At 51.8% G+C, this 128,226-nt stretch overlaps 4 protein-coding genes across 4 annotated transcripts; 1 reads left to right on the top strand and 3 right to left on the bottom strand.

The window, feature by feature from the left end:
• Positions 1 to 9,056: 9,056 nt before the first annotated feature.
• On the top strand, positions 9,057 to 37,535 carry acvr1ba (activin A receptor type 1Ba). The gene is made up of 9 exons (XM_088919442.1): positions 9,057 to 9,199; positions 25,083 to 25,322; positions 26,880 to 27,131; positions 27,231 to 27,461; positions 27,900 to 28,067; positions 28,914 to 29,070; positions 29,558 to 29,682; positions 29,791 to 29,921; positions 30,949 to 37,535. The coding sequence occupies exons 1-9, from the start codon at positions 9,109 to 9,111 to the stop codon at positions 31,072 to 31,074; spliced, it is 1,521 nt and encodes a 506-aa protein (XP_088775568.1). The 5' UTR covers positions 9,057 to 9,108; the 3' UTR covers positions 31,075 to 37,535.
• Positions 37,536 to 39,267: 1,732 nt separating this feature from the next.
• prkag1 (protein kinase, AMP-activated, gamma 1 non-catalytic subunit) lies at positions 39,268 to 49,599 on the bottom strand. The gene is made up of 13 exons (XM_088922553.1): positions 49,433 to 49,599; positions 48,598 to 48,649; positions 47,795 to 47,895; positions 46,559 to 46,640; positions 46,370 to 46,428; positions 45,495 to 45,540; positions 44,256 to 44,310; positions 43,684 to 43,810; positions 43,398 to 43,563; positions 43,167 to 43,204; positions 42,140 to 42,286; positions 41,005 to 41,098; positions 39,268 to 40,883 (listed from the first exon to the last, which is right to left on the bottom strand). The coding sequence occupies exons 1-13, from the start codon at positions 49,439 to 49,441 to the stop codon at positions 40,867 to 40,869; spliced, it is 993 nt and encodes a 330-aa protein (XP_088778679.1). The 5' UTR covers positions 49,442 to 49,599; the 3' UTR covers positions 39,268 to 40,866.
• Positions 49,600 to 52,263: 2,664 nt separating this feature from the next.
• Positions 52,264 to 114,033, bottom strand: kmt2d (lysine (K)-specific methyltransferase 2D). Its single transcript, XM_088912417.1, has 54 exons — positions 113,164 to 114,033; positions 105,505 to 105,589; positions 103,592 to 103,700; positions 102,881 to 103,107; positions 101,761 to 101,923; positions 101,128 to 101,299; positions 100,432 to 100,546; positions 99,131 to 99,306; positions 98,913 to 99,031; positions 97,692 to 97,811; positions 96,428 to 97,245; positions 95,763 to 95,873; positions 95,063 to 95,176; positions 94,358 to 94,462; positions 94,085 to 94,266; positions 93,402 to 93,566; positions 93,090 to 93,199; positions 92,702 to 92,749; positions 91,938 to 92,126; positions 90,041 to 90,229; positions 89,768 to 89,890; positions 89,319 to 89,449; positions 88,788 to 88,986; positions 87,950 to 88,036; positions 86,019 to 86,123; positions 85,685 to 85,864; positions 85,062 to 85,146; positions 84,105 to 84,337; positions 81,502 to 81,575; positions 81,253 to 81,303; positions 78,649 to 80,343; positions 78,370 to 78,540; positions 78,029 to 78,162; positions 75,843 to 77,893; positions 75,478 to 75,601; positions 74,348 to 74,435; positions 73,276 to 73,342; positions 72,464 to 72,696; positions 68,233 to 71,727; positions 66,809 to 66,955; positions 65,467 to 65,631; positions 64,843 to 64,999; positions 64,157 to 64,238; positions 63,716 to 63,891; positions 63,162 to 63,286; positions 62,506 to 62,644; positions 61,739 to 61,878; positions 60,057 to 61,296; positions 59,481 to 59,617; positions 59,263 to 59,393; positions 58,860 to 59,166; positions 58,297 to 58,370; positions 57,871 to 57,979; positions 52,264 to 55,977 (listed from the first exon to the last, which is right to left on the bottom strand). Exons 2-54 carry the CDS (start codon positions 105,520 to 105,522, stop codon positions 55,885 to 55,887), a joined length of 15,798 nt encoding a protein of 5,265 aa, XP_088768543.1. The 5' UTR covers positions 105,523 to 105,589; positions 113,164 to 114,033; the 3' UTR covers positions 52,264 to 55,884.
• Positions 114,034 to 116,221: 2,188 nt separating this feature from the next.
• On the bottom strand, positions 116,222 to 125,265 carry rhebl1 (Ras homolog, mTORC1 binding like 1). Its single transcript, XM_088912416.1, has 8 exons — positions 124,804 to 125,265; positions 123,733 to 123,804; positions 123,404 to 123,471; positions 121,718 to 121,800; positions 120,945 to 121,001; positions 120,815 to 120,862; positions 120,477 to 120,558; positions 116,222 to 120,232 (listed from the first exon to the last, which is right to left on the bottom strand). Exons 1-8 carry the CDS (start codon positions 124,853 to 124,855, stop codon positions 120,140 to 120,142), a joined length of 555 nt encoding a protein of 184 aa, XP_088768542.1. The 5' UTR covers positions 124,856 to 125,265; the 3' UTR covers positions 116,222 to 120,139.
• Between the last annotated feature and the right edge of the window lie 2,961 nt (positions 125,266 to 128,226).

Below are 128,226 nucleotides of genomic sequence, written 5' to 3'. Positions count from 1 at the left end.
GGAAAGACACTTGCACGTGTGCCACTCGTCAGCTCCATGAGGGCTTGGCTGAGGCCATTGAGGAGCAGGACTGAGGGGCCATCACAGGGCCCCGCCAGTGTGAGGTGACTGAGGGGCCATCACAGGGCCCCGCCAGTGTGAGGTGACTGAGGGGCCATCACAGAGCCCCGCCAGCGTGAGGGGACCGAGGGGCCATCACAGGGCCCCGCCAGTGTGAGGTGACTGAGGGGCCATCACAGGGCCCCGCCAGTGTGAGGTGACTGAGGGGCCATCACAGAGCCCCGCCAGCGTGAGGGGACCGAGGGGCCATCACAGGGCCCCGCCAGTGTGAGGTGACTGAGGGGCCATCACAGGGCCCCGCCAGTGTGAGGTGACTGAGGGGCCATCACAGGGCCCCGCCAGTGTGAGGGGACTGAGGGGCCATCACAGAGCCCCTCCAGTGTGAGGGGACCGAGGGGCCATCACAGAGCCCCTCCAGGGTGAGGGGACTGAGGGGCCATCACAGGGCCCCGCCAGTCTGAGGGGACTGAGGGGCCATCACAGAGCCCTGCCAGCGTGAGGGGACTGAGGGGCCATCACAGGGCCCCGCCAGTCTGAGGGGACCGAGGGGCCATCACAGAGCCCCGCCAGCGTGAGGGGACCGAGGGGCCATCACAGAGCCCCTCCAGCGTGAGGGGACCGAGGGGCCATCACAGAGCCCCGCCAGCGTGAGGGGACCGAGGGGCCATCACAGGGCCCCGCCAGTGTGAGGTGACCGAGGGGCCATCACAGAGCCCCGCCAGCGTGAGGTGACCGAGGGGCCATCACAGGGCCCCGCCAGTGTGAGGTGACCGAGGGGCCATCACAGAGCCCCGCCAGCGTGAGGGGACCGAGGGGCCATCACAGAGCCCCTCCAGTGTGAGGGGACCGAGGGGCCATCACAGGGCCCCGCCAGTGTGAGGTGACTGAGGGGCCATCACAGAGCCCCGCCAGTGTGAGGGGACCGAGGGGCCATCACAGAGCCCCGCCAGTGTGAGGGGACCGAGGGGCCATCACAGAGCCCCTCCAGGGTGAGGGGACTGAGGGGCCATCACAGGGCCCCGCCAGTGTGAGGGGACCGAGGGGCCATCACAGGGCCCCGCCAGTGTGAGGTGACTGAGGGGCCATCACAGAGCCCCGCCAGTGTGAGGTGACTGAGGGGCCATCACAGAGCCCCTCCAGGGTGAGGGGACCGAGGGGCCATCACAGAGCTCCTCCAGCGTGAGGGGACTGAGGCAGCCGGCAGGGCCCAGCAAGCAGACCCTGCAGAAATCACCCAGCCTCCAGTTTCTACACTTCATCCAGGACAGAGCTGTGGGGCAGACAGAGCACATGACTTCCAAACTGGCAGCAGGCCGGACCTGTCTCTTCACACAGCCACTCACAGGGATGCCAGAGGTGTACAGTCGTTCCTGCCTGCCTGGGTCTTCTGCAGTCAATGCGTTTTCAATGCAAAACACTTCATTCCTCCCCCAGGGGGCAATTGCAGCTCTTTCTGATGGCTGATGGTTTTCGATAGCCTGCTGTCTGGATCCTGGTGACCCCTGGTGTGGCCGTTTCTCATCCTGCCTGATCATTCACAGGAGCCATTAAGCACAGGATGGCCTATTGTCTCTCAGCCTTTTGTGCAGGACTTACAGTTCTTTTCTCTTCCACAGTGAAGAATCCGTCCACCCGTTTTCTAACAGCTTCTTTTAATAGGCAAACACACACACCCTGGACAGGACAGCAGTCCATCACAGGACACACACACACCCTGGACAGGACAGCAGTCCATCTCAGGACACGCACACACACCCTGCACAGGACAGCAGCCCATCTCAGGACACACACAGACACACACACACCCTGGACAGGACAGCAGTCCATCACAGGACACACACAGACACAAACACACCCTGGACAGGACAGCAGCCCATCTCAGGAAACACACAGACACACACACACCCTGGACAGGACAGCAGCCTGTCTCAGGACACACACAGACACACATACACCCTGGACAGGACAGCAGTCCATCTCAGGACACACACAGACACACACACACCCTGGACAGGACAGCAGTCCATCTCAGGACACACACAGTCCCCACTCCATGATATTTAGGACAGGGAATTCTTGTCGTTCCACAGTCCCTGTTCGGTCACGGACACCAGCTGCCGAAGCAGATACAGTGTCCTTTTGTCAGAGTCACCACACGGCCATGCTCTGGTAGGGTGGCACAGTGCTCAGCCCCAGAAGCCCAGTCTCCCCCACACTGGGCTCTCCCTGAAAGCACGCCCCTGTGTCTCCTGAGCAGAGCGGCTTTCTGGGTGACGAGTGCCAGTAGAGGCTGCATTCAGCCCATTTAGCTCATAATCTGAGGGATCAACCAGGGTATCAGCTTCGACCACATGGCTGGGCTGCCTGTTCCACCACCCTTTGTGTAAAGAGTGCTCCCCCCATCATTCATAGCAACTTCGTTCTTACAACCACCTAAATTAGACTGGTTCTCGCCGTAAAATATTCGGATGTTTCCGAGTGAAATGGAGGCCCTGCCCTCTGATAGGGATTTACACTTGCGAGGCTGAATGAGAAGCGCCCTCAGGCGACCGTGTGCAAGCGGCTCCGTGGAGCGCAGTTCTCGGGCACGTCACGGTCAGGAGAGTCCGGACTGGTGCACTTTCCTTCGCTGGTGGGGGCGCGCTCACCCCCCTGAAGACCCCCACCCTCACGGTGCCGGTGACGAAGGCGTCAGCTCGTCCCTGGCCGGGAGCGGAGCCGATCGGCGCGGCTCCTGCTGCTGGTTCTCAGACGCCGCCGTCTGCGGTAGGAAGTCCGCGGTGACTGGCCGGAATCGGGGCTCTTCGGGGGGCAGGTGCGGCAGCCGGCTGGGGGGCGCTTGGGATTCAGGAGAGGAGGGGCTGGGTCTCCTTCAAAGCTGCTGTCTGGCGTCTGAGCCGAGGACGGCGCGTTATTTTTAAAAGGGGCGAGAGGCGGGGAGGGGGCGAGGGACACAGCCCCGCTGCGCCCGCCGGCGATGCGCTTTGAAGGCGTCGGCGAGTCTGCCTGAGGGCTGACGTCACGCCTCGGCCCCTTTGTGCGTGTCCTCGCGCGCTCTCCCTCTCCGGCGGGGTCGCTATAAATACTAATAATATTCACACCAATGGTATTTTCCCACTCGTGGGTGAAGAAATAAACAACGTTATTCTCAAACGCCCTGCGAGGACTCTCCCCCCCACCTAGAGTGGCTGTGCCTGCTGATTGGAGAACTGCGGTTTCTGAAGAAAGCGGGACAGAACTGAACCAGAACTCTACAGTCCCCTCAGTCCCACTGCTGAAGTGAAGGAAAGGGTTGTTCAAGCTGGACTTGGACATTAAAAAGCAGGGTTATTTTAAGGAACAGCTGCCACAGATTTGCAACAGTATTTTTCAAACATGGTGGAATTCTTCGAAACAAACACCAAGGACAGCTCACATCACATCACTTTCAAGAACCGCTGGTCCAATTCAGGGTCACAGTGGCCTGGGGTCTAGCCGGGGAAACAAAACACATCCGGGACAGGACGACACACTCACACCCGGGCCAGTTTTCCCAGCAACCAATTAACTTATATATAGCATCAGTTATATAGCCCCTACCCAGCAGCCATGTCACCCTGCAACTCCCAGCTGGCAGCCCACTGAAGCTCAGCAGGTGTGAGCCTGGCCAGTACCTGGATGGGAGACTCCTGGGAAAGCTAAGGTTTCTGCTGGAAGAGGTGTTAGTGGGGCCAGCAGGGGGCGCTCACCCTGCCGTCTGTGTGAGTCCTAATGCACCAGTATAGTGACGGGGACACCATACTGTAAAAAGGTGCCAAGGTCCTGACTCTCTGTGGTCATTAAAAATACCAGGGTATTTCTTGAAAAGAGTAGGGGTGTCACCCTGGTGTCCCGGCCAGAGTTCCCTCTGGCCTTTACCAGTCAGGGCTTCATTAGTCTGCTCTCCTACCCACTGACAGCTGACTGGCGCATCATTCAGGCGGGGTACCACACCGTGGTGGTGGAGGGGATCCCCGTGAAAGTCAGTGGGGGCCAGTGTGAGGACTGTTATTAACGCAGCAGCATGTCTTGGGCTTGTGGGAGGAAACCCACACGAGCACAGGGAGGACGTACTGCACAGGCTCCCTCCCGGCCCACAGGCTCTGCCGTGCTGTGAGCTCTGAAGAGGCTCGGGGGAGGGGATCAAACACAGCTTTCATATTCAGTGGGAAAGAGATTAAGATCAGAAACTGGTGAGGTTCCGCCGTCTGGGACTGGCATCAACATCCTGTGTGTCTGGATCTGCCAGGTCGCCCCGAGAATCTGGCGCCGTCCTGCACGTTAACGGGTGCCTGGGGTTCGGCCACCTGGGGTTCCCTGCTTCTCCTGGGGTACCCCTCCAGGGACAGGACCAGCCCCCCAGCTGAGCAGGAGTGGGGATCTCTGGTCTGCGTACTCTCCCTGTCTCCTCAGTGCCAGATTCCAGTTTCAAATACCAAGAGCTTTCCTGCTTTGACTCATTAAAATCAAAGAAACAACACACCTTTAACAGACATTTAAAACCTATTATTGGACAGTTACATATAACACATAACCCTTTATTGAGAGACAGGCTCACTCTGGTCCTCAGGCTGTGTGTGGCAGGAGATCTCATACTGGGCTGCAGCTCTGTTGACTGGGAGTTCTGATTCTGTCAGATGTGGGCATTCTGGGATTAGATTTGTTATTTTAGAGAAGAATGTTTCTCTAATCCCTGAGTATTTGTCACAGTGCAGCAGAAAGTGCACCTCTGTCTCTGCTTCTCCCTGCTGGCAGTGGGAGCACAGCCTGTCCTCTCTGGACAGCCAGGTCTGTCTGTGGTCACTGAGCCTGTCCTCTCTGGGCAGCCAGGTCTGTCTGTGTCCAGTTTCTATGTCCAGGCTGTGGGCACTTAACCTGTGATTCAATAGGGTCTGTTTCTCTTTGCTGTTTCTTAACTCCTGGTCAGATACTCAGCTAGAGTGTGTTATCTGTTTAGTGTCCTGTAGCATTCCAGTTTGTGTTGTGCTTGTGTGTGGGTGAGGTAGTGTTATTAGATCTGTGCTGTGATGTGGTTGACTCTGATTCGTGTTGTTTTAGCTGTGCTGTCCTGAGGCTGGCTGGTTTCAGTGATCCTCAGGACCAGCTGGCCCAGGGGCTCTTCTCTGGGTTCAGAGCTCTTGGCTCAGCAGGGGTGTTACAATTTTCTTTGTTTTGTCTTCTGTATGTTGATTAGCAATGGATATTGGCCTAATTCATCCTTGCATACATTGTTTGGTGTTTTTCTGTGCGCATGGTGGAGTTCTGTAAAAACATGTATGGTGTATTTGTCCCATCTAGTGTAATCCAGGTCTGTGAGTGGATCCAGCTATATTACAGGGCAGTGGGTTGGATTAAACTTTCAAATATTCACAGGCAGATATTTATGAGAGGGCTGATATTGTAAAGCCTCATTCTAGAAAACCTTCTCTCTCTCCCCACTAATCTCTCCCTCCTGCAATCTGTCTATCCCTCTGTGTCTCTCTCTCTCAGTGTCTCTATCTCTCAGATTTGAATTCTAAGTCAAATTCAAACTCAAAGTGCTTTATTGGCAAGACAGATAAATTATACTGTTGCCAAAGCACAAACACCTCATTTACAGACATTCATGGTAAAAACATATTATTGAACATGTGCAAAAAACAAATAATGCATTCCCCAGGCTTGCTCTTTCTCCCTCAATGTCTCTGCCTCTATCTCTGTCTCAAATTCAGATTCAAAGAGTTTTATTGGCATGACTATTGAATTACACTGTTGCCAGAGTCTCTCCCTGTGTTGGCCTCAGGCTGCAGCCCTGTCTCCAGTTTCTCCAGGATTACCCTACCAGGGATCAGCACTGCTGCTCCTTGTGCTGTGAATGTAACAATTCCTGGTCCTGGGTTCAACTCCTGTCCTGCCCGTGGCATCTATTTCGGAGGAGTCTGCATGTTCTTGCTGTGTCCTGATGGAATTTCTCCAGGTGATCCAGGTTCCTCACTCTTCCTGCTCACCTGCATGGCATTGGGAGATACAACAGATGCCCATCTGTTGTGGCCTGGCTGGGTCAAGTCTCTGGGAGCCAGCGGTGATGCTGTGTGCTGTCAGGGTGTCTCTGTTTCTTGTTTCTGCATCCATTTCTCACTGCTCAGGAGTGCCACCCTCTTGTTTTGACAGGCCAGCTAACTTGGTATGCACCCTGTACTGGGGCCAGACCATGACTGGAAATTTGTGACTAGGGTTAGGGTTAGGCCAGGGCTGAGGTCAGTATTAAGTATAGGGTTCACTCAAAAGGTTGAGATTAGAGTTAATGCTGTGGTTAGGGTTGAGGTTAGGATGGGAGTGCAGAGGAGAGGGGCTGAGTTACTGCGGAGGATGAGGGGCTAGGGTTAGGACAGGGTTGAGGCTAGGCTTTGGGTTGTATCCTGCAACCACAGGCTCTTCTGAACTTCCGGAAATCTCTGTGCATTTCATTAGCTTCCTTCATCTATTTTCTAACCTCTTCCTCCAATTCGGGGTCACGGGGCACCCAGATCCTGTCCCAGCATGCAACAGACGCAAGGCAGGGTACACCCTGGGCAGGACACACCAGGGCCGATCTTCCCTGAAGCCATTTAACCTCCCAGTCTGTCTTGGGGCAGTGGGAGGAAACCAGAGCACCTGGAGAAAACTCATATGATCATGGGGAGAACATACAGACTCCACACAGACAGCACCCCAGGAACTGAACCCGGACACTGCTGAGCTCTGAGAGGCTGCAATGCTAACCATTGCACCACTGTGCCTCCCAGCTTGTTTCATTCTGTACATATTTCACTGTCTAGAACAGAATCAGACACAGAGAACGAACATGTGTGTGGTGGTTAATAAGCTGGGAAAATTGCTCATCGCTGGATGAAGCAAGACGTGTTCCCAGCGCTCTCACAGGCATGACTAATCTACACACGCAACATGAGCGGACAGGCGCGCCCAACGATCCGGCCCCCGCCCACACGTCTGCTCAGTCTGGCTGAGGTGGAGCAGGAACCGGGCCTCCAGCCAGGCCCCCTGCAGCAGGCAGAGTGTGGGACGGCTGCCCGTGGGGTCCTGTCAGGCCAGAGCGAGGGCCAGAGGTACCCTGTGACTGCTGGGGGCTTGGGTGACCACTCCATGGGTTCATGCACTGTTTACACAGGCACACGCTGCTCAGGAGAGCACACTGTGCTGGGGGTGCACTCTCTGTGTTTGGGGGAGCGCGCTGTGTTGGGGTACACACTCTTGTGTTTGGGGGAGCGCGCTGTGTTGGGGTACACACTCGTGTTTGGGGGAGCGCGCTGTGTTGAGGTGCACACTGTGTTTCAGGGAATGCGCTGTGGTGGGGTGCACACTCTGTGTTTGGGGGAGCATGCTGTGGTGGGGTGCACACTCTGTGTTTGGGGGAGTGCGCTGTGGAGGGGTGCAAACTCTTTGGGAGAGCACACTGTGTTGGGGGTGTACACTGTGTTTGGAGGAGTGCGCTGTTTTGAGGTGCACACTGTTTCGGGGAGCACGCTGTGTTGGGGTGCACACTCTGTGTGTGGGGGAGCGCGCGCTGTATTGGGGTGCACACTCTGTGTGTAGGGGGGCGCGCTGTGATGGGGTGCACACTCTCTGCTGGGGTCGGATCACAATGTCCCTGTGTAAGCTGGTTTCGACCGAGGAAAGCGGGCGGCGCACTGGGTCGTGCGTGACCTGTGATCACGCTCTGCCCCTCCGTCAGACGGAGGAAACTGTCCGCTGCAGCGATGCAGCAGCCCTGCAGTCGCGCTCAATTCAGCAGAAAACGCGATTGATCTCTGACTGTGCTTAAAATCCGATTAAACACGCGTGTGCGAACGTTTGGAAATGCTGCGCGAGGAGAGCTGGCGGAAGACAATGCCGTTCATTCTTCTCCACTGTAATTTCCTAAATGCACGTCACACAGCAGCCCCTTTTCCTCTGTGAAACCGATGTCGCAGCGCGTTCTCATTCCTCATTCTGCCGCCGAACAGGGAACAACGTTTGAGCGCAGGACGCTGCGCGTCTGCCCGTTCAGACAAGCGCGCAGGGGAAACGTTAATGTTGTGGGAGGCTTGCGGCGAGACCTGTTCTGGGGAAGGCTGCGCCGGCCTTGGGAACCGGACGCTTTTGTTTTCACGCACGGCACAACCGCAGGCGCGTGCCGGGCGCTCGCGGCGATAAAGCACGACTACACGCGGCAGCGGGGCCGCCGACCTCGCGCGAGCCGCGAGTGGGGACCCCCCCCCCCTTCCCCAGGCCCAGAGATCTCCCGGCGCCTGACGGGAGCGCCCGGGTCCGGTCCCAGGCCGAGCAGCTGGTGTCTGTGGTCAGGCAGTGTCCTGAGCTGGAGCGCGGCTGAGGCGAGAGGCGGCCCACAAGGCTAAGGCATCACTATACCCCCACACTTACCGCGCCCAGCCTGTAATAAAGACTGCGACCCGGCTGCTTGTGAAGCACCTCCGGCCGGGCCCTGGATAAATTATTTACCAGCGGTAACCGCGGTCTAAGCAACTGCGGGCAGCGAAATTATACAGTGTAAACTGTGCGTATACTGCGCTGCTGAATATATGTTCTTGTGGCTTCACGTGAAGTGCCCGGGACTTGTTTGATGAAAAAGAAGCTTTTTATTATTCCAGTCCAACCCCATATTCCTATTGAAATCACTCTCATTTAACTAAAGTCGAGACCTCATTCTTCTAAACATGCAGACGCACAGCGAGGCGAGCTTGTCTGTTCATTTGGAGCACATCTAGATGGTTACCTGATCCTTAATTAATAACCTCGGCTTTGGAAATACCCCGTCACGTCGTAACATTCCCTAAAACCTACCTATCCACACACCAACCCCCACAGCTTTTCCTTTTATGTCGCCTAAAAAGTAACCATCGTCTTTCCAAAACAAAAGGACTGAGTGCGGCTCCTCCCCTTTAAGGCGCACCGCCCTTTAACCGTGCGGCTGGCTGGCGGTGTGTGCGAGCGCCGTGCTTGTTGTGTTTGAGGTCTGGCTACATTGTCAATATCACACGTTTTTGTGTATCGATGCGAAGCGATGGGAATACTGTAAATATGGCGAAGAAGCGGACTGCCCTGGCTCTGTTGTCTGTGGCTGGGTTACTGGCGACCTGCGACGGTAAGATGTCGGTTTGCGGTGTGTGTGTGGGGGGGAGTTGTGTGTCTTCATATGTCCAGGCTTATTTATTCCCTCGAACCTGGCTGGGGCTCGGATTTTAAATTGCATTTCCTAGCACAGCTCAATATGGCGCAGGGACTGGGTAGCCGAGCAGACGGCGGCGTCGCGCCTGTTCAGAGTCAGTGGATGTTTCTGAGATCCACACGCGTTTAATGGCAAGCGAGCCGTGAACTCGTCCTGGGGATAATTTAATATTTTTTACCCGTCAGTCCATTTATTTTTTGGTGGTCGGTGGGCATTAAACCGAAGCCCAACGCCAGAGCTCCGAAATCGGGGTTCGGTGTGTTGGGATGGCGGTGGACCCGTATGTACCTTGCCGACCCCAAATGGCGTTTAATTTTCGTGTGGAAATTGAATTTCCCGAAGCGGGTTTATGCTCGGAGGTGGTGTGTGTGTGTGTGTGTGGGGTGGGGGGGGTGCGTCCATATTAACAATGACGTGTAGTATTTTAAATGTCCCGGCGACGTTAGCGGGGCATCGAAACCAGGGGAGCTCTGTCCCCCAGACCCTGGGAGTGGTTTGAATTTAAACACCGGTGAAGAGTTGACCCCCCTCCCGTCCCCGGTATGGCTGTTAAATCTGTGAAAAGGTGTATGTAGTGTTCAAAAACAGCCCAGGTTCTTCTGCGTGCCCGTGCCTGAGGTGTATCAGCTCGACTGAGGCGGCTGGTGTGTGCCCCTGTTGCGGTCACGGCTGATCAAGTCTGTATTCGGGCCGGGTGTGTTGCTCCACAACAGCGGCGGGTCTGATTCTGTCCGCTTCTCGGGTCAAGGCCGAACCCGGCAGGCGGAGCGCAAAGCCTTGTGGTTCACTGCCCCCCCCCCTTTCTTCCCAGTCTCCAGGGTCGCGCACCTCACCTGCTCTCCTCAGCCTCGCGCGGCTCGGAGCTCAATCCGGGACACGCTACGTGCTGCGGCGGCGCGCTCGCCCTGCTCCGAGCCCGGCTGCTGTTGAACAGCGGAAATGTCCAACCAGCTCGTCCTGAACCACGGTTTCCCCGAGTCTCCCAACACTCTGGTTATGGCTACGAAGTCGGGAGGGATGTGGGGGCCGGGCGGGCTACTGTTGCTGTCGTGATACTTTGTTTTGATGTCTGGAAGAGTCACAGTAATAGGACCCGTTCATAAAATCGCGTGTGCAGGTACACACGGGTGTCTTTCCGTACCCTAGTCTCACCGTTGTCAGTCACTTGTCGTGGTTAAGTCAGTGCTAGCAGGCGGTGTGTAATGCCGAGACTGGATCGTGTGAGTGCGTCCACACATCTGAACGTGTTCGGTACGTGTCGTGTTCTGTCGTCCGTCTTCGTAAAATAGCAGCCGGGGACCGAGAGAGCAGAGTCTCTGTGCTCCTGCTTCCCAGAAGAATGCTGTCTGGCCGCTCGGGAGAGCGGGGGCGGCTGGCTGCGTTGCGGGATCCGGTGTCGCGGCGCAACTGAGAAGGGGGGTCAGGGTTCATGAAAGGACTAGCAATGAGGGGGCTCCCTTTATCCACCCTCCAGACAGATCTCCCTTTGTCCTGCGCGTGGCGTTCCCAGGTTTCCACAGGCATGAGGACCAGCATCTTTAGCAGGAACAGGAGCGGAACAGCCAGCAGGCAGGGAAAACAGCAGGAAGCTCAGCATTGCAAGGGTAACGCAGAAGGCCTGGCTGTAGCTGGCAGTGTGATCTGAATTGATCCATTTCAGAACCCCCCTGTGTCCGCGGTCGAGACCGTGGGACCTGCAAGAAAGTGTCCGAGGTCGGGGGGCTGTGGGACCTGCAGGAAAGTGTCCGCGGTCGAGACTGTGGGACCTGCAGGAAAGTGTCCGCGGTCGGGGGGCTGTAAGACCTGCAGGAAAGTGTCCGCGGTCGAGACTGTGGGACCTGCAAGAAAGTGTCGGCGGTCGGGGGGCTGTGGGACCTGCAGGAAAGTGTCCGCGGTCGAGACTGTGGGACCTGCAGGAAAGTGTCCGCGGTCGAGACTGTGGGACCTGCAGGAAAGTGTCTGCGGTCAGGGGGCTGTGGGACCTGCAGGAAAGTGTCCGCGGTCGAGACTGTGGGACCTGCAAGAAAGTGTCGGCGGTCGGGGGGCTGTGGGACCTGCAGGAAAGTGTCCGCGGTCGAGACTGTGGGACCTGCAAGAAAGTGTCGGCGGTCGGGGGGCTGTGGGACCTGCAGGAAAGTGTCCGCGGTCGGGGGGCTGTAAGACCTGCAGGAAAGTGTCCGCGGTCGAGACTGTGGGACCTGCAGGAAAGTGTCCGCGGTCGGGGGGCTGTGGGACCTGCAGGAAAGTGTCCGCGGTCGAGACTGTGGGACCTGCAAGAAAGTGTCGGCGGTCGGGGGGCTGTGGGACCTGCAGGAAAGTGTCCGCGGTTGAGACTGTGGGACCTGCAGGAAAGTGTCTGCGGTCAGGGGGCTGTGGGACCTGCAGGAAAGTGTCCGCGGTCGAGACTGTGGGACCTACAGGAAAGTGTCCGCGGTCGGGGGGCTGTGGGACCTGCAGGAAAGTGTCCGCGGTCGAGACTGTGGGACCTGCAGGAAAGTGTCCGCGGTCGGGGGGCTGTAAGACCTGCAGGAAAGTGTCGGCGGTCGAGACTGTGGGACCTGCAAGAAAGTGTCGGCGGTCGGGGGGCTGTGGGACCTGCAGGAAAGTGTCCGCGGTCGAGACTGTGGGACCTGCAGGAAAGTGTCCGCGGTCGAGACTGTGGGACCTGCAGGAAAGTGTCCGCGGTCGGGGGGCTGTGGGACCTGCAGGAAAGTGTCCGCGGTCGAGACTGTGGGACCTGCAAGAAAGTGTCGGCGGTCGGGGGGCTGTGGGACCTGCAGGAAAGTGTCCGCGGTCGAGACTGTGGGACCTGCAGGAAAGTGTCCGCGGTCGAGACTGTGGGACCTGCAGGAAAGTGTCGGCGGTCGGGGGGCTGTGGGACCTGCAGGAAAGTGTCTGCGGTCAGGGGGCCGTGGGACCTGCAGGAAAGTGTCTGCGGTCAGGGGGCTGTGGGACCTGCAGGAAAGTGTCCGTGGTCAGGGGGCTGTGGGACCTGCAGGAAAGTGTCCGCGGTCGGGGGGCTGTGGGACCTGCAGGAAAGTGTCCGCGGTCGAGACTGTGGGACCTGCAGGAAAGTGTCCGTGGTCGAGGGGCTGTGGGACCTGCAGGAAAGTGTCCGCGGTCGAGGGGCTGTGGGACCTGCAGGAAAGTGTCTGCGGTCGGGGGGCTTTGGGACCTGCAGGAAAGTGTCCGCGGTCGGGGGGCTGTGGGACCTGCAGGAAAGTGTCCGTGGTCGAGACTGTGGGACCTGCAGGAAAGTGTCCGCGGTCGGGGGACTGTGGGACCTGCAGGAAAGTGTCCGCGGTCGGGGGGCCGTGGTGGTGAAGATGTCACGGTTCTGAAGGTTGTTCAAGACTAAATTATACAAAGAAAACGCATACTCTGTGAGGGCGGGGGATATTTTAAATGTTTTTAACTTTGGCATAAGTGACTCATTAACCACATAGTAGCAGCTTCTTAGTTACCAAGGATTGCCACTGGATTATCAACGTTTAAAAAAACGGTAGGAAATGACATTTCTGCCTCAAAACGTCAGCTGATTTTTATCTCGGAATTGGTGAGCAGAGACCTTCTCATCAAGACAGTGGAAAGGTGAGATAGTCAGTAAGGCCTCTGGAATATCTCTGAGCAGAGATCAGTCATAGGGGATTATAACGATTGCACAACACATTCCCCTCCACTCCTGCCAAAAAAGGAATTATGCAGCTGTCGTCCCCATATCATTTGTGCTCCTATATTGTGGTGTTGGTGTCAGTCTCCTGCATCTGTGTCAGGCCCTGCACTAGGCAGAAAAACTAACCAGACAAGATGGAGGTGCTTCTGTGTTTGGGCATGCTCTGTTTTAGGCCTGGAGTTGTAGTTGTCACACAGAGCAACAGTTCTTTTCCTTGCAGGTGCTGTTGTGAGTGTGACTTCCCCGATGATTGAAACGCCCCTCAGGCCTGCTGGGGGTTGGGGGGGGGGGGGGGGTCGCTGTCCATTAGGGGTTTGCAGTGTGCAGCCGTCTGGTCTGGAGGCGAGAGCCATTCGCTCTTGGTTAGATACAGGATGGGGTTGGGGTTAGTGTGGCTGCTGGACAGTCGAGAGGAGGAGACGCGGGGGCTCACTCGCTGATCGTCTCCAGCAGGTTTTGCAATGTGGTGCACTGGTGCTGGGCTGAGAGGAGCTTGTGACTCCTCCGTTTCACAAGCTGGGTGTTGTCACTGGTGTTTCATCAAGACAGCCAGCGTTGATGTACAGGGAAAGGGGCCCACGCTCCCATTGCACAGCAGTGCAGTCCACCACAGTCTGACCAGTGGCCGCAGGCCGCAGCAGGACTGGATCCACTGCTCCACACTTGTTACCTGGTGCTGAATGGCTGCCGAATTCCGCTGTGGGGAGTTGAAGGGAGGGTGATCGGTAATCTCCGTCTGGCCCCGCTCGGTTGGGCTGCAGAGCGATGATGTGGTGCTGTGGGGAAGGGGCAGGCACAAGCAGGTTGGAGCAGGGATCAGCAGGAGGTCAAACAGAGGTCAAAGTTCAGGGTGGCTCATTTGTTGGGATTTGATGCGAAGGAAGGTTGTCCTAGCCTGAGTCTCGAAGCCTTTTCCTTTCTGTTTGGCAGAACTCCAAGGTCATTGGGAATTGTGCTCCACTCTGTTTTGCAGACTGTTCGACTGTAACCCTTAACAGAAGTGCTGTGCCTGAGGTCTTAATTGTCTAATTGCGTTAGTGGCTTAACGGGTCCGAAACACAACTGTTTCAAAGCCTTAAGTCATTGGGGAGCTTGAAGAAAAGGAAGTGAGTCCTTTTGTACAGTGCCTTTAAAAGAGGTTGCAAATAAAGCTTTATTGTTATGCATTATATCATAATATGCATTATTATAAATAATACTATGTGTCCATCCATTTTCTACCTGCTCCATCCAATTCAGGATTGCAGGGAAGCTTGAGCCCGTCCCAGAAATAAGGCAGGGTACACCCTGGACAGGACTCCTGTCCACTGCAGGACCGATGTGCAGACACACTCACACCAGGGTCACTTTTCCCAGAAGCCATTTAACCTTGTAGCATGTCTTTGGGCTGTGGGAGGAAACCGGAGCCCCAGAAATTGATCGCAGGGCCCCCCAGCACTGCGAGGCAGCAGTGCTAACCTCTGTGCCACCATGCTGCCCGTTATTAATATTCTTATGGCAAAGACAAGCCCTTCAGCCCATCTGTGCTAGATGTTTTTTCTAAAGGGACTGTACAGGAAACTCTGCAGGGCTGTGCGGGTGCATTCTAGGATCGCTCGGCCCCTCATTCCCACTGCTGATCCCACGTGCCCCAGTGATGCACACCCCCCCCCCCCCACCCGCCCCCAAATCGGCCTCTTCCAGATTTTAATCCGCTTCTGATCTTGGATGCTAACCCTCTGGTTCCAAAGCTGTCCTCAGGTCCTGGGAAGCCGTGGGGGTCAGGGTGCGGAGCTCTCTCTCCTCGACTGCTCCTTCGGCTCGGAGGGGGGGGCCGCGGGCTCCGTGGTGTCCCTCTCTCCCAGATTTCTGTTCTTCTGTGCACAGCGGCCTCCTCACCTCCCCTCCTCCGACTCGCGGCTGCGGCTCTTCCCACGAGAGACAGATAAGAAACCCCAGATTGTAGGAACGCTCCGTCTGCGTCCTCCCGGCTCGGGAAAATCCCGCTTTCCCACTGCTGGGAGTGCAATCCGCTTACAGCCCAGACCGGCGCGGCGCGATCGTTCCGGTCTGCCAGAACAAAGTCCTTTCCCTCGCCTTCTGAAAAGCAATTCTGAGGAGGATTAATGAGGCTCACTCTGAGTTGTTATTGCTGAACTTTGGCTCTTATTTTCCTTTAATCGGTTTGTAGTAAAGCGTTGGTGGCTCACAGCGCTGGGGCCCTGGTTTCAAGTCCAGAGCTGGGGTGCTGTCTGTGTGGAGTCTGCATGCTCTTCCTGGGTTAGGATGGGTTTCCTCCCACAGTCCAAAACATGCTGGTAAGTCAATTGGCTTCTGTGAAAATCGGCCCTGGTGTGAGTGTGTCGTTGTGTCTGTGTGTGCCCTGTGATGGACTGGCGTCCCCTCCATTGCTTGCTGGGGTAAGCTCTGGTTCCCCTGCAGCCCTGTATTCGAAGTGGTTAGAAAGTGAATGGACAGTTTATAGTGTAAAGGATGCAAGAGAAGTCTGTTGGCATGCTCCCTCTCCCCACCCCCCTCCTCAAGATAAGGTGGTGCTGACCTGGGCATACCTTGGGCCAGACACAGAAGGACAGTTCCATTCTGTTGTGGAATGGGGGGGGACACTGTGCGAAAACTCTGCTACTGCACCAACATTGAAGGTTAATTTTAAGGTTTTCATAACGGAGTTATCCCTTCTCTTGCTTAATCAGTCTCTGGACCTTTTTTTTCAGCCTCCTGTTCGGAGCACATTGGAAGTTTGTGTAGTAACCCACCCTCCTTTTCTAAGATTAAATGGTGTTAAACAGGGCAAGCTGAGGACAGGTTTAAGAGCACAAGGACCGTTCCACACCACCTCGGGGAGTGGTGGGCTTTGTTTCTGGAGAGGAGTTGTGTGAAGATCCTAGGGCCCCAGTAATGTAGAAGGGTAATCACAGGTTTTCCTGACAAGTGACAGGCATGTTTAAACATGGATGCACTGTTATTCTCCCTGCTGAGGCATTCAAATCTGTCATAAAAGTGTTGTGTAGCAGGGAGCTTTTGTGTCTGTTCTCATGGATGGGAAACAGGAATCTAGGCAGCACTGGGGTTTTTGGTATTTTCTCCTCAATGTCTGTTCTGTAGCAGGGACAGCTCTGCTAGAGCTTGGAGCTGGTGGGGCTGCGGGTTCAGATCCCAGGCTGTGTGGCACAGCTGTCGTGGCCTTGAGCAGAGTTCTTCACTCAGGCTGTTCCAGGGAATGGTCTGCTGTAGAAATGGCCCCTCCAGCTGAAGAGAGCACCCTGCAGGAAGGAAAGAGACCAGTCTGAGATCTCTGTCCCTTATTTTAACCTGCTCTTGTAGCTCTTGCCTTGGATGCTGATGTCTTTTGCCACGCCTGCAGCGGTGCTGTGACATCGCTTCAGGGTGTCTTCCCCTCAGGTGTTTCTGGGCTTTCAGGCTGTTGATCAGAGCTGCTGATGTGAACAGGGCTCTTGATAATTCACAACAGAGGGATCAGGTTCGTCTGTTCTCCTGAGAGCCTCGGCCAGTAGGACTCACAGAGGATGAGCTCTGTGATCACGGGTTCAGCCCTAGGTTACATCACTCTTGGCGACTGGGCCCATCGTCCATGAGGTGGCACCCCAGGGCCAGGGATGAGACTAGTCAGCCAGGACTGTTTTGACTCTTGGAGACAGAGTATCCTCTGCTCCTGGACGCTGGCAGACATGCAGTATTCTTGTTGAGGGGTGTGCCTCTCCTCCAATCAGCACGCTGATCCTCCAGTAGGGGGCGGTGCTGCTTGTGCCATGTGACTCAGAGGTGGGCGGGGCAGAGGGGTCTGTCTGCACTTCCTCATCATGCCCATGTGAGATCACAGGGGCCTTAACTGAGATGTTACATGTGAAAACATGCAGTTCCAGCACGGATGGGTATAGATAATTGTTGGCAGTTGTAAACTTGAAAAAACAAGCTTATTCTTGAGGTTCGCCACCCCCGTACTGTTCTGTGATCCAGAACACCCAGCACCTCTCTGGGAGTGCGACACGCTACAGGCTTTGACACCCCAAGACCTGCAGCCACACAGCTACACAGGGGCCTCCCAGGCTGCAACAGCAATTAAAGACAAAGCCCTTTCCACTCTGAAGTGGTTTAAGACAGGGTGCATTCCAGGCCCGAGTCTTCTCGATTTCCTTTCTAATTTGAAAGGTATTTTCCCTGCCATGGCACGCTGCAGGCGCTGTGCTGTGTGGAAAAATGTAACCCTCTCCTTTCTCAGATCTGGATTTGTCAGATGGTTGAGGATTCTGGGGGGAGCAGAAACGTGAGGTCTCCCATTGCAGAGCAGTCTGGTCTGCTCCAGGTGTTCCAGGAGTCCCGTCTGGGTGGTCGGATGCCGTGAAGTGAAGAGGGCGCTGGCCTGGGCGCAGGCGTGTGCTGGGAGCCTCTCCCTCCTCCCCTGGCCCTGTACAGACCTGTCTCTCCTGCGCAGAACAATGGCCCCACTGTGCTTTCTCTGGCTCTGAGTGTTAATGCACTGTCTTCTCTCTCTCCCTCTCTCTCCATTCTTCCTCTGCTCGGGGTAATTACACGCATTAATAGCAGACATTATGAAAGCAGGAAAGCTCCGCCGCTTGGCTCTCGTTCCAGCCCGGAGCCTGTTAGTGCTGCTTCAGTCCCTCCAGACCTGGCTGGTGTGGAAGTCTGCTCTGTCTGCTCTGTCTGTGCAGTGGTGCTGGGTGCCGAGCCTGGGCCGTAGGGGGAGGGGGAGCTGCACCCCAGGGGTGGCCCAAGCCTGTCGTCTCTGTCGCTTTCAGTCTTTGTGCCAGTAGGCACACGCTGGCCTGCGCTCAGGAGCATTTCCTACTTCTGTGTTTGCTCTGCTCCTTTGTTTTTCCTGGGATCGACAGTTTCCAGTCCCCTTGCTGTGTCGAAAGCGAATCCTTCTTCCTCCCCTGGGCCTTGCTAAGGTTGGCATGGCAGGAGATCTGCCTTAGATTGGGCTACCCAGTGCAGCTCCTCAATCCTTCAGCTCGTCGGAGGAGACCAGAGTGTTCAAAGGAAGCCCAGGTGAATGCAGACTCGGCACAGAAGGTTTTCAAGTGCGTGAGCACATTTAGCACCCAAGAATTTCAAGGCAACAGCTCCGACTGCCATAACCCCCCCCGGTTCCTCTGCTGTGCTTCTGAACAGTCTTGATGTGTTTCTTTGCTCTTTTTCTGTGTATGATGGACAAAACCCTAAAGCTGTAGAAGACTACAGCAGACAGGATCGAGCTGTTGCAGAGCTGACCCAGGCGCTTTATGAAGCAGAATGGGCTCTGTTCCGGATTCTCCAGTGGCGTAGGATTGCTGTTCCCGACTTGCTTTAGGCTTGCCAGTGCAACCCCATAATAATGGGGTTCACTGTAGCAGGCTAGTCGTCCAGTTGCACCCCCAGACTGTGGGAGAAAACCAGGGCACCTGGAGGAAGCCCACGTGAACGCAGGGAGAACATGCAAACTCCACACAGATCCCACTGCTGTCTAGATTCCTAGGAATCGAACCCAGGGCCGCAGCGCTGCGAGGCAGCAATGCTGACCACTGTGCTGTCCTGTTCCGAGACTAGAAGAGGGTTATCCTGGGTTCGGTCTTGAGGGCTTGTGTGCATTATCACAGCAGGCCTGTGCAAGGGCTGCGTTCCAGCATGTCTCCGGATATGAGTCACGTGGGAGAGTGTGGGAAGGCAGGAATAAACGGGTAATAAAAAAAGATAATTGGCGGCTAATTGATCCGGGCAGTTCCAGGAATGCCCGGGGGTTTAGGAAAGGCCCGTGTTTTAACAGGCAGCCTTCAAGACGGGATCGGAGTGTTCACAGAACAGAGCTCGACTGTGAGGCTCAGACAGTGGTGTCTTTAACAGTCTCGGACAGCTCTCTCCTCCGGGCCAGGCGCGCTTTGCTTGGCCTAGGCACCCTGCGTCTTCCTGCGGGGATCACTTGAGCTGCTGTCAGGTGGTTCCGCCCCCAATGTGCGCAATTACATCGCTTGACTGGCTGAGCTCCACTGTGGGGATCAAGTCTGGATCTAGGATCACACAGCACTGGAACAGTGTGCCGCAGTCCTTTGCCTCCTAGCCAGTAGCCAATCACAACTCACTTCCAGCTCTGTTCTGCCTCTGTCTGCCCTTCAGCCGCTCAAAGCGCTCTTCACAGCCACTAGCCAATCGCAATTTACTTAAAGCTAGCCAATCACAGTGCACTGCTCGGCCACTAGCCAATCACAGCTCATTTCCAGCTCTGCACGGCTGTCTCCTAGCTACTATCCAATTATAGTGCACGGCTCAGCTGTTCGCCAATCACAGTGCACAGCTTGACCACTATCCCACCACAGCGCACCGCTCAACTGCTATCCAATCGCAGATCGCCTTCATGTTGCCTTCATGTAGACCGCTTTATTCCTGTTTTATTCCATATTGGTATATTTGTTGTTTCTGGAATCCTGGATTTGGATGTTAAAGGAAATTGGAAAAAACTACAAAACATGCACAGGCGTAGCCGCCTTCTGGCACTTTAAGTGATGATTACGGTGATCTTATCACATCAATAGAGCATTCGTGTTCACCAGCCTCGTGTTCACCATTTCAGAAGTGACTCTGAATCACCAGGAGCTGTAGCAGGAGCAGGAACTTTTTGGTCGAATGATTTGCAATTACAAATTGGGAAGGTTTGGAAAAATAAAATGGGTGACTCCGTGTCGTTGAGGGCCTTCCGGTCAGTTCAGACTGGTTCAGAATGTCAGCAGGAGGCTCTGTAGATCAGAGGCTCTCGTGTAAAGGAGGAGTAGATCTGGTTTATGTATTTCAGTGTAGTGGAGTAGCCGTGTCTGGCGTTTGTGCTCGAGATGGAAAGCTGTTCACAGGGAGCCCTCCTGTGTGGCGGGAGATCAGTGTCTCTGGGCTGACGGACACAAACACTGAAACTGAGAGCAGCTGAGCAAGAACCGAGTGTTTCACTGTCATCAGCTCCTGGACTGCGCGCTTGCAGGCCGACTCGGATGAGAGAGTGGAGTAGGTCTGGTGTGTAATGGTGTAAGAATGTGAGCAGGCCAGTGACGTGTGTGCGTGTGTGGGAGGAGGGGTGGAGTGACGCAGGATGGTCTTGTTTATGGGAGTGTGCCTGTTAATTGTAAAAGCTGAGAAACACTGGCCTAGTCTAGACTCCCTCCAGAGCCTTAATGAAGGGAAGGGTGCTGTGTCCCCTTCACCCATGTGTGCATACACCTCTACTCCTGGGCGATAACCTAATGACAGTGGAAGAAGCCCTTGTGATCTGATCTCTAGATCCTCTCGTACCTCCCTCCTGGGATTCTTTGTCTCTGTATGCCGGAGGGCCCCAGGGGCCCCGGAGCTCCCTCTGTATGCCAGAGGGCCCCAGGGGCCCCGGAGCTCCTTCTGTATGCTGATTGCCATTGATCGATATTGAAAGATCGCTCCACACATGGAGGAATTCAGTGAGATGTAAAGTGCGATTGATGTAGACTGGATGCGCAGAGGTTGTGTTGGAGAGTTTACCAAATAAACTGATTAACACCGAGACTGGTAGAAATCAATAGACAGTCAGACCCTACAGCTGGTGATAGTAGGCAGACAGAACTCCCAGTCCCTGTGCTGCAGCTGCTTGGTGTGCTAGGCACCACAGTGGCACCCCAGTCACCCCAGGATCCACAGCACTGTCTCCGGGTCCCCACCTGGCGCCGGTCCGCAAAGCGGTTTGCAGATGATTAGGGTGTAGGTCAAGAACCCTCCCACGTGTCCGCTCCAGCCCGCCCCTGTGCTGGATTAGCACACCCCACTGCTCCGGTCTGGCCGGCGTGCGTCCGTGTCCGGATGGGGAGGGGGCGCGGCGGGCTGGGTGAGGCGCTGGCGTAATCCATGCTCCTAATCCCTAGAGGCAGACAGGCTCCACAGGGGAAGGGAAACGGGGGATGATAGGGCTGCACACGACTTGAGAGCGCAGGTTTTTCTTGGTGGTGGTGGGGGGGCGTCAGACGTACTCACATATTTGGGAATAAGGGTCCTAGTTTTCCTGGAATTGGAGGGGCTCCAACAAAGCTCCAGAGCCTGGTGTTTTTTCTTTCTCCTCCCCTGTGCTCACTCCAGGAAGTCTTTCAAGCCTCCCTGTCTCACACACACACACACACACACACACACACACACGTCCTTCCAGCAGCCTTGGTGAGGGAGAGCGACGGAGGTCACGGACAGCTGTTCTCTCCCTGCGGATCCTTGATGGAGGAGGAATTCAGCCTCCGCAAAAAACAGTCCTGCCAGGCGAGCGTGAGCCTGCTGGGTTGGATAAAGACGAGAAAAGCAACCCTGGGCTGCAGACGAGATTCCCCGACAGTCTGACAGACACAGGGAAGCAATAAAACTGGCCAGCAGAGTGTTAGGATATAGAGCTATAGGTGTAGAATTTAAACCAGTGGATGTTGCTAAAGCCGTATGACACGCTAGTACGGCCTGATTTAGAAAAAATAAATATACGTAAATATGTAAAAACATATTAACTACTCGGGAATCAAGCCAGAAAACAGCAAATACATTATTGAATGTCTTGCTCGTCCAGGATCTTCAAGGCTAAAAACTGAACTCTGTAGTCTTGTACAGAGAAGACTGATCCAAGCATCCAAGAACCCTCAAAATCACTGACGGAGTCAATCCAGCGGACTTCTTCCATTCCGAATCGGCCGAGGACACAAGTGAGACCTCTGGGGAAAATGCGCTTAAGATGTAGAACAGGAGATGCTTCTTTACACAAAGGGAGGTGGGGGTCGGGAACAAGCTGCCCAGCCCTGTTGTTGAAGCCAATACCATTTCTGGAAGGAAACCCGGGGGGTTGGATGAGATCCTCAGATCAATTGGCTCCTAGAAGTGTGAGCTGGGAATGATTCCAGTTTTGTGCCCCTTCTCGTGTCCTGGTGTGCCTGTCTGTCAGGGGCGTTTTAACAGGGCTTTTAAAGCGAGGGGCTCTGTCAGGGTGGTTGACGTCCTTCAGGCTGTCAGGCTCAGTGACATGACAGAGATGGCCGCGTCCTGGGTCATCACCGGGGCTCCTGTTCCGCTAGGGGTGCAAAAGAGATGAAGGGAATGGGGGTGTGCGTCATAAACGCAGCATCAGAATCCGTCCCCAAGCTGGGGTGCCCCCGAATCTGGGTTCTCAGGGTGGCGACACGGGAGCTCCCTCCCAGCCGGCTGACCCAGGACTTGAGTGCCTGTCCCCTCGACTCGCGATGGGCATGGCGTGTGTGTCCTCCACTCGTGAGGTGGGGCTCCAGGAGGGATTCTGCGTTCAGAGGCTGCTCCACTAATCCTCGCTAAGTGCTTCTGCGTGGGGCTGCCAGGGCAGACGGCAAGCAGCGCAGACTCCTGGGAGAATTAGAATCCAAGCTAATGGCCCGATTACGCCGGCGGCGCTATAAATACCCCCGGGCCTCGGCGTGCGGCAGGAGACGGCCAGCAAATCCCACCCCCTTCTTCTCAGGGTGTCTGGGGTTCACAGTGTCCTCTCCACGGTGCCCGCAGAGCGCTGCTGTTGTATTGTCATCTGCGAAGAGCAGTGTGTGGCGATCGGGCGCAAAGGGCACTATGGCAACTGATCGGTAAAGAACCCGTAGAGGTTTATTCCAGGCTGAGAAGAGAAGAAAGGAAACGCAACGTTTCGGCTGTGGAGCCTTCTTCGGGTGTGGGAAAGACAGGGAAGTCGGCAGAGATTATATAGCGTAGGAGAACGAAAGCCAGGAGAGAGGAGGAGGCGGGAGCAGGGGGGAGGCAGAGTGGACCCTCGGGTGGTGTGAAGTCGAAACCTGCGGACAGCCGAAGAAGGCTCCACAGCCGAAACATTGTTTCCTTTCTTCTCTTTTCAGCCTGGAATAAACCTATCGCTTCTTCCTTTGCAGCCTGCGCCTGCTGACGCAGCTCCCTGCTTGAACTACCGATCGGTCGATGGATATTTGTACCAAGATGAGCGCGTTGTGGGGTTGAACGGTGCACCCCAGCCCTCGTTCGGCCGGGGTGAGGTCCTGCTCTTCCGGCACCGAGAGTGTGCTCGTTAGACTGGGGTTCCTCGTAATCCCACCGGTGTGCGTAGATCATGTGCAGCCGATGCTGAGGTGCGGAGGTGTTGTGGCTCTGTCTTCCCGGGGCCCTTTGAGAGGACTTTAAGGTCTCCCTTAACTGGAGCTCTTTTTAAAATAAGCTGTTCAAGTTTGGGAAACTGAGAAATGTTTCTGACGGGTGAAGAAATACACGTACATGAGAGTGTGTTGGATTGGAAAGGCTCACTTGGGTTTTTGCTACTGTTTTGCATTAATACTATAATACAGTGATCTACTGACTTTGTTTAATTTAGTGTAAAATATAAAGAGCGAATTCACTTTAAAGAGATCTGTATGGCAGGGCTGCTCGGTGAACTGGGACCCTTAATGCCCAAGTAATCAGAACCTCAGGTTAACATCTCAGCCGAAGGACGGCGCCTCCTACGGCGCAGTGTCCCCTCGTGCTGTTCTGGGGCCACGGTTCTAATCTTCTGGCCCAAGAGCACCACTGGCAGCAGTTATCTGGTTTTCCTCAGAGGTCTCCCATCCCGGTAGTGCCCGTCTGAGATCTGAACGGACTGAGCTGTGGGCGGGAAACTCCTCTCTTTCCATAAGGCCGAATGTCCACTCAGGACCATTCTTGATCTGGTCAGTGATCTCCGGGTGCCCTGTGTATTGGCACTGCTGAGCTGCTCACTCCCCCTTCTTATCTGCTGATTGTGTGAAAGGTGCACAGTCCGTGCAGGGTAGGCATGTGGTTCACAAGGGAGATGCAGGAACAAGCGTTACTGTCTGGCTGAAGGTGGTCACTATTGTCACTGTGGTGTCTACTGTGTCACTGTGTCATCTGTTGTGTCTGTGTAGTGTTTATTCTGTCGCCGTAGTTCCTGATGCGTCACTCCAGTGTATATCGTGTTCCTGTAGTGACTGTTGTGTCAGTGTAACATTTATTGAGTTTTTCCCCACTGTGGGAGTGACGTGTACAACCCTCCAGCAGCAGACCTGAACCCCCAGGCTGGTGGCAGCTGTCTGGGATGAGGCAGTCAGGCAGGTTCTACAGCCTGTCCTGTCAGGGAGCGATTATTGTGTGAGAAGTGCTGATGGGGTTGGAATACATGTTGTGCAGCACTGCTCCGTTGAACTCGAGTGGCCCTTGGTCTCCCTCTCTGCTTGCCAGGCTGTACTGCAGCTGATCAGCTGCTCAATTCAAGTGTGAGAGCGCCCTCTGCTGTTGTCTGGGGAGAACAGCAGTAGTCTGACGTTTACATGTGGCTTGTGTCTTTGGTCACGGACCTATAAGAAGAATTGCTTGCATTTTTACAGGTTTTTCATCACAGAGAATCGTAAAGGGCTTCACATATAGACTGGGACCCAGCAGCATCTCAAGCAAGGGCGGGAGAGAGTCACTGCTGCTCCAGGCGGTGAAGGGGGAGCTGTAGGGGGTACAGCCTGTACAGGAGCAGAGTGGGACACCCCTACTCTAACGGACAGTGCTCTTTAAAGATCGAACAGCTGGTACCACAGTCTCATGGGGTGGACATGACCTCCGCACCTACTGGTCTGCAGTCCTATGTATCGGAGAGGTGGGGCTCCCAGGGTGTTTGGGTAGGTGGCACAGGACTGAGTGTCTAGGGGTGTCCCGGTCCAGATTGACGGTGAGTTTAGGAAAGGCCCTCAAGAATAGGAAAACTGTTGCACTACTTTGCATGTCTGTATTAAGCTAATACATTCATCGGCCAACTTCTTGGAAACCTCTGCCAGGTCCCACAGGGATCTGAAGTTTTCACAGCCCAGTCCCATCCCATTCCTGCAGCAGGACAGCCTTCAGATCAGGGTGTGAGGAGGGTGATGGTGTGTGGAGACTGATCTGGACAGGTCTGCTGGTTCCAGTGGTTTCCAGCAGGAGTGAGATCAGGGGTTGAAAGTCTGTCTCCTGCTCCTCCATCCGAACCCCACACACACACTGCTCCCTACTGAGCAGGGCTGTTCTATAAAACGCAGGAGGTCCTAATATTTTGGCCAGTGGGCATTCAAGATCTCTGTGAACTGCGTGCAGGTTGGTGCTCATCTCCTGTTCCCTCCTTCCTCCTCCCAGGGTTGAAGTGCAACTGTACGGAGTGCGAGAAGACCGATTTCCAGTGCGAGACAGATGGCGCCTGTATCGCCTCCATCTCCAACATCAAAGGGCAGGAGCACCTCGTCCGCACCTGCATCCGCGCGGAAAAGCTGGTGCCGGCGGGACAGCCCTTCTACTGCCTGAGCGCCGAGGGGCTCCTCAACACGCACTGCTGCTACACCGACTTCTGCAACAGCGTCAACCTGCCGGTGCCCACCGGTGAGTCCCGGCTGTGTCCTGTAAGGCTGCAGGGAAACGGGAGAGCGTTCACAGCCTCTCCCAGCCAGAGGGTTGACCTCCTTCACTCAGGCCTTTCCCTGTCGCTGAGCCGTTCAAACGCCATAGATAACAAAGCCTCGGGAGTTTTGTTCCAACTCCTTTTCCATATTTAAGGTTTTAGCCAGTTATCAATTGGCGATTTGTTTTGATAAGTGAATTTTAAGGTTGCTGGTTGTTTTTTAAAAAAAGCCTTTAATTTCCAATGTCTTCTTTACCAGCTACACCTTCTACACTGGTTTTTAAGATGATCAGGCAGTCGCTGGCCTTGTCTGAGGTTTCAAAGGAACAAGTAAAGGTTTATTCCAGGCTGAAAAGAGAAGAAAAGAAACAACGTTTCGGCTGTGGATGTCTTACTGCTTTTGGTTTCAGTTGTCTACAATGTGAACGTAGGACACAGACCCAGCCAGCCATTTGCTAGCACGCATGAGGTGCTGGAAGAGCCAGAGACGGGCAGTGTCGTCCTGGTGCATGACTGCTCAGCGCGGAGTGTCATCTAGAACGCCCCCTTGGGCTGCCTGAGGCTGTTGAACTGAGAACAGCGCCGTCCCAAGGAAAGAAGTGGTGCATGTTCTCGAGGCGCGTCAAGCCTGAAACAAGCGAACCAGCACCGAGCAGTGCCTGCGCAGTACAGCCCTGGGAGCGCTGGCATGTGAGCGGGAGTCTGTGGCACATCGCACCTGTCTGTCCGCGCCTCTAGTTAGGTTTGTCAGAGAACACGAGAGCAGGTGTAAATGAGAGGCGGGCTTTTGACCCTTCTAGCTTGCTTTGGCGATTTGGAGTCGGTTGATCCCAGGATCTCATCCAGGCATTTCCTGAAAGACACCAGGGTATTTGCTTCAACAACATGCTTGGGTGGCTTGTTCCACACTCCTGCCGCCCTTTGTGTAAAGAAGTGCCTCCCATGTTCTCAGGTTGCCCAGATCTCTCTAAAGCAGCGTTACCTGAAGAAAACCTATGCAATTAAGACAGTGAGCTGATTAAAGTCGTTAAGAGTGGAGCTGGCATGAAACTGGCCCTTTGAGGTCCAGGATGGGAACAGATTAAAGTAAGATTAAATGAGTGTTGGAATGCAAACCAGGAATCGGAGTTTGAGAGGGGAGCACCACAGAGCCAGCTCCCTTCACCCTCCAGACAGAATCTCAGCGACGGGTTCGCCTCTTACACCAGCAGCTTCCAGAATTCAAAAGCAGACGCAGCTGCTCATGTACACTTTTTTGTGACTCAAACTATTTGGTTCGCAAGAGGTTATTCATTCCAGCATCATATCTCAGGAACCCAGTCGTGTGTCTATCCTGTTCCCTGCCTGGCTGTTTATCACGAGCTCATGGCTGTGGGTGTGCTGAGCTCCTGTGAGTTCAAGGTGAGGTGTTCTCTTTCAGAAAGCATCTACATGCCCACGTTAGTTCTGAATGAGAGTCGGGAGTATATGTCTGAAAGTGCCGCCAGAGGATGACACCCCTCTCCCTCTCCCTCTCTCCCCCCCCTTCCCTCCCGCAGGTCAGGAGAGCCCGGGCTTCTCGGGGGCAGGCTGGGGCCCGGTGGAGCTGGCCGCGGTGATCGCCGGCCCGGTGTTTCTGCTGTGCCTGGTCCTGATCGTGGGGGTCTTCCTGTTCCAGCACCACCAGCGCGTCTACAGCCACCGGCAGCGGCTGGACGTGGAGGACCCCTCCTGCGACCACCTCTACCTGGCCAAGGACAAGACCCTGCAGGACCTGATCTTCGACCTCTCCACCTCGGGCTCCGGCTCCGGTAGGCAGGCGTCCGGACGCTCGCAGGCGCGGAGGCCGATCAGGAGTGACTCCGCTCCGCCTCTGACCCTGACACCCCCTCCTCTCGCCTGTCCCCCAGGGCTGCCCCTCTTCGTGCAGCGCACGGTGGCGCGCACGATCGTGCTGCAGGAGATCATCGGGAAGGGCCGTTTCGGCGAGGTGTGGCGCGGGAAGTGGCGCGGCGGGGACGTGGCGGTGAAGATCTTCTCATCCCGCGAGGAGCGCTCCTGGTTCCGCGAGGCCGAGATCTACCAGACCATCATGCTGCGGCACGAGAATATCCTGGGCTTCATCGCCGCCGACAACAAGGGTACGACCGCTGCCGCAGCAGCAGTGTATGAGTAGGGTACTGGAGTAGTTACTTGAGTAATTCAGCATCGATTGGATCAAAGACGGCACGGTTGTGCAGTGGTTAGTATTGCCGCCTCGCAGCACTGGAGCCTGAGGTGCTGTCTGTGTGGAGTTTGCGTGTTATCCTCATGTTTGCGTTTCCTCCCACAGTCCAAAGACATGCTGGCAGGTTAACTGGCTTCTGAGAAAACTAGCCCTGGTGTGAGTGTGTGTATCTGTGTCTGTGTGTGTCCAGTGATGGACTGATGTCCTGTCCAGGGTGTATCCCAGGACCCTAAATTGAGGACAAACTGGTTACAAAATAAATGGGTGAAACTTTTTTTTGAGGTACTGCATGACTTTACACAGTACCTATACGCACTACATAGATCACTCTCTCCGTCTCTGTGCATCGCAGACAATGGCACCTGGACTCAGCTCTGGCTGGTGTCGGATTACCACGAGCACGGCTCCCTCTTCGACTACCTGAACCGCTACTCTGTCACCATCGAGGGCATGATCAAGCTGGCGCTGTCCGCCGCCAGCGGCCTGGCGCACCTGCACATGGAGATCCTGGGAACGCAGGGTGAGTCGGCGACCTGCCCCGGCACCCCAGGGGGAACACAGATTCGTGCGCGTGAATGTGAGCAGAAACGCGCGTGTGAGCGATTACACGAGAGCACACTTTTCCACCTGTTAGTCACAAACCCAGAGTCGCTTACGGGTCTCTTCCAGTACCGGACTGTATAAGGGCTATGTCTACACTGCCCTGCTACAGACTCGGGGGCACCCCTCACAGGCGGCCAGTCCACCTCCAGCAGGGAGCACAGTAGCAGAAGCGCAGTGGGGCTCTAGACTGCTGCATTCAGCTGTGTCCTCCTGCAGGCACGCCTGCCAAGAGATATTCGAAGACACATCCTGCGTGTTTGTTTTCAACAGCCGTGCCTCTTGTGAGGTCACCAACACCAGCCTTCAGTGCCCTGGAACAGCACACTTAGGGTCAAGGCCTGGTGTGCTACTACCTATTCCCACCTCCTCCTCGGTAATCTGCTCCCGGGCATCAGCAGTGCCGCTGAGGATGGGTCACTCCCGCCCCTCAGCGTGCCCTGGACTCTGGCGCTGCTCTTGTCCTGCCTGTCTGGCGCGGTGCTGGAGCTGGTCTGCTCGCTGGCCTTGCAGTCATGGCATGAGTGTGGACGTCCATGATCATGACTCACGCGTTGTTCTTAATGTAGCCGGAGCTCTCCTGAGTGTTAGAATCCACACCAGCCATGACGATGGCTATATGCATTGTTCGCTGCCCTTGATTAGCGGCGAAGGACTAATGTTTAGTACTACAGACTGTATGTGGGGAAGGTGTGTCCGAGAGCTTGTTTCTGGGGTAGCAGGGGGCTGTACCACACTGCTACAACACTGTGCCCACCTCCCGCAGGCAAGCCTGGCATCGCCCACCGCGACCTCAAGTCCAAGAACATCCTGGTGAAGAAGAACGGCACCTGCGCCATCGCCGACCTGGGGCTGGCCGTGCGGCACGAGTCTGTCACCGACACCATCGACATCGCGCCCAACCAGCGCGTGGGCACCAAGCGGTAAGAGACAGTCCCACTCTGCTTCAGACTGTGTGCCTTTCAAACAAGCCCAGGTTCTGCAGTGCGGCTGTGGTTAAAAAAGGAAAGCAAAAGTCAAAGGGTGACATGTTTTCTGTTTTCTGAAATGAGCTGAAGTCTGGCTTGCAGACCAGTGCTGAAACAAGAATAATGACGGGTATAGTGAACCTGTTGCCATTGACTACAGTGGCTGAGTCTGTTGCCATTGACTACAGTGGCTGAGTCTGTTGCTCTTGACAACGGTGGCAGAGGCTGTTGCCATTGACAACAGTAGTGGATACAGTTACCTGTTAAAAACCAGGACTGGACCTTCTCTTACCGAGAGGGACGTCCTCAGAATGGGCCTCTTCCACACTAGAGATGAAATAGTCTCTCTGTGCCAGGTGACGGGAATTCTGTTAGCTCTGGCACGGCGCTCTTTGGCCATGCTCCGCTTGATGTCCCGTGCCACCCTGCTTGTCTTCCACAGGTACATGGCCCCCGAGGTCCTGGACGAGACCATCAACATGAAGCACTTCGACTCCTTCAAGTGCGCGGACATCTACGCCCTGGGGCTGGTGTACTGGGAGATCGCACGCCGCTGCAATGCTGGCGGTAAGCGATGGGGCTGGAGCTTGCTGGGATAGGGTGTCGCTGTGGCCAGGGCGCCCAGCTGCCGTCTGCCAACTGACCCCTGACCTGCGATGTCACTGCTCTTCCCAGGCATCCATGAGGAGTACCAGCTGCCCTACTATGACCTGGTGCCCTCTGACCCCTCCATCGAGGAGATGCGGAAGGTGGTCTGTGACCAGAAGCTGAGGCCCAATGTGCCCAACTGGTGGCAGAGCTACGAGGTACGAGTGCCGAGTTTACACACTCTCACGCCTCACTGCGTTTTTACCTCTTCCTGGAACACAGCTGTTCCCCGATCTCTCTGGTTTCTGCCTCTCTCCTCTCTCTGTATCTCCCCTGTCTCTGCCTCATTCTCTCTCCTCTGTCTCTCCTCTCTCTGTCTCTCCTGTCTGTGTGCCTCTCTCCCCTCACGCTCTCCTCTCAATTCAATTCCGGGTGCTTTATTGGCATGACCGATGAGTACAATCAGTGTTGCCAAAGCCAAACAAATACAATTAGCATAGAACATCTACAGACATTTACAATAAAGACATATCATAAAATATTTACATATAGACATATGGAGTATTATTGAGAGACAGACTCACTGTTCCTCAGGCTGTGACAGGAGATCACTTACTGGGCTGCCAGTTCAACTGAGTTCCCTCCTCCATCTCCCAGTAGGATTGGGACCTGTTGTGATTCTGGCAGGTGTGGGAATTCTGGGTTTAGCTGTGTAAATTTGGGGAAGAATGTGCAGTGCAGTAGGAAGTGCACCTCTGTCTCTATTTCTCCCCGCTGGCAGTGGGAGCACAGCCTGTCCTCTCTGGGCAGCCAGGTCTGCCTGAGTCGCCCAGTTTCTATGGCCAGGCTATGGGCACTGAGCCTGTACTTCGTCAGGGTCTGTTTCTGTTTGCTGTTTTTTATCTTGGTTAAATGTTAGGCTAGTGTGTGTTGTCTATTTAGGATTCTGTAGTGTTCCAGTTTTTTTATGCTGTGTTTGCATGTGTGTGTCCCAGTGTGTGAGATATTGCTGTTTGATCTGTGCTGTGATGTGGTTGAGTCTGAGTTGTGGTGCTCTAGCAGTGCTGTCCTGAGGCTGGCTGGCCGGTGTCAGTGTGCCTCTCCTCCCTCTCTGTCTCTCCCGCCTGTGTGCCTCTCCTCCCTCTCTGTCTCTCCCGCCTGTGTGCCTCTCTTCCGTCTCTGCTGCTCGGTGTGGGCAGTTTCAGGTTTCCCCCTCTGATGCCCTGCCCCTGTGTGTGTCTGCAGGCCCTGCGGGTGATGGGCAGGATCATGAGGGAGTGCTGGTACGCCAATGGGGCCGCCAGGCTGACGGCGCTGCGCATCAAGAAGACTCTGTCGCAGCTCAGCGTGCAGGAGGACATCAAGATCTGAGCCGGTGAGCGAGGGAGGGGCACCGCGCCACGAACGCCAATCCTGCCACTTCGAAACCACAGACTGGAGTCGTCAAGGCCTACCTCACCCTTTCAGCCAAAACTACTGAGCGAGCCGACCGCCCTCCCTGTCCCACGGTCCTCTGCACTGCCCCCTTCTCCCGTCGATTGGGCAGGGACGTTGTACAGCTCTCTTCTTCAAAATTTTCTTGATTTCCGCCTGGTCCCTCCGAGTCGCCTGGTCCCTCCTGGGCTCCGGGTGAGCTGGGAGAAGGACGGAGCCAGAACCGATCTGCTGTCAAGCAAGGCGGGAGAGCACTCAGAAGATGTGAATTTATATTAATTTATTTTTAATGATTTGTTTTGTTTTTGACTGATTTCTTTGTTTAGGAATTATTTTTGTATTTTGTTTTTCTGGGTCCTGCGAGGCTGCGCAGTACTGCCAAGCCCCTCTCGACACACACACCGTAGAAATGTGGCCATCTGGCTGCAAGAAAATTGTCTGATGGTTCTGTTCGGTCGGTTGTGAGCAGGCGGCACAGGGGAGACTCACCCTCTCGGTATGACAGTGAAACGAGAGTGGTGATGCACGCGAGACAGTGCCAAGCACAAAATACACAAATTCCCCGCTACCGCCTGGTAAAGTCCTGGGCCTTGGCGCATTATGCAGGGCCTGACACAGATGCTCATGCAGAAGGCCGGCATGTACACTACAGGTAGTGAATGGGCACGTTGGGTATTATAACGGCACGCAGTTTGTGCAGAGATGTAGCTAAGGCTTGTGTAGCATTGGGGGGGGGGGGGGGGTCTCTGGTGTGCGCCCCTGACTGGGAGGTGTTCTGGGGGGTTCACAGCCCCTGCTGCCACCCCTGGCCCATACCTCTGACGTGCAGTCCCTCTAGCCTCAACCTTGAAAAACCTGACACAACTCGACAGGGCATTGTGTAGCTCCTAAGTCTCGAGCCCTCATCACACTACCATACAGATAATGAAGTTGTGTCCTGGGTTTTGTCCGACTTTAAATCATGAGTGTTAAGGTGCATCTTCAACAAGTGTTTGGTTTCTCTTGGGTGGTGGGGTGATCGCTGGGCACCCACACCCACCTGATCACTTGAGCCAAACCACAGAGTGGCGCCCCCCAGAGGCCAGACCTGAGAGATGCACCAAAATGTGCAGCATCCCTAAAGTAAAGGGCCAGAAGTGCTGCGGATTTGTGCGTCAGTGCCGGAGGTTAATCCCCACGGAGCCTGCAGATTGCTGCTGCAGTGTAGCAGTGTTGCCGTCTTGGGAACACGGTGGTCAAGACGAGAGGTTTGCATGTTGACGAGCTGTTTGAACTGAGGCTCCAGGAGGGCTCTGAAACAGTGGGGGATCCCGGACAAGCATGATCATTACATTGTTTAGATCTTGTTTCTAGGGGGCAGTAAGACCTTTAAAGTTCGTGAGTCTACGCGGGTCAACTTCAACAGTCAGATTTCCTGGGCTTGTTCCTTTCGGATTGAGCAGGACCTGTATGATCCGTATTCTTCGTGTTCTGGGCCTCCGGTTATATTTCTGCAGCTTGATTGTAGACCTGTCTGCCACTATGAATCGGAGACTGATGGTTGATGAATCTGATTGTCAGGAGCCAGATTGTTTCGGCCAACTGAATGGTACGGGACCTTTTAAGGCTGGCCTTTAGTTTTGGGGTTTTTCTTTTCAAACTTTCAAAAATGTGAAATTAAATAAACACCCACTGCTATTGAGAAGGAAAAGAGACACTTTAGTTGGAACTCGTGTAGAGGGGCGAAAATCACCCTGAGTTTAAGCGCGTCATTTCTCCAGCTTTTGTATCCCTCAGTGAGGAACTGATCTGTGCAGTTTTGACAGACACTTTGGTTTTCAGTTGGTGTTCCTAGGGAACTCCATGCTTCTGCTGGATTTTGTACCAGCTGACCTGCTAATTACTTAATTGACACTTAATTTAACTTTATTCACTTTTCTCTCAAGTCGCACATTGAACTGGAAGTTGGCAATTTCTTTGACACTGAGAAAGGTCATTAAACTGGTGATCCAGCAGACTGTCGACATGGATACAGGCTGAAAGACTAACTCTTATGGGGAAGCTTGGTTTTCAGTTCTCAACAAGAAGGAACACTTTTATGCTGCAAAGCTGCATATGTTCCGCTTCAGGCTGTTTGCCTCCCAATGTTGAGCTCGAACTGGATGCTGAGGGGTCAGGAGAATTGCAGTTGGGTTGTGTTCTGAGAACTGTGTCATCTGATGATCTCCCTCGTAAGTCTCTGACAGCACTCCTACAGCCCACCTGTCCCTGACCCGCCCACCTCGCTGTGATATGTTAATACACTACTGACACGCCCACCCAGTTATTGCAAACCCCACCCACTTGCCTTTAGCTGCCCAGTTATCTGACTCCGCCCACTTTTCCCTGACTGCCCTGCGGTGTGAGTGACATACTTCTGGTCACCATCTCTATACCTCCTCTATATGCAAACTGTACATAAGTTGTAAAATATTATGTCTTTTTGGGGGAAGGAGGTTGATGTGGATAATTCTTATGATGATGATGTGATTGTTTTGTTTTTAATTTTATTTTTTGAAACACTAGTTTTTCTTTTTAGAAAAACAAAGCAAATCTGCTGTAATTTTTGTACATTTTATTTTTTTTAATGATTTTATGGGGTAAACTTGAAGGTACTGTTAATCTCAGAAATTTAAAATGTCTCTCTGATTTGTAATTTTTTTTCCTTCTTTGTAAGATTTAATACCTGTTGTTGTTTTTTGTAACTAGACACCATACAGCTCCAGGTAGTAAAGTGAAAGGGGCCTTGTATATATCCATTTTAATCACAGCCACTGTAGCAGGCCTATCATTCCCGAAAGATAAAAATGTTCCTTTCTCGGATCTCCAGAAAGCTTCCCAGCTCAAGTCCTAGGGCTCAGGCAGCGGTCTGGGATTTTGATCTTACTACTACTTAAGAATGGAAACATCTTCCACACATTGAAGTTCTGTGTGTTTGGAAGCAAATGACCTCCAGCACAACCTTTGCTTCACTGGGATCCTTCAAGACACATTCAGAATTCAGTTGTAAAGGAACAGAAATAGGAACTAGAACTGTAGATGCTGCTGGTTTGCAGAGGGCTGTAGAGATGCAAGGAGAGGAGCTGTCAGCACTGGCACCTGCATTTCATCAGCCTTTGCCAAGTCCTCAATTTGAGCCAGTGGTACACATAATGGGTATTGAACCTGCAACCTCCTAGTGCTGTGCCCCAAGTTGCTGGCCCAGCAGAAGGAGCCAGGTTAGCCCCAGCCTCTTTGTGATCCGTTCCCTGCCAGGCTCTTAAATCTGCAGCACTCCCGGCCGCACCCAGAGCAGCTTTCATCTCGAGAGGAAGACGAAGGAGGCCTCTTCCCAGTGCACATTTTAGTTTCAGGGGTTAAGTGCTGGTGGGGCTCCATCCAAACCCCAGGCCTGCTCAGTTTCTCTCCGGGACTGGAGCTGGGAAATAGGTTCCGATCCTTGGAATTCCGGTGCTGTCACACGCTTTGGTGTTGGATGGCTTTATGGATAGACTTGGCCCTCTCTCGGCTTGCAGGGAGTGGTGCAGTGCTGTAGGAACTGAAAAGGCTGTAGCAGTTCCGGTCTTTACCCAGGGTTTCTGTACTCGACGCCACAGCAGAGTGCGGGATGTAGAAATGCATTGAACTGAACATGTATTTATATATCTGTGTGTGAATACTTTGTTTTTTTTAAAGAAAACGAATCGGTCAAACCACTGCAGAAGCTTGATCGGAGCTGCATTGATATTTATTACTGTTTGTTCATCTCGGAATCTGTCCCTGTGGGCACGCAGGCCACGGGAAGTGGTTGGAGATCTTTTCAGGTTTTCATCTGAGCTTGGCTCTTAACCTAAGTTGGCTCATTTCTGGCTGAACTGACCTGTTGAGTTTCTCCCAGCTCTTCAGGTAAAGTGATCTCAATGCCCTTCAGCCACACTGATGCCCCAGGACCGGGACTGGACACCCCACACGCTAACCCCCCCTCAGGACCGGGACTGGACACCCCACAGACACACTGACCCCCCAGGACCGGGCCTGGACACCCTGCAGACACACTGACCCCCCCAGGACCGGGACTGGACACCCTGCAGACACACTGACGCCCCCAGGACCGGGACTGGACAGCGGGCAGACACACTGACCCCCCCAGGACCGGGACTGGACACCCTGCAGACACACTGACCCCCCCAGGACTGGGACTGGACACCCTGCAGACACACTGACCCCCCCAGGACCGGGACTGGACAGCGGGCAGACACACTGACCCCCCCCCTCCCCAAGACCAGGACTGGACACTCTGCAGACACACTGACGCCCCCAGGACCGGGACTGGACAGCGGGCAGACACACTGACCCCCCCCCTCCCCAAGACCAGGACTGGACACTCTGCAGACACACTGACGCCCCCAGGACCGGGACTGGACAGCGGGCAGACACACTGACCCCCCCCCTCCCCAAGACCAGGACTGGACACTCTGCAGACACACTGACGCCCCCAGGACCGGGACTGGACAGCGGGCAGACACACTGACCCCCCCCCCCCCCCCCCCCCTCCCCAGGACCAGGACTGGACACCCTGCAGACACACTGACCCCCCAGGATCAGGACTGGACACCCTGCAGACACACTGACCCCCCCAGGACTAGAAGTGAAAATGCTTCTAGTTTGTCACCTTCCACTTATGAACATGGTCTTACTTTCAGTGAAAACGTAGCTCTGTATGAACTAAAATCCAGTGTCCCTGCTGTGTTCTAATGTTCAAAGCCACATAAAGGCTGAGCACAGCTGTTTGAGGTTGTTCTGTAGATTTTATGGGGGTCATTTGCTTAGCTTAGGTTTAAGCTTGAAAGAGTAGTAGGGGAACCCCACATTTGCCCACTCCCCACACTATATGTGGAGTTTAAGCAGTGCAATCTGGGATGGCAATATCCTCAACCGTCCTGTGCAAAACAATTCTGAGCAAGCTCCTTGGGAGGTGCCAAGCAGTTGCAGATGTTGTTTGAAACGCACTGGGTGTTACTACAAGCGACTACTAAATCTGCTGGCAATTGTTCAGGAGAAACGGGAGTTGAAACATCTCCTGATTTTTCTCTAAGGCTCTGTTTCCTTATGATTATTCAGATCTTGGATTGTGTCAGTTTGTTCTGTTCCTCAGCGGTGGTGAGGACAGCATGTTGGTCGATTTGTTCACATACCTGAAGTCGTGCTGCTGGTGTGGGTGTGGTTCTCTATTGGACTGCATGGGGGAAGCCAGTGGCTGGACACTGGTTTTGGTCTTTCAAGGCTTTATAGTTATAGGAATCATCATCGTGATGCTTCTGAAGACCTAGGGCTCTGCTGCCTTCTTAACTATGTAACTCCACTCTAAATCCAGATTAAATTGGATATGTGTGGGGATTACAGATGATCATAAAACTGTTTCAATTCCCAGCCTAGTTTAGGATCTAAAGTAGTAGTTCCCAGTCCTTGTCATGGTAACCCACACACCTGTTGGCTTTTACTCAACTGCATCTTACTTTCACAATTGAAGCCTTAATTCATCTAAGAAGTTGCTTCATTGGAATATTTCCATTTTATTTCACTTGCAAAATACAACAGTTAGAGACACATCCTGTTTAACAGCTGGGAACTAACTGTTTACATTACTCTCGGTATTAAATCCAAGGAAGGTTTTGAGGCAGAAACAAAAACCACCAAGAACGTGTGGGGCAGCAGGGCCAGGCTTGTGCGCCACTGCTCTAGCGCACGACTCTGTCAGGGACGTGCTCAAGGAAGCAGCCGAGCTGGTGATGTGGGTCTCCATCAACGATTACATCGCCAAGAGCTCTAGAAGGAGGTTAAGCAATTCCAGTTAATGTTTAATTGAATTCAGCTTCAGCACAGCAGTGGAGGTGCTGTGGTGTTAATGGGCAGCACTTGCAGAGATGGGAGAAGCTGTTCAACTACTCCAGTTCAGCCGGTAATGAGGAGATTCAGGTTGTTAAAAGCCTAACAGGACAAAAATCCTGTAGAATCCATACTTGGGGCCCCCCAGAATCAGGGACTCCTGTTTTATGGAGGCCGACAGGCTGCTGGACTGTTTTCTGGAAACCAGTTTAAGAGGTCTGATCCGAACCAGAATGAAATATTGGTTCTGGAGGTGTAGCGGCAGACTGCTCTGTTGGAGGGAGCAGTTAGCATGTGTGATTCCTGGTTCCGCTGCTGGTTCTGGTTCCAGGCCTCCAGCAGACCCCAGAATCAGACACTATGCATGATCCCCACCCCCCCACCTGCAGACTGGCCCCCTGGACAAGAAAGTGCCACCCCCACACTTTACAACTGGGTTGGGAAAAGTCTTTCAGGAATAGTTTGCAAACTTGTATATAGATAATACACAGTAATAAAGACTGTTTTTTTTCTAATCCTGTTGCTGGTTGCTTTATTTTTCTCCAGAGTGGGTGGGTGGGCTTGAAACAAGGGTAATGAGGGGGGCAGGTCCCCTAAGCCAGTGGTGGAGCAACCCAGCAGCCTTCTTCAGATTTAATGGCAAATTGGAACCCCATAGAAGTGCTTTTACATCTGAGGACTGGAGCCAGTTCTTTACACAAAGAGTGGTGGGAGTCTGGAACAAGCTGATCAGCTACATTATTGAAGCCAACACCCTGGATGCTTTCAGGAAACAACTCAAGACAGGAGGCACCACTTTACACAAAGGGTGATGGGTGTGTGCAACATGATGCCCACACATATGGATAAATCTGGATGAGATTCTTAGATCAATTATCTATTAAGAAATGAGCAATGAGATGTATGGGTTGAGTTGTGTCCTGTAGTTTAATGTTTCTTATATACTACACTCTGGTGATGGCTGACCCACATTCCACACAATGTAGCCGAGTCAGCGTATCATCTTAAATATATTGTAAATGAAAAAGCGGCTCATCCAGCCTGCTAGATGCACTGATGGGTCCCCTTTCCGAGAAGCCTGCACTATCCACTGATCAGATGCTCTGGAGTAAAACAGTCGCACATTCATTTATTCTAGAATGTCATTCACATAGGCACACAATCAATGGTGCCAGACGTATCCAATTTTCATTCCAGTAGCTCTCTTTAAACACCTGCATTCACACCACCATGTGAACCTACTTGGCTTTGTTAAAAAAAAAGGAGCAGCACCAAACCTGTTTAATTAAAAAACTCATGACCATCACAGGTGGGCAATACTTGGCGAAGGCGATTAGAAGCCATAGGACTTGCATGCGAAGCTGTGGCCATTGCCGTCATATCGGTCTTGAGCTATGACCTCTGACCCCAGGCTGTGATGAGGACAGGGTGCAGAATTCTGGACAGTGTAATGCACACAACTAAACAGTCTCTAGAGGGCTTGACTGTTGAATCCAGCATTACTGTCAGAGATCTGCCAGCTGCTGGTCCTGGTAATTGCTGCTAATAGGTGTTTTAGTGCACAATTAAGTGCTCAGCTCTAGAGGATGAATAATTACTTCGAATTTCCAAATCACATTGTCCACACAGGGTAAATGCTTTAGAACTCAAACTATACCAGTTGAATTAATTAAAAGGCCTAGGCTTATGAAAGCAAATTAACTTATTGACCAGCTCTTAATTTCTTCTAATTGACAAATGCTGTCAGTGCTTCTTTTTCACTACGCCCTTCGGGGAAAAATGACTAATCTTTTAAAAAGCATTTTGACGTCGGTATTAGAAGGAATACCGATTAACTTCAATTCCAGTCAACCAAACACTTCAGTACTGACATTGCAGGGACTGACAACGTGGCTGTCTGGGAACAGTGTGGTCTGACTCGACGTGCAGAGGACAAGTGTCTCTAAACGCAGCAGACACACTGACCCCCCCCAACAGGTTCGGGACTGGACACCCCGCAGACACACTGACCCCCCCCAGGGACCAGGACTGGACACCCCGCAGACACACTGACCCGCCAGGACCAGGACTGGACACCCTGCAGACACACTGACCCCCCCAGGACCAGGACTGGACACCCCACAGACACACTGACCCCCCCCAGGACCAGGACTGGACACCCCGCACCCAACCTGCTGCAGACAGGACAAGGGAGTAAGGAGAAGGAGCTGGGGATCGCACAGCTCTGTCCAGAGATGTGCAGCGACATTGTCAGATGCCCCTTTATTACAATAGCAGAGACGCAATCTGAGCACAGCAGCTGGGCAAGGCTGTCAGCCAAAAGACAACAGCCCAGCAACAAGATCATTTGATATGAAGGGTAAAACATACACACATAAACATTCCAATACAAGACACAAGAAATAACAGACAAAAAAAACAACACAGAAACAGTACAAATTACTGCTTGTGCTTTAAAATAAAAAATACATAGCATGAACAGAAAAGATCAATTATATATATACCAGTATACATAATTCAAATCATTCCTAATTAAAATTATCAGCATACATAATTGATAAATGAATGATCAATGAAATAACACAAACTGCCAAGATTCAGCACAATTGCCCTGCACTTTCTCTGATGGCGATAAGGCTCTCCACACCTCATCTTGCCAGAAGTAGTCTTGTTGGATCAGTAGGGGGCGCTCCTCCAAACCATTCCCCAGTGTGATGACACTGCCACAGGGGATTCTGACCAACGAATGTAACTTTAAACTAAGGACACCTTCAAGATCCCAGGGAGCTCTTCATAAAGGAATATTAAACCTGACTGAATTTCGCTCTGGTTTTACACAATCTGACCGCCTAAGGTTCCTCCTTAATCCACCTGGTGCAGCCTCTCTCTCAAAATTAAAGTTAGGGAAAAAACAACACTTTCCTGGGGAGTAATTAATACAGAAAATGGCCTAATTACTTGAAAGGAAATTACACTGGTCTCCATAACCAGGACTGCTTTTCTACACCCTTGGTTAATGTCTTGGCACACGCCCACCCGTCTTGGAATCGCCAATCCTGTCTTGGTACACGCGCACCCGTCTTGGAATAGCCAGATGGAGGAACACCTATGCTGTCGGCACCAGTTTTTAGACAATAGAGGTGCTGCTGCATCAGAAGCAGACAAGACTGAGTAAACCCTATCTGTCCCAGTGCTGCTCGTCAATTACGTGCCATTGCTAAGGGGAATCTTGATTATTGCTGGCCAGTGGCACAACCCTGATTTGAACTAGCAACATCAGGACCACAGAGTTCAACCTGCCATCCACAAGGCTCCTCCATTGGGTGAACCACTCACCTCTGTTTTAGAACAACTGATTGAGCTAAAAGCCTAAGCATCAGTGGCCCTGGGGTGACCAGGGCTCTGCTGTGAGAGGTCCTGGCTATGGAGAACAGATTGCAGGTTCCGTGCAAGAACGGTGACCTGAGCTCAGACGGTGCTGTGGACAGAAAAGGATGGGCCAGAATGGTCAGATTTCTCAGGCTTCGCCCAGTCCTGTACCCCTCCAAAACCTAAAATTACAATGAGGAATGAGGTCTGCTCCGGTGCAGGCTGGTGAATGGTTCTGGTCCAGAGTGAAGGATTTGCACTGCAGATTTCACTGTGACAAAACAAATCCAATGTTGGATACCGAGTCAATTGATCTCAGTATTATGGAGCATCAGAGACAGAGACAGCTTCTGGGGTGCAGGAGGTTGAGCAGTAAAGGGGAAACCTTCCAGGCACCACAAAACCCCCACCATTTTCAGACCTTGTCCGCAAAAGCCTCTTCTATCATCCCTCCATCTCTCCTCGCATCAACAGTCATCAGTCACTCTTCTCTCCTGAAAAGAAGGGATCATCAAGACGCTTCGTTAGGGCTAACTGAGACGCGCCTCGTACCCGCCGCAGCGGGTCGGCCCTATCTGTGCAGACATGACAAGACACAGATGGAGCGAACCTGACCTCCGGCCGTCAGCACCAGCGCCTGCAGGATGTCGGACAGAGAGACGATGCCCTTCACCACCTCGCTGGCGTCCACCACCACCAGCCTGTGGACCTGCGAGGCACAGAGACAGGAGTCACTGGGGGGGCACGGCTGGGAGAACTGGACCAGCCTCTGCCTGAGGGGAATGGTCTCTGCTGGATCATCCCAGCAAAAGGATGAGTTCAGATAACAGGCTTGGGTTGGTTTTAAAGAGGGGTCAAAACAGAAGAAATGAGTAGTGAAATACATCTCATGTAAAATATTGTTAAAGTGCATATAAAGAACAGTGACTGCATCATGTTTGAATAAAAGTGTGCGTAACGAGTACTTTATGCATTTACTAAAAAACAACTACAACACAATGATGTACATTAAATTAAGACATGTAAGAACCAGCAACATGCAAAAATAATAAATACATAAATTACTTTTTTGTACAGCATACCTGTAAATCAGTCTAAAAGGCATGAATATCAGTCCTACAGGGGTGGGTGGGTGAATTATTTACAATGGGTCTAGTCTGTTGTGTGTGCTTTAGTGAGTTTTCTAAACTATATTTCGACACATGAAATAAAGAAATTTATATTAACGAGTGCTGACTGCAGCAACTGCAGTGTTGACTGCAACTGTTAAAAATAAGTCAAAAGATCCCATAAGCATATATATGTAATACATTCAGGAGGTCTTTAATCAACTGTCTCTTGCCCTGAATTGAAAACCTGTATGTCTCAGCTCCTGCGAGTCTTTTTCTCAGGAATGCTGGAAAGGTAAGGCCCTTAGAAACACTTTTTGTTGGGATTCTGACAAACTAGGACATTATAACATGGGTCAATCTCGTCGCCCCCAGTGATGGCCCATCCCTGCTGGAGTCTCGGACTACAGCTCCAAAAGGGAGACACGTCTGGAGGTCAATCAGAAGCCCCTGACAGGGCTGGGACAGTCAGCCAATCAGGAACCTGCTGGCCGGGGAAAACGCTACATCTGATGATATCACGACCAATCAGGTGCTGGGATTTCTGGACTTCCAAATGTGGGAACTTGCGACTCTTGGCAAGCTAGCTAGCTAGCTACCCACGTGACCCATCAGCCAGCAGCTCAAGCAGTCCTGCGCACCTCGGCCTCCACCAGCCTGTTGATGATGGCCTCCAGCGTCTCGTGGCAGTAGCACTTGAGCACGCCCTCGAAGTACTGCGAGCGGTGCTGCAGGGCCTTGGTCACGGTGATGTCCAGGTTATTGTAGGTCTTCTCCGCTGCCAGGTTCTGCAGAACAACACAGCGAGACTCTGAGGGCCGCAGACGGAAACGCCACGCCAGTCACGGGGCACAGACTTCCTGCTAACGGCCCGCCCTCCACAACCCACAGGCTGCCTCGACCACCAGATTGTCAGCCTCGCGAGCAATCGCAAGTTCTGAGCCATTCAGCAAATCGTTTGTTAAGGAAACATGCTTCTTGGGGAACTACAAAATATTCGGATTTCAAGATCCAAGAGAAGTGAATAAAAATGATCGAATTCCAACACATCGCCTCATCACTGCCCTTTCCTCCAAGCGGCTCTTTTTAGCCGCAAGCAGAGAGTAAGAAACAGGACCGATCGGTAGTTATTGGCTAATAGATCTGAAGATCCCGACTAGTTGTTTCTAAAAGGAAACCAGGGTATCGGCTTCAACAACATGGCTGGCAACTTTGTGTCAAGAAGTGCCTCTTGTTTTGATTTTGGGAACCCCTGGGATTTTTGAGAACAAAATGTAGAAACTGATGATCTAACGGTGACCTATTGAACCTGCCGTGCAGGAGGCGGCACCTCTGTCCAAGACTGACCGGGCACTACAGTGTCAGAGGGCACAGCTTGTCACTAAATTGGCACCCAGCAGCCGTTTATGTCTGCTCTCTCTACATTTGGCTCAGCGGGTCCTGCGAGCGCTTTACCCCAGAGACCACACTCTGTACAGCTCCACGCAGAGACTCCCTCTGCACTGCAGGCTGATCCACTCCAGGTCTTCACAAGGCGCTGGAGAGCTCAACCGCATTACCTCGGGCGAGTCGGCACTGCACACTCCCCACCCTGCCCAGGACACACAGCCACGTGGAAACTGCACCCCCCCCCCCCCGACAGACAGAGCAACAGAGGGGCACACTTACGATAACATCGAACTTGGAGTAGATGTCCACCACTCGGCCTGGGAGAGGGAGAGACAGAGGGGGACAGAGAGGGGAGGAGGGAGGAGGTTAGAAAGGAAGAGCAAGAGGAAAAGGTCATTTTATTATTCAGAGGTGGCTGCACGTTCTGCACGCCTTCGACGTTGGCTTTGCGTCTGCACATGCATTTCTCCACCTGGCTGTGTGCTGACCTCTGACCCCCCCCATCCTCACCGGAGTCGTCCACCACAGGCAGGGCAGAGACACGCTGCTCCACGAAGATGCCCAGCGCGGTGTAGAGGGGCGTGTGCGTTCTCACCATGGCGATGTTCTTGAACGTCCCGATGCCCAGCTGCTCCAGAGTCTGCCTCATGAAGGCTGGCTTTGGCATCTCCGAGATCTTTCCCCCCGGACAGGGATGGGGCGAGAGAGAGAGGGAGAGGAAGAGATGCCACATGAGCAGGTAAGTTACTGCCAGGGGTCAAGGGGCAGGGGTCAGAGGGCGAGAGACAATACTCACAAACAGCTTGAGGAATTTGAGGATCCTCTTGTGCGTGAGGATGTACAGGGTGTTCCCTGTCAGGGGATCGATCACAGGAAGCCTGTGGATCTTGTGCTCCACCAGTGACGACACTGCGTCATACAGACTGAGAGAAAGAGACTGGATTAAAGCTACAGAAAGAGGCAGAGGCTTGGACACACTGGGGAGATCATCTTTCTGAGAGACGTACTAGGATAAAAAGAGTGGAAAAGTACAGGGAGAGAGATAAGAGAGACAGAGAAGGGCAGACCCAGAGAGACAGAGACACAAGAGAAGAATAGACCAATACAGAGGTTCAGAGAGAGACACAGGGTCAGAGAGATCATCAGGGGGACAGATAAATACAGATCCAGAGACAGCAGGACAGAGAGAGAGAGAGAGAGGAGGGCAGGTAAAGAGGGAGAGAGAAATACAGATACAGTGGGACAGAGACAGGAGGGCAGGCAAAGAGGGAGAGATAAGTAGAGATCCAGACCGGGACAGGGGGAGAGAAAGAGACAGAGCTATCCAGAGAGGCACAGGGTGTGGACACCAGATGAGAGAGTGCTGACCTGGCGTTGGGCGAGATGCTGACCAGAGGTTTGAACGAGTCCTGCAGATACACCTCTGAGAGAGACAGAAAGCCATTATGACATTGACTCGCATTTAATAAAGACTTTATTTAATACAGCACCTTTCATGACCATGACTCAAGGCACTGCACAGAACAAGAACAGCAAAAACATTAGAACATGAAAAGAACAGCCAGAACACAAATTCAACCATTCCATGTTCAGGCACCTTTGAGTTATGGTGGGATGGGAGTTTATTGATATGAAATTCCAAGTGCAAGATAAAGACCCCCCCCACAACTAAGGAAAGATAAAACAGACCATCACAAGTGTTCAAGGTCCAAACATAGGGGGTCCCCCGTTACTATGGTAACAATTCGCTTCAGAAGCGGCTGAAATTTGCTACATAAACTGGAAGTTTTGTACCTATATTCCGAACAATACTTTGGTCTTATTGTTCCTTGCATGCAACAAACTCAGTTACTAAAACTTCATCTCGGGTTCTAGAACTTATTTGTCTGTTACTACAAATGTAGAGGTAAAGACACCTTCACAAGACTGAGAACGTGAGCTGCGAATGCAAGGCTCTGGTCAAAACTGACTACAGGATTCCTGACCTGAATACCAGGACATCAACACTCAAGCTGAGGCTGACATTTGCACAGCTGACAAGGACAGCCAATCAGCTTTACCTTGGCCTTTTCAGAGTTCATTTGAGCAGCATGACAAGGTCAGCGCTAACTGATCCAACATTTGGATTTTTTGGGGGTCATCAGCATTGAAATGAAAGCAGATGGCATATCGACAAAGAATCTGACACAATGGTAACATTCATCTTCTAGCCCTTTCACACAATTCAGGGTCACAGGGGAGCCAGAGCCTATCCCAGCAAGCAACAGGCACAAGGCAGGGTACACCTTGGATGAGACACCAGTCCATCTCAGGGCACATACAGACAACACACACACCAGGGGCTACCAGCATGTCTTTGGACTGTGGGAGGATACTGGAGCACCTGGAGGAAACCCATGTGAAGATGGGAAGAACATACAAACTCCACACAGATGGTACCTCAGGCCCGGAATTGAACCCAGGACCCTAGCGCTGCTGACCACTGCGCCACTGTTCTGCACCGCAGTGGTTACAGACACACAGACAATAAAAAGAGCAGATTCAAGAATGGAGCCCTGTGGGACACCAAACGTGACTAATGTTGGTAAGAAGAAAAGAGACACTTACCTCTCCACGTCTCTATTTTGTGCTCCTCCAGCTCATATATCTGCACCTGAAACAGCACAGCACAGCCCTGTCAGACAGAGGGAGGTAGGGAGACAGGCAGCACAGCCCTGTCAGAGGGAGGGGCAGGGAGACAGGCAGCACAGCCCTGTCAGAGGGAGGGGCAGGGAGACAGGCAGCACAGCCCTGTCAGAGGGAGGGGCAGGGAGACAGGCAGCACAGCCCTGTCAGAGGGAGGGGCAGGGAGACAGGCAGCACAGCCCTGTCAGAGGGAGGGGCAGGGAGACAGGCAGCACAGCCCTGTCAGAGGGAGGGAGGCAGGGAGACAGGCAGCACAGCCCTGTCAGAGGGAGAGAGGGAGGGAGGCAGGGAGACAGGCAGCACAGCCCTGTCAGAGGGAGGGAGGCAGGGAGACAGGCAGCACAGCCCTGTCAGAGGGAGGGAGGCAGGGAGACAGGCAGCACAGCCCCGTCAGAGGGAGGGAGGCAGGGAGACAGGCAGCACAGCCCCGTCAGAGGGAGGGAGGCGGGGAGACGGGCAGCACAGCCCCGTCAGAGGGAGGGAGGGAGGCGGGGAGACGGGCAGCACAGCCCTGTCAGACAGAGGGAGGCGGGGAGACGGGCAGCACAGCCCTGTCAGACAGAGGGAGGCGGGGAGACGGGCAGCACAGCCCTGTCAGACAGAGGGAGGCAGGGAGACGGGCAGCACAGCCCTGTCAGACAGAGGGAGGTAGGGAGACGGGCAGCACAGCCCTGTCAGACAGAGGGAGGTAGGGAGACGGGCAGCACAGCCCTGTCAGACAGAGGGAGGTAGGGAGACAGGCAGCACAGCCCTGTCAGACAGAGGAGTCGAAGCGAGAGGGACAGAAAGTGCCCTACCAGAGGAGACTTGTAGTAGCGGTGGAGGATATTGATGAAGTCTGTGATAGTCAGCATGCCTGCAAGAGAGAGAGAGGGTGCTGTTAAACTAGTGCTGAGAGTCTCTCCAGTGTTCTTTACTGTCGAGGGTCTCTCAGTTTACAGCTGCACAGCACTCAGCGGTGTCGAGGCACAATGCCTGCTTCTTACCCACAAAGCACTGCTTCTTGCTGTCCCAGAGTGGGGCGGCTCGAACGCCATTGGACACCAGAGCAAAGAATGCCTTCTTCACCTGGACAGAGAGGAAAGGGGAGACAGAAGGAAGACAGCAGCAGGGAGGGGGAAAGGGCCACAGGCAGGAAGGAGAGTTGAGGGGAGAGAGATGAGGAAGGCACAACGATGAGGATGGCCCCTGTCCTACACCACCTCTCTTCGCCTCCTGCCCTGCGGTCCACCCATTTCTACAAGACCCCCAACATCCATAATGCCCGGCTTTCTCAGGAAAAATATTCCAGGCATATGGGCATCACCTGGAAAAGACACAAACAGACTCACTGCCCAAGATCAAGGCTCAGAAGAGACACCAGTCCATGTCAGGACAACTGGAACTCCATCACATCCCAGCAGCAGTGCCTCATCAACAGCACGGTCTTAAAACGACAGTGTCAGCAGTTGATTGCACGGCTCTGAGGTCTACCGAGACACACGAGCGTGTGTGTCGAGGGATTCTCCTGACTGGGAATGGCTGCTGTTCGGAACAGCAGTCCACAAGCCTCTTGGCACTGTTGCTGTATTTCACAGGAGCACCAGCACCAAATCTGAAGTGTAGCTATCCTGCCACAGACGCCAACATCTCCCCCCCCAGGAATTAGATCTCATCCAGCTGTTTCTTGAAAGAAGCCAGGGTATCGGCTTCAACCACATGGCTGGGCAACTTGTTCCACACCCCCACCACCCTTATTGTTTTAAATACACTGCTGTGAAGCTTCCTCCTGGAAGATCCCAGGATGTCTTCAGAAAGAAAAGCAATCACACAGAGATTAGTTAGCAGAGGGGATTAACAGACCCATCTGAAATGGAGATACACACACATACACAGAGGTCCTCTGGGACTGTGATGGAGAAGTACTACCCTAAACCAAACTCAACCCCATACCCTCTCTCTGCACAAGCTTAGCACTTTCTCAGACATGCCGACTTGCGGACATTAACAAAACAGAAGCAGACACTCGGCCCATCGTGTCTGCTGGGCTGGTAACTAAACACAGGATCTCCTTGTGGAGACCAAGCCACTTCTTCAAGGATCCCAGCAGATTCCGTTTCAGCAACATGGCTGGGCAGCTTGTCACCCCCTCCCGCAACTCTTCGTGTAAAGAGGTGCCAACTGCTTCTTTACACAAGGAGGAAGGAGCAGAGGCATCTGGGCACCCGGCGTGGCCCCCGTACCTGCAGCGAGGTGTCGAAGACGACCAGTTTGGAGCTGGTGGGCACCAGGTCGTAGCAGCGGTGCGACTTCATGAACCGCGTGTAAACATCGCGATCCGGGTCTGCGGGAGAGAGAGACAGGGGGCGTCATGTTCAGGTCCCTGTTCCTCCAACGGGGCAGGAGGCACGGGGCCGTCTGTCCTCTGAGAGCTGGGAGAACTGAGCTGTTTCAAACTGTTACATGTGACCATACCGCCCCCTGCTGGAGCTGACTGACCTACAGGCTGTTCCTGGGTACACGTGTAGCCTGGCAGGTGGGCATGTTAGGTACAGTATTTGGTTTCGGCTCACCCGAAGAAGGCTCCACAGCCGAAACATTGTGTTTCCTTTCTTCTTTTTACACCATGGAATCAACCTTTACTTGTTCCTTTGCAGCCTACTCATGCTGAGGCAGCTCCCTGTTTGAACTACTACAGTATCTGGTGCCCGTTTCAGTGTCGGGCGCCCCGCAGTGGGGCGTTAAGGCTGTGATGGGGGCGTATCTCCGTGACACAGCCTTCCTCAGACCTCCTCCACTCTCGGCTGCTCTTCTTGGTGATTCAGCTGAGCACAGCCTGGCGGGGGTCACAGCAGGGTCCTGGTCCCAGATCAGCTCTGACCGATGTCATGTCCCGGACCGCACACAGTGGAACTGGGTCGGCTCTTTTCATATAGGGCACCTGTGATTCCTGCAGGATAGGGCCGGTCCAGGACCAGGGCTGGAGGTCTCTGGGCTACAGCTGCCCCTGCGGCACACCGGGACACTGGGACACTGTCCTACCCACCTGCTGTAAGGGGACGCTTTTTGCCCTCTGGGTCTTCGAGGCCGGCTGCGATCTGCAAACACAAAGCATCCGCCATGAATTGTGGCCGCAAGTTTATTGTGTATAACAAGTCAAGCGCTAAAAGCGGGCGGCTCTGCTGATGCCGTTTTTACTGTAACGTCAGCACCCGCGCCCCTATGGACAGGCGAGTTTTCGGGAAAAATGTTGGAATTTATTTGGGAGCTGGGAGCAGGAAAAATCACCGGGAGCAAAAACCCGACAACTCATTAAAAAAAAAGTCTGAGATCCTGTCACTGCAAGCGATCGTGCAGGACACGGGTGTTTCTGAACCTAGCCTCACGGAGACCCTGGCTGTGATCCTGCCTGTGATCCAGCGACCCAAGACTCCTCTCCGAACAGATCCCGGGAGGACAGACCGGGGGGCTCGGCGCTCCGAACCGAACCGGAGCAGGCGGAAGTTTGTTTCGGACACAGCGGCATATCCGGGTTTCAGAGTTTGTAATAAAACTCCAAGTTACAGCCCTGGCCGTCCACACCGGACAGGGAGAGGGAGAGATGAGGACGGGACGAGGCAGGATTGCAGTGTTGAAAATCAACTGCCAGTAACGTAACCGATCTGCCCGAATTAAAGCAACTCGCTCCTCTCTCATGTCATGCAGGACACGAATGCTCCCCAGGTGTCTGAAAGACGCGAGCACCGGGCTCTGAACACGGAGTATAGCTCCTTCCCAGTAAATACATTATTTAGTGGAAACGCCGGCAAACACAAGATGCGTGTCGGCTCGATGAAAATAAAAACGGTAACGCGGATATATAAATATTTTCTCCAGCTCACAATCTCCATGCCATCCGCTATCTCGCACGACCGACGGGGCTCTATTCCGGATATCTACTGCCGTCGGAAGAGGTTGGCTTGCTTGCTCATTCACTTATTCTCGCTTTAATCCCCGTTTCTGGGAAAGATTTCGGTCCCCGACGCAGCCCCTCCTCATTTCGACTTCCGGTGGGACCATCGATGCAGCAGGACCAGGGTCTAGAGCGACACCACGCCCCTCTGAGGGGGGCGTCCGGTTAGGGTTTCGTGCTGGCAAATAGCGCCTCCTGCTGTTCAGGTACAAGAACGTCTCCGAGAATTCACGTAGTTTTCTGTCCTGTGCACCAGTTCGACACCTTCTAACCTCGTAGAATCCAGGGTATCGTCTTCAACACTGTGGTGGGGTAGAGTCCTACACACTCCCACAAGGAGATGCTCCTGTTTACAATTCTAAATGCACTTTTACTTAATGTAAAAACTGAAAACAGGAGGCATTTGAAAAAGCTATACCTTAGCTTAGCTGTATTGGTCTAAACAATTTCCGAAAATGGACAGATATCTGAAACGCATTTTCCAGATGTTTCCATCTAACCATCCTTTTTTTGGCTGTTTTATCCATTTCAGGGTTGTGTGAGAGCTAGAGCCCCAGCAAGCAACGAGCACAAGGCAAGATACACTCTGGATAGGACGCCAGTCCATCAAGCCAGTTAAGCCACCAGCATGTCTTTGGACTGTGGGAGAAACCCACGTGAACACAGGGAGAACATGCAAACTCCACACAATTACAATATCTATAAAGTACCTTGTGATAGACAAAAATACAAGTAAAAAAAGAAAACAAACAAGAACCTACAGTTTAATACAGAGAGAATGTCAATCAGATATAGACCTAGTGAAGAGATGGGTTTTGAGTTCAGATTTGAAGAGAGTGAAAGAACTTGTCTCACAAACTCTGAGGCAGGGGGTTCCATAACAAATAAGCAGTGACAGAAAAAAGCACGCTCTCTGAAAGTCCAAGATTGAGTCCTGGGCACAGTGAGGAAAGGACCAGCCTCAACAGAGCCTACGGCAGGGAGTGAAAACAAGGAGAATGATGGAGTTAGATTTTTTAAAGGCCTCAAGAGTCAATAACAAGACCTTGTATTGAATGTGACTTAATAAACACTCAATGTAGAGGATTAAGTGTGGAAGTGACGTGGTGCCAACACCTGGAGTGAGTTAGAAGTCTAGTTGCAGGGTTTTGGACATATTGCAATTTAATTGAGATGAGTGTTCGGGAGCCCACAGAGTAAAGAGCTGCAGAAATCAGGCCTTGGTATTATAAATGCATGAATCAGGCACTCAGTGTCAGACAGTGAGAGAAATTGCCCAATGCAGGAAATTAAGACGTTTTTATTTAAATCTTCACGTGTGGCTCCCAGACTCCTCAGGACGATCCCAGCTGCCTTCAGGGATAGTTCCACACAGTCCAGACCATAGATTTGCCATAGACTGCTCCAACATGAAAGCGATAGGCTACAGGAAAAAAAATATTGTTTAGGTTAAGATGCAGCAAAAGCAGTTTTACACTTTTGACAACAAAAGCGAATCACACCAGCACATCCTTGTACAGGCGGCAGCACTGGGGCCCCGAGTTCAATTCCTCTGGTGCTGTCTGTGTGGAGGTTACATGTCCTCCCCCATTCACAAGTTTCCTCCCACAGTCCAACCCACAGCTGGGTTAACTGGCTTCTGGGAAAATTGGCCCTTGTGTGCCTGTGTGCCCTGCAATGGACTGGCGTCCCGTCCGGGGTGTACCCGGCCTTGTGCCTGTTGCTTGCTGAGACAGGCTCCAGCTCCCCTGAAACCCTGAATTGGAAGAAGTGTAAGATGGATGGTCATCCCTGTGCATTGGAGAGAAAAAAAAGCTTGGAGAGGAACTTGACGTGCACTTACTCTGTTCGTACCCATTGGCCAGTATTGCACCATTTCCCTTGAGGAGCACAAAGGGGCGAGAAACTTCTCACCTTAAGATCATGCTGCTCTCCCACAGGTTGGATGTGCCATGTGCATGTGGTTTTAGAAATGTTGGATCACATGGAACAGCCAAACCACCCATCTGAGGAAAAGGATTCCCTGAAAGGATCACACTTCCACAGTGGGGAAAAACATGACTCCCCCTTTACAGTAATGGAGCAGGTTGGAAGAGCCGCAGGCTGAGTTGTCCTATTATGCATGATGTGTACAAGCTCTGGTCAAAACATTAGAACCCCAGCCCCACCCCCCTGTGATGATCAGACTCCCCCGTCTGTAGTGTGTTTGGTTGGGATGTAGGAGCAGGAGACAGACTTCCGTCACTTTTCCTGGACAGAACAATCCCCAGACCTCATTTCTACTGGAAACCAGTGGAACCAGTGGACCTATCCAGATCAGTCCCCACACACAACACCACCCTCCTCACAACCCCAGCTGAAGGCCGTCCTGCTGCAGGAATGGGATGGGATTGGGCTGTGAATACCTCAGATCCCGGAGGGATTCCCTCAGGCCACCTGTCCCAGCTGTTCCTGCTGTGTGCAGAGGCTCAGCATGTTCCTCGTTGGGGGCTCCTAATGGTGAGTAGTCAGAGTAGTCTAGCTCTGGTCACTGGAGCCATTCAGCCTATCCAGCCCAAATGGTAGCTAGCAATTACATGACCTGAAGATCTCGTTCAGATGTTTTTTGGGAGAAACCGGGGTAAAGACTTCAACAACATGGCTGGGTAGTTTGTTCCACACTCCCACCACTCTCGTGGACATGCAGTGAACACCCCCTACAGCACTGAGGTCGGGAGTCTTCTAAACACTCGTACAAGACAACAGACCCAAGTAACATGCTTTATATTTAAAATGCATTTTTATTTTCATCTTTACAAGAAAAACAAAGCTGAGACAGAGGGACAGAGGGAGAGAGTAAAAGCAGAAGGAAGGTATTGAGAGATTAGATAATAGCCTCTGGCGTCCTCCAAAACATAAATTATATACAATTCAAAATTATATCCATACAAAACATGCCACAGACAATAAAAACAACCATTTATTCTTCTTCCCTAAAAGTAGGTCTGCTGTACAGATTTCAACACGACACCTTTAAAAAAAAAGTAAATGTAATGCTTAAAAAAAGACATCCTCAGCTTTTAGTTATGCTTTTCTTAAATTAAAAAGCTGTGCAGAGAACTTAAATAAGGATATTCCAAACAAATACAACTAAAAAAAATGGGCTTCATTCAGTATGGTTCAGGCAAGAGAGCAAAAATTATCCAGTGACAACATGATCTTGAAAATGGAAAAAAAAAGTAACCAAAAGAAAAACTAAATCAACCACAACTTAATGTTTGTAAAAACTTAAAACATCTACCCTACCCCACCATCAGAGTCACGCCACAAACACGGTTTAACGATCCCATGAACAGGGGTCCTCAAGGATGGTCTGGGGGCGATCAGGGATGGAAAATCACAACAAACCCAGTAGGAAAACTAGTCATATCACACATGAGCTACTCCGATATATAGATTTCATTTACTATGTAAAAAAAGAAAGTGTTGGGCTGCACAGAGCGATTGGGGTTTCCTTTCGGGACTGGTTTGGGTTCAGTTCTCCCTTGAAAAAACAAAAAATCGAAAGAAACGGAGGAAATGATTTTATACCAAGACAGCCTGGCCTGTGTTTTTCAACTCCTGGCCTTCGCAATCGCATCATGATTTTAAATGAAAGGTTTAAAAAAAAAAGAAAAGCAGAAGACTCTGTGGCTTAAAAACATCTCAGACGACTTCTTAACTCTGTGTCTGGCCCGAGCCGTCAGCTAACAAATAAAGTCTCGTCAAGCAGAAATGTACAGGCGTGTTTTACAGGCTGCTAATAAATCAAAGCTAATAGAAAATACAATTAAATGCAAAAAACCCAGTTCATATAGACATTATTAAGATTTATTTAGTTTGCAGTTTATTTTTTAAAAGTTTTTTAATATATTTTCTAATAAAATGATATCCAGTGGTTGTTTTTAACTCTTTATCTCACCTTCTTGATTAAAAAGGAGCCTCGGACAGGAGAGCACTCAGCCCCTGGTTGTATATCTATATACAGTTTGTACACTTTGCAGCTTTTTTAAACTGGTGTGAGAGGAAGAGAGGGAGGGCTGGACAACATCACTCCCTCCAAATCTTTGTTTTTTTCATTTTTGTACTGTCATTAATTTAAATTTAATTTAAAAAAATCATCAAATGCCCTTTTACACCTTTCACTGCTGAAGCCGCAGGCCACCAACAGGGGAATCTGCTCTCCCCAGCACCCCGAAAATGCAGCACACACCCCCACCCCTGTCACTGTACAGTGGCAGAATGAGGGGTGAGAGTGAGGGGGGTTCGAGGCAGGGGGGACCCCCCCCAGTGGAGTCTGGGCTGGCAGTTTAAGAGAGACTACAGTAAATATACATCTGACTCCGCCGAAAGGAGAGTCATTCTTCTCAGACTGCGAGAGTCTTCATTTTCGGGGGGGTCACTGTTCCTCTCTGGATGAGAGGGGAGCAGTCGTGACCCCCCATCCCCCAGCCCACCCAGTTCGCATGAAGAGGAACGCGCGCCGCGCCGCGCTGCCCGACTGGAGCCCCTCGCTGCCACACAGGACGGGCAAGGTCGGGGTCCACGCGCAAGCATCCGGCTCTCCGATCCACTCGCCAATCCGACTCGCCGGGGCAGGAGCACGGAAGTTCTCCGTGTCCGGCTGCCGCACTCTGGGAAAGGGGACATGCCCCCGAAGGACTCGGGGCCTCTGAAGTCGCTAATCACCCCTCTTAGCCATGATGGTAGCGGGGGACGCGGCTGGCCTCCTTGATCCAGCCTCTAAGATTAAAGGGGGGGGGAAAGACTAAAGGGATTCAGATTTTCTAGACGACGTTGGGTACAGGACAGGGCAAGAGATCCTATTCTCAGTTGCTGTACCTGCCGACAGCTGGGAGACAGCTGCCGTGATGGCCTTGTTCAAATCGTTGCTTTATTTTACATTTTTAAAAAGCAGGCTAATAACTTTACAGAGGACGTCCCATTCTCCTGAAATTCCGGAGAGATCCCCTGCCCTGCCCACCCACCCCCCAGAACAGAAAGAAGAACGACTACCCCCTCCGGACGAGCACCAGCGTTGTGCGTACAAGTGGAGGATATTCACTTGTCAATTTCTATGTACAGAGAGAGATCCCGCTTTGAAAAATAAACCCCCCAAAAAAGAAAGCTACAAAAAGCCAGGACCGTCTAGCTCATTCTTAACCGGAAGATGCCAGCTTGGTTAATGCGCGAGTCTGAGATTAAAACCTTAAAAATTAACCGATTTCTTTTTAAACAGTAATTATACGTCTATATACAATATATAATATGGGCAGCAATAATTAGTCAATCACCAAAGGTAATCCAAGAGCAAGCCTGCTGCTTACACCCCACATCTCCGAAACAGCTATTGCCACAGAAACTTACCCCCCCCCCCCACTACCCAAAACCCACCCATCCACCCTAATTTGACCCCGCATGTACCCCCTCCCCTCCCAGCAGCAGCCCTGTAGTTTTTCCGAAGCGAATAGATTCCACAGACTCTATGAGGTAGGCTGGGTCCTGTAACCCATCTTCAGCATCTACATACAATAAAACACCTGTCTCTCAGCAGGCTCCCGCCATCGCTGCTCCTCTCCAACAGGCTTCCTGTGTCGCAACGTCTCCTCCGGTGGGATCTCTCCACGCTCTGCCCGGGGTTCGGAGAGCGTCCGGAGCCGTTCTGGGATTGTCTCGCGGATATATGCAGGTTCTCTCTCAAAGAAACGGGCTCGCTGGGACCACCCCCCGCAGACGGGACCGGAGAGAGGAGAACGAGAACAAGAGGAAAACTCGCAAAAGGGAAAAGTCTGAATGGATTTGAAACCAAACCGAAACCGCTGCGTCCGTTCTTCATCGAAATCTCTTTGTAGGAGTTCAAATCTACCAAGAGCCAGTTTAGCTCTGGCAGGGTGAAGGAGACAGCCATTCCTTCCAGAGGAGGAGCTGGAGTGCTCCCGGCGCGATCCTCGCTGGAAGATCTGCGGGAAGGGCGGAGCAGAGGGGGGAGGGCAGGGAGGTCTCGGCTCGTTTCGTACGTCTGGATTCAGGTGCGCCCCCGGCCATCCCAGGATTGTCCCATCTGTCCTCTTCCTCCTCCACAGAGAAAGCGTCCCAACAACAGCAGCAGCACCTGGAAAGTGGTTCCTTTATTTCAAGTAGAGTTTTTTTTGCATCTTAAAAATCTGGGGCTCCTGGAGTTGTTCACCCATAAAAAAGGCGCTGTAACGCATCCACCTTTACGGTGGAGGTCAGGGGTTGTCTCCCAGCTCCTCCTCTTGGAAACAGTTCGCGACTGGGTGCGGTATCTTGACTTGGCGACTCGGGCGTGGCCGTGTGGGGGGCCTCCCTCCTCTTCCACCAGGGCAGGACCCCCCCGCGGCCTCAGTTCATCCACTTGCGGCAGTTCCAGGCCCCGCAGTGACACGGGATCTTGTGCTGGTCATCCTCAAAGTCGAACTGGTAGTCGTAGGTCAGCTGGAGAAAGAGAGAGGGAGACATGGAGAAGGTCTGTCATTAACCATGAACTCCCTTCCTTTCCACAGCCCCCCCCGATACTGTCCTATAAATGAGGGCTGTGTTGTTTGGGGACGGGCGCAGCTCTGCCCCTCGCGGGCTTGGAGCCACACAGCACCGTTAGACTGGGTCTCCCGCCACAGGGCAAGTCGGGAGAATCGGTGCCACTGAACCCCGCCTGTCACACTTGCACCCACTGGAGGACTGGAGAACGTGCTAGAAACCACAACGGCTACCGGCAGAGACTCGACTAGACCGGTCAACCAGCTGGTTCTCTCATCAGCTGGGAGAGGAACATTCACCTGACTGCAGACGTGTACATAAACATGAAGAAACTGACTATGACATCTTACACCATCTGCAAAGCCAGACAGAGATAACACCTTCAGGGCAGCTGCTGAAAACTGAGTACTTTAACCTGGATCAATGAAAACTTCACTTAATCAGCTGAGATTTCTCAAGGCAATCAGCATCCTTGACCCAAAACACCGTGCAGTTTGGAAGAGGATACTCTCCCTTCAGATTATTCCAGGTTTTGGCGTGGAATGCAAATCTGAAAGTACAAATACAAACACAAGGCACAAGAAAATGCAGTAGGTGACAAACTTGTAAGTTTTTTAGCTTCAGTCCAGAAACGTATGATTTAGCCTTTTGTGCTTTTTATTTGTTGCTTCACACAGCAGTATCGCCCCAGGAAAGGAGTGACAGGGAGTAAAATTTAAATGAAGATATTAACACTGGACATTTCCACTGAACGCTAGGTGACCTTTACCTGCTCCTTGTGAGCCTTTTCTTAATTTGCTTATATGTTCTTACATATTTTTATGTACAGGCTTCTGCATGTTCGTATTTTCAAAGCAAAACTCTGTGCATGTTCTTGAGGAACTGTATGATTTATTCCCGCACTGTCTGTGATACCACTGTTAATGAATAGAACAATTGTGTTAAGAACTGTCAATATCCATAAGGTAATTAACTCATTGAGATGGTATATGGGATTCAAACAGGGAATATCTCCCCCTTGTGGCTGGAGGACTCTCTGACATTCAAGTGTGATTTAAAGATCTCTTTTTCGCCTTTGGATTTTTTCGGACGACACGCTGGGTTTCCCAAAGCAAGCCAGTCTTTTTTTCTCAGCTTCTGCTATGTACATTACGTGCGTGCTACTTTGGAGTTTCCTGAAATAGTGCTGAAGCACCCATGAATCGGAATTCAGGAGTTACTACTGGTATGCAGTCAGTGTTGACATTTTTTATAAAAGGGATTTAAATGTACACTTTAAAACGTGTCTTAAATGGATAAAAATGTTTTTTTTTTTAATATTCCGCTTCTGACATGGTCAGAACACAACACAGAGGGACAGGCACCAAGCTGCAATTGTATTTGAGGGACAGGCACCACAGGTTTCACTGATCGATCACCATAGGACCTTGCTTCTCTCTCACAGATGAGCCAAACTCTACTCTTGAAGGCTGAGGACGACCGTGAGGGAGCAGCTTGCTCTCTGTAGTAACACTGCACTAGCAGAGAGCCACTCCACTCTTAAGCTGCTCTCCACTTTCTCCAAAAGTGCAGAGCAAGACGGGACTCTGCATGGGCTTTGGAAACCTGAATCCAGACGCAGGGGCTTGAGCCCTAGAAATGCTGATTAAGAGTAATTAAGCCATCAGCAGCAACGGTGGCTCTCCAGCAGCTGGACTGAGACTGACCATGATGGAGCAGCAACACACTGCACTAACAGAACAAATGGTACAGAACCCCAGAAGGTCCCTGGTTCTGGCTGCTCAAGTGGTTGCTACCATCTGACCGAGCTGAGCCGGGCCTGTCACGCCACGTCTCACTGCGAGCCCTTACCTCCTCTCCCTTGGGGATGCGCCGGCTGGAGATGATGATGATCTTGTCCTCCTTGTCGAAGGTCACGACCTCTGCCACGCAGTTCGGGGCACAGGAGTGGTTGACGTAACTGCCGAGGAAAGATGCACGGGAAGAGAAAACGTAAGGAAGGATCCCCAACAGGAGAAGGCCATTCGGCCTGCTTGCCGGGAGTTCACGTATCCAAGGATCTTGGACAGCTATTGTTTGAAAAGATCCCCGAGATCGCCAAGGCTGGGCAGTTTGTTATAGATCCCCATTCCCAAATGCAACCCCCCCCGGTTTCCAAAACTGGTCAGGAGTTGCAGAAACAACAACCATATGCAGATAGACAGGAAGGACAAGAGAGAAGAACTTCACCAGGACAGGCCCGTCACTCCCCCCACAGAACAAAGATCAGGAACTCACCGGGCCGGGCCTCCGGTCAGAGTAGCATCGATCACGTGTTCGTTGTTGATCCGGAACATGTAAATCCCTCGATTCTGTAATCACAGGAGAATTAAGGAAAAACTTGTAACTCTGAGCCACAAGTGCGCTGCAGAAAGGAATAATTACACACAACCTCTAGGCAGACAGGTGAAAATACCCACCCTGAATCTAATTGATAAAACACTTCACAATCCTCCTCCTCTGACTTTACCACACCCAATCAACCCAGCCAAAGGAATGTGTTGTTTATAAAAAATGAGGTACGTGTGAAGATGAAAGCTTCATTATGTTAAATGTTAGGAAAGGTCCAAACGCAAACATTTGTGCTAACTTGAGTACAAAGAAGAGGATTTTCCTTAAATGGAGTCTAAGGGTGTCACCCAAAGATGTCCAAAAGTCAAAACACTTAATTAAACACTTAGAGATTGATGTCCATCTGTCCCATTGCGGCCCGTACGCTGACAAAGCCTCACCCCGCAATAGGGATCTATTAGTTGGGAGGTTCAAGTGAAGTGACGGCCCTGATCAAGGCCACTGCTGACCTGCTCCTCGTAGATCTTCTCCCGGCGGTTGGCGACCTCGTTGCGGATGATGGTGCCGATGTACTCGATGACCATGGTGTGCTTCTCCAGGTCCTTGGCCGCGTACAGGCCCAGGCCCTGAATGCGCGAGCGCGCCAGGTACACGTTGTTCTTCCACTCCGTCTTCAGCCGCCGGTACTGGGAGGACTTGGAGTGGACGAACTGCTTGCTGTAGGGCGTGTTGATCTCTCCTGTGAACGTGCTCTGGTACGCCTTTGACATGCTGGTGCTGTTCAGGGTGTGGGGCCTGCAGAAGGAGGAAGCAATCCTGAAATGGGGGAACAAGCGTGTTGACTGATGCGAGCAGGCGCACAGGAGCCAACTAGGAGGCCCCGCGGAATGTTAAAGGGGGCCAGGCTCTCACCTCTTGAAGTGGGTGAGGATCTTTGGCTCGGAACGGGCACAGCCAGTAGGGTTGATCATCAGGGGCAGCTCCATCAGGGGGTGGCGGCCGTAGCGGAACACGTAGTTCTGGCAGTTCTCCACACCGGGCAGCTGGGACAGAGACAGAGCAGTTAAAACACAGATCACGGCCTCGCCTTAGAGGGCCGCCGGGCTGCAGCGGAGGAGAGTGGCCCTTACCGACTCAGTGATGCGCAGCACGGCGTGCACGGTCAGCCCGTACATCTCCTCCCCCTTCACATGGTCCGTGAACAGCTTCAGCATCTCCGCCTCCTGCCGCAGCCGGGCCACCTGCTCCACCACGCGGTCCCACAGCGCTGCGCACAGGAACAGAGCGGGAAGACCGTGAGACCAACTTCCTGCCGCGCTGCACTAAATATCTCCTTATGCCCCGAATTCCCAAAAGTGCCAGACGCTCAGAAACTATCTCGCTGGGGAAAGACAGGTGAACAACTGGACTAGACACAAAATCGCGTAGCAACCTGCCACAGCCTTGGGTTTTCAGAGCGCAGGGCACAGAGAGGGACACAGGGTGGAAACATCATTCATGGAGAGCGAGGGGAAGTGAGCGAGAGGGCACTTCCGAAACCTAGTACACCCTGCATGACTGTCACCAACTGGCCTAACTGTTCAGATCATACACCTGGGGATAACTGTGTGGCAAGTCACAACAACACAAGAGGGATGTGATGCCCAAACGCGGCTTGCAGTGAGATGCCAGGCTGGATCTTTAATGGGGGGGGGGGGCGGCCTTACCCTGTGGCGAGGATTCGCGCAGCAGTAGGTCCTCGTGCCCCTGCTCCAGCACGCGCACCTCGAAGAGCGGCCGCCCGTCCTCCTCGCTGATGCGGCAGCGGTAGCAGCAGCGGCGGTTGGGGAGGCGCGTGCTCCAGTAGATGCGTGTGGCCTCGTAGCCCACGGGGAAGATAGCGGAGGAAGAGTGGAAGGCAGCCATCTGGGAGGGCAGCAGCTGGCCCACGGCGTGGAAGATGAGCCCACCGACCCGGAACATGTGGATCCGGTCGCCCCGCTGCAGGATGCTGGCGATCTGCTTCACCTCGTCGCGCTCGATGTAGACGCGGCGGAAGACGGCAAAGGAGCTCAGCTCCTCCTCGCTGGGGCCCTTCAGCTTGTGCTGGGTGCAGAGCATGGTCTTGTCCTTGAAGAACATGCAGCGCGCCCGGATGGCACAGGCAAAGTGGTACACGTTGGGGCAGCGCAGGCGGTTGCAGCTGTTGGTGGCGCCCGTCTTTTGGCAGTAGGCGCAGCGTGTGCGCAGCCCCCGCCGCAGGGCCACCTCCACGTTGATGAGCGCCCCGCCCTGCGTCTCGTACACCTCCGTGGACCACAGCGCGCAGTTCAGGTGCACCCACAGGTCCAGGTCGATGTTGAGCAGGCGGGCCGGCCCGTCCGTGGCGCCGTCGCCCTCCTCGTGGCAGAAGCAGCACTTGCGCAGGTCGCGGGGCAGCACGTCGGGCCGCAGCGTGATGCGCAGGCGCTCCATCAGCTCTGAGATCTCGCGCGCGCTCTCGCGCCGGGACCCCGCCTTGCGGATGGTGATCAGCAGCTGCAGACGTTTCCAGCGCAGGCCCTTCCACTTCTTCACCTTGGGCCGCACCTCCTCGTCCTCCGACGCTGGCCGCCCGCGCTGCTTGACCAGTTTCGGGGCCTCCAGAGCTGGGATGAGGGCAGGGGTGTTGGCGGGGAGGGCAGGGCTGGGGGCGGCTGGGACAGAAGCTAGAGGAGGGGGAGGTGGAGCCAGGATGGGCTCCGGCTCTGGTTCGGGCTTGACTGCATCAGCCAGGCTTGCGGGAGAGGGCGAGGTGGGCTGGACATCAGGCGGAACTGCAGGAACAGGAGGAGGAGGAGGGGGGGGTGAAGGGGACTGAGGTGGCGAGGCCTCCACAGGGATGATGGGAAGGTGCCGCACATCCAGGTTGGAGACGTTGGCGGTGTAGCAGTGTTGGACGGGCTTCTGCTCCGGTTCGGGACACTCCTGAGAAAGGGGGAGATTGGAAGCATACCTATTACACACTTGTCAACTTCCTTCCCCCTTCCTTAGTCATCAGCCTGGGCAGCTGGTCAGTACTGATCAGCTGCAAAACAACTAACGATCTGAATCGCTTCACTTCGACAGATTCCTTTGATATTGAAAGAAAGATCTGTAATCTTTATAATATTGGACATACGAGAAGTACAGAAGAGCCAGGAAGACAGAGTGGACAGTCTTTCACACATCCAGAGGCACACAAGAAACCAGTCATGTAAACCATGCAAACAAGACTGTACGAAATTACACTGCATGTAACAATTTACTTTGTAAATAATTTAATAGATTGTATAAAATTCATTTTTCCCCCAAAAAAATCTCATCTTTAAAGTGGATGAGAGCCTCTTCCTCGAATGTCCCAGGCACGTCCTCCAGCAGAGGGACTGACCTGTTTAATAAGAGACAGGATGTCCACCTGCTTTTTCAGGGTGCAGCCGGGTAGGGACACATCAAACTGCTTCAGCCAGTCGGCCTTCTCCTGCGGGGGGCGCTCTTCCTCTGAGGGGCTGGGCTTTGGACACAGGGCTCCTGGGACGGAGATCAGGACTAGTTACAGCATCGGCTTTACTCAACTCTTGAACACGCAGATGAGGGAAAGGAAAGCACCACGAGCCAGCCTGCACCTGTCTGCCAACTGGGTGACTGCAAAGCAGACTCTTCACGTGGGTAAGCTAGTACACTGCCCGCACAAACAGAAGACACAGACTACGACCTGCCCTGTTGCAGACACTGGAAGGAAAATAAGCAACGAGAGGAGCCCAATTGACCTGTTTAGTTCATCCTATTGTTAGATCGGAGGATTTTGTACTGCCCTTTCTGGAATTCCTGGAAGACCTGTCTTTTGTGGGCTCATCTGCAGAATGAAGGTGCATTATGGAGGAAAACTGCGGATGCAGTTGAGGCCGATGGCTGTGTCTGCTACCTCCTGTGAGAGGTACCCGAGTTACCAGACTCTGCAGATTCAGAGTGTCCAATCTACATAATACAAGGATGAACGGAGTAACGCCAATGTGAATACAATTTCACTCAGGAAGCAGACAATTTGTTTCTGGAAAACAATGCTAACACAAGCCATAGCCCCACCTGCGGGCATAGCTCAAGGAGCTTGTGTACTATTGGGGTTCTGTCCATTGCGTGCCCAACTGGCACAGTTACCTGGTGCGGAGGAGTCCGGAGCTGGCTTGCCCGGCTCGGCAGCCCCCCTGCCTGGGCTCTGAGGGAACGCCACCTCATAGGACACGGGCATGCGCATGTGTAGGAGCTGGGCCACCGCCACCATCACGGTGTTAAGGTTCTGGAGGGGGGGAGAGCAAGAGAAGACAGCCGGGGTCAGCCAGCAGCTACAAGTGTGAAGTACAAGGAACAGAGCCCCGGATCAGTTTCACAATTTCTTCTCATGACAGCTCTTTCACAGTCGACCTGGCGTACCAAAACAGAAGGAAGGCCACTCGGCCCATCCAGCTCAATCGCTTGCATAGTAGCAAACTTGATCTGATGATTTACAAGGGTATCGGCTTCAACAACATGGCCCATCAACCTTTGTGGTAAAACGTACCACCCAGCCTCAGTTTCAAAAGCATTTCCCTCCAAGTTTTGACCTGTGATCTCAACCTATTTCACTGTTGAACTTGGTTCCTAAGCATCTACATCAGGCCCTGCAAAGGGTAAATGAACCAAGCAACCAAACCACATTGTGCCTGTTTTTCTCTGAAGCTGTGCCTTTGGGTTGATGATTCCCTCTAGCCTTTTCATTTTCACACGAGAGGGACAAGAAGCAGGGAGCAGGAATGCAGCTCAGCATTGGCTCGTACCTTGGCAGCGGCAGCGGAGAGGGTAAAGGTCACCGACACTTCGCTGCCCTTTGCTTTGTCCCAGAGACTTGACCTGGGCGCCACCTTCCCTTGCTCTGGAAACTCAAACGGCTTATCTGGAAACACTATGGAATAGGAAGCACAAAAAAATGCATCAAGCTCTAATCCTGCATGCTTCACATGTAAATCAAAACCCCAAAGACTACATAAACCCGTACAATTTAATTCAAGCAGGTCAGTCAGTAAATTTAATGACAAAGAGCTCTTGAAATAGTGGTGTCCAACTCCAGTTCTGGAGTGCGGCAGAGTTTGTTTTCTTTTTTTCTCTTCTCTTCACAACCTCACTGAGGTCATCATTAGGTTCATCAGACCCGTTTCACTTTTCAAAAGCTCTTCAGCTTCTAGTGACTTGGAGACCTAGAACACCTGCTGGACTCCGGCCCTCCAGGACTGCCCCTGTGCCCTTGACAGATCAAGCCCAGCGACCGAGCCCGACTGTCTGTCACGGGGCAAAGCAAAGCTGTCCTCCCGGCCCCAGGCTGTCACCGACGTACCGGGAATGGAGGCGCGGGGGATGATGGGAATGACGGGGGAGAAGGCCCTCTCGCTCTCCTCTAGCCTGGCATCTCCGAGGAGGGGGAAGCGTGGAGCCTCGTCACCCAGGACGCTCTCGGGTGAAGACGCTGGGACAATGCTGTCAGGAGCATCGCTGTCCTCGTCACTCTCCATCCTGCAAGGTACACACACAGGGGACACATCAGAGAGACTGATATTGCGCTTTTGTAGTGAAATCCAAAGGGCACGACTGAAAGCAGCTGACCAGAACACACGGCCCTTCCAGCACAGTCAGATGGAATACTTCCATACAGCAGTGCTTTACTTGCGAGGACAATATCAGCCTTCGTCCAACTGAACACCAAGTCAGTGGAGTGGTGAGAAATTGTGGTTTGCACTGCCCTGGCTGCAGAGGAGGGGGCTCGGCTCAGGCGGCCTACCTGATGTCCTCGTTCTGGTTGTGGGGGGGTGTGGGCAGGGCAGCCAGTAGGTCCACACTCTTCACCTCCTCGGCAGCAGAGTCTGGAGCCACACAGGAGCATGTTAATCCAGTGACCAAACAACCATATCTGATTGGAAATGCACATTCGCACACGGGAGTAGGCTTGTGCCCTTTTTAGATTGGTACTTTTTTAGCACAGACCTCTGTTATAAAACACTACGTCATTCAATCTCGAAGGGTTGCGTCACCTGCTTATTTTAACCTGCTGGACTATTCCTCAGAACACGCAGATGCTTTAAGAGGTGGCCATGATGCAAAAATGAACCCACCCTGATTCTTCCCTGAGGCTAATAGTCATGCCCCTCTGCACTGTGACTAAATTGAGTGTTTGAAGGTGGTTTTAATTTTAGGATTAAATCCAAAATAGTCAAATAGAAGATACAATCATCAGCTTTCATGCGAAATGGAGGAGCTCCCCCACCATGTGGGCAGACCTCGAACCTACTTAAGTGTCAAAGTCAACTTCAGACTACTGTAAAAGGCCAGAGTTTTACTATGGGAATTTAAAGGGCAAAAAATGCAGGTTGAACAAGAGCAGGTCAAGTTCTTAACTTCAGAAACACACAAGCAGCCAAAGCACACGTCCACACATTCCTATGAAGGACTACCCCATCTGCATCTCACCCTTGGGCTCCTCGGCCTCCGAGGGGGCGTCCGGCTCCTTCTGCCCCTCGGTCAGCTCCTCCACAGCTGTCACTCCGTTCAGCAGCTTGTGCTGCACTGAGGGGGGCGGTGTGGGGGGCAGCGAGGAGGGGGGCGTGGGCGGGTTGCTCAGGTTATTCTGCGGAGAGAGCACACACTTGAATCACCTTCTGCCAGACAGGAAGTGACCTCATAGCACGACACCTGCTTTCAGAGCTGTGGACAACAACCCCACACACACACCTAATCAGTGAGACTGAGAGATTATTAACATTCTGCAGTAAATTCTTAAAATTCATTGTAAAAAGTAATAATTGTTGCACAAGGTAAGAGTCATGGATTACTTTTGAATCCCCCCCCCAAACACCTGTTTAAGAGAAGCTGTACTTCGAATGACGCAAAAGTTTGCGTAATCAGTTGTACAAGACATTTTAAAAAAAACTTTGCGGAATTAAGAAATTCTTTGCAGTGGAAGTCCAGAAGACTGTTCTCCAATGATTGGGTTGGAGAGCCCTGCTTTAGATAAGTTGAAAAGAACCTCTTGACATTTTAAACGTTCGACCCAAAGCCTGGATTTCCAGTGCCAGGGAGCGGGGGTGGCCATACCTTGGTGAGCAGCTGGGAGTAGTAGTCAGGAATGTTGTCCAGGACCGCGTTCCCGAACGAGCCCTTCAGCTGGGCTTTGCCGTTGGCAGGGCTGCTGCCGAAGGGGGAGAACAGGTCCAGGTTGGCTGCGATGGAGGGCTCCATCAGAGGCAGCAGAGACAGCTCCTGGAGTCGGGAACAGAGAGGCAGCGGCTTATACCAGGCTCCTGGGGTGAGGGCAAACCACTTACTCCCTGCCTCTGGCCACGTGCAACTCCTTTCCCATTAGACAAGGAGAGCTCTGCCATCTAATCCCAAGAATTCAGAGCCACTCCAGGACTTCAGGGTCCTCAGTTCATCATTCCACCCGAGATGCTGCCTAACCGAATGAATTGAATAGAAGTCGAAACACCTGCCTATTAGGTCTTGATTAGTTGCTCACTGAACAGCATCTGTGGGCTTCAGCCCACATAAACCTTATCCCCTAACTTTCCAACTAGTAGTTAAGCTAAATTAGTTGTCTTTATTGGACTAATTAAAGTTTCGCCCATCTCTTCAGCTTCTGTGGCTTTCAAGAGACCTAGAAAACCTGCAGAGATGTCACCTCTCCAGGAATGCCAGTTTAAGCTGAAAAGATACAAGACAGAGGGCCGCAACAGAAGAGAGCAGAGCAGAACAGCAAGAGCTGTGCCCTTGCTTGGCCAAATCGGACATCACCTCCAGAGAAGAGCAACCAGGTGCCTTCGGGGATTTCAGGGAATGTCCTATACTGACAGGCTGAATCTCTGTCTTGAACATAGACAGCTGAGAGAGGACCAGATCTGACTACCTGAAACCAACAGTGACGAGTCTACCCTTCAGACCCTTCTTCAGTGTCAAGTAAAACAAGTGAGGAGAAAACTGGACACTTTGTGCAACAGCTTTTGAAATTGAAAACCGGAGGCGTATCTTCATCGAAAGGATAAAAGTCTGGAACAAGCCATCCAGTCATGTTGCTGAAACCTATATCTTGGTTTCTATTAAAAACAGGCTGAAGGAGATCCTCAGATCAAGAACCCAATGAATGGCCTCCTGTTCTTACTCATGGCCGGTGATGGCTGATCTGTACCTGCTATGGTCTCAGTCTGACCCAAGATGTTTTTAAAAGACCAAAGGGCCTGCAGGTGCAGGGATTACTGAAAACGGGGTACCTCCACTCACCCCCTCCTGCCTGACATGCCCTAAAGACTGAAAGCAGGTGGTCTTGTGGCCACCAGGAGAAAGTGTGGCCCCACTGACTTTATTATTATTAAGAACTCCTCCTCGACAGAGTAACGGAGAGAGGACAGTAGGGAGCACGGGCAGTCTCCACTCTCCAGCTCACCTGTTTCAGGTGTTTCATCAGGGCCTCGGTGCTCTTCCCCATCTCCTCCTTCTTCGTCTTCTTCCGAGAGTTGGCCACCCTGTCTCCCGACTTGGGCGTGCGCTTGGGCTTTGCCCCAGCGGGCTTTTTAGTGATGGACTGCAGGTCCTGTGTGTGATGGGGGGGATTGGGGGTGGTGGACAGGCGGAGAAGGAGAACCTGGTTATCAAGGGGAGCAGGAGGCCAGACAGCAGCCACAGTAGGCACCTGCAGTGCCTGAGCACCACTCGCTTCAGAGAAAACAGGTGCAAACAGGTTAGAGGACTTCTGTCACAGAACAGAGGTCAGCACTGGGGAAAAAACATCCCTGCAATTTAAGTCCTTTACATGTGAACCCTTTATGGCCTGTGCAGAACAAAGGTATACTGGCCAGAGCTGGTCTCCCTAAGGTGCCAGTCGCTGCCTACCGCAATATGAGCACTTTTTCTACACAAAAACAAAAACGCAGACCACAAACAGCTGAAACTTAACATGCAAAAACCACAGGGCAAAAGGTGAAAACACTGTAACTGAATGAATTTAAACTGCTCTGAATGTTATGGTTCTTTCAAAAATCTTTAAATAAGATAAATAATAAGTCATTTTCTACAGCTGAGAGATCAGAGTTTCACAGCCTTGTACAAAAAGTCTTGGCATGCCACTCCTCCTTGCACTGAAGCCCAAATGCAGCTTGTTGTGCTGAAGCTGCCTCCGTTTTCTGTCTAAACTAAACTTGCGCAACACTTTCTACCTCCAAAGGGATTTTTGTCTTCCACAAGAGAGAAAACTGTCCGTTGCTTACCAGATAAAATGTTTTGCTCAAAACTCTGCTCAGTCAAAGCTAATTCAGCCACATCTGCAGGGTCTTGATCACAAACTCGCGACCTAACTTGAACTTTGCTGTTCCACTTCCTCGCCCTGCCGGGCAGGTCCACCGCTATACTTTTGGAACTGGGTGAGACACGGTTTTCCTGGCAACAATGGCATCTCGGTGGGGGAGAGTTTACTTTGCTACAGTTAACAGCTCCTAAATGCACATGTGTAAAAGCATCATGTATGGAGAGAGAGCACATATGACGGAGACACAGAACAGAGATATGATGCTAAAAAGACAACGCACACTTGCTGTGTATTTAAGCATGCTAATAGTTAGCATAGAGAAACAGACCCTTACAAATACAGGCTCATTGTACAGTGACCACAGCCTGGACACAGGAACAGTGTTTTATGGCTTGTATGTGAATGTCCAATACTGCGTATGAATTGTAAATGTGTTAACTGTATATGCTTGGGCAACACTGTAACACATCGGTCACGCCAATGAAGCTCGCTGAACTGACTGAACCGAGTGGAGAGAGTGTGGGGGAGGAAGTGGGAGTGAATACGAGGGATGAGGTTGACCTCACCTCCATGTTGCGTGGCGTGGCTTGCAGCTTCTGCTCCAGTAGTGCCAGCTTGCTGTTGATGTGCCCATTGATCTCGCTGTGGATGCCGTCAGAGGGCCGCTGCGCGGCGAGCTGCAGGTTCTTGGTGCGTAGGAGCTTCTGGAGGAGCTGCTGTCCCGTCTCCGACCTGGGGCCAGCGGAGCCCGGAGGGCCAGGCGGGGCCGCAGGATTGTCTGGGCTGGAAGGGATGACGGTGCTGCCGGACCCGGCAGCGGTGGTGGGGTGAAGCCCCACTGGCTCGCCATTGGACTCCCTCTTGATGGCGCCGGTCCGGCCCTCTGCACCGGGCCCTACCCCGTCGCACTGCACCTCCCCAGGCTCCTGCTTGATATTCTGAAGGGTGATGCTGTAGAGCGAGTCAGAGCTGCCAGAGCCCGTCGGGGCCTGGGGCGCTTGGCTCTCGGCACCCTGTCCTGCTGGCTGCTGAAGCTCCTCCTTCTGAGGCGACGGTCCGTTAGGCTGTCGCTCCTTTGCGTCAGCATCCTCCCCGACAGCACTTCCCGCAGGCTGACATTCGGATTTAAGACCCGGTTGGTCCACAGGTCTGTTGGCATCAGCTGTTTGAGCCGGCTTGGTCCCAGATGCCTGGCTGAAGATGTCGCTTTGCCCGAGGTTTCGCTCCGTTTCAGCGCTGGCACTGCCGGGATTAGAAGGCGTGGGAGTGCCGGGCTCCCGCTTGGTGACCCTTGCTGGACTGGAGATGGCCTCCTGTTGTTGAACAGAGGTGGAGATGGGTGCTGTATCTGAGGGTGCAGGGCACACTGCTCTGGCTGGAGAGCCCCCAGGTATTTGAGGGGCCTGGAAAGGGCTGGAGGCAGCTGTGTGGGGTGGCTGCTGCTGCTGTTTCTGTATCAGCTGCTGGTAGTGCAGGGCCTGTGTGGGTGAGGCTTGGTGCAGCCCTGTAGGCTGGGAGGCCATGGCTTGGGCCATAACATGCCTCTGCTGCTGGACACAGAGGGGATCCCCAGGGGAGCTGTGACCTAAAGCCTGGCGAGGAGACATCGGCCTGATTAGACAGCCCTGAGAGGGCACATTTACCTGTCCCATCATTCCTTGCTGCACAGGAGTCTGACTTCTAGCTGCTTTCTGCTGAAGCTGCTGCTGGAGCTGTTGTTGAGTCATCATGGTGTGCTGCATAGCTTGCTGTTGTTGAGACTGCGGTGTCATTTGCTGTGGCACTGGAGACTGTCCCATGATTCCTGGCTGCTGCTGCTGCTGCTGCTGGGGAGATCCGATAACCCCTTGCTGTTGAGGAGAACCTGAAGTCCCTTGCTGCACCAGTGCTCCCTGGTGGAACTGCTGCTGCTGTGACATGAGTCCCTGCATTCGTTGGTCATTAGAGGGCACCTGCTGTCCCTGCCCCTGCTGCCCTTGCAATTGAACCTGTCCCTGGTTTGCTGCCTGCCTCAGCATCTGCCCTTGCTGGAGCTGGCGCTGGGCAAGGATGGCTTGGATCTGCTGCTGGGGGGGAAGGTGGCGCAGCTGGGGGTTCTGAGCAATGTAGTTCTGGAGGCTCAAGGAAGCTTGGACCTGCCCCATAGTTGCCACACCGCCCCCTGTTCTTTGGCCCATCATCCCTTGCTGACCCCTCACCACCTGCTGCCCCATGGCCATCTGCCCCATCATGGCTTGCTTCTGCTGGACCAAGAGGGCTTGTTGCTGCTGCTGCTGCTGCTGTTGCGTGGGGTGGGCCATCATACCAGGCTGAGGCTGGCTGGAGTTATTCTGCCCTAGGACTGCCTGCTGTTGCCCCAGCATTCCTTGCTGCTGACCCATAACGCCCATGTTCTGCTGTCCCACCATGCCTTGTGGTTGCAGTCCAGCCTTCTGACCCAAAATGGTTCCCTGCTGCTGCTGTGCCATGTAACACATTTGTTGGCCTTCCTGCTTGATAGTGATGAGGCCAGGCTTCTCCCCTCCCAGGGAATTCTGCCTCTGTAGAGCCAGTTGTTGCTGTTGCTGTGCTTGGGAGAGCATCCCTGTCTGCTGTCCACCCAGGTAGCTGTGCTGTTGCTGAGGTGCTGGAGTGGTAGAGGGATTTGGGGGCTGCTGTAGTGACTGTTGCTGACCCATGTAGATGTGGGTTTGCTGTTGCAGTACTGCCCCATGATGGTCACCAGCAGAGCCAGGCTGCTGTATGTGAACTGGAGTTGAGGGTCCTTGCTGCTGCGGCCTGGGACTAAGCAGCCCAACCTCCTTGGGGCTGGAGTTCTGGCCCTGAGTCTCCAGTGGAAGGCTCTGCCCGCCTGGCTGCAGACCATCAGGGGCCCCTTGTGGTTGTAGCCCCTCATGGGAGGCCCCGGCTGGAGGTGAGGGGCCTAGGAGGCCCTGGGGCTCAGCTGACCCTGGTTGAGAAGGAGTGGGCTGGAGCTGTCCTCCAGAGTCTTGCTGCTGGCTGCTTTGGTTCAAGAAGCTTTGCTGTTGCTGTTGTAAATGCTGCTGCTGCTGTAGCTGATGCATTTGCTGCTGTTGCTGTAAATGGGCCAGATTCTTGGCAGCGTTGTGTTGTTGCTGTGAAAGCAGCATGCGCTGGGCGAGGACATTCTGTTGTTGTGGGGTGAGCTGGCTTAGTCCTTGTGGCCCCCTGAGGGCCTGCTGCTGGGGCCCCACTGGCCTCTGAAGGCCCTGCTGTGCCATCAAGCCCTGGGCTCTCTGCTGCTGCAGTAAAACTTGTTGACTTCCCATCATTCCCTGCTGGTTTCCCATTATTCCTGGGGTCTGACCAATCTGTTGCCCAGCCATTATACTCTGTTGTGCCTGGGCCAGTGGCTGGTTACCAATCATGCCCTGCGGTGCCTGGACCTGACCTTGCTGGCTCTGCAGCGGCATCTGCTGAGTTCCCATCATACCCTGTTGGTTTGAGACGAGCTGTTGGGGTCCCATCATGCCTTGCTGCTGAGATGGCTGCTGCTGGGCCATCATGGGGTTTCCCATTATACCCTGCTGTGGCTGTCCAACTACCCCACCTGGCTGCTGCCCCAGAATGCCTGGCTGCTGTGCTTGCTGTGGCATGGGTGGCTGTCCCATCATGCCTTGCTGCTGTTGCTGCTGCATCTTCTGGACCAGCTGCATCCTGTGCTGAAGCTGCATCTGTCTTTCCTGCAGGAGCCGTGCATCAGGACCAGGGGCTCCAGCCCCTTGGGGGAAATAACCCCCCGAGGGCACAGGGGTTGCAGCACCCAGGGCTCCAGGGTGTGGTGTCTGAGCTCCTCCAGGGAAAGGCTGCCCTTGTTGACCAGCTACGTTCATCCCCAGAGGGGGCATACGCACAGGCTGCTGCCCCAACAGGGGCGCCCCCTGCTGACCTGCCATAAGCTGACCAGGGAGCTTCGCGACCAACCGGGGCCCCTGTGTGGACGGACCAGGCGCCAGGATCCCAGAGCCCTGCTGGTGCTGCTGCTGTTTGTTGCGGTATTCTGTCATCAGGTTGGTGTGCTCCTTCTGCTGCTTCCGCACCTGAAACACAACAGCACAGTCAAGAGCCACCGGGTAAACAGCAAAGCACAAGGCTAACTGGAAAGCTCTCAGGTTGCTCTTGAGCCACACAGAATTGTGTGTGTGCACAGATAATGCAGCCCTTGACGAAAAAGCAGAGCGGATGGCCACAACACATACAAAGCAAATGACAGTGTTCAATTAAAGCACTTTATTTCTGCCAAAGGTGATTCCAATGCTTGTATATTGTATCTTGTTTGGGCTATCAGATGTGTAATGAACACTCAGTTATGGTAAAAACAGCCTGCTGGTTTACGGTCTCAGTCAACTGCCATGGCTACTATTCCAAACTGCACTGGATTTGCTTTGCACAGATCTGTGCTGAAACAGGTTGGACTGCAGACCTCAAAGCATGTGTAGCTTCAGGATTGTGGACTGCACACATCGAAGCATGTGCAGAGCTACAGGAATGTAAGAGTGTAACCAAGAATTTACAACCATCTGTAGCAGGGATGTCCAATCCAGGCCCTGGAACACCAGTATCTACAGGTCTGCTTTCTAGCACGGCGCTTCACAACTGAAACCAGCTGGTTTTTGGCTTATTTTAGTTATTTGGAATAACTAAATCCCTTCTCCTAGCTCTTCAGGTGCTGGTGCTTTAATTCCAGAATGCCCGCAGATGCACCGTGCCCTCCGGGACTGGGACTGGACAGCCCTCAATGACGGCCTGGAAGCAGGACCAGAAAAAGGGTCTAACCTGGTCCAGCTGTTTCTGGATCTTGCTCTGCTGCTCAGTGACCAGCTTGAGCTTCTCAGCGTCAGCCTCGGGGAACTCCCGGCCAGCCTTCTTGGCAGTGCGCTGCTTGGCGCATAGGGCTTTACGAGACTTCCTGTGCACGCCGATCTGCTCCTCCAGGAACTTAAGCTGCATCTGCAGGAGCTGCTGGGTGTGGAGAAGCCACTCTTCGTACTGGTGCTGCTCCGCGTCGTCTGAGAGAGGGAGAGAGAGCACCAGAGTTACTTACTCTGGTCCTGGAGAGCTAAGAGTCTTCCAGCTTCAACTCAAACAACCCGAGTTACTGAAGAGAACAGCTGTTTCAATTAACTCGACCACAGTCTCTGTGTCTAAGTTCTCTGTGACCAAGCATAACGGATAGAGTGCCGAGAAACACAACTACTTGCTCCAACAATGAAACACATGGTTTTGGATGCAACATTAAAAAATACAAGAAATGAGAATTGTGCTCAATAGAATTTGTTGTACTTTGAATGCCTTAGTTTATAAATGCTCATTTTAGCCTGTGAAGAATTGAATAGCATTGATCAGTGGTTAGGATGCTCACTACAACCACTCTTATCCCAACCCCAACCGAAAGGATTGAGCCTTGGAACACATTACCGTCTTTTTAAACACTTACATTATTCAGGGGAGGAGGGGAGGGTGGATTCTAAAATTCTGACCATTGAACATACTTCAGCTGGGATTCCCACAAATACTATATAGGAACACACTGAAACAAACTCCCGCAACACACTGACACTTTACTGAACAGCAGACTGAAGACTTACTGATGATTCCCTGCACAAACTGGGGAGGGTTGGGTCTGGCCTGGGTGGGGTCACTGCCTTCCCCCTCCTGTGGAAGAGAAAGGTTGTGATTACACTGGGTCTCCTGTCCTTGACGCTCCTCATCTATGGAAACTGGCATAAATCAGTGCAACAAACCACACTTCTGAAACAGTCATCACAGGATTGTTTCAAAACTACCCTTTTCATCAATGGGATGACTGAGCAGGCAATGTGCTTAAATGTGATGCAACTCTATCTATCTCATCTTCTACCAGTCAGACAGGATCATTGACATGCGAGAGAGTAAAGAAGAGTTTCAGTAAAGGCTTTTTTCTTGCCACTCTCCCACACAGGCTGTCTTGGAGTAGGTGCTCAGTTTAGAAGGGCAGCGCAGGCTGGAGAGTGAGTGGCACTTCTTAGCTTCGCTGAACCTAAAGAGAATAGTAACCTCTTCCCGGCCAGCATCTCTCTTCACCCACCTCAGTGGTTTCACAAGCTCCTCGGTCTTCCTGGCTGGGCTGTTGTATCGCTAAGTGAGTTGTCTTGAAATCCAGGATCAAACAGAGGGAACTCACATACCAATGCATTTATATTAAAGTTAAAATCACTGCTGCCCTTTCAAACCAATCTTTTGCCCCTAGGGGGGGGGTGAGTACTTTGGCATTGCAACACCCACCTCGGTGTTTAAATCCCTGCACTGTCTACCTGTTGAGTTTTGTATAGACTAAGATAGTTCCTGACATCTGAAGCGATGGGATACTCTCCCACTTATTTCTGACATTCCAACAAATGACACCCGTCACACGCCGAGCACACTGACAGAGTACAGGTGACGGAGCCTCCTACAGCTACCGAGGCTGTAGAATACCCCTCCTGGCATGCTGCTCGTGGTCGCACTGTCAGATCCTGGCCCAGGTCCAGACTGTCCCGTAATCCGACAGCCTCCCACCTCATCAAGAATATGGCCTGTGCTTGGGCACCAGGCTCTGGTTTGGTGCTTGTGGGCTGACAGGTGGGAGCCTGGGACCTAGAGAATGCACGGATACAGAACAGCAACGGATCAAACGCTCACCTTCACAGGCCCTGCGGGGAGCCGGTTCTGCAGATCGCTGGCCCCCGGGGCCCCAGCCAGTCTCTGAGCCAGGAGAGACACCTGCTGCCTGGAGGAAGAGACAGAAACACATTAGCCAAGGGGCTCGACCCACCGCACCGCTGGCCCTGAAAACCTAGCGTGCACTTCTCCCAGCACAGACTCTTGAAGGGAAGTGTTTCAGGACAGATCAGATGTCTGCTGCCTGCGCTCCTGGTCTGACAAAGAGGGGGCAAAGGTGCTTCCATCTCTTGATCATTACTGTGTGAATGATCACTATTTTTAATCAGGGGGGAACAGATCTTTTTTCTTTCTGAGAGTATGACGGGAGTCCTAAAACACGTTTAATGAAAAACAGTTTCTGACATGACCATAATTAAATCACCAAAAGGGACGCATGACCATATTACACATGCATCACACAGAGACAACCAACACTTTAACAGTGGATTTATTTTTTCTCCCACTCTGCTTCCCATCACAAAGACTGAGGTGAGACAAAAGGATTCCACGATGGATTTTACTAGTATTGCCAAATCAAGACTCAAGAAGGCTCAAGATCCAATTGCCTGGTATAATTCAGCCGTTAAGTGGCTCACATTAAGAAGGACAAAGCCTCAGTATCTTTTAGTTCTCTGGCCAGGCTGGAGATCCTGGGATTCGATACTTTTGAACAAATGGCAGAGAGAATCATTCTATAACACAACATGCATAGGTAGAAACAAGACGAGACCATCCTGCCCATTATACTAGCTCATTTAGCAATACGTGATCCAAAGATCTCATCCAGCTGGGCTGTGAAAGACATTGATACCGATGTCAGCATGGCTGGGTAACTTATTCCTAAGAACCCTAAATGCTCCACCCTTAGTTTCGACTTGTGTGCACTGGGCTGGCCTTCTCAGTGTCTTCAGTCATTATGAAGGCTTGAATTGGGCCCCTTCACTCCTGGTTTTCGTCCAAGATGAAAATGATTTTTGTGTTCATGAGAGACACACCCTTAAGGCCAGGAATTAACCTTGTTGCCCTCCCAGCACAGGGGACAAGTTAAGCAAAAGTGATGTTTCTCAGTGAGAAAGGTGAGACAGAAGGCAGGGAAAGCAGTAACCTACCTGTTGATGCCCGGCGCCATGGCAATGTTGCCTTGTGCCATAACCCTCTTGATGCCCTTCAGAGCCACCATCTTTGCCTTGGCGATGGGGTCCATGATGTCATCTGCAGCAAACTTGTCCAGATCTGCAGAGGTGTTCAACACCACCAGTGACTCATTGGCTGGGCAAAGTCAGACAACACATTATCCCAGGAGCAAAAGACCCCCCTTGGAATGCAACAGCATTTCTGTTGCCAGAGACACAGACACTGCAGCTCTCCTACTCAACCCGTGCCTCAAAAAGTGTAACTTCACTTCAGAGAGCATGAAGACGCATGCAATTAAGTCAAGAATTAACATGGAAACAAACAGAAGATCCCCCTCTACCTGTGTCTGGGAAGAAGCTGTTGGCCAGCTGTGGCTGCTTGACCATCTGCGGTTGCTGCTGCTGCTGCTGCGGATTGCCTGCATGGGGGTGCCCTCCTGGTTGGCCGGCTCCCATCATGCCTTGTGACTGAGCCATGGCGACATGTGATGGAGGGGGCATGGCAGCTCCCAGGAGCCTTTGCTGTTGCTGCTGCTGCTGTTGGGGAGACATGATGTGTGGCGGCCTGGGCATCATGCCCGGCTGAAACTGCTGCCCCATCAGACCATGCGGGGGAGTGCGGTGGTGCTGTGACTGGAGTAGGACCTGTGGCTGGGCCTGGGGGGGCTGTGGCTGCTGCTGCTGCTGTGGTATGCTGTGCATGTGTGTGTTCATGGCCCCTTGGTGGAGGGAGTTGAGCTGCTGCTGTTGCTGTTGCTGTTTCTGCAGCTCTTTCTTCTCGTGCTCCAGCAGGTCCTGTATCAGCAGGGGCAGCTCACTGGCCTCCAGAGAGCTTTCAACTTTGTCCAGATCCACTGCAGGCGAGTGCTGCCCCCCACCGTCCGGCAAGCCCAGGGGGTCCTCATCCAGGTCGGCATGAGGCAAGGGGGTTGCTGAGGTGAAGGAGAGTGGGTCAACCTGCCCAGGGAGAGTGTAAGACACCCCTCCTAACCGAACAGAGCTGAGAGAAGCAGCCGTAGCCACTGTATGCGGAGAAATGCCGTTTGAGGGCTTGGCTGCTGGAGCGCCGCCTCCAAGAAGCCTGGACACCGCCTCTCCTACTTCATCTTTCACTACAGGGGGTACTGCAGGTTGTTGCTGCTGCTGGGGCTTCCCCTCGTAGCTGCAGGTGGGTGTCTGGGAGCCAGAATTGGACCCCAGCCCAGCCGGCAGCCCCCCGTCCTCCAGCTTGAGTACAGGCAGCTGGGGCTGGTCTGAGGGATTGCTTTCCTGTAACGAAGCAGACGGGTCCAGCGACGCAGAGGGTAGAGGGGCTGCAGAGGGGGTGGGCAGCGAGGGAGCCGAGGCAGAGGATCCCATTAGAGGATCCTGACCCGGTAATACCGGACCTGGTTTTGGCTCCACCTTGACATCTGGGGTAGTGGCTGACAAGGAAGGGCCCGGCACCTCACTCTCGGCCTCCACCAGGCGCAGCTGGTCTGAAAAGGCATCCTTGGGGTCACCCTGGTCCAGCTCAGGGTCCGTGTAGGCCAGTAGGTCAAACTCATCACACTTCAGCAGATCATCAAGGTGCGGATCGGTGGTCTCCAGGCTGTCCAGGTTCCCCAGGTCGTCGTCACCCTTGTCAGGGTCCAGGTCCAAGGTGGCCAGATCATCCACATCATCCTCAGCCCCTTCTCCTCCCGTGCCCCCCAGCCCTTTGGAGACAAAGGCATCGTCCAAGTCGGGCTCCGGGAGGTCCAGGCGGCAGGGCCTGGGCACAGCTGGGTTGGAGGGGGTCACTTGAGGGACCCCCCCTGCCTCTGTTGGTGGGAGCTCAGGCTGAGTGTGGGCGTGCGGGTGGGGGCTGGGGCCGCCAGGCTGGTTAGGGACTTGAGCTTGCTGCTGGGGCTGGGGTGAAGGCACGGTGCTCTGCTGGGGCAGCATTAGGGAGAGGGCCCCAGGCTGCAGGCCCAGCCTGGACTCCCTGACTCCCTCTGCTGGTGTGACTAGAGAAGGAGGCGGGGGAGGGGGCAAAGTGGGCTGGGCGAAAGGGGCGCCCAGCTCCTGTGGTGGTCCGTAGAGGCGCGGCCGAGGTTGGGGTGGGGTACCCCGTGGCACAAACTGGGTCCCCAGGGGCAGTCTCTGGGCATTGTGTCGCAGCTCTATGAACTGCTGGGCCACGGGAATGTGGGATCCCTGCATGGGCTCCCCGCCTGGGCCTGGCGCCAGCGCCCGCGGGTTGGGCAGGCCCTGGATGCTGCTCACGGGGATGTTGACGGGGTGTCTCGGGGCCCCCGTTTCCAAGCTGGATGGCTGGGGGAAGCGCCTGAGCCCCCCGGCCTGGCCTTGCCACTGAGCCGGGAAGGGGCTTCGAGGGTAGAAGCCCTGGGAGGTGCTGGGCACCGGTTGCCTGTGAAAGATCAAGAGAAATAAAAATGAATGACTGCTCCCTGCGGGGGAGCCGGCGACCAGGCTGTGGTCCGGTTTTTAAAACGCCCTACAGTCACCGGTTCTGTGGAAAGCAAAAGTGTTAACTAACACGCACCTGAGGGTGCTGGGGTCCAGCATGGCGGGGGTCCCGGGAGGTGGGGGCCGGCTCATCTTGTCATCCAGCGACCCCAGGGGGGGTGCAAGCTTCCCCATCATGGGCGATGCTCCACCGGTCACCGCGGTTCTCTCCTTGAAGGGAGTCAGAGACAAACTGAGAACTGCTGCGAACACGCAGGTTGTGTTCATACCCGAAGGCTTTATAGCATCACCCAATGTGTCAGCAAAGAGAATACTGCCGAGATCACATTCAGCTTCTGAAAGCAGCACTAGCTCATTTCAGACGTGTATTCTGCCTTCACACACCAACGTGGCTTCCTGCTGCAGACAGCTCAGTACCTGGATGGAGGGGTACGGGGGAGGGGCTCTCTGAGTCTTGTCTGGTTGGTAGACGGTTGCGTCCCCCGTCCAGCTGGTGGCGCCATTGCTGGCAGCTGCTGCCTCCTTCTCCTGCCGCAGGGAGTGCCTCTGCATCTGCTGGCGAATCAGCAGCTCCCTCAGTCGTTGTCTCTGCAGGGCCGAAGCGCACAGGTCAGGTTAGTCAGCCAGACGGGGGGGCAAGCACCAGCCGTCACCCCGCTTGCTCTCCGCGAGGGGAGGCCCGGCGTGCTCCTTTACCTGTCTGTGCTTCTCCAGCTCGGACTGGCTGAGGCCGACGAGCGACGGGTCCTGGCCCAGTGAGAGGTCGGACAGCTCCTGGGGGTTGGACACGGCCGGGGCATCGTCCCTCCTCTCTGGCGGTCGACACATGGGGGCCTCCGGGGGCCGCGGGGTGAAGGTCTCGGGGGTGCCGGGGCCAGGCTGCAGCCTGGAGGGGAAGCCGCTGGCGTTCAGGGCCTGTGGGTGGGGCTGGGGCGGGACAGCGTCGCCGAACGGCATCCGCTGCTGGGACTGGGAGGCAGGGAACACGCCCATGTTCGGGCTGCGGCTGAAGGCGGGCGGGCCAGGGGGCTTGCCGGACAGGGGGTCCCCCACGGCCTGGGGAGGGGGAGGCTGACTAAGGTGGGGGGAGCCCCTGTAGCCCGCGTTGCCCTCGGCTGTAGCGGATGGCGGGCGGGGGGGCTTGTGCAAAGGGGCGAAAGGGTCACGGGACTGGGGTCGGGAGGGCGGCCGCGAGTACGGGTCGGGGGACTGGAAGCGGGGCGTAGCGGGGGAGTGGACCGAGAAGGCATCGTTGGAGAGGGCACCCGGCGTGAGCGGGGACTGGGAGCTGCTGCTGTGGGACTGAGGGCTGGCTGGCACGCGGGCGTAGGGCTCCTGCAGGGGCAGGGGGGGCCTCTGGGGCACCGGGGAGCAACCGTCCCCCGACTGGGGTCGGGGCGTGAGAGGCGGCTGGGCGTAGGGGTCTGAGAAGGGGGTGGAGGGGGACCGGCGGTAGCTCTCGGAGGGATGGTTAGGCGATGCGCTGGGGTGCACAGGGGCGTTGGTGGGAAAACAGCCTTGAGGAGGGTTTGCAGCTTCCCCCTGGTGAGCTCGAGGTGTCAGGGGGGCTTTGAACAGTCCGGCCCCACCCTTTCCCTCCCCTGATTCAGGGAACCCCATGGCTGCAGGGGAGCCGGTCCCAAAATCCTGGCGCCCCGCGGAGGAAGAGTGGGGCGAGGGGACACCCATTAAGTCAGGCCGCTGCAGCCCAAGCCCAGCTGGGGAAGATGAGGATGCTGAGGGGGAGCGGGAGGGGGTTCCCCCAAACTCCTGCCGCAGTGGTGCTTGTTGGTTTCTGAAGGGGTCCCCAAAGTGAGCAGGAGGGGGAGACATTAGAGGGGAATCCCCAGGACCACCTGGTCTGGACCTGGGGCTCTCTGGAGGAGCTAGGGGCTCCTGGGGAGCTTGCTGTAACTGTTGCTGGGGTCTCAGGAAGGGGTCTGTGGGCTGGGGCCTGCGAGGGGTGCCAGGGGTCCCCATCTGCGGGTCAAGAGAGCCCAGGCTGGGAGGCCGGACCTGGGGGGCTCCCTGAGGACCAGCAGGAGGGAACCCGGAAGAGGGGGCCGCCTGCAGGGGACTGGAGGCAGGCTGGGAGTAGGGGGTAGAGGGGCTGCTATAAGGGTGGGGGTGGGAGTGGGGAGACTGGTGGGGCAGTTTGGCAAAGGGATCGCCCCGGGAGTCGCCAGAGCTCGGCGTCTTGAGGGGCCCCTCAGCAGGAAAGAAAGCCGCGCCAGGATCCGGGGGAAAGGGGAAGGGGCTCTCTGCAGAGCTGGGCTGGGACGGCGTGGACAGAGAGGCCGATGGGGGAGGCGGGATTTGGAGGTGGAGGTTGGGACGCTCCCCTTTGCGCCCCTCCATCTTCACTGGGCGACAGACCTGGCTCTCTGCCTGCTGTTGGGGAGAAGGGGGTAGAGGAACCGGGAACATCCGTTAGCCAAACAATACCAACTGAGTTCTGCTCTCCTGAAACCAGACTCTTCAACCAACACCCCAATAATCAATTACATTCCTCTAAAAACAATAAGGCCCTGTCAGCCATCTAACAACACCTTGCACAGAGTATTAACCTTGTGGAGCCTGGCTTGGCAGAGCAGATCTAGTTTTACTGTTTCAATTTGGCACAGTCTGCCTGAGTATAAAAGGTTAGCCTGATGGAGTCTATAAGGATCTGAAGTTTCCGCAGCCCAAACCCATCCCATTCCTGCAGCAGGAAAGCCTTCAGCTGGGGTTGGGATGAGGATGATGGCGTGTGGGAACTGAACTGGACAGGTCCACTGGTTTCCAGCAGGAGTGAGGTATGGGGATTGTTCTGGCCAGGAAAGGCGATGGGAGTCTGTCTCCTGCTCCTCCAGACACACTAACACAAACTGCCCCCTACTGGAAGAGGCTGTTCTACAGAACACAGGAGGTCCTAATATTTTGGCCAGTGGGCATTTAAGATCTCTGAACTGTGCAGGATCATACTCGTTTTCTGCTCTCTCCTTCCCTCTCTCAAGACTGAAGTACAAGTGTACAGAGTGCAAGAAGACCACTTTCCTAGATGGGTCATGCATGGCCTCCATCTCCAGCAGAGATTCTTCATTTAACCAGGGTAAGTGGGTGATCCCAATACAAAAGCCGGCAAGTGCTAGACACTTCACAGTCAGCTCTATCTCTCCAAGACCAATGAGTTCCACATTGGTGAGAATTCATCCAAGAGACTTTGATGCCTGCCTGTCCAGAACAGACTGCGCTCATTCAGCCGATAGTTGACGAGTTCTGCGTTTCTATAAAGAGCTCCCCCTGCCGCAAGGTACTTACCTTCTGTGCCTTGTTTATGCGCTGTGCAGCTCTGTTGTCTTTGGCCTTTTGCTAAATAAAGAAAAAAGGCATATTATATTTGCCTGCTTTATTCAGAATGTCAAAGTAAAACATTCTGAGCATTTTCTTCAAGCACTCCAAAGGGTTAGCAGTTGTGATACTGCTAGAACAGCGTTCACTGCCAGTCTCGCTCGGTCACTCAGTGATCACGATATAATACCGGCCAGTTCTCTGTGACAGCACACTCACCAAGTAGGGAACCTTATCTGCTGCAGAAACTTTCCTCCAGATCTTCATAATTTGTTTACACCGACTTGACCAGTCTGTGACAAGAGTGAGCAAAAGTTTGATTATTTCCATTAAAAAACAACAAAGTACAATATATCAAAACTAACTCAGCGACCAACAGCCATGACGGGGGTCAGATTTGACAATTCTACCCGAAGGAAATGTCAGAGATCACATTTCCCATATGCATTCCAGAATAACCATGATCCAATGTGCATTCTGTTAAAAGAATTTATACAAAGGTTTTTAAACAAATTAAAACATTTTTGAAAGGTCAGGAGCAAACTCATTTTTCAGAAAACACCACAGAACACTACAGAATAACAATGAGGATTTTTAGAGCAAACATGGCTTCCAGGGCTTTGTAATAATCACGACCTTATGTGAGCTCTGTATGTCTATGTTAGCTAGATAACATTCATTAGAGAAGTGTTCCCTAGTCATCATGACCTCACCTACAGTCTTTATTGTAGCAGGAAGCCAATTTTGTCATTTGACCAGGAACAGGTCAAAGCTTGGATATGGCTGATACAGTCATGCAACCAATCAGCTGTGCACTAGGATCTCCATGGTTCACCATTTCTCCATGTTTTCACTGGCCTAGAACATCCCAATGCAGATAGTGACTTGAAAAAGTATTCAGTCCTTCCCATGATGTCCCATTTTGTGAAATTACACACACTTTTTATAAACTTATTATTTTATTCAAAACCTGAGCGCTTAAACTGAAGGCTTCTAAGCTTAAGAGAAAGTGCAGTAAATTAGCAAAAACTAATAGAAGCAAATGTAATGTTGATTGTACAGGTATTAAGACCAGGGAACTTGATTTGGCAGCCATTAAAGCCCAGGTGTCTTAGGACAGCTTTTGCCCTTTCTTCTTGGTAGATTTGCTCAAGCTCTCTAAAGGTGCTTGGGAATCACTGATGGGTGAGTCATTTTGAAGTCTTTCTACAGATTCTCAATAGAATTCAAGTCCAGACTTTGAGTGGGCCACTCAGAGACTTTCACTTTCCTGTTCTCAAGCCACTACAGTATAGATCCAACGTGCTTTGGATCATTATCTTACCGAAAGCTAGCATTTTCACTCCAGTTTCAAACTTTAGGTAGACTGGTACAGGTTTTCCTCTAGTATTTCCTGTACCTTCCTCTGTCCGTTTTCCTTCAGTGCTAAAAAGCTTTCCAGTCAGTGGCAAGGGGACACTCTCCCACAGCATGACGCTGCTCCCAGCATGCTTGACTGGAGTGATGTGTCGACTGGGTGATGCGCAGTGCTGGTTTTGTGCTTGTAATACAATGCTTTGCCATTACACCCAAAGTGACAATTTTGTATCATCTGACCTCAAAACCTTTATCCACATGTCTGCTGTATCAATTAAATGCTGTGGAATTTGTAGTGGGTTTATGTAATGGCCCAGCTTTGTGGCATGACCAAGATATTTGTTGACTTATGCACATTTTCTCCCATCTCAGTCAAACTCCGTCTCTCCACGGCATCCTTAACCACCTTCCACCATGCTCAACAGCTCAGTTTGGAGGGACATCCTCATCTAGCAGTATCTGGGTGGTACGATCCACTTTTCGTTTCATGAAGACTGGAGAGTTTCTGCTCAGAGACTGAGATAGTACCCGTTCTCCCGAATTGTGCTCCAATGTCTTTAGGACATTCTCTGAAAACTCTTTAGTCTTCCTGAGTGAATCTCTGCTCCCTACCTGACCAAGGAACCTCATGGGAGACAGATGTGGTTTTCTCATGATTTCAGAATAAACAACTATTGCACAGAGACAGAGGCTACTTAACTGTGTGGCTTATTGCCATTTTGTTAAACTCATTTAGGTTTACCATAGCAAATGGTTTGAATACTGATGCAACCATGACTTGTACATTTCTTTCATATTAACTGTATGCTTTCTTCTCTTCCTTTAAATGTGGTGCACATCTGTATTGTGCATCTAACAAATATTGCTATTCCAACACGTCATGACAGGAAGCTTTAAAGCAACAAAAGGTAAAAACCATGCAGGGGACTGAATACTTCTGAAAGGCACTGCATACTTTGCAATATTTAAATATATGCATTTTCAGTACACGTGACAGCTGACTGGTTCATTGTGGTCATGTGCAACAATCCTGAGAGAGAATGTGCTATAGTCTATGATGTACCAATAGACTTACTGACAAACGGAGTGTGGAGGCCAAACCCGATGACTAATCCTCCTGCCCTCAGTAAGACTTGGACACAGGGGTAACACTGTGCACCCAGTTTCAGATCCCCCACATTAGTGAAAAATCCAACATAGCTAACAAACTGTGACCTTTCCACATAATTGTGACAGTGACCTCACAGGTCTTTACAGTCTTGGGAAATTTCATGAACTTAAATTTAGGCATTTGATAATTCCACATAATAAAAACCAATAGTCAACAGGGCTCCAGAACGCACATTGCTTGTACAACAATTGTCAGGAAAGCTACACGTTACTTGAATTTCAACTAACTACTTAAATCAATTATGATGCATTATGGGGTTTCCTTTTCGTGTGACACTAACATTTGACTCACTGACCTGGATATTCCTGCTTGAGGCTGGGAAAGTTAAGGTTGGCGTACAGTACAGGCGAGATGGTGGACATCTCCCCCAGCTCCTCATCCTTCTCCCAGCGCTGGAGGCTGCGCTGGTTGTACGACAGGCCGTCGCTCTCCTGCTCAGTTGGTGTGGGCGGAGTGGAGGGTGTGGAGGGCGTCGCCCAAGGGCTGTCAGTGTCCATCTGGTCTGGGCTGAACAGGCCCGCCCGATCGCTGGAGCGAGAAAGAGGCAGTGAGAATGATAAACACTAGAGCTCCAAGGATTCAATACAAGACGCGTGGACACACAGGTCAGAGAGAGAAAGTCTGGTGAGGACATTGAGACAGACACATTGTCTTAGAACAAAAGAGATTAGAATACAATCACTAGCACAGGGTTTTCCAGGGATAAACTGGTCTGGATAAAGCAACCAGATCTATTTAACTCAGGATCTTCAAGGGCTTTAACTGCCATTTCTCATTTCATTCTGAACCAGAACTCTACCCACACGAGGTACCCATGCATCTGACCATGGCAATCGCCGATATGCAGAATAGTCCTGCAACACCTCCCTACTTTGTTCTAAACTTCAGAGTGCAACATCAAAAAAAGGAGACAACCCTTTAACTTCATTTAACTGCATGTTGGAAAAAGCACTCGTCTTTTGTGTTGTACTCATCAGCAGTGTGATAGTATAATCATGCAAGATCCTGCACCCACTGAGGAGACTCGGAGCTGATCCAAATGGAGTAACACGGAAATGCAGCATAACATATCAGGATCAGAGTTGATCAGCATTTGATCCTGACCAGCAATGGCTGTGGACAAGCGCCTTTCACAACAGTGGCACCCATAAGACCACCTAGACACTAGGTCTAGTGTGCCAACACCTGGATAAAATCAGCGGTTTTTGGAAAGAGCAGAGGGAATACCACCTCGGAAAAGAGAAAATCTTACCGGCTGTCAAAGAAGGGAGACTGGGAAAGTGCAGGGAAGGAGTCCATCATTGCAGCTGAAGGAAGAGACCCGGAAATGGACCCTGCTGTAGGGAGAAAGCATAGACACGGTGACCATGTGCCCAGTGGCCCATCAGTAACAGCAACTAAACACCGTCATGCACAGGAAGCTCCAGGGTAGTCCACACCCTGCTCCCCCTTCCCACATCCGCACCCAAAACCCCTTTGGGAAACTTCTCACCCCTCTCTGTGCCTTTAATGAAGCCCAAAACCTGCTGGCCTTTCTAAGCATTTGATCCTGTTTGGCCAGGGACACATCACAAACCAGCAATAAAAGCGCCTCTGCGCAGTCGGTTTGGGATTTTGGATTCATAACCTTGTCATGTTTTTTCTTGCCATAAGAACTTTTAAACCTCTCAATACCTCATGATTCATCTACCAATCTAATCCGCTACCAGTGTAAACAACCCTGCCTTGCCAATTGTTTAACCCTTTGGCAGAGGAATCAGCTTGCAGGGAGCCCATTCCTCTCCTAAGCTGCTGTGAATAATATTTAGCTCTCTCTGTCTCTGAAGTGGCTCTGCGCTGCCCTCTAGTCCCCAAGCGTTCAGTCTCCATTCACACCTGGCAGGAATGCCCGCTGCTGCAGGGCACCGTGATTGAGCTCCCCCTGTCCTGCATCCAGCATGGGCCTCATGGGTGCCTGCAGGGTCCCACCAAGAGCGGCGCCGTCTGACACCCCCAGGACTTTCCTGAAGAACTGCTCCGAATCCTGACTCTCAACACCCTGCGGCAGGCCTGGAACTAGATGAAAGAGAGAATGGTGTAAAGACCTTGATCCGCCTTGATTCATTTTCTAGGAGAACTCCTGGCTTAATATCCGGTTCTTCAAGTCCAATAAATGGGCAAAAACCTACAGATGAACTTAGTGGGTGAACATATTTCATAGCAATCCTACCTTCTGACATCTTGTCTGCGCCAGAGCCTGCAGCACCCCCTGGTGTTGTTGATGTGCTGTCCTTGAGTGTAGAAGGCTGCTGGGCACCAGTTGCCCCAGTACTGGCTGCATGAGAGAGACACCCCAAACCAATTACACATTTGATGATGGTTAAGACAACCAGTGACACAGCAGTTAATTAACTCATTTATGACAAAGGCACCAATAAGGCTGCAGAAACTCAAGTGCCCTCCAGATGTAATTATACCATTGATGAAGGAGAACAAAAAACACATAACGGAACTAGTTAAGTCTTGCTTATCTACAAAAATAGTATACAACGATATCATCAATGGACAGAGTAAAGTTATTTTGTCAATGTAGTTCCAAAAAACACAAGGGTCACATTTATTCACACCACTTAACATTTTTTAAACGAAATCCAATAAAAATGCTTAGCAAGTGTCCTCAGACCTGTATGTTGGCCTGTGAAGGTTAGCTTTTAGTGGATTAGAAAAGAATCCACAAAAAGCTGAATCTGAATTATTTTGTACTGTAGTGTTCATTCATAGGAAATGTAAGGCTAGTACTGTAGTGGCCACCCTGTGAGGAAGTGGAGAAGTTTGTCTGGCCACCAGGAGCTGTGAGACGAGATTCACAAAGCTGTAAATCCAAAGACAACAGCAGGTCAACATAAACCAAAATTGCAAGAATGCACAGTGTCAAAAACTGCCATTCCACATCCCCTGCACAAAGGTGGCTGGGTAGCAAGGAAGAAGCATCTACCAAGAACGAACCATAAAAAAGGAGACTTGAATTCACCAGAGTATATCCAAAGGACAACTGGAACCATGTCTTATGGTTCAATGAAATGAAAATTGATCTCTCTGGACATGGTCATCAGGAATAATGTTGGCACAATAAATGTTGAGAAAACCCTCACACCCACTATGAAATAACGTAGGGGGTCTGTTATTGGGCTGTTGTGGACCAAAGGATCTAGAGGCTTTGTTAAAGGGGAATCTTGAACTCCCACATTTACTAGGACATTCTGAGCAGACATTTGACTGCCTCTGCCAAGAAGCTCAAGCTTGGCTGAAAAGAGACCTTCCAGCACAACAACAACCCAACGCCCAAAGGAACGGTTTAACTGCACACACAACAAACATATCTGACTGGTCCTCGGATCCAATCAAGCACACGTCAAACTCAAGGAGGTCATTCACAAACGGAAAGCAAGGGTCCTTTAGGGCAGAGGGAGTACAGGGCAAAGGTCCCTCTTCAGAAAAGCCAGAACTTCACAGCACAGGACAGGAGGCATCTGGTGACCCTCACCACTTTTCAGCAGGAAAGATTAGCCAAACCTGTAAGCTTGTCACATTTTGTTATATGAGGTTTTCTGCTCCTATTTCATCACTGGCGTGAACACATCTGAAGGGCACTGTAAGTTGTCCTTATTTCAGCCTTCGTGTGGGCTTTACTGAAAACAATCCTTTTTTCTACAGGATCATTTCTGGACTAACAATGCTGCCTGGCTGACAAGGATTCATATAGGGATTCGTTTCTTTTTTAAAAGGACTAAACAGAGCCAAATTTCTCATGTAAAAACAAGGCCCATGAAAAAATAAAGTTTACAAGCAAGAGGAGGCCATTTATACCTTGCGTAGTTTTCTAGTAGTTAACTGATCAGAGGTGCTCATTCAGCTCCTTCTTAAAAGAAGTCATGGTACCTGCTTCAACAACATGGCTGAGCAGTTTGTCTCAAGAGTCCCACTCTCCTTGGGTAGAGCAGTGCCTCTTGTTGACCTGATTGGCTGAATTGCAGAACGGATAAAAGGAGGCACTTCTGCACACCGAGGAGCAGTGAGGACAAATTCAGGCTGAAGATTTCAAGGAGTGAGCTGTCCAGCTGTCACTCCTCAGGGGTGACAGCACCTGGCGTAAGAACCCACCTGCTCCATCTCCCCGAGCCTCGGACCCCGGACCTTCCTCCGCCTTCAGCTGCTCCGAGTCTTCCTTCGCTCCCTCCGTCTCCTCACCTGCACAGGGACAAGGAGACAGAACCAGCAGGTCAGGACAGTTCTCTGAAAACGAGACTGTGGGTCCAGCACTTCTACCTCAAATAAGCAGGTCCGGAAGGAAATGTAGGAAGCGTAGGAAACGCTTCTATACGCAAAGAGCTCTGGATGTCAGGTACAGAGACTCAAACTCCGGACGCACCCAGGAGAAGGCTGGATGAAATGTAACTTCACTAACGACGCAGGTACAAAGGGCCAAACGTTCTAGTTCTTGACCCACAGCTGACTATGAAAGTCATTGTACAGACATGACGTTTCCTTGGCCAAAGGAAATATGATCGTGACTCACCCCTTCTCTTCTCGTCTCCTTTTCTGGCTTTGTGTTTAAATTGACAACCAGAACTGTTTCTGATACACAACAATGATACTTTTTAATAGGTTTTCTGAACCCCCCACTTCATTCTATCATACGTCTGTTAAGACAAGTAAGACTTGCATTGTTGTTAAAGTACTGGACAATCTAACATTAGCCCCCCCTCCCACTTCAGAATGTAACATCTGTAGTGTCATCTGCGGTTTCTGGCTGAAGACAAAAGGAGCCACACAAATTCCTTCAATCGGAGAGCAGGACAGGAGGACAGGCCAGCCTGCAGAATGACAAAGTGGTCAAGACACTGCAGCTCTTGCTTGGCCTGATGGGCATTTTCTGTGCCAGCGGGTGTTGGAAGGTGCTCATCCTGGGCCCTGTGGGGGCAGTGCCTCCTCTCCTCACCTGGCTCGGGGACGGTCTCTCTCTCTCCAGGGCCCAGGGCGGAAGGGGCAGCCGAGAGTGCTGTGGGGTCCTGGGAAGGAGGCAGCTGTTTGAGGGGAGCCTGGGACGGCCGCTGGGCACCGCTTCCTTCCCTCTGCCCAGCCGTAGGCAGGATGGCTTTTCGACTCAAATCCAGCAGCATCTTCCCGAAAAAGGCCTCCTGCACAGCAGGCAAGGAGAAGAGGAGAGTGTTACCCAAGGTCAAGAGGTGCCCCTGAACAGCGACGTGACGAAGGGGAATATCCCCTTGAGAGTATGCATCACTGTCACTACTACAGAAAAATATGAAAACGAAATACTAGTATGTGAAGCCGAAAACCCCAGGTGCATTGGCCGACTGAAAATCAAGGTTGAGCACTTCCTGCATTCCACTGCCCCACCGGAGATGGTACCCAAGTCCCGCAGCATCAGGGTACGGCAACGGCTGCAGTGTGCTCCCCCCGCAGGCGGGGCCAGGAGAAAAAGGACACCCCTCTGTGGTGGGGCATGTACCTGTAGGTACGCAGGGAACATGTCCTCCAGCTTGCTCTTCTTCCTGCCCCTGCGCTTCTTCGCCTGCTCCCCCTCGGGCTCCGCTGCCTTCAAGTCTGGAGGGCCGTCCACCGGGGTATCAGGGGGGCCTGCTGCACATAGAGAGCACGGACAGTCACTGACCCTCATCTGGGCTACCAGCGGAAACCAGGCACAGGCAAGGAAACAAGGCCAACCCCCAGAGCTTGCTTGACTTCAAGGTCTTTCCAGGTATTACCATCCTAACTAGGTCAAAGATCAGCAGGATGTAACTACACACAACAGGCATGTGGGAAATGGATGACATGAGGGACGACCGTCCAGAAGCAACCTGGCGAAAGAGCACACAAGTGGAGGCTGTGTGGGGAACCCGGACCCTCAGAGGGTTGGACAGTGGGGCTGTCGGCAGGGTAGAAACGGCTGGTACTTGCCTTCGTCGGCCGTCTTCTCTGTTATAGGCCCATCAGCGGTGGTCTCTCCAGCCAGCGGAAGCACCAGTCCCTTCTTCATGCGCGTGTGGGACTTCCTCTGGCGCACCATGAAGCCGCCGATGCCTGGGGAACAGAGGAGACAGGCGTCACAGACAGGCGGAGTATTGGAAATGAACCCACATAAGCACCAAGGCAACCAAAGCCATGGAGAAACACCCCTGCACCCCGGTGTGTGACGACAGGGACCGTCAGAGACTGGAGCACGGCTCCTACCTGGTCTGTAAGGTTTTCTTTTTCTCTTCTTTCCCTCTTCCGTCTCCTCCACTCCTCCCTTCATCCCCTCTCCATCCGCACAGCCGTCGGCGCACCCCTCAGGGCCCGTCTCTCTCTCGGGACCCCCCTCGCGGTCAGGGCTCCCCGGGGCCTCCAGCTTGGGCTCGCAGTCCATGGATTCCCCAACCCCTGCAGACACAGAGAGACAGAGGGCTGAGACCGGGGGGTGGCCAGCTATGTCCCCTCTGATTTCGTTTCCTGCCGAGCGCATGACTTAACCTGAGCGGCGTAAAAAAGCTGTAGTGCGGGATGCACAGGGCTTCAAACAGTGCAAATGTGAGAACTCGGTGATCGGCGGAAAAAGACCCAAGGCACTTTGTGAAAGTTTGCAATAGTTTGCCAGCTATACTAAAGGAATTACCTACAATCCGTAGTTTTAAGAGAAGTTTTCAAGTACTACCTATTGAGTTGACCGATTATTGGAAAATTGCGTTATTTAACGACTCCCATGAAGGCCTATTTGTTTAGTCACATTATCTGAATTTTTGATTGTTTGCTGTTCAGTAATGTTATTAAGCATGAACTGCACCTCCCGAATGATAAACTTATGAAGTACTTAAAGATTCCATATACAATGTGCAAATGTTTATTTTTTTATATTTCATTTGATCTTTGTTCAACAGTTGATTGGTGTCAATTGCAATATACTGCTTACTTATGTACTGAGTATTGAGCACAGTAATGCAAAGTTTTACCATGGGCTTTTTAACTCACAACATTGCAGCTATAATGCAAATCATGCATTGCATATCTTTAACTTCAACAGTCACGTTCAACAGTTCAGTCATCACTATAAAAAATAGCAAGTCATTACGTCACTGAAAATTATAGTCTTCACTTCTATCCTACCAGCTGAAGTTCAAATCTAACTCGTGCTGTACACAACCATATTGCTCAGTTATCGTTTCTGGCGTCTGTCTTTCAATGACAACCATTGCATGTACACCCTGTCGAGATTAATATTCTGTCCGTTGTTTTGGTTTAATATAATTCTCATGAGCATGACTTAATCCCAGTTTGCAATCTGCGCTTGATGCAAGAAAGGTGGCGCTGCTACCCAGAAGATGTGCTAGGTCACTGAATTGTTCGTCATTCAATGCAAATTGAACCACGTCATCGAAAGTCTCCATCAAACCACATTCCATGTTTTCTGCAATCACAAACCTGAAGTCATGGTATAGATCCATAGCTTTCTTATAAACCTCATCAGAATTGTTAAAGAACACGGCATCTGGAAACCAGCGCCACAAGTTCTTCATGACCAAAGTCAAAATCTGACATGTTGATTAAGGCTGACATCTCTGAGAATTTTTGTTCCTTCCCTCTGAGTCTGCTGCACGGCAGTTTAAAAGAGGCGTGCAGCCGCGCAGCTCAGAGAGAGCAGAGGCAACCAGGACTGAAAAGGCTGGAGCGCCGAAATTCTCCTGGGACTCAGAAAGCCACTGCTTTCAACTACCACCCAACTGTTTAAATCGAAATAAAGACACGGGAAAACTGAAACAATGAAAAGATAAGCAAGACTACAAAAGTTCCTAAAGGTGGCCATGCCTGCAGGCTCTCAATGCACCCATGCTCTGACCTGACTGAGCTCTTTTTTTCTGAAACCAGACCACCTCTCCTCAGTTCTGCAAGTGCTGGAGATACATTGAGCCCTAAAACACGTGCTGGATTGAGGCCCTCAAGGACTGGAGCTTGACGTGAATCCCCCACTTGATGGCATGGCAACTCAAAACGGCCAAGCTGGGCAAGTAAAATCTGTCAAATCTGGCTCTTACAGAAGAGAAAACAGGACGCGAGGAGCAATCAGGCTTCGGCAAGGTTGCCAAGATCTTCTCACCTTTGACCTCGTCCCCTTCCCCATCCCCTTCCTTCAGCTCCAGCCCGTCCGGCCCCGCCTCCCCACACAGCACCCCCATACGGGAGCGGCGCTGGCGCCTCTTGTGCAGCGGAGACATGGAGATGCTGCGCAGCAGGGACATCCCGGTCTCCGTCAGCCACACCCCCTCCAGTCGGTAAAACTGCGGCTCTGGGGAGACAGGTCAAGCACAGCCAGGGGTGAATCCCACTTCCTGCCTTCCACGAGACTAGCTCAGCTAGCAGCCGAGCCTGGAAGAAAACACTGCCATACAAACTGAACATGCTTAGTTAAAACATTGGAAATTAAAACCTAAAACATTTTTAGATTCATTATTCATTTTGGGATTAGATTGTAAAGAACAGAAATGTAGTTTTCAGATGCTGATATGTTGAGTTCAGCAATCCATCCATCTTCTAAGCTTTATCCAATCCAGGGATGCTGAAGAGACGGAGTCTATCCTGGTAAGCTATCCTGGGCACAGCTGTGCAGCTGAGGACATCTCTGTATTAATAATTCTCTTCAAAACATTAGCCTCAGCTGTCTCATAACTAAAGCTGTCAGGGTACACAATTTGACAGCCAGTGATTTGCCCGATAAAGGAAAGTTTATTAAAACACTCAAGCAGAGTAAGAGGCCATACAGACAGCAACAATAGTGCAATAAAGACGAACGCAAAAAAGAAAGCACACGTTCACAAACTACACACAAGCTAAAAGGCGCAGATTAAAAGAAAAAATGTGTACCTGGTTCTTTCACCTTCACAGGTGTCACCACTGGAGTCTCCATGACCACTGCAAACACAAACACGTGTCAGCTCAAACAGGGCTCAGCAGGAACACGCACTAGACGCCTGGCACAGCTGATTCTGAGCTGCAGGAACATGAGCTTGAGAGGGATCTGAGTGTATACAGATCATGGATATCTAATCCTGGAGAGCACCTATTGCTGAAACATGTCTTCCTCATCTTTAACAGGCGATTTAGAGGGACCTTTAAGGATAGCTGGACACAGATACACAAGCTGAACAACCGGAAGATCTCCTTTGACGAGAGCCGGCACACAAACCTCCTAAAAGCACAGCAAACCTCTAAGTGCATGGCCTGGTCTGTACAGCACGTGGCGCCAGCTTACCGACGGGCTTGGGGACGTAGGGCGAGCAGGCCGTACAGGTGAAGCCCTCGTCCGACGCCTGCTCCACCTCATCTTCGGTGTACAGACTCTCGCACACCGCGTGCATCCACCTGCGGACAGAAAGGACAGACGCTCAGGGCTGCCTCCTGCTCCTCATTTTAAATGGGTTTATTTGCATCCTTCTGTCTTGACTGGAAAGTTCTGCCTTTACTGCCTGAAAAGTCGCAATGTTCGGAGCTGTACACCTCTTGGCCCCAAAAATAGCAAGTCCTCCCAGGTCTCCCATGGCTGGTGCCTCAGGTGCGCCCTCACCTGTCGCAGTGCTGACACTGCAGCAGCAGCTCCTCCTCCATGAAGTTCTCGCGGCACACGGGGCAGGTCACCAGGCTGGCGCAGGGGGCGCAGTGCGTGTAGTTGTTCTGCCACTCGCAGTGGAACCCAGGAGAGCTGGCGCCGCACTGCATGCAGCACACACACCTGCGGCGAGAGAAAAGAGCTGTCACAGCACAGCACACAAAGCAGCGAGCAGAGAGGTGAGCGCAGTTGTGCACACCTGCAGAAACAGAAACAGGCACCAGAGCCCTTCTTTACACAGCACGCACACCCGCTAAAAGAGACCAAGGCACTACAGTGCTACAGAAAGCACAAGGCTCACAACTGAAAGAGGGGGAGTGACATTTCTGTCCAGGCACACACCGCCAGAAGACACGACTGACCAGTGGGCACAGACTTAAAGACTGCAATGTGTCAAAGGCTCAAGGAATGGCAGCTATAACTCTTCCACCAAGCCCAGCACAACACAGTGCCCAGGGTCTCTACTGCACAACCTGGGTCACAAGCGCTCCCCTCAAGCGTTTAAAACATGAAGCCTTTAACTAAATGGTACTGGAGAAAAACGTGAAGGAGGGGCAGTTGGCTCTGTTTCCCAGCACCCCCGAGCTCTGCGGGCGAGTGATCCAGGAGCGGATTGGAAGGCATGGGAAGGATATACTCACCATTTGCACTTCCAGCCCCCCTTGGGCACGGTGTGTAGGGGGGGGTCCAGGCAGTAGGTGTGGTAGCTGACGTCGCAGTCGTCACACAGCAGCAGGCGGGCCGGGTCACTGGCCTTCCCGCACACCTCACACACAATGCACTCCAGGCAGCGCCAGCCCTTCACCAGCATGACCTTCGTGATCTGGGGGCCGGAGAGAGGACAAGAGTTAGAAGAGAGGGAGAGGGCAGAGATCACGCATTTCGACCCCTCAGCAGAGCGGGCAGCGGCTCACCTTGCTATTGACGCAGTAAGGATGGTAACACTGGGCACACTGGGCGCAGGCCAGCAGCTGCCCCTCCACGCCCAGTCCGAAGCTGCCACACACCACGCACATGTCCTGTGAGAAAGAGGACAACCCTCAGCTGTGGGTTCGAGGGCACTTAACACTGGAGTATTCCAGAGAGCAGACAGGTGGCCTGCAGCTCCACCTGGGCTTCAAGACAGCATATTTAATATTGAATATAACTCATTAGCACTAACTTGGATTCTTCCTGAACCAGATCACAGCCTCCACCCCACCCACCCTGACTTTAACAACTTAACCAGGCTTGTCTCACAGACCTCTATCATGTCCGCTTCCCAGCTCTTTACTTCATCTGGGTCTTAAACCTGTTCTCTGTGAGGTTTTAGTACACCCACAAACAATCTTGCTGGGATTCAGAAGTGACGAACACTGTGATCGTGACCTGCCATGACTGAAGAAAGACTAGGGAAAGGCCGGAAACAGCTTGGTCCTCCAACGCAACTGGATGTGGGAAACACTCCCAGCAGCACCGCTGGAACAGTCAAGAGACCAGAGACTGGCAGAGTGGGAATGACAAGGCTCAATCCTCTCTTGAGTGCTACGCGAGAAACCTCAGGGTGGCCCAGACTAAGCGGTACCGCAGCAGGTTTAACACCAGTGTGCCAAGGCTGCCGTCAAGAGAAAAGGTCCTACCTGCAGCAGGACGAACTTGTCCGTGTTAGAGAAGAGCACCACTGTGTTTTGCATGGTATCATCCTCATCCTCATCTTCCTCCTTCCCCAGTCCAGTTTCTGTGTCCATGCTTTGCTGCACAGGAAGAGGCCCGATGACAAAGGAGTTCAATAAGATAATGACAAAAAGAGTAAGGGAGAGGCATCCATCATTCCCATAAGTAAGTGCTTCAATATTGCCTTTAATCTGCATTAATACAGGCAGCAGAGTGGAGATATGTTGAGTGATCCAGACTCTGGACTGGCGGTGCCGCAGGACCAGATCCCAGAGTACTTCACTCACATGTTCCACAAACATGCACTGCTGTAGAACTGGATATCCAGCTGGTCACCATCAACAAGAATTTGTTCACAATGACCTTTTCTAGTGAAATAGGAGAATATTTTTAAAAAATGTGCAGCACTGTTGGGGAAACCACAATGAAGAACACAAGGAGCTAGCTTGTTACTGTAACTCCCCCAAAGAAATTGATCACAAACAAACGTTGCTCTATAAATCCAGTCTGCTGTCCAGTGTGTTTGACCAGCAAACTCGATGCACATCTCTCAGACTACTTCAGTTGCAGTGGCTTATGTGATATCTGCAAGGCAGGCTCTGCTGGTGACCTCCCAGCGGGCGAGAGGCCACACCGCTCCCCTGGGGACGCGCAGGGGGTTCTCACCAGGAAGGCTTCGATGCAGGACGCCATGGCTTTGAGACGCGAACGGCCCCGCCCACGCCCGCTGCCGCCTCCACGAGGCCGCCGCTTCCCTGGAAAACTGCTGCTCCGGCCCTGAGAGAGGGGGCAGAAAGACGAAGATGGCAACTGGGGGTTTCATTTTTCCTATTTCAATGAAAACCTACAAACAAATCAGTACTTTCTCATGGTCCCCTGCTCCTTTGCAAATCCACCGACATCTGGATTAGAGGAGGGCAGGTGCTGTAAGAAGGGGAACGACCCCACCCCTGCGTTCTCCCCGGGGCGGGACAGAAACCTTCTGCTTTGCTCTGGGGCAGCAGTGTCCACAGGGCCCCCACTGGGAAGAGGGTCTGCGCTCTCGCACACGTGCTGCCCCCCGACATCCTCAACACTAGAGAAGACGTCACTGCAGCACAGTCCCCTGCTGGGGGTGCGCTCACTTTGTGAAGGCCCTAAAGCCGCTGGGCATGGTGCTGTTTAAATACAACCTGGCTTCAAAAAGCCACCCAACTATTTTGTGACAGAGTGGTCGGTTTACCATCGCGCAAGACTAAAAGGCACAAAATCCCCAAAACACAGACTCCTGCCCTCGGTTTTAGGAGACACCTATTCCTGGCCCATGCGAGGCGTCCGGAGCGATCTGCTACCTGCTTGACACGGGAGCGGCCGGGAGAACCCCTCCGCTTGGCCTTGTCGCCCTCGGCCTTCAGCGCGTCGAAGGGCAGCGAGTCGTCAGTCTCAGTGAGCAGGGAGTCAGAGCGTGCCCGCCCTGCCGGGACCAGGCTGAGGTCCAGGGAGATGGACTGCGAGTCGGGCTCCCCAGGGGACCCCAGGAAACCGCTGCTGCTGCCATCCCCGTGGCTCAGGTTGGACATCTCGTCCAGGAAGAGCTCTGGCTTGGCTCCCGCCTCCCCCTCCGCTTCCCTCTGCTCTGGCTCCTGCTTCACCTTGCCCTCCTCCACCGGCAGCTCCTCCATGGGCAGCTCCTTATCCCCTGCTGGCTCCTCCTCCTCCTCTTCCTCCTCCTCCTCCGACGGAACAGCCCCCGTATCCATGTCAACAGCAGGAGGGGCTTCCTTGGGGGAGGCGGGGCTAGTCTGTGGCATTGCCTCTTTTGGCTCCTGAGTTTCTGTGCCCATCTCCTCCATGGCAACAGCAACAGGCTCCTCCCCCTGGGCTTCAGGAGGAGGGGCCTCGGGGCTGGGAGTGGCAGCTTTGTCCTGGACAGGAGTGTGGCTTGCACACGCCCCCTCATCACTGGCCTTCCCCTCCTCCTCTGGCACGCACTCCAAGGCAGGGCTGGGCTTGGCCTCCTGCTGCTCCTTACTGTCCCCCGTCGCTTCTGCCGTCGTCTCTGCAGCCGAGCCGTCTCGGGATGGCGGGCTCTGCGTCTCTTCATTCTTGGCATCGTCTTCACCGACAGCAACAACAGGATGGGGCTCAGATTCTTTGCTTTCGCCTCCCTCTGTTGGAAAATGCATACAAAGCAACATTACATCGCAATGCCCGAGAGAAATCAACAAGTTTTAAATCCAGTCTGATCACAATTCCAAATTACAGTATCCTAGCATGTGACAAAAACTGTCAAGAAAGCGGCGTTGAAAACGCAAACAGCAGGCCTCCGGCATGGCTCGACTGAGCTCTGTGATCTCAGGTTCACGACGCACCGGGACCATGTTCCCTGAGCAGCTGAGCTGCATCGAGAGGAAAGCAAGACTAGTCGGTCAGGACGTCCTTGGTCGCAGAGGCACGTCCCTCTCCAACCAGTGCTCGCTGGATCTCCAGCTGGCATTTTCAGGGAGGCCAAAATGGCAGGAGATTCAAAACATTTAAAGAAAAGATAATGCAGCAGGCTGCCTTCCAGTACGACACTCTGAAGCCGCAGAGGGCAGCAGCCCCCTCCTGTCTCACCTTGGGACCCTTCGTTACCTGTGCTCTCCGACACTGTGCTGGGCTGCTCCTGGGGGAGGGCAGATGTGTCCAGATGTGACCCCTCTTCCGCCATCGGCTCCTCAGCATCTGCCTCCGTCCCTGCACACGAGCGCAGCGGGAGTTACACCCACAGCCTGGTACTTCTGTCCACCCTGCCCACAACTCACTAAGCTCTAACACACCGCCATTAAAATAAAGCAGATTGGGATTCAGCTGCGTGACAGCATGACAGCCTGCGGCCATAGCCCCACTGCACATTGCTGGCCAGCCAATCAAAGGGCTAAAAAGTTTAGTAAGCCTGTGAAGCCAAGGGAGTGTCGAGGTTCCTGCTCAACTACAACCTGATACCACCGGAAACTGACATTCTGTGAAGAAATCCACAGTGCCTGGCAAATCAGTTCCTCAATCCTTCCAGCAGGACGCCGTTTCCAATCTCAAGGTCCAATCGTCAACTGCCATTCTTACCAGCGCCCTCCCTTTGAGAAACCCCATAAAGAAAATCGAACACTCTTCTCAACAAAGTTCAGACTCATAGAGCACAGAAGGCCTGAATGGTCACTGCAGAAGGCAGTGGCTCTAGCGCACCAGTGTCTCAGCGATTAGGAGGAAGGGGAATGACCCCACCTCTGTACTCTGCCATCTCCTCCCACTACCCTGTCCAGTACTGTCTCTATAGCTTCCCCACAGCACAGCAAACAACAAGGGCCCAAACTCTGGCTCTCATCAGCCCCAACTCAGCCAGCTAGCTAGGCCTGAATAATTACATATCTTGAGAACTACTGAGAAAAGTCATCCCACTTAAAGCAATACATCAAGGGTTTCTAGTCCTGGTCCTGAAAAGCTCCAACCTTGCAGTTTTTAGAAGGTCATCATTTTATAAATATTTGGATCAATTTAAAACGTGACATAAGTACAGAACAACAAACAAAATCCATTAAGCCTGAGATTTATGTTCTGGGAACATAATGCCATTAATTGAGCAACTTATCATTAAGAAATCAGTACTGCAGCGTAACCTACAAAACGCACAGGATTGGGACTTTCCCAATCAGGGTATGAAAACCCTGTTGGACACAGGTCTTCAGGATCTGCCACACTGAAGGAATGTGTCAGATAATGTTTACCAGGAAGGACATCAAATACTGCAAAGGGCATCAGCAAACCCTGATCCCAAAAAAGCAAACAGAACCCAGAACTTACCCAACTCCATGGGTGTGTCTGTCTCCACGGTGCCCCCTGATGGCGATGCTTGGCACAGCGTGCAAGTGTACTTATCCCCCTGTGCATCGGACAGACTGGCACACTCAATGTGCACCCATCTACAGAGAACAGCAGGAGAGACAGGAGGTCAGTCGAGGAGACAGCCCACGAGACGCTCGTGCACTCACAAGAGACAAGCAGGCACGCAGTTGGCTTACCCGTTGCAGGACTGGCAGCTGCGCAGGCTGGCAGCAGGCTCCGTCTTCTTGCAGGCAGAGCAGATGGAGCTGCGCAGGCGATGACAGTTCTCGCACACCGAGTAATTATCGAACCACTGAGCAGAGCCCAGCAAGGATGAGCCCCGAGTACCACATTCACTGCATACCCGGCACCTCTGAAAGGAGAGGTGGAGAGGGTGATGAGCACTGCAGCACCCAAGAGCCCAGGCAGTCCGTCAGGACATCAGCTCTTGGCCTTGTGCATGAGGTAGCTTCTCGCAGGTAAATCTAAGAAGCGGTCTTCATGTTGCAGGGGAAGAAACCTGATGTTACACAATTCTGTAACATCCTGTTCTACTCAAACTTAGCAGTAGCCTTTGAATATCAATTTTGATACAGTGTCTTTCACTCAAAAGGCACCCTATTTAGTGCCCTGAAAAAAACATCACAAATCGCATTACAATTTCATGAATCCTCACTGACGGTCACAAATATGATTTTTCAGCAAAGCTTCCAGTGGCATGAAACTGCCTGCAAATTGCAGAAGGTCTGATCCCCTTTAAAACCCCTGGCAAAACATGGAGCAGAGGATCAAGGCCAGGGAAACTCCGGTGACTATTAGAGACCCCCACTGGCAGCTGAAGCCTGTGTACCCCAGCAGCTGCAAAACACAAAAGGGAAGTCTGGGGTGCTCTGGCAGAGCACTGACTGCATTGTCATTAGATGCATAAATGTCATTTTTAGACTTTTTAAAGAAAGAAGGGATATATTCAAATAATAATGATTCAGCTACAAATAGTGGCAAGAATTAAATGGGGGGAAAAATTCGTCAAATGCAAAGTTCTTCTTTAAAGCCAGACGGAAGAAAGCTCTGCAGAATGAATATGAATGAACGAATATAGAATTTGTGAATATAGTCGATATTCAGTGATTTTGTTTCAGCAGGACTGTGCAATACTTGGATAACATCCAAAATGAAATTAAATGGCACATTGTTCTCAAGACTATTGCAGATTTCAAGATATGGTACACTTCACACAGCAAACACTCTTACAGCACAGAGAGACAAAGCTCCAGTCACACAGTTCAAAAAACATGAGACCAGTCTGTAACCGGATAAGATGAAAGCCATCAACACAAAATGCCCATTCTACAGGTTTAATGTAAAATACGTCCTTCAGCTGCCTCTTCAGTTTAATGTTACCAACTGTGCCTGCTATCTACCTGCAGTCTGGGGAACGGACAGTTAGACCGAGGGCCAAGCTGAAGTGACCATGAGAGAGAGAGTGGGCTACACTCACCCGGCACTTCCAGGGGTCAGAGGGCACAGAGTCCATGGCAGGCTGCAGACAGAAGGTGTGGTAGCCTTTGTCACAGGCGTCACACACCAGCATCATGGAGTCCTCACCAGGCTGCCTGCAACCAACACAGCACAAAGCACTGAGACACAGCTATCCGAACTTCAGAAGCAGCCAGTCCCAGCGGGTTTAGCAGTTTAACATTTAGGGTGGCAAGTTTGAGGTCTGCAATTACTGATGTGGATGGGGAAGCACTGCTCTAGCTTGTGTACTACACAGCGACTAACTGAAACTGGAGCACAATATGTGCATGGGATTCACATCATAAGCTGAACTCAGGGTTACCCCTAAAGTAGTTCAAACTTCACTGCTCTAAATATTAGGAACTCCCACTGAATAATAGTGGTCCTCCACAAGCGCTTGGTGGATCTGAAGTATCCGCAGCCCAATCCCAGGACGGCCTTCAGCTGGGGTTGTGAGGAGGGTGGGGACTGAGCTGGACAGGTCCACTGGTTCCACTGGTTTCCAGCAGGAGTGAGATCAGGGGATTGTTCTGGTTGGGGAAGGTGATGGAAGTCTGTCTCCTGCTCCTTCAGCCCAACCCCACACACACACGCTGCTGGAAGGGGTGGTTCACTGGACCGGGTTTTGATCAGCGAGTGCACCCACAAGCTTGTGCCCATCAGCTTCCTGGCTCACCTGCAGGTCTGGCACACCTTGCACTCGGGGCACTGCCACCCGGCGCGCTGGAGCGGCGTGGCGCTGATCTCCAGGCAGGCGGCGTGGTAGTGCGTCCCGCAGCCCGTGCAGAACAGCAGGCCCGACAGCTCCCCGGCCGAATCGCACACGGCACAGCGAGAGTCCTCGCCCGCTGCGGGGACCGAGCACAAGACATCAAGACGGGCGATGGAGAAACAACACCACAGACAATAGGAGATTTACTCCACCTCTTCTCCTCCGGGCAGAAGAGATAAACAGAGTACATGACACAGATCTAAAACTCTGAGGTGCTGACAACCTCCATCTCTTTGACCACTTTACACTCAGCACTGAACCACAATTTGAGAACCTACAGGCACTTCTTTTTCTCTAAGGGTAGTGGGTGTCTCGAACCAGCAGCCTAGAGCACACCTGCTCTCCAGCTGAGCTCTGCAATGCCTCATAATTTGCTTTTAAAGTTTAAGAAGAAAAGGCGGAGAAAAAAGAATCAACTGCCGCAAAATTACTGGAATCAGAAAGAGAAGAATCGGACATCTCACTAATAAACTCTTTGCCCCTGGAATAGTTTGTGAGGCAGACAGGAAAGGACAGCACGGTGGATGACGCCCTCACCTATATCCACGGCCTTCTCGATGTGCTCTGGACACAGAAGGGCCAATTGCTTCATGGACTGGAAGGAACCACTGGCAGCAGCACAGGGGAAGTGGTAAAACCGACGACACCCCTCTGACTGGCACCGAATGGTAGCACCCAGTCTTCTACAGTATTCACATCGCTGGGATGGAAAAGGAGGAGGAAGAGCAGGAACAAATTCATTGCAGGCTGTCAATCAAATATCCACCAAGAGCCAAGCAATACATGCAAGTTTAACATAAATAACTATACAACAAACAATCTACCAATACTCATCAGCCCATTAAAGAGTGAGGCACATATCGGGCAGAGACAGTAAGAACAGGCCACCGAAGAGTGTGGTGCTGATCCCACAGGGAAAGGGGAGACAATGAAGAGTGTGGCACCGCCCTGGCAGAGAAAAAGAGTTCTGATCCGAGCCCGCCTCTGAAGTGTGGAACTGACCTGTTGTATCCCTGAGATGACGGCTCTGTCGACATTCTCCAGCTCCTGGCCGTTGGCGCGACGCACCCCCTCCGACCAGGCGGCGCACCAGTGGTGAACCCAGCAGTGCCCTGTGCAGCACAGACGCATCACTCAGGGGCCGGATCCCCCCTTAAAACACCTGCTCATTCCCACACTAGGACAACTGTCCTCTTCCAGTAAGCGCTGCACACGGCTAAGCTGCATGTTCTAACTGGGCTAACCAGGTACTCTGAGAAGACCAGAGTCCACTGATCTCAGGCGGAAGCAGATGTGAAAACCCCTGTTTGTCAGACCCTGCGATGCCAGGACCGATGCTGCCAAGCGAGCTGCTGGCTGCGAGGGAGAGCCTCAGCAGGGTGCTTCCAGCTTCCCAAACCATGCACAATGGAAGTGGGACAGATCTTGTTGGGAAAAGTGTGGATCAGAAACTTGTGTGACTTTCCAAGTACGAGACAGACTGAAACAAGCTTTCTGCATTGAAATTCTATAAAGTGTTGTCAGATATATGTAAGTCAAGCTGCAGTTTTAACAAACAATTTTTATGTTTCAGCTGGAAATGTGGTGATTGTTTCAAAGCGACTTTCAAAGGACAAAGTAGGCCCGTCGCGTGAAACAGTTGTGGCACGGTGCTGACCTGTGTCGTCAAACAGCGAGGCAGGGGCTGTGAGTTCGGGGAAGCCGATGGTGTCCAGGTCGTCGGCCCCCGGACCTGCACAGCCAGCTGGGGGGTCAGAAGAGGAGGCAGTGGCGGCGTGGGGCAGGGGCGGTCGGTCGGCAGAGGGTGCGAAAAGCCGCAGCTCGCGCTGCCCGTACAGACTCCTGTCCTCACAGTTGCACAGTGCGCAGCTCCGGCCGTCCTCCCTGCACAGGAAACCACCAAAAACAGGGATGTCAACACAGCTGTAACCCAATCTGAGCAACACAGAGTCTGTCTCGCAATAATAATCATAATACAGTCTGTGACCTCCTGCTGTAGCCTGAGGGACAGACAGTGAATCTGTCTCACACTTTTTGTGGTTTATACAAATGCCAAATAACATGTTTGTACTGTGAAGGTTATTTGTATCTGCTTTGGAAAAACTGTAACTCATCAGTCATGCCAATATAGCTCACTGAATCTGAATTAGTGCTACAGTTAAGTGAAGTGCTACAATCGTTTAGAATTCAGTACAATACCTCCGTGCTCTCCAGTACTATTAACTGGACTACTGTAGTATCCTGCCGGAGAGCACAGCTGAAACCACTTGAGTTGCAGGTACCTGCAGAATTGTACTGTGCAGCAACACCACAGTTGCGTACTCCAGTTGCACAGCAGTACAGTGAGGAGGACAGAGCAGGGACTCACATAGGTGGTGCGGGGGTCTCCCCGGCCATCTTGGGGGTCTCCTCCGCAGGGGTGGGGTTCGGCTCCCCCTCGGACAGAACAGGCTGCTCCGGGGGGGCGCTGTCATCAGCTGAGGTGGGGTGGGGTGGGGGCAAGAGAAGGCTTGTGAGAAAGACCACTTCAGGGTTTCACAGCAGCATTGACACGACACACAGCGGCCCCAGCGTGACCTCTGCAGCAAGGAGTCTACCACCAGGAGCTTGGGCAGGGGCTGCCACAGCTCTCCCCTTCAGCACTGAACTGAACTGAAGTGCCCCAGGGCAACTTAAAAATGTTACTCGCTTTTCAAAACAAACCGCAGCCCGGCGATGCATTCAAACTTCTAAATCCGGTTACTGCTGACATTCAGGACTGATGAAGAAAGATTAATAACACAAGAAAGCAGATGAATGAAGTCACCAGTTTGCACTGGAGCAGGAAAGAGACCCGCAGCCAGGCTGGCCACAGCTGCTCCAAAGGGGCTCTCAGACCAGGTGTGAAAAGTCTCTGTTCTGCACAGTTAGGTGTGGTACAGCGGCACAGCAGAAACAGACCCCAGACAGCACTGTGCCCCTGAAAGACTGGTCAGCTCTGCAGGCAGTTTCAAAAGCTGTACTAATGAAATGCTCAGCTGCTCAAATGGTCGAGTACTGGTACTGGCACTAAAAGGTACTGGTGAATTTTGGACTTTTCTTTAGGGGAAGAGGTTATACTACATTTTATGAGAACTGAGCCAGGTCTTTTCACAATGGATTTGTTTGAAAACAGTTATTATGGAAATAACTAACAATTCACAAGACGGTTTTTGATTTTGATGACTGACCCAAGAAGTGGCGGTACTTCTTTAGACAAAGAGGGGCGGGAGTCTGGAACAAGCTGCCCAGCCACATTGTTGAAGCTGATACCCGCCCCTCCCAAGAAACATCTTGATGAGATCCTGGGACAATTTAACTACCAAACAGACCAAATGGCTGCTTCTTGTCTGCAACCTCTTATGAATGCGTGTTCTGGATCAATGATCTGTTATGCACTGGACACTATCTAGGAAGACTCATGTGGTCATATGTCCTTTGACATGCTCCGTGAAGCAGCTCTAACTTCTAAAAGGTACAGCAAAATGAAAGACTGAGCTCCTGAGTGTCTCGGCAACACACCGCACTGAGACTTTCCTGCTGTTTGGAGGCACAGATCTCAGTTTGTGATGTTTACTGTAAACACCATCTTTGGTTCACGGGTCCTGTGCTGTAGCACCTTTCCAGCAGCTGTTATAGACCCCCGTTTTTCATAGTTAGTCCATGCGTGGGCTGACTCATTTACACATCCAGACCATGACCAAGGAAAGTATTGATCCAACTGTTAAAACCATTCACAAACTATCACAAGAGGAATAACATGGTTCTTAATATAAATCACCTTCAGGCAGCTTGACGATCAATCAAGCCCACTGGAAGAATAGCAATATCCTAGGTCCCACACTTCAATATCAATGGCTCAACACTTCGATCAACTGAAGTGTAATGCAGCTTCTCTCCATGGTTGTACACATTTTGAATCCGATTTATGACTTGCACAGCCCATTAGTATTTCTGGATAACCATCATCTTTAAGATGTTGAGTGCTGTCATTATAGTGCTACATTAACTACTGAAAACTGCATAAAACACATTGTGCACATTTTGACAAGCATTAAGGCTCTCTGCACTCCCTTTGTTAGCCAGTGTGGCAGCAGTAATTACTCTAGAAAAAGCCCTGCCCTTGTGTGTGTGTGTGTGTGTGTGAGAGAGAGAGAGTAGGGGGGTCACCACATTACAGAAATAAACAAAGCCCTAAGGGGGGCACAGTATAATAATCTGAGAACAGGTCGTCGCCGCCCCTCGCTCAGACAGTCCCAGTACCTGCTGTTTCGGAATCATTTTCCTCGCAGTTGGATTTCTGTTCAGCCATCCCTGCTCCCGATCCCGATCTCCCTCACAGAGAGACCTGAAAGGCAGAAGCCACGGACTGTGTCAGGGAAAATCGGGGAGACTGACAGAACGAAGGAAGGAGCCGGATGAAAGGGAGGGGGCGAGGGATTTAGGGGCATCAGCACTTCCAACAGTCTTAACAAAGAAGTGCCCGAACACAGACAAACAAGAAGATGAGAATCATCAACCCCACTTGCATTCATGCCTCACGGCCGCTCCTCCAGCTTGCTCAGGTCCTTTAGTGAATATTCAGGCACCTTCAGGAAAATGAAAGTGTCCAGGTGGCACAAAACACAACATACTCCAGTACTAAACACAAGTCCTTTATCCTGAAAGGGGACACACTGCAATGTGTTACCCGCTACAGAGCCCTTAATGGATGGATATTAAATTGGAACATTCAACTCGGGGGGTTTGTGTGCAACCGGATACAGAACCTGCCGATCTTGATCATTAAGCACCTGCTTGAACTCTTAATTACTCCCCACATTCCCATAGTTATGCGCTGTGTGCGATACACGTCAGGAAACCGGCATGACTGCTCATCTGCACACCTGTATTTTAGCTCAGCCCGCTTGCGACAACAAAATACACTTCACTGAGCCTTTCGTCGGCTTTTCCCCACGTTTTTTAACGTCTCGTTCCCGAGCGTCTACATCCACAGGACCGTTATTTAAATGAAGAACAACCGACACATCAGCCTACTAGTGTACAGGTCTGCTGAATATGTTTACACACGCACAGAAGCGCTCGTTTTGTTTTTTTTAAAGACTCCCCCAGTCCTGCCGGCCAGCCCCAGGAAGCACGCACCGCAGTCCGGGCCCTCCGGGGGTTACATCACGCCAGCCGGCCCGGCTCCGCGGACAGACACATCGCGCTGCTTGCCGGCGGTCAGTCGGGACGCAGCCTGCGCGCTCGCCGCCGAGGGCTCAAGCGCCCGAGCGCCACAGCTCCGCAGGAACAGGGACGGCAGACGGACGCCGAGATGCTGCGCGGACTTTCCCGGCGTCCTCCGCCGACGTCACATGCAAACCCACAGTCCTAAAATAAAAAAACCCGGCGCACCCTTCTTCTCACGGGGTAGAGTACCGGATTTTAATTCCAGGATTTTTTTTCTAAAAATAAAACTACCCCCCCCAAAGCAGATACACAAAGAAAAGGCCACTTCCGTGTGCTACACTTCCTGTACGAGTCGGAAGCGCCGTCAGGAAACAACAAAAAAGATGAAAGGTTCCGGCAGCGACGACATGAAGCAAATGTATTTGTTTCGAAACTCACAAAAAGGAATATTGAAGTGTGGATGATCAGAATCACTTCACCGTACGGCTACTTCCAAATATGATGATTAAATAAATTCCCTTATTTTAATATGATCATATTTAAACTCAATGTCATATTTAAATGAAAATATTTTATTAATATCAAATGGAACAATCTGCTGAGCGTTTAAACTACTTTATAGTGACCTTAGCTTCAAACAGGACATGACAGGTTATCATGTTTAATCAAAATTGCTTTCCTTTTTTAAAAACGTTCACACAAAATAAAGCCTTATTACAGAGACACCAACAGCGAGATGCAAATTTTCACTGTTGCCATCCAAAACTGTTCAAACAGCAGGTTACACCCTGAAATCAACACTTTAAAACAACAAGGGTACTCATAGCATGAAATGTTCTAAAGATGTAGCTGCTTACAGGTATTTAGGACACAGAAAAAGGTCACTTCAGTAGAAAATTCCCACCCGACTGAGAATAGAGACCCCCAGCTCTCCACCGGCTGAGCCTGAAGTCGCTCCATGGGCAAGAATCCAGTTTCACTCATGACTTCAGTTCCCAAGGTGAAAACACTGAAGGTCTGACTAACCCCTTTGGTACCAGCCCTGAAAATAGGGCTCCCAGCCTCCTATTTCTTCAAAAGAGGAGATCCCTGGAGTAAGGCTTCATTAAGGTCCCCACACTAGGTCTCACAATATAAATTTCAGGTCAAAATACGCATTTCTGTACTGCCACACTTCCAGTTTCAGTTTCACACAGAACGGGGAGTGAAGCTTTTCTCCAATCTCCTGGGGACCCCCTCCCCCAGTGTCCAGCAAACAGAGTTTAAATCCCTGAGGAACCCTGGCGGTCAGCAGCTGACCTGGGCCACCAGGAGCAATGTTTCACCTTCTGCATGAAAACTGGACCAGGAGCACCAGGGACTGAGAGGCAGGACAGACTCTTTTGTTCTCTGGCACCTACAAACTTCCAAGGTGGAAACGAAGCACATGTGCATGTCTTGCCTTGCCCCTGGACTTGTCAGAGGGGCTCCAAGGGGTTCTGTCCCATGTCATGAGTGAGGATCTCCCCCTCATAGCTGGTCCCTTCTCCAATCAAGAGGTTTTGTTGCAGCCAGAACAAGTGGGTCTGACACCCTCTTGCCAGCCCCCTGCTCCCCAGGAGGAAACGTCAAACACACCTCTGATCTGGCTAAACTCAACCGAGCTTCAGTCTTTCTCCCTTCCCCGGCGCACCCAGCTAATAACGTCCTGCTCTCAACTTCAACACCACTGTGAGCGTCAGCGCATGCCATTCCACTCCGTCCGAAAATGCTCCAGAAATGCATACAACCCGCGCTGACTGTACCTGCCGGCCCCGGGTGATGACAGCCATCAGCAACAGCTGCATGCCTGCTGCACCAGGTACTCCTCTTCGGATCAGTTCAGCTGACCATAGCAGGTCTTCTGCCCAAAGAACCCCACAGAGACTAGGGCAGCCCATCGGCATGCCACGGCACAGCAGGACATGAACCAGGAACCTCCTGGGAAACAAAATGGGTCATCTAGACCAGGGGGTTCCTTGTTCTGCAGCTCCACATACCTGATGGTGCCTGTTCCCGTCCAGGGCTGCCGCACAACCGAACCTTTCCTTGACTTACAAATTGGATGAATCGGAACTGTTTTCAGCCCTTAAACATGATCAGTTCCTGACACATGGAGGTGGCCGATCGGAGGTAAAGAAATTCCAAATGTTTGAGTAGGAATTATCCTGCAGAAATTCCAATCAAGCAGCTTCTTAGATCATTTCAGGCTTCGACAAGGTAACCGAGCTCAGTGGGAATGAGAACCAGCAGGTGTGTGGGCCTCCAGCACTGGGAGCCCCTGGCCTCCACCCCTGCACAGCATACACAAGACACCGTAAGAACAGCCATCACATATAACACCCCCAAAGGGCTTCAAGAACTGTTCAGTGTCCGAGCACTAAACACACAGCCCAGTGCTGCAGTGAACAGGGCCTGCCAGCCCATGCCAGCAACACAATCACGCGCCGACTCCCATCATGCACCGGCAAAACTGAATCTCAGTTCCCGACACCGCCACAGCTAGTTCACCGAACACCCGAGCAAGGTTCTTCATGCCTGCAAAGCTTTAATTAGCTCCTCAAATGAAGGGACTTGATTCAAGCACCCAAGATAATGAAGGATTTCAATAAAGACCACCCAAGTAACCACTTCAACCACACAGCCATGAATATCTACACTGAGGCTACAAACTGGAACAAATGTGCATTTTAGTGCATTTAAGACTGACAGATCCAGTCAGCTTTCCCACAGCTCCAAAGATGAGCATCCATAATCCCTGGTGCTAGGGACTTTACCACATACAGACAGGCTAAAGAAATTAAACCTCTTCATTCTTCAACAGCGGAAAGTGCTAGGAGATCCGCTCAAAATATAGAAAATCCTGACAGCACAGTGACACGTTGTTTTTCGCTGGGGCTCTGCATTCAACTCCTGGGGTTCTATCTGTGTGACGTTTGTATGTTCTCCCCATATTGATGAGGTTTTCCTCCAGGTGCTCCGGTTTCCTCCCAGTCCAAAAACACACTGGTAGGTAATTAGGTTCTAGGAAAATTAGCCCTGGTGTGAGTGTGTCTGTGTGGGGGTGGACTGATGTCCTGTCCAGAGTGTAACCTGCCACGCACCACAATGTGCTGGATTATGACAAAGTCATTACTGGAAACAAAAAAGGGAATAAACTTAGAATGGAGAATTGAAAATTGCGTTACGCAAAGAGTTGCATGTGTCTGGAACAGGCTTTACAGGACGGTGGATGGCGATCCAACTCTTGGATCAAGAATCAGCTGCATGAGATTTTAGGCTCCCTTACTGGACTGCCAAACACAAGCCTGCGGAGGGCTAAGTGCCTTCCTCCTGTCAGTAACCCTTCTTCTGTTGTACGGCACACAGCAGGAGCACGACATTTACCAATCAGTGAAGCAGAAACATCAAAAGCCAGCACAATGTATCGAAACAGACCTTTCTTCTCTGACCCTGTGGATTTCATTCCCAACTATCCAGAAGAATGGCTCTGCCACCTCCCCACACTCCTCAGGCACAGCGCCTTGGTCCACAAGAGCCATGCGCCAGCGTGCTGCCAGTAAAGCACGGGCAGTGTTCTTCCAACCTGACCTGCACAATTTCCAGCCAAACCACACTTCCTGCGGGTGTTCATTTCTGGAGGGAGTGTGGAGCTTCTGCAGGGGAGCACAGGCCAGCTGTGCCACCACACGCCACTAGAGTCCCCTTTTCCTCTTCCTGTTGAGCTGTGAGCATGAGCTGTGAGCGATGGGGAGAATGAATTAAGGGAGGCTGCCTAGTACATAACAGTTTCTCTGTGTGCGCTGTAACCAAACCGATTTTTATAGAACACCTCCCATGGGTGAAACCTGAATCAGAGGGGATAAGCAGAAACTACAGAAGGGTGCACATAAAACTAAGAATGGGAGGTACTGCTTTACACAAAGTATGGTGGGGGTGTGGAACAAGCTATCCAGACAAGTGGTTTAAGCCGATACCCTGTTTTCAAGAACCAGATGGATGAGCACCTCAGATCAATTTGCTACTGACTACCAGATTGCCTAGATGGGACGAATGGCTCCTCTTGTTTGCATTGTCTTGTTCTTGATCTCCTTTGTAAAGGGAACCATTATAACTGATTCAAAGACATGGCTAATGGGATTAACCTACTCCCACGTTAATCTCTTGTCGTGTAACTGCTGTTTTAATTCCATTCCTCCAATTCCATTCCTCCATCCATTTTCTAACCATGTCTTCTAATTCAGGGTCATGGGGGAGCCAGAGTCTATCCCAGCAAGCAACGGGCACAAGGCAGGGTACACACCGGACAGGACGCCATTGCAGGGCACCCAAACACACACAAGGACCAAGCTTCCCAGAAGTCAATTAACCTACCAGTAGGTCTTTGCACTGTTGGAGAACATACAAACTCCAAACAGATAGGACAACAGGAATTAAACCCAGAGCTCCAATGCTGCAAGGCAGAAATGCTTACCAGTGTACCACCATGTACCTGTGCTAACTTATTTTTTAGCTTATTTGTGAATCTGCTTTCACTGATTGTAGAATTCTGGTATTGCTAAAGCATAGATTTTTTGCTGAAGTCCTGCCCTTTGCCATTACCAATGAGGGCTAAAAAAGTATATATTCTCTCTCATTTACTTCATGCCTGAAACGTAAGATTAGCTTTACTTAAAGACACTTTAAATCACATTTAAAGACTGTTACTAAAACTGAATGCAGAGCACTCTTAGCTTTGTAGGAAGAAAACCAGATGAGGTTTGACAACATCAAACATTAAATATGTACAGATACTTCAAATGTTTACTACAACAGTGTTCTTACTGTAATGTTACTTGTTTCTGATAAATAACTTACTGCAGTTTATAGAACTGTAATAAACTGCAACTCGCATCTCATAAAAGTAATCAGGGGAATATATTTAAATATAACTCATGTATTTATATCCTGCAATTTCTACGCTGTTTATAGGGTCAGTACGTTATCCTAAATAAATCGGTTTCAAAACTTTTGCTCAGTAATTGACCTAAAGCACGCACTGTTACGATACAGCGAGTGTGATCCCGCCCGCCACGTTACTTTAAGGTCAATCTCACTATGGACTTAAAATAACACTTTAAAAACTCACTTTTTTGCTTCCTAGACCGCTAACCAAGTTAAAGCCTATAAGGAATATGCGAATAGTTCAGCGAAAACATTTCCCGAAGATTGCCCTTACAGGTTCAAAGCCTCTATATGGACCGAGTGACTAAAACGAGTTTCACCGCAGCGCGATCGGCCACGCTCTGTAGGAAAGCTCGGGGAGGTGCCCGGCGGTTAGGCCTATAGGCCGAAATCGAAAGAGAAACACGAAAAACCCAAATTAACACTCTCGCAGGCTAAGATGCGACGGTAAACAGACACAAAAGCAATGAAACTCAATTTCAGCCATACTTTCCCTTGTAGTTTCTATTTGAGAAGTATCCAGAATGACCCCGCAACCCCTTCACAATTTCGCCGATGTAAACACAAGACATATAATGTTAAATTAACACTGTATATCTAGAATAACATTTTCATTACTTCTGAAATGTTTTAGAGTATGGGGATAAGTTTTAATCATAGTTGAACTATAAACAATAAATCTACAGAGAGGTTGTGAAAACATAGCTTATCAGATATTAGGGAAAAGGAGAAGTAGTCATGAAATATTGGTATATCCCTATTATTTAAGTAAATTGCTCATTAAAACGCTATTCGTAAATACACGTTGCGTTAACATGCAGGATTTTATCCAGGAATATCAAATACTTCATGAAAGTAAATGAACTTGAGATAAAAACATATGTCTTGTTTTCTTCAATAAACAACATACATTAACACAGCCAGGGCAGAACACCATACTATAAATACAATCAAGCTTCATTATTAAAAACTAAACCGTGCCTTCAAGGCGTTTTATTTGAAATTTCGTCTTCATTAATAGCGGAGGGGGTGGGGGAGTTGGGGTTAAACAAAAGAGATTTATTCCCCAATTAAAATGGAGAGATGCAATGTTTTGATGGAGGCCTGAAAGCGACATATATTTGTCAAACCCCAAGACAACCAAAAACGAACGGAAACGTATCCCAACTCTTTCACGCGAAAATAACTTTCAGCTCCTAAACGCGTTAAAAAAATAAAAAAATAAAAATCCTGAATACAAATGATGGCTAAAACAAAGGGTGGGATGGGGTGGCCTGTTTCTGTACGCTGGGAATTGTTCGTTATTGAGCTACATATCGTTTTGAGTGCATTCCAGCTCTCAGAAATAATCATATTAAACCATCATATTTGATTTGAAAGGTGCGGGGCTCATCCGCTTGGTACACGGGCAGGACTGTATTAGGAAACCCTACTGACGTTCCCTAAAATAATAATGGACCTTTAAAAAAAGTTACTCCCAAAATAATAAAACTCTCTTTAATACAGTGTTAAACAAATAAATGTCTACCAAAATCCATAAGCGGGGAAGAATAAGACACCGGTAACCCAGAATGGCGTGTCTAAATGTTTAAATAAGAAACAATGTTACGGACAACGCACTTCGCACACTGTACGGGGATACAATTTCCCTTTTTAACCCCCGCAGTTTGTAGGATTGAACATTATTAAACGGAGGAACAGAAGGGCGTAAGAGTTTTTGGAGAGTAATTTGCAATAGTTAAGAAGGACGAAACCTGTGGTACAAGAGAAGCGAGGACGAAAACCCACCTTTTCACAGCGCGATCCCGGAGTCAGATCAGCCCGGCCGCAAGCTCGGCGCCGGCGGCCTCCATCGGGGGAACAGCTCGGCGCCCGATCGAGCATGTAACCCTGCGGGTGCTTCGGCGATTTGTTTTTGAACTAGTTGTTTCGAAGAAAGAGAAGGAGGTGTGCAATTATTCCCGCTCGCAAAACATACACCGACCCCAGATCTTGACGCGCACAACTTCACGGGAGCGGGTCTCCGGCGGTCCTGTGCGCTCCGGGCTCCGCACAAAAAGTGTTTTTACACGACTGCGCCGCACACGGCCCTCCCGGGTTCCCTTTAATCCGCACAGAAGGACTGATCCCACCGGTCCGTTTTCTTTGCATTTAACCTGGCTACAGTTTGTTTCGGCGAAACAGTATTATCGTCTTCCTGCTGTGGGCAAACTTCAATATTCCCACCCACTCCGAAAACGCGTCCATTCTGAGCCCAGCGCGTTTTTCAGTTTTATTTCATTTCCAAGCCTTCAAGCGCTAAACCGATAAGGTACAAATGGCTTAAGTTATGCCCCGTGGTATCTGTGGCCTGCCTCGATATGTATGTCTGTAGGAATTTTATTGTTTTAAGAACCGTAAATGTCACAGAACAGTGGGGGTTGGAGCGATTGAAACACGGGAGCCATTTTCGACCAGAGAGTGATAAAGTCCCCGGGCGGCACTTATGTTCCTCCACATTCACAAAAAATAAAAGCACAATAATAATATAAAACAAACCGTGTCTAAGTCATGTTAACTCACTTCTCATGCACAAAAAAAATATTTGGCGTCATTTAAAAAAATAATTCCGTTAGTTTTTTCCCCCTTCGGCCCGTATACTGTACGTTATTGAACTGGAGGAAGGATACACAACAAGATGTTGAGTAAACATGCTCCTCGGTGCTTAGGCCAGTTGTATCCCTCCGCGTAAGTTAACCCTTTCTTTTCCGACCTCTCTCTGCGCAGCTCTTTCATACGTCTTACTACAAAGCGTAAACACATGCGTCGACTTTGCATCTTTCTATTCAGCGATTTACGGTTCATTGGATCCGTAAACAACACTCACAAACAATAATCACAATATGTATCTTTGGGAATACGCTATCTGCAGATCACATACAGTGTTAAAAACACAGGACAAAGCTCCGGGTCACTCAGATCTTTTTAATTCAACGTGAATACTGCTCGTTATGTTCAATTTTGATTAGATGATTTCCTTCATGTGTTTATTAAGAAAGTTCAGAAGCGAGAGGAAATATTCTGCCCATCAGGCCTGTCTGAGAATTAGTAGTTAATTGATCTGAGGACCTCTGTCAGATGTTTTCTTGAAAGAAAACAGGTATCAGCCTCAAAAACATGGGTAGCTTGCTCCACCCCCCCACCACCCTTTGTGTACAGTAGTGCTTCCTATTCATTATGTTAAGTACACTATCAAACAGTCTCCGCCTGTGTACTCTGGTTTGTGTTTGACTGCGGATACCGAAAAAGTCACTGGGTTGACTCTGTCACTTGGATCAGGTCCTCTTAAAGTCTCTTTTCAAGACTGTCTCTTCAGACTCAGTTTCTTCAGCCTGTCAGTGTAGGGCACTCCCTTCAGACTAAAGAGACTAATAATATTAATAATAATTCCTTACACTTATATAGCACTTTTCTGAACACTCCACTCAAAGCGCTTTACAGGTAACGGGGACTCCCCTCCACCACCACCTGTGTGCAGCCCCACCTGGATGATGCAACAGCAGCCTCAGTGCGCCAGTACACTCACCACACACCAGCTCTCAGTGGGGAGGAGAACAGAGTGATGAAGCCAATTCAAAGACAGGGATCATTAGGAGGCCATGGCTGGTAAAGGCCAATGGGAAATGGGTTACACCCCTACTCTTTTCGAAAAATTCAGTGGGATTTTTAATGACCACAGAGTCAGGACCTCAGTTTTATGTTTCATCTGAAAGACAGGACCTTTTTTACAATATAGTGTCCCCGTCACTATACTGGGGCATTAGAATCCACACAGACCGCAGGGTGAGCGCCCCCTGCTGGTCCCACTAACACCTCTTCCAGCAGCAACCTTAGTTTTTCCCAGGAGTCTCCCATCCAGGTACTGGCCAGGCTCACACCTGCTGAGTTGCAGTGGGCTGCCAGTTGGGAGTTGCAGGGTGATATGGCTGCTGGCAATGAGGGAAATGAGCAGGGATCTGGCACCTCCTGAGGACAAAAGCTTAGAGCGCCAGCTATTCCCAGGCGGTCTCCGATCCAAGTACTAACTAAGTCCAACCCTGCTTAACTTCCGAGATCAGACTTACTTCCTTTAGCCTGTCAGTGCAGGACACCCCCTTCAGACCAAAGAGACTCAGTTCCTTTAGCCTGTCAGTGTGGGACACTCCCTACAGACTAAAGAGACTCAGTTCCTTTAGCCATCAGCCGTCTTCCACTGCCATTGTCCAGTCAGCCCGACACTCAGCGATCCTCTACGACTGACCAAACGCTGGAACATACATCTGTGCCGAGACAACTGCACTGGCTACCAGTCTCTTACAGGCAGAGTGCAAGACTCTCCTCGACTGACCAGGCGCTGCATGGTCTGTGTCCCGTGTGCCTGCAGGAGTCACTGTCCCCCCCCCAGCTCCCCGCCCACTCCCCTCGTTCCGCTGGCTTTAGGCTCCTCAACCTTCCCAGGACGTCACATCATAGAGAGCGTTTGGGGGTCTTTTCAGCAGCAGCCCCCACCCCCCCAGTATTAATCTCACAGCTCCTGCAGAGGTTTTTAAACCCCGCCTTACAACGGAAGTGTTCACTGACCTTAATTCCCAATCCATTTATTTTCTCACTTCAATCAGGTTTTACTGTAGTTTCTCTCGACTGCTTCTTAATGGATCAAGTGCCTTGAGAAGGCGCTGCCCTGAAAGGCACTGTGTGACAACAAAAGTGATTGAGTGAACACTTATCCTGCAGTAATGAGCCCGATGTCTTGTCCACAAAGGCTTCTGCCATGTTAGAAGCAGCCGCCCACTCTTCGGTGTGCGTGAACAAAGCAGAGACAGACACCTTTTTACAGGAGTAGAGGGTTTATGTACAAAACTGTTTACAGAGAAGTTTCCGGGTGCCGAGCACAGCCACGGGCCACACTAGGGAAACCGGGGCCAAATCCAAAAAAGCATGTTCCTCCACAACAAAGCTCCATGCCTTTTTTTTAAAAAACATGTTACAGAATGAAAGAACAGGAGAATTGCCGTCGAGGTCTCTGTATGCAATGCGTCCCGTCCGACACGAAAGATCCGTGGGTTCCCGCTGTTTTCCTGCGCGGCGTTCCTATCGGAGGATGAAGAACGTGTCCAGACAGCCATGAGCACAGCACCATCGGCCAGGATGGGCACAGGAAGGCACACAGCCCAGCCACACCCCTCCTTCAGGATTACCAATCACCAATAATCATCATTAATCACCTATTCAGGCTGAGGTAATGCATTCATTCAAGCTGTAGTTAGTTCATCAAAGGTCAAGAAATGGGCTTTTTTAACAAAGTAAGTTGAGGTCCTCAGCTCAACACATAGTATGGCATATAATTCCATTGACAGGGAAAAAATTAAATGCATGAATAGTTTTACCGTTACGGAAAAAGAACTGCCATGATTTTTTCTTCAATATTTATAAAGAAGGTGGTCATTAAAACAGGAAGAACTGCAAAAAAATAGGAAGAGGTAGTGAGAGGGGAGGAATACAAAGATGTGATGGGAAAGATAAAAATATACTGACAAAGTACGGGCTCAGCAGCCACAGCCAGGCCATAGAAACTGGACACAGACAGACCTGGCTGTCCAGAGAGGACAGGCTCAGTGTCCACAGCCTGGCCATAGAAACTGGACACAGACAGACCTGGCTGTCCAGACAGGACAGGCTCAGTGACCACAGCCTGGACATAGAAACTGGACACAGACAGACCTGGCTGTCCAGAGAGGACAGGCTGTGCTCCCACTGCCAGCACAGAGAAGCAGAGACAGAGATGTACTTTCTGCCGCACTATGAGAAAAACTCTGGGATTAGACAAACATTCCTCTCTAAAATAAATCTAATCCCAGTTTTCCCACTCCTACCAGAATCCAATCATCTTCCTGTCCTACTGGAGGATCGAGCTCAAAAGAGCTACAACCCAGTATGAGATCTCCTGCCACAGCCTGAGGGACAGAGAGTGAGCCTCTCAATGTCATAGTCACGAATGTAAATGTTTTGCTGTTATTGCTTTGGCATTACTGTAATTAAAATTAAAAATTGGATTAAAAAGAGAGGTAGAGAGACAGAGAAAGGGGAAAATGAGGAAGAGAGAGAATGAAGGAGAGGAATACAGAGAGAAGGAGAGAAGAGATGGAGGGACAGATTGATGGGGGCACAAAAAGAGAAATACAGAGGTAGAGAGAGGCGGCGGAGGAAGATGTCAAGTATTACAATTCAAACATCTTATTAACAGCTACCCTGAAACCATTACACTGCTGTGATTAAATAATTACGGTAACAACTGTGGGATTATTTACATCACTGTTTAATCTGTCAGACCATAAAATCTTGATCTAACCCTCTATGTACATTGGGGATAAATTTGAGAAAGCCGAGAACCCCCCCCCCTCCTTGCAGTACCACATACCTGCCTACAGGGGTCACTCCGGTTCAATGTGTTGTAGAAACACTTTGCAAGGTTAAGACTTGCTTACTAACCTTCAGCTCCATTTTGCTGCAGACTTCTGTTCCAACCAAAACTAATAATGAGTTGGATTAACATATCGGTTAAGGTGTGGGCTGTATTAAGTGGTAACATCACTGTCATGTCATAAAGGTTCTGTAGCTGACAGCTTGGGACTCATCCCAAAATATTTTACAATACTGCAAATATTGTAGGGGGGGTATGTCTGTTTCAGACTACAGCAGTTCCCAAAACTGCACAAGTCACAAGTACTTTTGTCTAAAACCCCCCCTTTTTAAAAGGTCAACATTGTTCACGTTAAAAAGAAAAATCTCAAATCTGGCTACACAGTAGGACTCCCATCTACTCACCCAGAATCATTCAGCAAGGCAGATGCACAAACACACATAACACACAAACCACACGCGCGCTGGTGTTCACAGCGCTGCCGACCGAGTGGGACACAGGATTAAGATCGATTCAGCTCCAGCAGGGAAGGATCCGATCAGCAGGAAGGTGCAGGAGACCAGGATCCAGGTGGCACAACGTGCAGCAGTAACTGCTAACCAAGAAATCCCGCACAGTCCTTCAGGGCCACACGCGTCCCCACACTCCAGCTTTGATAATACCTTGTTGAGCTGCAGGGGACCCGTCACCAAGGGGCACGCAGACTCTCACACCAGCGCAGGAGGACAGGGGCAAGCAGCTCAGACATTTCTCACCCTGGCTAACCGGCTCCTGTGGTGGTTCGAACCCTGAACCCTGGGTCTGGTCTAAAATCACACAGGCTGGATCTGCTGGAGACCCCTGTCAGCCCTGTGCTTGGCCGTGTAAATGCGGGCTGGGACAGCGAGGCTCTGGGACAGGACTGGTCAGATGTAGCTGGCTGGGTTAATACGTGTGCCAGGCCTCTGTACTCTGTACCAGGATTGGATGGCTAGACTGGTAAATGATCCTGAACTGCGCAAGTTAACTGTGTTCTAGTCCAGTGGATCTCAAACGTTTTAGATCATGTACCCCTTTTTCTCCATGAGGCACCCCCAACACACATACCTATTATAGAAGATACATTCATGATTATTTCTCCTGCTTATCTCCCTATTTTATTCTTATTTCCTGTTATGCCACAGCTTCTATTCTAATATTTACTATTCCTTTCTGACTCATGCAGGTACCGTCTGTAAGCTGAAAATCTTGCATTGTGTCCATCTCCACTGTAATGGACACGGGTGCCTGCATGTTGCTGACGTTTTGAACTTCTACACAGAGTGAGCGGTACTACAGGCAATGCAAAGGGAAATTTTAGTTTTTCCACACATACAAATTCATCCCAAAAAGCCTCCAACACAGCAGGCTGTTAGGTGTAACCACCAAGGCCTTAATTCAAATGAAAAATAATTAGGAAGGAAAGCACAGTGAGCACTGCAGCACATGACTGACCATAATGTGATTGCGAGCACATTTTATTGCATTTTTAGGGTCTCTGCTGGAGCTGTTCTCCCTAACCTGACATGCATCTCACTGGTTTAGAAAGGCACAGTTTAGGAAATGAAGGAGAGGTCCCACTGTTTTGTAAACTGATTAAAAAACATCAAATAAAAGTAACCTGTGTGCCACCAATATACGTGTTAATTTCAAAACCAGACGCTAAGGCAGCAATTTTAGCTCCTCGCGAGTCAAGTTTTCTGTGTAGACGTGCAGAGCACGGCACATGATTAAAACTCAGATGACGACAGACCTTGTGCAGCAACTACTGGACAGCGGTCCAACACTGGCAAGATTCAGATTGAAGTTATTCATTGCTGCAGATACAACATGCACGCTGTGCAGTCATTTTGTTATCCTTCACTTGGGGATGCCCACCCACGCCCCTGCGTTTGAGAACAGCTGGCCTAGTCCACAACAGCTCGGACCAGGTCTCACCCAAACCCGGGATCTGCCATCTCTGTCGGGACCTAAACACAACAGCCACTCCGCTGTCACAGCTTCGCTCAGGATTCTCTAGTGCAGGCGAGCTGACAGTCTAGACTGACTGTCTCCTTCCAATTCTCAATTTCTCAATCACAAAGACGGGTCTCCTGGGGAGGTAGAGAGGAGTCTGGGGTGCGACTGGCGGGCTAGGGGTGGGGGTTCAGACCAGGACAGGCTGCTTCCCTGGCGGAGTAAGCCTACGATTGCAGGGAGGGCTCTCTAAACCTCGAGTGTCTCATGGTGGCTGGCGGTGTCTGAGTGCTGGGGGAGGGGGGGCTGCCTGACCGTGTCGTCCCACCCCCCGCCCACTCCGGCGGCTGTCTACATCACGGCGCATTTCTTCTCCTCGGACGGCGCGTTGCCGTCAGCCCTCTCCATCTCCACGATGATCCTCTTGAAGACTTCCACGGCCGTCTGCAAGGTGGCGGGCAAGGGAGAAGACAGGACAGGAAATGCTTACCAAGGCTTCTTCAGCATTCAGACACACCCTGCGGACCACATGTGGGACTCCCACCCCCATGACCCTGGGTGTCGAAACTACTTCAGAGCACCACGAGACCTGCTGGATTGTGGCGCTCAGGAAGCCTACAGCTCTCCATCCAAACCAATCTCATGCTCCTTCCCGGTTGCTCTCCTGTAAGGACTGAGGAGTCCTTACCTGATTCTCTTTGGCCGAAGACTCCATGAACGCGGCGCCCCAGGAATCAGCCAGTTTCTTGCCTTCCTCTGGTTTGATGACCCTGGGGCAAGAGAGCAGAGAGAGGGTTCAATTACATGCACCAACCGCAATAACTCAGACGGACGCGATCGCACTCAGATCCACACACACTGTAAGACTCAGACACGATCGCACTCAGATCAAAGGGGCACTATTCGACTCAGGCATGTCTGCATGCACAGAAGCACACAGATCTCACTCAGATACCCTCTCACACTCGGGACACAATGGCACTCACAGACTCGACCGCTCACAGACACCCTTGCACTCACAGTTACCTCTCCATGTGAAGGTCTTTTTTGTTTCCAACAAGAACGGTAGGCACCCTAAAAAAAATAAAACAAAAACAATTTAATCATTCAAAAGACTGAAAAAACTCAACTACCCCCAGAATCCACAGGAACTTACTGGATCTTCCCAACCATGTCCAGCAGCTTGTCGTGCAGGACCTGGACCACCTCGAAGCTGCAGGAGAGGAGAGCGACAGTGTTAGGACACAGCAACTTCGGACGGAGGACAGCTCACCCACGGAGAGACCCGCGCTGCAGGGACAGGGGGGTGGACTGGTTTGGTCTTAATGTTAAGCTCGAGTCGCTCGCAGAGCTGCCGATCCAGAAGGCGGGAGTGATTTTTTAGACCCGACCTCTTTGCTTCAGAACCAGGTCAGCATTCTTGCTTTTCCATTCTGCCCTGCCTGTTTCGGCGGCGGACCGGCTCCGTACGGGAGCGGCCGCAGGCCCAGGCGGGACAGGTCTGGGCTTGGCCGGGGAGCCGGCGGGGCGAAGCTGCCGCCTGGGGCGACGCAACGAGCGAAAACCAATCGATACGTGGAACGAAAAAACAAACCATTTGGACACGGGGCAAAGCAAAACCCCGCTAGAACCGGACGACTCGCAGACAGCTTCACCTTACCTTCCACAAGTACGAGACCACAAATTCAGGAAGACCGCCCAGCCTTCCAGGTCCGGAACACGCGTCATCCCTCCCCGACCCATACTGTTCCAGGTCCCACGCAACAAGCCCTTCCCGCGTTCCCAGGAAACGCGGCCGACAGCCGTGCGGAGTCGGGACAGGGCTCGGCACAGTACTGCGGTCTCATCCGGACTTCACCCGCAGCCTCAGTCAAACCCGGACCGCACCGGAGCAGACGGAACCAAACCACAGCGCAGCGCGAGTCTCACCTCTTCGTGGAGGTGACGGAGTAGACCAGCACGTAGCCGTGGATGTCCATGGAGTGAGACTGGGGGAAGATGGAGTACTCGTCCTGGGGGACAGGTGACATACAGGGTCAGAGAGGACCCAGAGCCTCACACACGACTCCGAGCATTACACACAGACACGGGGACAGAGACGTGACCGTGGCACTGTGAATACAGACCCTTTCCGGGTTGGGAAAAGGCACTAATGGAGGCAGGTCTAGTCTGGATCAGAGGGGATGTGTTCAGGGACAGTTGTGCTGTGGGAATCAGTGCTAACGGAGGCAGGTCTAGTCTGGATCAGAGGGGATGTGTTCAGGGACAGGAGCGCTGTGGGAATCAGTGCTAACGGAGGCAGGTCTAGTCTGGATCAGAGGGGATGTGTTCAGGGACAGGAGCACTGTGGGAATCAGTGCTAACAGAGGCAGGTCTAGCCTGGATCAGAGGGGATGTGTTCAGGGACAGGAGCGCTGTGGGAATCAGTGCTAACGGAGACAAGTCTAGTCTGGACCAGAGGGGATGTGTTCAGGGACAGGAGCGCTGTGGGAATCAGTGCTAACGGAGGCAGGTCTAGTCTGGATCAGAGGGGATGTGTTCAGGGACAGGAGCGCTGTGGGAATCAGTGCTAACGGAGACAGGTCTAGTCTGGATCAGAGGGGATGTGTTCAGGGACAGGAGCGCTGTGGGAATCAGTGCTAACGGAGGCAGGTCTAGCCTGGATCAGAGGGGATGTGTTCAGGGACAGGAGCGCTGTGGGAATCAGTACTAACGGAGGCAGGTCTAGCCTGGATCAGAGGGGATGTGTTCAGGGACAGGAGCGCTGTGGGAATCAGTGCTAACGGAGACAGGTCTAGTCTGGATCAGAGGGGATGTGTTCAGGGACAGGAGCGCTGTGGGAATCAGTGCTAACGGAGGCAGGTCTAGTCTGGATCAGAGGGGATGTGTTCAGGGACAGGAGCACTGTGGGAATCAGTGCTAACAGAGGCAGGTCTAGCCTGGATCAGAGGGGATGTGTTCAGGGACAGGAGCGCTGTGGGAATCAGTGCTAACGGAGACAAGTCTAGTCTGGACCAGAGGGGATGTGTTCAGGGACAGGAGCGCTGTGGGAATCAGTGCTAACGGAGGCAGGTCTAGTCTGGATCAGAGGGGATGTGTTCAGGGACAGGAGCGCTGTGGGAATCAGTGCTAACGGAGACAGGTCTAGTCTGGATCAGAGGGGATGTGTTCAGGGACAGGAGCGCTGTGGGAATCAGTACTAACGGAGGCAGGTCTAGCCTGGATCAGAGGGGATGTGTTCAGGGACAGGAGCGCTGTGGGAATCAGTGCTAACGGAGACACAGCTCCAGCTGTAGTTGCTGCTGCCTGGCCTGTGTGCCACACAGACACAGTCTACTCTGGACTGTGTGGAGTCAGGAAATTAGTGCCCAGGACAGAGAATGTTGTGGCGACTCAGTGCTAACTGAAGCAGCACTAATGGCAATATGGGTGCATATAGACCAATAAATGTACAAGAGCAAACAGAGACACAGATGGCTGAATGAGTCATTGCACAGACAGACAAACAAGACGGACGAACCATTAGCTATGAACAGATGAACTGCTGCAGGGACAGGGAGGCTGAGGAAGAGGAGGGGCGACAGAGAGAAAGGAGAGGCCTGGCGCCTCGGGTACCTGGCCGGCCGTGTCCACCAGTTGCAGACTGAAGTCCTGCCCGTTCACACACACAGTTTTGTTAAAGGCTGCGGACAGACGGAGACACGGCATCAGGCAGGTGTGCTGGAACCCGCCCACAGGGCGCCCCAGAGCCTCCCACCCTGCAGACAACATTCACCCTGCAGGAGACCCATTTACTGTCTGGAGAACTAAACATATCAGCAGGAAAATCATTAGGACTCTACCCTAGCGCAGGAAAACCAGGTTATGCTTCCTTGTTGAGCGTTTGCCTAACAGCGCCCTGGACTGGACCAGTGGGCGAGGAGCAGAAGGCCAGGGGCACGTACTGTTCTCAATGGTGGGGTCGTAGGAGTCGACAAACTGCCCTTCCACGAACTGGATGGTGAGAGAAGATTTGCCTGGAGAGAGAAGAACACAACTTCACCACAGAGGCGATTTCTTCAGGAGAGAGAGGACAGCAAGAGTAGTGCAAGAGGAGACTTTGCTCAACATTAACCAAATATCACCAAATTCTGCTGCTGTGACCCAGAGACACCCCATTGCATAGGTGGGGTAGAGTAACAGCAGTGCTGGGGGCAAAACAGTGAGGCGCTTCCTGTCAGGAAGTAGTCAGCTACAGGCTCCGGATACACACAGCGAGCGCACAGCACACACACACACTGGCGGCCCCGGCTACACACAGAGAGCGAACAGCACACACACACTGGCGGCCCCGGCTATACACAGAGGGCGCACAACACACACACACTGGCGGCCCCGGCTACACACAGAGAGCGCACAGCACACACACACACACACTGGCGGCCCCGGCTATACACAGAGGGCGCACAACACACACACACTGACGGCCCCGGCTATACACAGCGAGCGCACAGCACACACACTGGCGGCCCCGGCTATACACAGCGAGCGCACAGCACACACACTGGCGGCCCCGGCTACACACAGAGAGCTCACAGCACACACACGCACACTGGCGGCCCCGGCTACACACAGAGAGCTCACAGCACACACACGCACACTGGCGGCCCCGGCTACACACAGAGAGCGTACAACACACATGGAGAGCAAGGTGGGGTATGTGAAAAGATGAATTCCTAATGCTTGAAGTTGTATAGGGCTCATAAAGTGATGTTATGTTACACTGGCGGCCCGGCTCCCCACAGCGAGACACAACACGCACACACTGCCGGAGCCCTTAAGATATACTGCACATTCCCAAGTCAAGCTCTATCCACACTGGAGAAGACAGCCCGCGAAAAAAACGACCCGCAGTTTAGCTTTTCGGCCACGACTGCGATTTATAATGCAGAACCCCGAAATAAATTCTGCACATCTGTACTGAAGATACTCCTCGTGTTCACAAGAGAAACACGAACACTTCGACAAAAACTCACCCACGGATCTGTAGCCCAACAAGGCAATCTTTCTGTATTTCGCCTGAGGCATAGCTCAACAGTTACTAACAGATAATAAATAAGAACTTAAAAAAAAGCAGAAATGGGAAGTTTTCAATGTTCCGAAACAAAATGCTCTCCAGCTGCCCTCGCCTCCTCGGTCACGTGACAACAACAAACTTTTCAGAAGTCGGAGAGCGGCTCGAGCTCCCTATCCGCCGGGCCTCGCGCCGCACACCCAGGGCTCGAGCAACTCGATTCCAGCAACAGCGCCGCTCGGCAAAGCCGTCGATCTTCCCTTCGCCGATAGTTCGCGCTTTTCCTTCACTTCTTTAAACTTCCTTTTCAGTTGTAAACCGTCCAAGAAAACACAACAGAAACAGACTATTCACAGCAACTGCACCTCCGCCAAGACCGCACAAAAAATGAGTACGCACGCTGTCGTAAAAGTGTTGACGTCACGAGTCACGGACGGGCGAAGCCGGGAAGGAGCACTCACTTCTATCACGTGACGACGGAGGCGCACCCCTCACATGTGACGATTAACAGGCCGTGCAGTATTCTCTGCGTCAGGGGTACAACAAGCTGAATTAGTTTTTAAAGATACAGTATCCCGCTGATCACAAGCTATAGGATTAAATGTAAAGCCTGTAACGACTATCCCAAGGTTCCTACTAACCTCAATGAATTTTATTGTATATTTGCCAGACAGGCAACTAACCAGCACAGCCTGCCTGCGGTGTTGGAGCCCCTGAACCCTCCCTTGAGATTCAGGAGCTTGAGGTGAGGAACCTGCTAGCCAGATAACACAGCAGGAAGGTGGCGAGAACTGATCTGGTGTCCACAGCATCCCTTAAGTGCTGTGAATATCAACTTGTTTTTACTGACATTTTTAATCGGTCTTTAAGCAGTGTAAAGTTCCTGCATGGCTTAAGTCTGCGGTGGTTATTCCAGGGCCTAAGAAAGCCATTGTCTGCTGCCTGAATGACTCCAGGTGACTGGTCTGTAACCAGTGTCGAACTGGGCTCTTACCAGTTTGCCTGCAGGGCCGATAGGTCTATAGAGGATGCTGTTTCTCTCTGCCTCCTTTTCCTCCTGCAGCGCCCTGAGGCCCCTGCTTCCTGCGCACAGGTCCTGTTTATCAACTACAGCTCAGCGTTGAGCACAGTTGTGCCTCTAAAGCTGTGTGATAAAGTTCAGAGGCTGGGCATCAGCCCGTCCCTGTGCCACTGGGTCCTAGATTTCCTGTCTGACAGGACGCAGGCGGTGAAGATGGGCATCATGCTTTCTAAGTCTCTGACTCCGAATACTGGTCTGCTGTCAGCCTCACAGCTTTTACTCTCCACACACAGATGATTGTCTGTTCTTCTTAGTCTGTGGATATAACAGAGTTCACAGATGACACAACAGTAGTAGTAGGTTGGATCACTAACAATGATGAAACAGCACATAGAAGTGAGGTCAGCGCTCCGGCCATGTGGTGTCAGGGGAATAATTTGGAGCTTGACATTGGTGAGATCGCAGAGCTGGTGGTGGACTGTCACAGGTGGAGGTCATCTGCCACCACTTATCATGAATGGCCAGTCTGTGGAGAGAGTGGACCCCTTCCTGGTGCGGCCATCTGCCACTCGCCGCAGTGGGAACGAACACCAGCCTCATCATGACGAAAGCCCATCAGAGGCTGCCCTCCCTACCACAGCTGGGGAACTGTGGAGTTAATCAGGACGCAATGACACTCTTCTACAGCACAGTGACAGACAGCACGCTCGCCTTCTCGATAACAGTGATAGTGGACTTCAGGAGGCACGGTGGACGTCACACACCCATCACCATTCACAGGGCTCCAGTCGAAACTGTCAGCACCTCCAGATCACTGAGAGGCTGAGCTGGTCAGAGAACACTGCTGCCATCCCTCAGCCCACCAGCACCCTCACTTCCTGAGACGGTTAAGGAAGGCGGGGATGAGCAAGACAATGCTCACAAATTGTTACCGTAATCCTATTGAGAGTGTCCTGACCGGTGGTGTTACGGTGTGGTATGGTGGAGCCACAGTGCAGGACAGAAAAGCCATACAGAGGGTTGTGAGGTCCGCACAGAAAATCACTGGGACTGTGCTTCCCTCCATCAACCGGATATATCTGGACCGCTGCCGCAGCCGAGCTCGAGCTATACTTCGGGACCCAATGCACCCGGGCCACGATCTGTTTTCACCCCTGGGTTCTGGTAGGAGGTATCGCAGTATCAGAACACTGACGAATGGATTCGAAAACAGTTTCTTCCCCCAAGCAGTCCGCATCTTAAACAGCTCAAATTAGCACCTGCACTTTAAGGTACTGCACTGTTTGCACTATGTCCTGTCTTGGCTGTATCATAACATCTATTGTCTAAACTTATTGTCCATGTGCCTATTTTGTTTTCTCTAATGTTACTGGGTACAGCTGAGCGAGTAAGCATTCCAATACAGTTGTTGTATGTGGCACATAAAGAAATCTTGAATCTTGAATCTAACAGTGTGGACAACCGCCCCAGAGAGCAGACAGCTGCAGAGAGTCACACACACAGCTTGCAGGATCGCGGGATGAGATCCAGGCTCTGTTGACTCTGTTTATGAGAGCTGTGTTTCAAATGGGTCCGCAGAGCCCATCCACCCCGCCAGCTGCCCTTTTATACTCTCACTTCAGGGAGGAGGCTTCCAAGCATCGAATGTAGTCCAGATAGTTTAGGAAATAGCACCTATCTACAGACCTTTAGGCACCTCAATATGTGGATCCTGGGTGTTGAAAGTACTATATGAGAGTGAATATAACACGTACTGTGTGTGCAACTGTAACATGTTGTGTTATTTTTGTTTTTATCTGAGCTGCAATGGGGCAAATTCCAATCAACTTTGTCGACAAGGCAATAAAGTATAGAATCTTGGAACTGTAGGTTAATTGGCTTCTGGGAAAACTGGGCCTGGCGTGAGCAGAGTCGAGTAGTTTATTGCCATATGTACTCGTACATTGGAATTCTTCATCGCGCTGATCTCTCAGGAAATACACAGTACAACAGGCAGCACCACACAAAGTAGACAGTACATTACAAACTTTATCAATAATAACAATAAGATCAATAAATATGTTCTGGGACAATAAATAAGTAGTAGGAAAAAAAACATGGTAGACCATGCAAAAAATGCGGAGTGCAGAGGTGTATTGAGGCTGAGTCACAGTGCAGTTGGCTGTCGAGGACGCGCACTGCAGTGGGATAGAAGCTGTTCTTGAGTCTAGCGGTCCTTGCTTTAACAGTGCGGTACCACTTACCAGAGCACAGGGGGGAGAACAGCTTGTGGCAGGGATGGTTGGGATCCTGAATGATGGATTGGGCTCTATTGCAACTGTCGATGGTGTGAATCTCACCATGTGATGGTACATCGCATCCTAT

The sequence above is a fragment of the Atractosteus spatula genome, chromosome 1 (genome assembly GCF_055471065.1).
Source record: "Atractosteus spatula isolate fAtrSpa1 chromosome 1, fAtrSpa1.hap1, whole genome shotgun sequence".
NCBI lineage: Eukaryota > Metazoa > Chordata > Actinopteri > Semionotiformes > Lepisosteidae > Atractosteus > Atractosteus spatula.
This window is presented reverse-complemented; position numbering and strand designations above follow the sequence as displayed.

What these genes read in the sequence shown, in the direction of transcription:
- acvr1ba (XM_088919442.1), top strand. Translation starts at nt 9,109, where the DNA reads ATGCGAAGCGATGGGAATACTGTAAATATGGCGAAGAAGCGGACTGCC. An exon ending in GTTACTGGCGACCTGCGACG is followed by an intron (nt 9,200 to 25,082) that starts GTAAGATGTCGG and finishes TCCTCCTCCCAG; the next exon opens with GGTTGAAGTGCAACTGTACG. An exon ending in CACCTCGGGCTCCGGCTCCG is followed by an intron (nt 27,132 to 27,230) that starts GTAGGCAGGCGT and finishes CCTGTCCCCCAG; the next exon opens with GGCTGCCCCTCTTCGTGCAG.
- prkag1 (XM_088922553.1), bottom strand. An exon ending in ACTCCAAGTTCGATGTTATC is followed by an intron (nt 42,287 to 43,166) that starts GTAAGTGTGCCC and finishes GTTGTTCTGCAG; the next exon opens with AACCTGGCAGCGGAGAAGAC. An exon ending in ACAGGCTGGTGGAGGCCGAG is followed by an intron (nt 41,099 to 42,139) that starts GTGCGCAGGACT and finishes TGTGCCTCGCAG; the next exon opens with GTCCACAGGCTGGTGGTGGT.
- kmt2d (XM_088912417.1), bottom strand. An exon ending in CGAGAAGGCCGTGGATATAG is followed by an intron (nt 101,300 to 101,760) that starts GTGAGGGCGTCA and finishes CGGTCCCCGCAG; the next exon opens with CGGGCGAGGACTCTCGCTGT. An exon ending in TGCTGCGCATCACTGAGTCG is followed by an intron (nt 59,394 to 59,480) that starts GTAAGGGCCACT and finishes TCTCTGTCCCAG; the next exon opens with CTGCCCGGTGTGGAGAACTG.
- rhebl1 (XM_088912416.1), bottom strand. Translation starts at nt 124,855, where the DNA reads ATGCCTCAGGCGAAATACAGAAAGATTGCCTTGTTGGGCTACAGATCC. An exon ending in GTTGGGCTACAGATCCGTGG is followed by an intron (nt 123,805 to 124,803) that starts GTGAGTTTTTGT and finishes TTCTCTCTCCAG; the next exon opens with GCAAATCTTCTCTCACCATC. An exon ending in GACATGGTTGGGAAGATCCA is followed by an intron (nt 120,863 to 120,944) that starts GTAAGTTCCTGT and finishes TATTTTTTTTAG; the next exon opens with GGTGCCTACCGTTCTTGTTG.